This window comes from Oncorhynchus mykiss, chromosome 23 (assembly GCF_057628025.1).
Source record: "Oncorhynchus mykiss isolate SJ-2025 chromosome 23, ASM5762802v1, whole genome shotgun sequence".
NCBI classification, from domain to species: domain Eukaryota; kingdom Metazoa; phylum Chordata; class Actinopteri; order Salmoniformes; family Salmonidae; genus Oncorhynchus; species Oncorhynchus mykiss.
Genome location: NC_143044.1, coordinates 6352872 through 6497050, shown reverse-complemented (window position 1 = coordinate 6497050; position 144179 = coordinate 6352872). Strand labels below are relative to the sequence as shown.

Below are 144179 nucleotides of genomic sequence, written 5' to 3'. Positions count from 1 at the left end.
TGGTGACCGGTAATTCAGTTTTGAGCTCTACCTGTTTAGCGAAATGTTTTTTTTTTGTTGTTTGTTTTGCATGTTATTTTAGCATTAATGTGTCACATATTAGCTTGCAAACAATGTAAAAGAAAGTCAATAACAGTGCATACAAACATGGTCTCTTTTTTTGCTTTCTTAAGGCAGCTCCAAAATGCAGGTGTTTCAGCCTAGCTCAGTGCTTTCTGTAGTGGTGGTGGGGCAGCCAGTGGAAAATACAGAGGGTAGGGGTTGGTTATGTTCTCTAGTTGAACTGTGATTGGCTCAGTGTTCTCTCACTCATGGGGACACTACGTCACTGCAAAATCTACGAAGAGAGCTTGAAAATTCAACCCCTTGGATGCTGCCATAGAGTTACATTAGAGGTGCCATCCAAGCCTCCCGGGTGGTGCAGTGGTTAAGGGCGCTGTACTGCAGTGCCAGCTGTGCCATCAGAGACTCTGGTTTCGCGCCCAGGCTCTGTCGTAACCGGCCGCGACCGGAGGTCTGTGGGGCGACACACAATTGGCCTAGCGTCGTCCGGGTTAGAGGGCTTGGCCGGTAGGGATGTCCTTGTCTCATCCCGCACCAGCGACTCCTGTGGCGGGCTGGGCGCAGTGCGCGCTAACCAAGGTTGCCAGGTGCATGGTGTTTCCTCCGACACATTGGTGCAGCTGGCTTCCGGGTTGGATGCGCGCTGTGTTAAGAAGCAGTGCGGTTGGGTTGTGTATCGGAGGATGCGTGACTTTCAACCTTCGTCTCTCCCGAACCCGTACGGGAGTTGTAGTGATGAGACAAGATAGTAGCTACTAAAAAAAACTATTGGATACCACAAGGGGTAAAAATAAAAATGCCATCCAAGAAGACTCAAGGTCATTTGCCACAGATAAAATGTTGTCAAATCAGATTAAGTTCATGGTAGCTTTGATTGGACTGATCATGTCAACATCACACTTTTAAAATCTTAGCTAGCAAGCTAGCAGTCATCATGAGTTGACAATCTACTGGCAAATCCTTGTCATATAAAGAGAAATTATGAAGAGAAATTCTAGATAAAAACTTATCGGTGCTCATCGGCCATTGCACATAAACATTATACAAGTTGGAAATCACAAAATTCAACAATGAGGGGTTTGGAAGGAATCAGTGGCTAACTGCAAGCATTGCAAAGCAATCTTTTGCCTGCTATTCAGGGGAGTGGGCGTGTGGTCCAAGTCTGGGTTTAAGGGTCTTTTTTCCAAGCTTAAAAAGATAAACGTTCAACATTGGCCATGCTGTCAATCCAACATGACTTCTGCCACGTTCAAAACAACTCGAAACTCGGAACTGGGACATCTCAGACTTCAACTGGGAACTCTGGGGGGGGAATTCCAACTCGGAATTCCAAGTCAAAAACTCTGGCCTCTTTCTTGAGCTCTGACCTGGAGATCACTGACATAATTTGACCATGTTTTTTTCAGCGTTCCCAGTTGTCTTGAAAGCACCATAAAAAAAAAGTTTCATGACAAAATTGGCCCACAAAGGACCTTTTTGTTCAAGTGAGCACAACAAGGTGCAAAAATGTATTGTATGCTGCTGCAAAAATTATGTAATATGCCAAAAAGATATGTATACTGTAGCGATACTAAGTGTATGTTGTGTAGTAAGCTATTAGTAGCCCATGTGCCTCACCCTAATAATTTGGTCCCTTTTCCCCCCATAACTTAGCCTACTGTTCTGACTTGGTGGTGCACATGTGGCCTATAGCCTGTTTTTAGAGAAATATCATCATCAAATATTGTAAGAGCTTTCATTGTCTGCTTACAGTGGGGCAAAAAAGTATTTAGTCAGCCACCAATCGTGCAAGTTCTCCCACTTAAAAAGATCAGAGGCCTGTAATTTTCGTCATAGGTACACTTCAACTATGACAGACAAAATGAGAGAAAAAAAATCCAGAAAATCACATTGAAGGATTTTTAATGAATTTATTTGAAAATTATGGTGGAAAATAAGTATTTGGTCAATAAGAAACGTTTATCTCAATACTATGTTATATACCCTTTGTTGGCAATGACAGAGGTCAAACGTTTTCTGTAAGTCGGGGGGTGAAAGTGTATCATAATGTCATAATTATAATGGGGTGTGCCACTGTTTGACTAACTGTGCATTTCATTCACAGAGAATGATTTGTATCCGTTTGGTGACCAGGTGGAAGATTGAGGATTGTGATTGGACAAAGATGGGATCTCTCTTTACGTCACACCAATTATCGATTTCCGCTTCATGGGCAAGCTGTTTGATCGGATCTATGTAAGTATCCACATCTTTACCCGCAACTCTGACACTGGAAATCCCGAACTAAAGAGAGCAAGACAATAAGTGGTGAGTACTATTTACATTTTTAGTACAATTCAATTTTTCCTCTATTTTGCAGTTGGAAGAAAATGTACATCACTGTGATTCTTCTCTGAAATGGCCTTTGCTGTGAACATTTGGTGAAGCATTATTCTCTATCCTGCTTAGTTCTCAGATAATGGACTTATCCAGTTTGTCAGTCAGAACTAGTTCCTGCTTCCTGTCCCCTTCCCTAAGGGTTTCTGCCATGCTGGCAGTGTTCTGACCTACAATGCTGACCTCACCCAGGGGGAGGGGAAGCTGCTCTATCAGGTGAGAGGTCAAGAGTTGAGGGGTCGGAATTTGATTTGGGTCAAAGTGGAATCAAAGTGGGGATTTACTAATCTCACCTTCTCTTCATTATTTTCTCTCTCCTAGGAATACCACCAGCTGAATATGTCTGATACATATTCCCAAATTGTCTTCAATCGTACTACAGCGGAGGATGTTACACGGTACAGAAGGGCAAACCTGCGTTCACCCCAGCCTGCATTCTAAAGATGGGATCATGTGATGGCTGTCTACTACCAGGAAATAAACCACTCAGAGTATTGGTCTGTTTCAATGTCCATGTTCCAGTTATGTCATATTCCAATAGAGGTCTATACTGTGGGTGTCTATTGGTGGTAAACATGATTGCATATCTGGCAGGAAAGTGAGTTATTGGACAGTAGGGTGTGGTATGGTTTGCTCTGATGTTTGTCCTAGTTTGGCATCCATTGTTGTGTGCAATGTGAGAACCTCAGGTGTTAGGTTACATTCTCCCAGCTATGTCAGCTCTCACCTATTATTTTTATTCCTGTGGTGCCACCTTGTGCCCACTTCCAGACTAACACCTTCTAGTACATCCTGACTACCGACGGGGAGCACTCCTTCGCTCTGCTACGCTTCGGGGAGTTGGGGTCCTGGCCAATGGCTCCACCACTTTTTCAACGAGATCACAACTGAAATGAATCTATTTGGCCCAGGGTGGCGGTACAGGCCTAAGGAGGTGAGGGGAAATATAGGTCAGAGCCCAAACGGAACCCCCAGAAGAGGTGCCAGGTGTAGGCAGTAAAGGAGCCTGAGCCAAAGGAGTGGGCCAAGGGGGTGTCGTCGTGCCCCTGTACCCACACCCAAGCACTGGAGGATCTGGCATACGGGCCTGAGACCCTGCCCCTCAACCAGCAGGATCGGATACGGGTAACGGAGCTACGGGGACTGCGCTGGGGTGGCAGTTGGGGTGACATGTTCCAGTCCATCCCGCCCAATGTATGTATGACCCACAAGGTCCCCTGTTGGCTGGATACAGTGAGTGCTATTTCACTAGAGCCACTGCACAGAAACACGTACAGTGAGAACCAACCGTATTGGGACAGTGACAGTTTGTAGAGCCAGAAGCTTGATGAAAACATGGTGTGCTATAGGAATATGGGACCAAATAATAAACGTTTCACTACTTTAATACACAAGTGAATTTGTCTTAGTACTTGTGGTCCCCAAAAATGGGGGGACATGAACAAAAAGTGCTGTAATTTCCAAACGGGTCACCTGACTTGAATGAAAATACTCTCAAATTAAAGCTGACTGTATGCACTTTAACATCACAGCAATTGTATTCAGTTCAAATCCAAATTGCTGGAGTATAGAGCCAAAACATCAAAAATGGGTCACTGTCCCAATACTTCTGGAGCTCACTGTAGGTAACGTCTCATTTAAGTCATATAGTGAAAGATCAACCTGCCATTTGGAATGTTGTTTAAATCAATAATACCACTCAATGATGTAATCACTTTTGTCTTTTAAACGAGCAAACTCATTCTTGTTGCCTAACGATAGTTTCGTCTTTTATCATTTCTAGTTGAGGATCTCCTCCCGTTCCAGTGGTGTTGTATCCTGTCTCCTCTGTGCCACCTCTATCTGGCCATGACACCCCTGGACCGTTGCCAAGGTTATGGCTGGGTGAGCGACTGCTACATGAAAGCAGCCAAGGCAACACACCGCATTGGTGATCGCTTACCTCTACTCAGCGGAATGGGGTTCATTTACCTTCAGCTCCTGTCAACTCATTGAATGAATTATTATTTACTTGGGTCACAATATATTTAAGCAATAAGGCCCGAGGGGGTGTGGTATATGGCCAATACACCACGGCTAAGGGCTGTTCCTACGCACAACGCACTGCAGAGTGCCTGGACACAGGCTTACCCTTAGCCTATCACATGAGTTGACGCTGGAGAGACGAAGCAGGTACGGGGAGTCAAACATTGAATAAATAGCGGACATGGAACAGCGTCAGAAAACAAAGACAAAAAACAATTAATGCAGCAGCGGGGAACAGAGAAAGGGAACTGACAAATATAGGGGAGGAAATCAACAGGTGATAAGTGAGTCCAGGTGAGTCCAATAATGCTGATGCGAGGGAAGGCAGGTGTGCGTGATGGATGGCAGGAGTGCCTGATGCAGGGCAACCTGGCGCCCTCAAGCGCCAGGGGGAGGGAAGAGCGGGAGCAGACATGACATAGCCTTGGCATATGGGCCATATAACACAAACCCCCGAGGTGCCTTATTGCTATTATAAACTGGTTACAAATGTAATTAGAGTAGTAACAAGAAACGTTTAGTCATACTCGTGATATACGGTCTGATATAACGCAGCTGTCAGCCAATCAGAGTTCAGGGCTCGACCCACCCAGTTTATAATAATATATATCCCACATGTTTGGCCCCATTATGTGATAATAGACAGATCCATCGCACTGTGCCTGTCAGTGTAAATGTACTGTATACAGCCTTGGTTAGTGAATGGTTTCCTAGTCATGTGTATCTGTTATGTCTGCAGGCATGGTGTACAGTAGCCTTCATTTCATCACCTTCAATGGGACTGAGTACTCCTTCAAGGCCCTGCGGCAAGTTTGTCATTGTGCACCTCTCCTCCTACACCAGCTCCATTATCTTCCCGCTGCAGGGCGAGAAGGACGAGCTGGAGACAGATGGACAGGCCAGACGGGTCCCCGCGGTGGTGACGATGGCTGCTTTCCACAAGGTCAGTGTGTGTGCGTGCATGTGTGTGTGCCTTATGGGCTGTAAATCTCATGTGGTTAATTATCCTTACCTCGGTGTGAATGTGTGTGTGTTTAGGTTAAGTGGCGGTGTGCATAGCCAGGAGAGGGACTGGAGGTCCTGGTGTGGATGAAGTGGAGGTCTCTGTCGGTAAGGTTTGATCACCGGCTATATTTGTATTTATTATGGATCCCCATTAGCTGCTGCCAAGGCAGCAGCTACTCTTCCTAAGATCCAGCAAAATTAAGGCGGTTTATACAATTTAGAAAACATTAAAATACAGATTTTACAACACACTGTGAGCCCTCAGGCCCCTACTCCACCACTACCACCACATATCTACAGTACAAAATCCATGTGTACGTGTGTGTGTATAGTGCGTATGTTATCGTGTGTGTGTATGCACGTGTCTGTGCCTATGTTTGTGTTGCTTCACAGTCCCCACTGTTCCATAAGGTGTATTTGATTTGATTCCATAAGGTGTATTTTCATCTGTTTTTTTGTATCCAATTTTAGTGCTTGCCTCAGTTACTTGATGTGGAATAGAGTTCCATGTAGTCATGGCTCTATGTAACACTGTGCGCCTCCCATAGTCTGTTCTGGGACTGTGAAGAGACCTTTTGTGGCATGTTTTGTGGGGTATGCATATGTGTTAAGCTGTGCGCTAGTAATTCAAACAGACAGCTTGGTGCATTCAACATGTCAATACCTCTCATAAATACAAGTAGTGATGAAGTCAATCTCTCCTCCACTTTGAGCCAGGAGAGATTTACATGCATTTTAGCTCTCTGTGTACATCCAAGGGCCATCCGTGCTGCCCTGATCTGAGCCAATTGCAATTTTTGCCCTTTTTGTGGCACCTGACCACACAACTGAACAGTAGTCCAGGTGCGACCAAACTAGGGCCTGTAGAATAGTGTTGATAGTGCTTTTAAGAAGGTTGAGTATTGCTTTATTATGAACAGACTTCTTCCCATCTTAGCTACTGTTGTATCAATATGTTTTGACCGTGACAGTTTTACAGTCCAGGGTTACACCAAGCAGTTTAGTCACCTCAACTTTCTCAATTTCCACATTATTTATTACAAGATTTGGTTGAGGTTTATGGTTTAATCAATGATTTGTCCCAAATACAATGTTTTTAGTTTTAGAAATATTTATGCCTAACTTATTACTTGCCACCCACTCTGAAACTAACTGCAGCTCTTTGAAAAGTGTTGCAGTCATTTCAGTCGCTGTAGTAACTGACGTGCATAGGGTTGAGTCATCCGCATACATAGACACGCTGGCTTTACTCAGTGGCATGTCATTAGTAAAAAGTAAGGTGACTAGACAGCCGCCCTGGGGAATTCCTGATTCCACATGGATTATGTTGGAGAGGCTTCCATTAAAGAACGCCCTCTGTGTTCCGTTAGACAGTTAACTCTGTATCCACAATATAGCAGTGGTGTAAAGCCATAACACATATGTTTTTCAGGCAGCAGACTATGATTGATAATGTCAAAAGCTGCACTGAAGTCTAACAAAACAGCCCTCACAATATTTTTATCATAAATTTCTCTCAGCTAAATATCAGTCATTTGTGTAAGTGCTTGTAGCATGTCCCTATAAGAATGTCCTTCCCTATAAGCTGAATGTTTTTTTTTGTCAATTTGTTTACTGTAAAATAGCATTGTATCTGGTCAAACACAATTTTTTCCAAAAGTTTGCTAAGGGTTGGTTACAGGCTGATTGTTCAACTATTTGAGCCAATAAAGGGGCCTTTATTATTCTTTGGTAGTGGAATTACTTTTGCTTCCCTCCAAGCCTGGGGGCACACAATTTCTAGTAGGCTTACATTGAAAATATGCCAAATAGGAGTGGCAATATCATCCACTATTATCCTTAGTAATTTTCCATCCGAGTTGTCAGACCCCGGTGGCTTGTCATTGTTGATAAGACAATTTTATTCTCCTCTTCCACACTCACTTTACGGAATTCAAAATTACAATGCTTGTCTTTCATAATTTGGCCAGATATACTTGGATGTGTAGTGTCAGTGTTTGTTGCTGGCATGTCATGTTAGCTTATCCTGCTTATTATAGTAGTTGGCAATATCAGTTGGTTTTGTGACGAATTAGCCATTTGATTCATTGAATGATGGAGCTGAGTTTGCCTTTTTTCCCAAAATGTCATTTAAGGTGCTACAAAGCGTTGAACTATTATTCTTTATGTAATTTATCTTTATTTCATAGTGTATTTTCTTCTTTTTCTTCTTTTTATTCAGTTCAGTCCCATGATTTCTCAATTTGAAATACATTTGCCAATCGGTTGTGCAGCCAGACTTATTTGCCATTAGATTTGCCTTATCCCTCTCAAAAATATATTTTTTTCAATTCCTCATCAATCCACAGGGATTTAACCATTTTTTTGTGTCATTTTCTTAATGGGTGCATGCTTATTAGTAACTGGAATAAGCAATTTCATAAATGTGTCAAGTGCAGCATCTGTTTGCTCCTCATTACACACCACAGACCAACAAATATTCTTTACATCAACAGCATAGGAATCACTACAATACATGTTGTATGACCTCTAATACACAATATTAGGCCCAGCCTTTGGAACGTTGGTTTTCATAGATATGGCTACTATACTGTGATCACTACATCCGATGGATCTGGATACTGCTTTCAAGCAAATTTCTGCAGCATTAGTAAAGATGTGATCAATACATGTTGATGATTTCATTCATGTTCTGTTTGTAACTACCCTGTAGGTTGACTGATAACCTGAACCAGGTTGCAGGCACTGTTTAGAGTTTGAAGCTTTTTCTTGAGTGGGCAGCAAGCCAGTCAATATTTAAAACACCCAGAAAATATACCTCTCTGTTGATCACATACATTCAAGCATTTCACACATGTTATCCAGATACTGACTGTTATCACTTGGTGGTCAATAGCAACTTCTCACCAGAAGCCATATTACTTCAACATTATTTAACATAAGATCCTCTCTAATCTTTACAGGAATGTGGTTCTGAATATAAACATCAACACCTCCACCATTGGCATTTTTCTGTAAATGTTATAACCTTATATTGCTACCACTGTATCATCAAAGGTATTATCTAAGTGAGTTTCAGAGATAGTCAAAATATGAATGCAATCTGTTACTAGCAAATTATTGATTTCATGAACCTGGTTTCTTAAGCTACATATGTTAACGTGGGCTATTTTGAGCACTTTTCTTCTCGAATGCTTACTTGTTTTCATTGCTTAACTGGGAAGCTTAGCAGAAGTAGATATGCTCATGTTATTTATGTTAGTGCAGGGTGAGCTGCACACAGTGGACTTCCTCCTAGGGTACACCGCCTCAGTGCCAACAGTATAAATCTGGTTCAAAGGCACATGATTACTGCATACAATCACTGTAGAATAAGCAGAAGCATTCAGGGAAGTTAGAGGGACATACATTAGGTTACTTAAATTGTGTTTACAAACACCCCTGGTATAATGTGCATTTGCTTAAACATTGTGACAACTCTGCGTCACAATGGTAGGAATTAACTGAACTGGGCTTGGGTCATTGATAAGTCATTGTCTCAATGCAACCTTATAATGCTGTGAAAGGATCCAGGAACCCAACTGATTTGGGTGGCTCCTATCCTCCTTATTTTCCAAAGGTATCAAAATTGACAACAAAAAGTTACACCCATTGAGCTTCAATTATCACGTCGCCAGTTGTGAAGGGAAAGAATCATGCTAAAGCACTCAGTGCCACGATTCAGAGATAATGTTTAGCAGAGAGTCAATCAGCTCTTTAAAATCCGGTTTCAACTGTTCAGAGCTGCCCTTCATAATGTCATTAAAACCCACATGAACTGTGATAGAATCGATTTCCATGTCCTGACGTAGTACATTCGGGAGCAGCTTAGCCTCTCGGGGAAGGGACAGTATTTTCACCTCTGGATGAAAAGCATGCCCAAATTAAACTGCCTGCTACTCAGGCCCATAAGCTAGGATATGCATATGGATAGAAAACACTCTAAAGTTTCCAAAACTGTTAAAATAATGTCTTTGAGTATAACAGAACTGATATGGCAGGTGAAAACCTAAGGAAAATCCAACCCGGAAGTGCTTTTATTTTGAAATGGCTGTTTTTCCATTGAAAGCCTATCCACCATATAAAGACTTAGGACCCTGTTCACAAGTTATATGGCTTCCTCAACATGTGACCAGTCTTTAGGCATTGCTTCAGGCTTTTACTCTGAAAACTGAGGGAGATACACCACTTTCAATCAGTGGACAGTGGAAATTTCCAGACATCAGCCATGCGCCTGATGGGGAATGCGCCTTTCTTATTTTTCCTTTTCTATTGACAAAGCTTTTGTCCGGTTGAAATATTTATTATTTATGACAAAAACAACCGGAGGATTGATTTTAAACATCGTTTGACATGTTTCTACCAACTTTTATTGTTCATCTTGAATTAGTGCCGCACCCTGTGCATTTGGATTACTGGACTAAACGCGTAAACAAAAAGGAGGTTTTTGGTCATAAAGAGGGACATTATCGAACAAAACAAACATTTATTGTCGAACATGGAGACCTGGGAGTGCCACCAGATGAAGATCATCAAAGGTAAGTGATTAATTTGAATGCTATTTCTGACTTTTGTGACACCTTTCCTTGGTTGGAAAATGGCTGTATGTTTTTCTGTGGCTTAGCGCTGACCTAACATAATCGCAAAGTGTGCTTTCGCTGTAAAGCCTATTTGAAATTGGACACTGTGGTTGGATTTACAAGTTTATCTTTAAAATGGTGTATAACACTTGTATGTTTGAGGAATTTAAATTATGGGATTTCTGTTGTTTTGAATTTGGCGCCCTGCAATTTCACTGGCTGTTGTCGAGGTGGGACGCTAGCGTCATCACATTTCTTACAATGGAGTAGAAGTTGACAGATTAATCGCCAGGGCTGATTAATTAGGGCCAATTTCAAGTTTTCATAACAATCGGTAATCGACCTTTATGGATGCCGATTATGGCCGATTACATTGCAATCCACGAGGAAACTGCGTGGCAGGCTGACCACCTTTTACTGGAGTGCAGCATCAAAAGGACCTTGTGGCTGCAAGGGGGTAAGTTGCTAGCTCGCATTAAACTTATCTTATAAAAAACAATCAATCTTCACATAATCACTAGTTAACTACACATGGTCGATGATATTACTAGGTTAACTAGCTTGTGCTGCGTTGCATATAATCAATGCGGTGCCTGTTAATTTATCATCACAGCCTACTTCAACTTTGCCAAACGGGTGATGACTTTAACAAAAGCGCATTTGCAAAAAAAGCACAATCGTTGCACAAATGTACCAAACCAAAAAACATCAATGCCTTTCTTAAAATATATGTATATAAAAAATAAGTTTATATTTATTAAACCTGCATATTTAGTTAATATTGCCTGCAAAAATGAATTTATTTTAAGGGGGAACTGGCACTGCGGCCCCAGACACCCGAAGGTGCAGGAAGATCAGGCTCCAGGACAACGAAACTATTTGTTGTTTGTATCCACACCGGGCCTCTAGTTGGGAGTATAGATTGTGGCCGCTGACTTCGGCTTCCACGGCTCGTGAGATGCGACCATTGTTGATTGCCTTGCTCCTCTTGCTGTGCTCCTTCCACTCCGCTATTGCACGGCCAGCCTGATAATGACAAACGACAAGGCGGAGATGCATCCAACAAGTGCGAACGCCGTCCAACCACCAGCGTAGAAAAGGTAATCATTCCACTTTGCGTTTTCCCCAGTTTCTTACGTAGGCTGGTCGACCTGCATGATCAAGGAGCACACCTCCAGCCTCTAATCATTGACAAGCAAATAATTGCCGGATTGGAACTCTGAGTGATCTGGTTTGTCCCGAAACAAAGCTCCTACAGCACTGGAACAGTTAATTTATTTCTCCAGACAAAGAGGGCTCCGTTGCAAAGCCACGACTAAATACCAGGTTTGGGCTACACGTGGTAGTGTGGAGGGTGGATGGAGGTGATGGTGGACAGTAGCTGGCTGCTGTGGTGGAGGTCCCCCAGACCTTCTACAACCGCACCGTGGGCCTGCTGGGCCTCTGGAGCTCCAACCACACCGATGACTCCCTGCAGTCTGACAGGAAGCTGATGACCTTTCCCAAAAACAACCCTCCCCCGGAGGAGAGCCTGCACCCCTTTGGCCTGACCTGTGAGTGAGGCTTAAAGTCAATAAATCCCATTGAAGGAGTTGGAGGCATATTGAATGTACAGTGCCTTGCGAAAGTATTCGGCCCCCTTGAACTTTGCGACCTTTTGACACATTTCAGGCTTCAAACATAAAGATATAAAATTAATTTTTTTTGTGAAGAATCAACAACAAGTGGGACAATCATGAAGTGGAACGACATTTATTGGATATTTCAAACTTTTTTAACAAATCAAAAACTGAAAAATTGGGCGTGCAAAATTATTCAGCCCCTTTCAGTGCAGCAAACTCTCTCCAGAAGTTCAGTGAGGATCTCGGAATGATCCAATGTTGACCTAAATGACTAATGATGATAAATACAATCCACCTGTGTGTAATCAAGTCTCCGTATAAATGCACCTGCACTGTGATAGTCTCAGAGGTCCATTAAAAGCGCAGAGAGCATCATGAAGAACAAGGAACACACCAGGCAGGTCCGAGATACTGTTGTGAAGAAGTTTAAAGCCGGATTTGGATACAAAAAGATTTCCCAAGCTTTAAACATCCCAAGGAGCACTGTGCAAGCGATAATATTGAAATGGAAGGAGTATCAGACCACTGCAAATCTACCAAGACCTGGCCGTCCCTCTAAACTTTCAGCTCATACAAGGAGAAGACTGATCAGAGATGCAGCCAAGAGGCCCATGATCACTCTAAATGAACTGCAGAGATATACAGATGAGGTGGGAGACTCTGTCCATAGGACAACAATCAGTCGTATATTGCACAAATCTGGCCTTTTATGGAAGAATGGCAAGAAGAAAGCCATTTCTTAAAGATATCTATAAAAAGTGTCGTTTAAAGTTTGCCACAAGCCACCTGGGAGACACACCAAACATGTGGAAGAAGGTGCTCTGGTCAGATAAAACCAAAATGGAACTTTTTGGCAACAATGCAAAACGTTATGTTTGGCGTAAAAAGCAACACAGCTCATCACCTTGAACACACCATCCCCACTGTCAAACATGGTGGTGGCAGCATCATGGTTTGGGCCTGCTTTTCTTTAACAGGGACAGGGAAGATGGTTAAAATTGATGGGAAGATGGATGGAGCCAAATATAGGACCATTCTGGAAGAAAACCTGATGGAGTCTGCAAAAGACCTGAGACTGGGACGGAGATTTGTCTTCCAAGAAGACAATGATCCAAAACATAAAGCAAAATCTACAATGGAATGGTTCAAAAATAAACATATCCAGGTGTTAGAATGGCCAAGTCAAAGTCCAGACCGGAATCCAATCGAGAATCTGTGGAAAGAACTGAAAACTGCTGTTCACAAATGCTCTCGTTCCAACCTCACTGAGCTCGAGCTGTTTTGCAAGGAGGAATGGGAAAAAAATTCAGTCTCTCGATGTGCAAAACTGATAGAGACATACCCCAAGCGACTTACAGCTGTAATCGCAGCAAAAGGTGGCGCTACAAAGTATTAACTTAAGGGGGCTGAATAATTTTGCACGCCCAATTTGTCAGTTTTTGATTTGTTAAAAAAGTTTGAAATATCCAATAAATGTCGTTCCACTTCATGATTGTGTCCCACTTGTTGTTGATTCTTCACAAAAAAAATACAGTTTTATATCTTTATGTTTGAAGCCTGAAATGTGGCAAAAGGTCGCAAAGTTCAAGGGGGCCGAATACTTTCGCAAGGCACTGTACATACTAACATACCACTTAGAATGCATGTCCAATACATTGCTTTATTCTAAGTAGCATTCTAGTGTGGTCTCTCTCCCCTAATATAGTGGATCACACAGATTAATTACCCCTATAACTCCACACATTCACACATGGAGTGCCAAGTATTGGTAGCCATTCACAGACATTGCTAGGTGTTTAAAGGAGCGGTCTTTCACTCTTTCAGCTTCGGCCTGACAAGTTGGTAAAAATACACTCAGAGCCCCTCGGTCACGGTCCTGTCTGTTCAGTCAGTGTATGATGCTGTCAGTTTGCAGTGCGTTCATGACATACTGTCTTCTAACGCCACTGGCCTAGGTCTGGAGTCCCAGGGGCTGTGCCTCAACCTGGCTATGGTGTTTGGTAACTCAACTGTTACATTAGGCCAAAGGTCCAAGAATCTGTGTCTTTATTCTACGTGTTGGTCCTTCCTCTTTGAGTCCCATAATGTTGTATGCTCTGTGAAAAAGTTGCCCCCTGGACAAATATCTAGGAGCAGCTTACTCTCTCCCCAATTACAGACTCTAATCTTAATTACTACCCTAATTGGGCTGGTTTAGAAGGATAAACACAAAACGGACCTCAGATTAGCCTCTGTGCAACTTCATCCTGCTCCAACGCATTCTACCAACCGTTGTGTAAGAATTCATCAAATGCGGTGTAGTGGTGATTGAGGTCAGTTGGCAATCCTCTCTATAGGCCATTGATATGCTCCAATTTCTCTCCCATGTAGGTAACATGCCTCCCATCGTGACTGAGCCCACAGTAAGTTCAAATCCACTGTTCACGTGCAGATCGGCACTCAAGATGCCAACAATATAAGCTTCTCAATGCTCTTCACCAGGCCACCACAAGCCTCTGTTGGGAAAAGTGAGCTACAAACACACACACACACGCAACTCCCCTCTTAGTGAAGTTACCTATAATCCCACCTGTATCTCTCCCTATAGGTGATGGCATATTGACCTGGACACCACTTGACATCCAGCTCGTCTACCTGGCCATCAGAGTTAATGACCAGCTGTTCAGCTCTCAGTTCACCCTCATCCTGCAGGTGTGCAACTGCCTCAACGGTGGCACCTGCCAATACGACAGCATAGTGAACAACCATCTGCAGGGGAGATTTCAGGTAAACAAATGCAGACATACATAGACAGACAGGCAAAACAATGTGGGGAGCACTTCTATATGGACTTGGGTGTTTTCTCCCAGAGCGCAGTATAGTCCTGGGTTTTGAGTGTGAGATGATATTCCCATGCCGATCAACCCACACACCCTTCCTTTGTGTCTTGTCCTCCCAGGTGGTAGGGTGTCTGTGGCCTAATTCTGTCGGAATACCACCGAAGTGTGTAAAGGGAAGCCTAACTTCCCAGGAGTGCAGTGCCAGTCCCAGTCTCAATCCCAGGGAGAGACAGACCAGTTCACCTGTGGATAGTGCTCCTGTTTCAGCATTAGCCCTGCATGAAATAGTATATATGTAGGGCATTATGACCCTGTCATGCATATAAAGACTTTATTAAGGGCCCAGTGCAGTCAAAATTATGTTATTCGGTCAATCAATCAATCAAACGTATTTATAAAGCCCTTTTTACATCAGCCGATGCCCCAGCCTAAAACCCCAAACAGCAAGCAATGCAGATGTAGAAGCACAGTGGCTAGGAAAATCTCCCTAGAAAGGCCGGAACCTAGGAAGAAACCCAGAGAGGAACCAAGCTCTGAGGGGGGGGGGGGGGGCAGTCCTATTCTGGCTGTGCCGGGTGGAGATTATAACAGTACATGGCCAAGATGTTCAAACGTTCATAGATGACCAGCAGGGTCAGATTATAATAATCACAGTGGTTGTAGAGGGTGCAACAGGTCAGCACTTCAGGAGTAATTGTCAGTTGGCTTTTCATAGCCAATTATTCCTGTGCTTTGTATCATTATTATAAACGAACACTGTAAAAGTGTGAAAACATTTGATCAGTGTTATATCCTGATAGTTGCTGTCTGAATATACAATCTACACAGGTCCATCTATCAGCAGGTTTCGCATGGGTGGGATTTTGGCTTGCCAGGTAACCTCACCAAGCGGTAAATAAATGAATAGACCAATAACAAAGAGCGTTCCAAACCTCTCTGCCAATAAAAGCTAGTTTTCAGTTTCCCCTCCCCACTCAGACCACACCCATACAGTCCTAGTAAAATTATTTATTGAGAAATTGTTTTTTGCTAAAAAGCTATTTTTGTTTATTTTTGACCATTTTAATGAAAACTATTACAGTAAGGCATTTAATTGTTACCCAATATTTATATACACTCTCCTTATATATATATATATATTGTGCCTTTAAGTAAAGTGTTAACCAAATTGTTTTTGTATAATGATGATAACATTTATTTTGTTCCTTTGCAGGGGACGCTATATTCTCAAACGAATCCCCCAATACTGCCCACATGACATTGCTGTGTCAGTGTTACCATGGTGATCATGACCACATCATAGAATATGAGGTCATCTGATGGCCTTGTTGTTGTTGGCAGGGTTCAATGTCTTCAACGTCTCCATGGGCTGGAAGAACCAGGGTGCTGGAGGAGAGACTGAGACAGGTGAGAGGGAGCGTGTGGGCAGCCTGTCTCATCAAATAATATTTTACATAGGCCTATATTTGTGTGTGGGACATAAAACAAGCTGAAAGATCATTTGTTTTTTTCCTGGCAAGGAAGTACTCACGTCCAGAAATGCCCCAGTTCTTTCTCTCTGCATTGTTGGGAAGGCCCCGTAAGCATTTCACTGTTATTCGACACCTGCCGTTTACATAGCATGTGACAAATAACATTTGATTTGATTTAGTTTGCAGTAATAGGCTATAACTATAGGGTCTACAGATTTTTCTGGGAATGGGTGTGTAAATTTAGATAATGGCAGAGGGAGTTTTGCTGCTGGTCCATGTTCATTAGGCAGCAAATGGAGGAAAACAGATTGAAAAGGGGAGGGACTACTTGGACTTGTCAAATAAGAAACACTCTTTTCCGTATTATTTTTCAAAATGTTTTAAACTGTTTAGGCCTATATTTGTGTATAGGACATACACTACCTGTCAAAGGTTTTAGAAAACCTACTCAAAGATTTCTGTATTTTTACTTTTTTTCTACATTGTAGAATAATAGGGAAGACGTCACAACTATGAAATAACACACATGGAATCATGTAGAAATGTAAAAAGTGTTAAACAAATATATTTTATATTTGAGATTCTTCAAATAGCCACCATTTGCCTTGATGACAGCTTTGCACACTGTTGGCATTCTCTCAACCAGCTTCACCTGGAATGCTTTTCCAACAGTCTTGAAGGAGTTCCCACATATGCTGAGCACTTGTTGGCTGTTTTTTTTCTTCACTCTGTGGTCCGCATCACTCTCCTTCTTGGTAAAATAGCCCTTACACAGCCTGGAGGTGTGTTGGGTCATTGTCCTGTTGAAAAACAAATGATAGTCCCACTAAGCCCAAACCAGATGGGATAGTGTATTGCTACAGAATGCTGTGGTAGCCATGCTGGTTAAGTGTGCCTTGAATTCTAAATAAATCAGACTGTGTCACCAGCAAAGCACCCCCACACCATAACACCACCTCCTTCATGCGTCATGGTGGGAACCACACATGCAGAGATCATCCGTTCACCTACTATGCATCTCACAAAGACACAACGGTTGGAACCAAAAATCTAATTTGGACACATCAGACCAAAGGACAGATTTCCACCGGTCTAATGTCCATCGACAAGCAGTCGAGCAGACGTGACAGCTGGGCGAACCAGCCAAGACATGGGCTCTGGGCAGGCCGGTTGGGACGTGAAAACCGGTAGGAGCGTGAGAGCCTGGTGAGCCGGCCGAGGCAATGAGAGCCTGTCGATCCCGCTGCAGAAGGGGAGCCCGATGATCCAGTGGAGTGTGACGTGGGGTGGGAAGCCACCGAGCCAGGAAAACGTCTCGAGCCAGCCAGGGCGTGAGAAAGCCTGACGGGCTGGCTTAGGCACCCCCGGTTCCATCGGCGGCGGGATCCACCCCGACGTCACCAACAAAACGAAAAACAAAAACTCCTGGACCAGCTGGACGAACAAGAACTGACGATCCGGCTGAGGCCCGACAGTGGGAGCCAGCCAGGGCGTGGAAGCCCGACGAGCTGGCTAGGCATCCCCGGTTCCATCGGTGGCGACCCAGAGCCGCTGCCACCATTCCAGTACTCCCCGATGCAGCAGCCAATATACAAAGCATTCAGTCACAGGGAATGACGCTGGAGAGACGAAGCAGGTACGGGGAGTCAAACATTTAATAAATTATGACATTATAACATATAACAAGACAGGAACAGCGTCAGCAAACAAAGACAAAAGACAATCAATGCAGCAGCAGGGAACAGAGCTGTGGAACTGACAGATATAGGGGAGGAAATAACAGGTGATGAGTCCAGGTGAGTCCAATAACGCTGATGCGCGTGACGAGGGAAGGCAGGTGTGAGTGATGCAGGGTAATCTGGTGCCCTCAAGCACTAGGGGAAGGGAAGAGCGGGAGCAGACGTGACACTCTTCTTATGATTGGCGTCCTTTAGTAGTGTTTTTTTTTTTTTTTTTGCCGCAATTTGACCCAGAAGGCCTGATTCACGCAGTCTCCTCTAAACAGTTGATGTTGAGATATGTCTGTTACTTGAACACTCCGACACATTTATTTGGGCTACAATTTCTGGCTGGTAACTCTAATGAATGTATCATCTGCAGCAGAGGTAACTCTGGGTCTTCCTGTGACGGTCCTCATGAGAGCCAGTTCCATCAAAACGCTGGATGTCTTTTGCGACTGCACTTGAAACTTTCAAAGTTCTTGACATTTTCCGAATTGACTGACCTTCATGTCTTAAAGTAATGATGGACTGTTGATTCTCTTTTCCTATTTGAGCTGTTCTTGCCATAATATGGACTTGGTCTTTCACCAAATAGGGCTATCTTCTGTATAGAACCCCTACCTTGTCATAACACAACTGATTGGCTCAAACGCATTAAGAAGGAAAGAAATTCCCAAAATTAACTTTTAACAAGGCACATCTGTTAATTAAAATGCATTACAGGTGACTACCTCATGAAGCTGGTTGAGAGAATGCCAAGAGTGTGCAAAGCTGTCATTAAGGCAAAGAATGGCTACTTTTGAAGAATCTCAAATATAAAACTCACCTCCAGACTGTGTAAGGACAATTTGACCAAGAAGGAGAGTGATGGAGTGCTGTATCAGATGACCTGGCCTCCACAATCACCCAACCTCAACCCAATTGAGATGGGTTGGGATGAGTTGGACCGCAGAGTAAAGGAAAAGCAGCCAACAAGTGCTCAGCATATGTGTGAACTCTGTTGGAAGACTGTTGGAAAAGCATTCCAGGCGAAGCTGGTTGAGAGAAAGCATTGCAGACTATTGGCAGTCAAAGCAAAGGGTGGCTAATTTCAACAATCTAAAATCTCAACAACAACAAAAATATTTGTTTAACACTTTTTTTGGTTAACACATGATTCCATATGTGTTATTTCATAGTTGTAATGTCTTCACTATTATTCTACAAAGTAAAAATAAAGTAAAACCCTGTGAGTAGGTGTGTCCAAACTTTTGAGCCTTAACTCTTTCCCCTGTGAAACCTCATGCTTTCTGTTCCTTGTTTTTATTATAGTTATTATATTCATGTGTAAAGCACATTGTATTATTATTATTATTATTATTATTATTATTATTATTATTATTATTATTATTATTATTATTACAGAGTGAGCATTGTCACATATTTGTACATACAATGTAAAGCAATGGGTTCATCATTTGATTTATCAGACAACAGGTTGTGGGATCCTCTATTTAACCTTCAGTCCATCTACTGTTGTACTTCAGAGTGTAATGTCCACAGCTTTGTGTTGGACTTAGCATTGTGGTGGAGGGTATTGTCGGGTTCTGAGTCTTGATGGTTGTGAAGACACAGCGAACAAATGACAAACGCTTGAATCCAATTCGAGATTTTATTAACTACCGGTCGGTGAGAGTAGTACACACGTCGCATGCCATTTTAGTCATACAGGGGAGTCTCCTTTGCCTTAAACCTATGGAATGCATACAATAGTAATCATAATACATCTCAATGTTACAAAATAAACTAAATGCATAATAATATCCCTTGGCCGAGACGTTCTAATCACTGAAGTCATGAACCAGACAATGACCTGCCCTCTAGTCAATAAGAAAACAAAGACGGTAGCATGTTTAAAGGGGGAAGCATGTTTCACCAGCCATCCATGTTACAGAGAGGCACAGATGGTGAAACGTATATCTGCCCGGCTATAGTTGTTAATACCCATCAGTATTTACAGTACTGCCATACTTTGACCATTCCCATCATGTGGAGGTGTTATACTCTTTTCCATCAATAGGTGTCAGCAGTGAGTTACCCACACAGGGGCAGCGGAGAGGCTGATCAATCACATTTGTTTTGTGGGTGGCTGAACTGAATAGCACAGTAGCACAGCAGCCACCTGCTCAGACTGCAGCCCTGGCTTCTTATGAAGTGGCTGCAGCGTGCAGTGTGTTGCCCCCCTGCAAGATGAGATCACCTGAGTCCCACAGGTCCCAGCACTGCAGAGAGGCCTGTCCCACACAGAGCCAGCTACGCTAGGGTCAAGGGCAGGGCCCTGCCACTGCACTCCCCAACCTACTTCCTGAATGTGGAGCCCCCTTCCACCACCCCCCACACTACCCCTGCATAACCTCTGCGCAGCCACAGTTCCTCTTGCTATCGTCCTCTGGATGACGCGAAACACAGATAATGTCGAAGTCCTGTTCAGAATATTTATAGGAAAAAGCTACAAAGAGTCATTGAGGCATTACATGGCAAACAACACTACTGACACCTGAATGAAGAAACATCAAGTTCTAGTAAAGAAATCCCAGTAAAAAACGTGTATTTGTAATAAAGGAATTAAGCATTGAAGATGAAAATATGACAAGTACCTTGATCGCCTACTTTTATCCGGCACAGTATAATCTGGTACTGAACTGAAGGCTGCAGTGTTTGAACAGGGAATACTACTCAGACTGCAGCAGACACCTGGAGCCACGCCAGAAAGAGGGCGAGGGGGGAGAGAGAAAGTGAGAACGAGAGATCAAGAGAACGAGAGAGCTGAGCGCCAAGATCAACAGCAGGTATTCAGTTGGACAGTTTCTAAGTGGTGTTGTCCTTCTGATCACCTCAAATAAAAATGCCAGCAGATGACTTGAGCTACAAAGACACTCACAGATCGAGAAAGGTCCAGAGCAGACCAAATTAGAAGGATTCAACACTGAGCATGTACTGTGTGATCATATCCATTTCATCAGAGCATGATTGAAATAGCTTGGGAAAACCAGCAATGCTAAATCCTCTTATCAGATTTGAAGGCATTAATCATATTTGGCTCATGATTATGTAATTGTGCATGCAACAAGTCATTGCTCTGTAACATGTAGCTATTTAGGCCTGTGTTGGTCGGTTGGTTTCTGCCATAAGCCCGTTGTGTTGAACCTTAGTTACATGGATAATGCTGTTATCACACATTCATAAAACCATAAAGAGCTGCATCTCTGAAGTAACCATTCATACTCACTGGGAGTATACTTCTCCTCCACATCACCTTTGACCAGTGGAGGCCTTCTGGCAGAATCACCAATTGCAATTAGGAACTCTCCAAGGAGACGTCTCTCTTAAATACAGCCAAATTGCCTTCAGTCATAAAAAATGCATGCATTTTACATTCATACAACACACAAACACACACAAAAAAAACACACATGCACGCACACACCACAAATTATAATACCTATTCACATCCATATTACGCACACTACAACTATTCCCCATCATGAAAGGTGACCCTCCCTCCTGGCATGGAGCCAACAGGTGCATTACAAAGCCCTCATACATGAGTGATGACAACGTCTTCTAGTTACACAGGTAAACATGCTCTCATATGTGTCACCTGCTTTTACCTCTGGAACTCCTCACATGCCACTTGTGCCAGTGAAACTGTACAGCTTGTGTAGAAGAACAATACCAACTCGTATCTAGGCACGACGTGAAGATGGAGTGGAGGACACAGTACCAGAGTCCCTGGCGACGGCCCTGCCTCCCCTACACATGACCCTTGGCCTGATGGTGTGAGACCAAGAGCAGCTATCTGAAGGAGTGTGTCCTGGGATGAGTTGCCTGTTGCAGATAAGGTCTGACTCTCGCACCAAACATTCATACCATGCAGAGGAGAGGTAACATGACATAAATGTGGAGATTACTGGTCTAGCGCATAGGAATACATGTGCACGTGTGCACACAAAAGGCATAAACTAGTCCATGTAAATGTAATGAAACCAAAAACATAAACCCATACATATTCTGTATTCTGTGCACACACACACACAGATCCCAGTTTATCTGGTCCCTGTGACAGATTTAGGCATTTGTGCCATCTCCTTCAGACTAACATAATCTGCACTGGGAGTAAAATCCTGTTGCAGAAAAACAGATTTCACTGAATAGACTCCATTGTGTTCCATATTAGGTCGAGAAAAACCTGGGAGGTGACATTGGAACTGCTTACAAGATCATGGTTCATCTCTGAACAGAACAGAATGTAGTGAATATAGTGAAACCATATTTTCTGATGATTCTGCTTTCATTTACAGTATGTCACCAACACAAAGTGTCTGACAGAACAATATTAGAAACAACAGGCAGCATTCGCATGATCTCATGCTCTCTCCAGGAAGAGGACATTTCACTAGACCTTTGACCGTCAGTCAAAGAGACCGAGCGAGGTGACTTGGGGTAGAGAGATAGAGATGCTGTTACATCTTCACTGGTTCTTCAAATCCTCCTCAGCCTAAGTTTCCATCCTCCCCTTGCCCTGTGGCTCAAGTGGGATAGGGACAGGGACAGAGACAGGTGGCAAGTGGGAGAAAGGAGAGCAGCCAAACATAAGAAATCAGGATATCAGATACGACCATCCTCACTACCAACTCAATTAGACCTGAGAATCTAGTAAGCTGCATAAGTGAAATAAGAGGTCGCTTAGGGACCCAGATCGCCAGGGGGCCTCAATTTACTAGTCAGGGTCTCAACTTACTGTTGAGAGTTAGAATAGTAGAATACACAATGTGCAAGTTCAAAATTTGGTTGTGCATCAGTCATTTTTCTCTTGTTATGTCAATCACTGACAGTCACTTAATAAGCCATGTCAGCTAACAATAATCATGGCCGAATACCGACTAGGCACGCAGGGCACATGCCCAGGTGTCCTGACCACTACGGGTCTCCCATTGATTTTGTTAGTCACTCTCACTCAGATACTGTATCATGGCATAAGTCATAGCAAAATGTGCAGAGGGCCAACCAAATCTCACTTAGGGCCCCCAAAATGCTAAAGCTGGCCCTGCTCATGATATGAATCCCCAATGAGCAAGTGAGGTGAGATAAGGGAGGTAAAGGCAAAAAAAAGGCCATGGTGGTGAAGTAAATATAGCAAGTAAAACACTGGAATGGTTGATTTGCAGTGGAAGAATGTGCACAATAGAGAGAGAAATAATGGAGTGCAAAGGAGCAAAATAAATAAATACAGTTGTCATAAAATAACATCCCAATTTTTTTTTTTAATATATTTTATATATACGTTTTTTTAAGTAATAGAGCTTGGTGTGGCATATGTGCCACAACATGGAGATTGAAGAGAGCATAGAAATATAAGACAATGTGTTGAAGGCTGGCACTCCCTTTTTATAAAACCGTCCCCACCAGGAAAAGTGGACCATGGAGTCTGTGCTATGTATACTTTGAGCTCTCTGAAACGGAATGCATGTAATTTCCATCTGCTATGTATGATATTCCATCTACGAAATTATTCCTACACAGGTACAATTATGTGCTTATTGCAAATGCGATGTATGTGTGGACTACAATGCAGCGGCAATGCAAGACCAAGGGAGTGACGCATTGCAGGTACAAACACACCAATCAGAGATCGCTATTTCATCCATCTACGTCTTGTGCCGCGCAAGACATATCACTGACTAGCAGAAAGTATACATGCGCAGCTGGCCAGTCCATCTTCTAAAGCCACTTTTTATGTTTAAATATGGCATATAAATTCATGTCGGTGAAATATTAACAGAGTTTAGGTCATTTTACAAATAATTTTACAATTAATCTCAATAAATGTGTGTTTGTGCTAATTTAGTAAATTAGGAGAAAGGAGGTTGGCGGAGGGATCGCAAATGGGGGAGGAGTTAAAGTACAACGGTTAAAGGCGCGTCAAACTCTCTGCTAGTGCATTCCGTGAGGTTGTAACTTTAAGCTGCGTCTATATCTCCTTGCTAAGCGTCGTAAAAAACCTGCTGCTACTATATCGCAATGGTAAGTGAACCGAATTCATTTTTTCCCTCCTCGCTATATGGTTCAGTAGTTGTCGTCCTTCAGTTTTTTTTTCTCGACAAAAGTACTTAGTTACTTGGGCTTGACAGCCATGCTGTCTGAATAGGCGAACCTGCGTGCTGGCGCATACATTTTGCTGGCCGTCGTCGTGAGTTCGATACTTCAGCATTATTTAATATCTTGCAGGAAGTTAATATAATAACTTAGCTAGCTAGTGACTGTAAAATGTTGGCAGCTTGTTACATTAGTTAACGTCATATTAGAAAGCAGCTGACGCTGACTAACGTTAAAGCCTGACGTTACTGTATGTAGCCGAAGTTAGTTAGCTAAGATTACCGCCAATTTGCGGTTGGCTAGGAACATTCAATAGCTAGCTTGCTAACTACTTGAAGTTAGAATAGGTCACGTTAGCCGGATAGCTACATGGCTTAACGTTACTGTTCTGTCTTGGCTAGTATCTAGCCATCAAATTTGTAATCTCTAGTTTAAAGAGCATTCTCGAATTTGCTTCCGGTACTTGCTGTCGTGTAACGTTAGTTGACGTTATGTATTTGTGTTGGCTAATTTGACTCGCTAACATTAAAGCTAAAACTGCTAGGGTAGGTTCACTAGCTACTGTAGTTAGCTAACTCTACTGTAGATGGTCAGTTGATGATGGATTCAGAATTAACGTTTTAAGTTAATGCAAGCCAGTTGCCATCACCACTAGTCGGTTAGTTAACATATGTTAAGTGGTGGCTCATCTGTTATAATTATAACATCTATTCCCCCCAGGCTGATCAGCTGACAGAGGAGCAGATTGCCGGTAAGACAGCATTGCACTCGTCTGTCCCCTACCCTGGAACGTGGCCCACTGGATCCCCCCACCTACTCGGCATTGGATTTATATTTTTGCCTTTTAAGGCTTGCATCGGGACAAGCTGGTCATAAAACGATAATGAATGGGCAGGCTTTCTAGCCTTGGGTCTAAAGGACTCCCTCATGGCAAGCAACTCAACATGCTTTTTATGATTTCCATGTCATAAATGATCAAATCTTAAAGGGATCATCTGGTCCCACCTCTTGCTCAACTGCTGGTTGCAGCCTTTGACCTGGGTGTGTCCTCTCCTTGTTGGATGACATTCTGCTAGCTAGTTCATGGCAGGAAGGCTGGCAAGCACAGTGAGACTAAGTTCAATTGGAATCTTGAGTCTGTAACATGACCAGTGTATGCAAAACCTTTTTCTACAGAAAAAAAAACTAACTCATGGAGAAGTTGGCAAGTTCAAGTGCCCCCCCCCCCCCCAGGACAGTGGTCAAGTCAACTTGCGTTAACTGACATCTTTCCATATTTTCTTAGTCTGCTGTTAGTCCGAACATGTTCTGCATGTCAGCAGTCAAGTTTTCAAGATGTAAGATTTTCAAAAAGCAGTGTCACTTGCCACCATGTGTTTTGCATCATGATGTAGAAAGTGACTTTGCTTCTGGAGAACTTGACTAATGACACTCCCAACATGTTTTGTATATCAACTGGGAAACATATCTTTTAGATTTATATTTACCTTTTCATAATGTAGACTTGCGTTCTTTCAGTGGTGTAAGCTTTTAATGTGTAAAGTCTAGTTCAGATGGGGGTTGCTGACAACATGCATCTCATTTGGGGTGTGGTTTGAATATTGTAATTGTAGGGAAGTATCCCCTGTTTTGTACAGAGGATTTCAAACTTTATGCTAGAAAAGAACTAGACTGTGGCCTAGATGGCTGACCCGTGTTTTCAACGTAATCTACTGCATGACATTTCGTGGTTTGCAATCTTTCTAGATTAGGTTTTACTGGATCGCCTGCGCACTGGACAGACCGCAATATCTTGTGAACATGCTCTGGAAAATCTTGGGTTGGGGACTCTGCCTCAGGGATGTTTTATTTAATGCAATGGGAGTTTTGTCCATGACGGTGACGAGTGTCTTATTAGGAATTTAAATGTGATTTCTCTATGGGAATTGTCTTTCTGGGCTGGACTTTTGTTAAACTGCAATACTGACGCTGTCCATTTTAAAGGGGGGGGGGGGGGGCGGCGGCATCTGTTAGTGCTTTGGTAAAGTGGAGGCAATTGTGTTGTCATGGTTATTTTTGTTTGACCCCTGTGAGGGTATCCTGACACTGGCAGGTCTATTTATTACACAGTACTCCTGCAACAAAGGAAGTTCCTACTTATAGCAAAGGATCCTCAACTGCAGGCCTAATTGTGGTTCACTATGCTGACAAGCTGTTGCAAGCCATGACTAATTGCAGACTTTGCACAGCAAGACCACTGGCTATCACGATAGACTGCTTGTCATTCATTCTGTGCCAAGTTTGAAACTCTTTCTAGAGCTCTGACTTGTTCCCACATGTCTTAATCACAATTTTATAGCAGGATAGAGTTTAGGGTGGGGTATATTGCTAGAGAATTTCACAGGCAATAGTTATTTAATTGTGCAACTTTTTTTTACTACTAGCCTTTTTGGGTTTCCTGTATCTGAGGAGTCACTTCCCCTGTTGTCAGTTCAAGAGGAAGGCCTCAGTTTCTGTTTATCTCTCTGCAGAGTTCAAAGAGGCTTTCTCGCTCTTTGACAAGGATGGCGATGGCACCATCACCACCAAAGAGCTGGGCACTGTCATGCGCTCTCTGGGCCAAAACCCCACAGAGGCTGAGCTGCAGGACATGATCAACGAGGTGGATGCTGATGGTGAGAAGCCAGCTCTTTCACAACTTCCTGTTGAGACTAGATGCGTGCAGTCACTGAAGAGATGTCCTAAACGTGTTTCTTCTCCCTCCCAGGTAATGGAACGATAGACTTCCCAGAGTTCCTGACCATGATGGCGAGGAAGATGAAGGACACAGACAGTGAGGAGGAGATCAGAGAAGCATTCCGCGTCTTCGACAAGGTAACACATATCTGCATTCATCCTGACAAGGTGTTTGGGTGTGGGACAGTGCTCTGACGTACGTGTGCTCTGCTCTAGGATGGGAACGGTTACATCAGTGCTGCTGAGCTGCGCCACGTGATGACAAACCTTGGGGAGAAGCTGACTGATGAAGAAGTTGATGAGATGATTAGAGAAGCAGACATTGATGGTGATGGCCAGGTCAACTATGAAGGTTGGTACAACATATTATTTAACATTTTCTCAATTTAGATTTTCTTTGTTCTTGGATGGTGTCAAACTAACGTTGACCTTTTTATCATTTGCAGAGTTCGTACAAATGATGACAGCGAAGTGAAGGCCTTGTACAGATATTTCTTATATAAATAACTTGCCTTTTTTTCTTTGTAATTTATCTGTAAAATCTTAATAGCCCTCCCTGCTGTCCAAAGGAACTGCATGTAAACTGCATAGGCTCTGAGTCCCCATGTCCCTTTCTTTTGCTGTCATCGTGTTTTGGAGTGACGGCACGGTTGTAATAAGGAATGCCCGTCGCAGCCCCAGGGATTGGCCAGAGCTTAGAACCGTCACATCTGCTCAGCTCCAGATGCGTGGTGACGGTGGAGACCTGTCAGCTGGTTGTCACTTGGCAACACTGTTGGAATGGAAACAGTGTAGAGGAGTCAACACTGCATGGACTACGGACAAAGTATATGAAATCTCTCAGCATTGCACTACTGCAAAAAATGACTGGTGTATCTTCTAGATACTCGTACAAACTCTTTTTGTATCTGCTGTTCTATACCAGAAAACAACTTTGTTTTAATCTTACTATGCTTTTTAATGTTTTACTCACTATTCTTTTATGGCCTTTGGCCGTGCTTCAACTAATTCATTCCAAGTTGTATATTTTTGTTTTCCAATAAAATTTACAATTTACCCAGATTTGAACATTGTTTTCTCAGTTGTAATAGTTTAAGTTAATTTTGTCTATGAAAGATTCTCCTTTTGCAAAGAAACCAACATGAAAGTGGTTTACTAATGTACCCATGTAAGGTCCCTGAGCAGTGAAAATGAGCATCAGCCAATGCCTTGTAACATTCAGCTCTAATTCCTATTGTCCTTAAAATAAAAGGACAATGGGATCAAAAGCTTTTATTTCTAATAGTATTCCATTAGATTAACACATGTCCAGACCCTTTTGTAAATAGATGCATCGTGTGATGTTGGCTCAGTACCAGGCAGACGCTGACTGCCTCATCTTATTTGGCACGAATGCCTGAATAACACTTCAGGTCAAAACGCCAAGGCAATAAAATGAACTGCAAGTTATTTTTAGGTTAAACAGAGTTTGTTTACAGATATGCTAAGTGTTTATTTCAATGATAAAGCTCATTGTGGAGCTCACCCATGCTTCCTGAGCCTATACCCTTGCCACACTGCATAGTGACATGCTAGCTACTAGTCAATTTGAAGTACTGTTCATGGCATGGAGAAGCAGCTCTTGGATCTAGAAAGGCAGCATGGGAATAGGATTGCAATAACATTTAGTGTTATGGCCAACGTGAGTTACTCATCAGTTCTGTTTCACCTTGAGGCTAGCTAGTATGCAGCGCAGCACAAGCTTTGGCATTATCACAGCTATTTCCTCAGTGTCAAGTAACTACCACTATGCACAGTTACAATTTGGGGGGGTTAGGGGCTGAGGTACGAATATGATTAAACATTTGTCTCGTGACATTTGATTTTGGGATTCGAGATTAATCATTAGATTGTGTGGGTCCCTTTTTTAGCATGTCTCTTCGGCTGCGTGTACACAGCCAAACTCAGATTTTGTTATTGAAAAAAAAAAACACTGATCTGATTAGTCAAAATACCAATTAGTGGAAAAATATCAGAATTGTGCTGCCTGTGTAAACATAGCCTCAGTGTCACATGACATGAGACTCCCTTGACTCGTTTAAACATGAATTCCTGGCTCCTTTGAATCATATGTCCCATGTAGCCTAACAATGAGGCAGAAATACAATAGTCTGCTCCTGCTCCCACAATCTTAGCAGGCTGTCTAGATCTTTAGCTTTGGTTTATACTTACACTGCATCACTCAGCTGTATGTGATCTGAGAAGGGAGTTTGGACTAGGCCACTAGAAACAGGTGCTTATAATAAAGGGGTCTTACACGAATTACTCAACAGGGCCATAACCCTCTGAGAAGATGTGTCTAATAACTATTAACTTGATTTATTAAGGGTTGTCATACATGTGTCTATGTGACCGCCCAAATTTGTTGGGTAGAAGTGTGTTACGCATCTAGTAATAGCTATATAATAGCGATTCTCATTCTCAAGGATACTCATTCACACTTATTTAAAGATCCCGATGAGCCTCCGACTAACCTACCAAAAAGTAGCCTATAAAGATGACTGTCACACTAAAATGCCACTGGAAAACCAGTTATGACACATTTGGGACACATTGTTAACTGGCCGTGCAGTAGGCCTGTGTGACGTTACAAAGGATTCAATGTCATAATGACTATGGCAATTTTGATTTGTGTCATAATCAACATCCTAAACTTCAACCTGGGTCACACAGCGTCAGCTTGTCTGAGAGGGAGAAGCTGTAACGGGATCTCTGTTGGACAAACAGCAGACGGTGAAGTGCGTACACACAGCAGGGGGAAAACACAAAGTTGGTGACATATCCCGCAATGATGCATCACGCAGGGCAGATGAGAGGGTAAGCTTAAGACTATTCAGTGTTATTTCCATCTTTGTATAGATACTGCATTGGGTAATAAAAAAAAAGGTTTGTTGAGAGCTGAAAAATGCTGTGAATTGAGATCATCTTTGCCCTCAGGAGGAGTTGGCAGTCATAGGATATTCTGGCTGTTGATACACTGAAGTTAGATTCAGTCTCTTGGCAAATAAATACATGAGCTAAAATGCAGTCATTAAAATGCTAAAATGCAGAATAAATGAATAAAGTTTGTATTATTTAGTCACATTGACTTCAAAATACAGTCCACAAACAAGCCGTTCTTCTGTTTGGCCTTTCTTCCATCTACAGGGCAATGAGAAAGGAGAGGTGTGACAGAGGCGGCTGGCTGGTGGATGGTTACCTTGAAAGTAGGTGTTTTTAGTGAGGGGAAAACAACTAGCAGTTTGTTTCAGTAACACATCTTCACACCGTCATTTCAGAAAATGTCCTTAATACTGTATATGTACAGTAATAGTGGAATGATAGTGTTTCATAATATTCTTTCCCCCTAAACATTATTGGGGCTCACACCAAATTGCATTCTAATGGTGCAGCCTTCTAATTGGTCAACAAGACGGACCAGCTCTTGTTGTCAAATTGACTGGGGCCAGCAAATCTCTTGTTGTCAATTCAACAACGGGCAAAACAAGATATTTGCTGGCCCCAGTCAATTTGACAACAAGAGACGGTTTGTTGTTGAATTGTTACAAGTAGTACCTTTAAGATATGACATACAACTCCCTATCCAGTGCAGTTAAAGGTGATTCTGTCCAAAAATGCCTTTTCAATCTCTGTTTCCTGTATATGCGGGAAATTGTGTGCGGGAGTTATAACATTTCTTTCTACAATTTTATAACATTTGTATATCTCCTTTCATCGCCATTCCCCCAGGAAACGCCCACTGGGAGTGACCACATCCGGGACTTCATTGAGGAGGCTGGCATGAACCCGGTCCGTAGGACATATGGCTTTAAGGGTACGAGGAGAGTCGCCCAGATGTAGATGCATAAGGGGGGCCTGCTGCTACTGGGAGCCTAAAGCTTCACTGAATCCACCCAGGAGGCCCTCCAACGTCAGGCCTCCTACTCCTTTAAGAACTTCCCCCGGCCAAACAAAAAGGGAGGGGCGTGGGGGCAGAGGAGAAAGGGAGGTGAGGAGAAGGGGGTGTTATGAGCAGCAATTTATCTTCTAATTACACAGTTTTATTTGAAATTATAACCTGAGAGTTTGTCCAGGAAATTGACCTTTCACCATGCCACAGCAATGTGACCGAGAAACCAGTGCCCAAGATACCCTACAAGTAAACACTTGCATAATCTATCATTCAAATGTTGACACTCAAATCTGAGTCACTGCAAGCAGACTGCCTCTGATTCATCTCCATGATATTTGAATCATCCCCAGATATCTTTTTCCTGTGATCTTTCATCTCTTCAAAACATGTACAAACAACGACCTGACCTCTCCATTTCAGTGCCACCACAACAGGCCAATCTGGCCCACTGAGGTATAATAAGAACTAGAGACGGCCTCCAAGATGGCCAACCTTTGTTTTCAACGTAATCTACTCACGTTTGCATGCGCCATTTTGTGGTTGCTGCCGTTTTTCTTACTGGGATTACTACATCTGCGCACTAGTGCCCAGTGCGCACTGGACAGACAAAAGTATTGCGTGAACATGACCCGGGAACTCTGCAGAGCACCTGGACAGCTAAACAAGCCAACCATCGCTTCCCCTGGCTAGCTGGGGTCATGACCTCAGAGCATGAATATAAAATGTTAATATCTTCGGCTGTCAGTGGATGGAAGATTTTTTTCATTTGAATAATTCAATGGGTGATCTTGTGCACAAAGGTGATGGAATAAAGTATTTTATTAGGAATGTTCAAATTTGAGTTATCTATGGGGCCGTCAATGTGAATTGTCTTTCTCAGCCTGGGTGGAGTTAAACAGCAGTACTGAAGCAATACTATATGTGCAGTCAAAAGCGTGCTTCCAGAACGTAACCCTAGCCCCTTGGTCTCTATCTATGCCAGTGGAGGCTGGTGGGAGGAGCTATAGGAGGACGGGCTCATTGTAATGGTTTGAATGGAATTACGAGGAACAGTCAAACATGTGGTTTCCATGTGTGTTGTGTTTGATAGCATTCCATTTATTCCAATCAAGCCATGACAATGAACCCTTCCTCCTATAGCTCCTCCCACCAGCCTCCACTAATCTATACCCTCTTCTCTACAACACCTCATCTCCTCTCTCACCACTCCTCTCCTTGCAGACACGTGATGTTTCGTTCGGCAGTGCAGAGTGCCAACGATCTGCCTGTGAATATCTAGTCTCCACTGGCTATGACTAAGGCCCTTACATCGCCAACAAAGACTGCAGGCTCACGTGTTTCAGACGGTTTGGTTATGACACCCATCACAGAGTCTGTTCTCCGACCGCATTTGATTCATACTACGGCACTGTGTTGATTGATGATTCAAGTTCGGTTGCACTGTGTGTGCTGCAGCAAGTGCATCCATACTTGATAGATATTTGAGCAGTGTTGGCAGCTGTCTCGTGTTGACAGAGAAGGAAATGTGTAAAGAAATCTCAAGGGTGTCATGACTATGTAGTAGGGAGCTTTTTTGCACTGTTAGTGGCGTGTCAGGGCTAGTCCAAGTTTACTGTCAAAGGTTAAAGAGCTCAACAAATCCCGTGGCGATTGTATTTGTGGCCACAGCCATTCAGACAGCTGCCTAGTTGATGAATTGAAGCAGGTTCGCCATATATCAGTGGGTCAAGGGTCACAGAGTCGTAATGTTTTACACTGAGAATAGTCAGCCAGAGAGTCCCTATCAAACTCGTTCAAATAGGCAACAGAGGACTTCTCTTGGATTCCTCTTTGCAGGCTAAGAATGTGAAATAGATTTTCAGAACAAACCATTTTGGAGCCTTTATTTCCATGACATTTCCACAACATTAGGCGGCAGAGTAGCCTAGTGGTTAGAGCTGATGAGGTACAAATCGGTCGTTCTGCCCCTGAACAGGCAGTTAACCCACTGTTCCTAGGCTGTCTTTGAAAATAAGTTTTTTTTCTTAACTGACTGGCCTAGGTAAATAAAGGTCAAATTTAAATAGCCCAGCTGGGATTATCCAAATCATTATTGTTTGGCCATGGCCTCTGAAGTTTTGTGGTATCCATGGAAATAGAGGTGGTCGAGGACCTTCGCTGCAGCACACCCGTGATTAACGAAAGGTCAAAGGTTCAGCAGACATTTGCGGCATGGGCCAGTTATCTGTGCCAATGCCGGGAGAATGTGGCACTCGCTCTAGCAGCAGCGAAAAGTAGGCCAGGCGCCTTACACAGAGGCAGATCATCAGGACAGATCATCAGGACAGCTCGTCACGGGAAGGCGAGAGTGCTTCGGTCCCCCGTGTCCTTTCTAAAATCTCCTGTGAAATACACCTGTATTAACACCTCCACCGCGGATCAGCTCCCCTGCGAGCTGATGGGCAGGTGGTGGATATCAAGTGAATTTGCCCAGCGTGAATCAAATGGCACGCAATGATAGCTATAGCTAGCTAGTCTAAGCCTCCCAGCTCAGGGACAGAGGAAGGCTCCTCCTAGAAGCTCCTTTTCTTTTCTTCTCTCGTTCCTTGTGCTGTGAATCCCCCTATCAGGAGGGCTAGGGATGGATGGATTACCGACTCAGTTTGGTCAGAGACATACAAATGTCCAGTAATGGGAAGGGTAGGAGAGGCTGTGTGCTATTTTCTGCTAATGGTCAACAGTATGTGTGGGCAGCGGGGGAAAAGGATAGCTTGAAGCCATTGAAATAAATGTTTTGAACCTCATGTAATTAATATACGGTATATGCAGTGGTTCAAGTATAAATACTCATACATTTGGAACTGCCTCAATGATCCAACTTCACCGTGTTTTGGCACTGAATGCTTATATAAACCTGATTCGTGCCAGTAAATAATCTTCAAGACAACCATTCAACTTTGGTCCCTCTGAGCAGGTTTATTTGCCTTTGTGTGTGAGTTAGCCTACTATAAGTAATGAATCAAATGATTCCTGTTTGTGTTCAGAGAGAGGGCCGCGCGCACGCACGCACGCACGCACGCACGCACGCACGCACGCACGCACGCACGCACGCACACACACACACACACACACACACACACACACACACACACACACACACACACACACACACACACACACACACACACACACACACACACACACACACACACACACACACACACACACACACACACACACACACACACACACACACACCATTGGTTAATTGAGCCCCTTGTAAAAATCTAAACAGAAACCGTCATTTTTGCAGCTGGTATGTTGTGAAATATATTCTCTCCCACAGTCATGATCAGTGAAGATCTAGCTAGCTATGTTCTAGTGAGTGTGTGTCTTGTTCGACAGAGGACCGCAGGACCAGGGACCTTTGAGCCTTCCTGGCAGATGGGTCACCATATACCATTATCAAATACTTTTGTTTTGCCTAAATACATTTTAGACATACTAACCAGGGAAACCAAAGGATATTCATCTGCATTGCAATGCTGGTTAACTAAGGGCTGGATTCACGGCCAACCCAAGAACGAATCAGCTGGATGGGCGTTTGATTTCCATATTACTTTCACGGGACCTGCTACATTTTTTAAATGGGTTTTATAGTAAAGACATTCATTTAATTGTAAAATGTAATTGTAAAATGTATTACCTTTTAATGTGACATGAATACAACCAGTCATGGTGTTTTCATGACCGTCAAACAAATCACTTAAAAAAGTAGGCTACCTTCATACATTTGTCCAAAATAATTCCAGCATCCGAACAGTGCACCCACCAACTTTCATTCACTAAAGCTTAACGTGTGCGAAGTTCGGAAGCCGATGTCTACACCCCTTCTTTGGTGATTGGTCTACAGTAGTACTCTTAGGGGGAGTGGGAACATTAAGCGTTTGTTGTCATTCGACGAGAGACGACTAGTTTCATGCACATTTTTTTCACTTGAGAAATACTGCACCAAAGATGTTAATTAGATTAGCACGACTAAGACCTCGGCAAAAACGTGAAAATTAATGACAGATTTTGAGGAAGTGTTTCTGGCTTTTGATGTTGCTACGGTGGCTCAAGAGGGAAAAAACAGTAGTATTGCCACTTTTTTTCACGTTTCAAGTAAAGGTCTTTAGAGAGTATGCAAGCACAGACGCTCGCTTTTGAGTTCTGCTAGGAGCAAACCAAACCTATGAATGTGGTCACCTTTAGCAAGTGGCCGAGACGATCTAACCCGAGAAAACTTCTGAGCATTTGAAACAGCGCCCCTCTGTCATAGTATATGTAGCCCATCTATCTGATGCTATCTTGCCAAAAAAAAAGAGTATGATATGCGATATGCTTTTTGGCCAGACAGCATTAGATACATGAGCTACACATACGGAGGGTTTCGCTCGCTCAGATGCTTTATCTGAGATTTATGTGTCTTTCTGTCTGTACTCGTCTCGGTCAAATAAATTATCAATATTTCAATATTTTATTTGAACGGGCAAGGAGGTGCGGTAGAGCGGGCCAGGCCCCTTAAGGCCCGCCCATAATTCCGGCCCCTGCTGGATTCAATCCGTAGCACCGAAGATCAGCGTTACAGCCTGATTGCGTCCGCAGAGACTGCAGTCACGGCAAACGCTGAGTACGTCAGCTCAATCGAAAATCACCTTCAAATTTCAACTGCGCTACAACGCTGATCTTCAGCGCTACGGATTGAATCCAGCCCTAAGTCCTTCTGCATACCCCACTCGCTCTCTCACTCTCTCTCTGCTGGCAGCCTGTCCTGCAGGCTGTTTTGCTTCCACAGTATCTGCTCTGCTATGCACTCGTGAGTGAGGGGGGGGGGGGGGGACGCAGTTCAGTCATTCAACATTAGAAGAGCAGCCAGTGTCACACACTAAAAAGGCTATTCTTACTGTCCATGAGCAAAACAAACACACGGGATAATGTGGACACAGGTTACACTGGCATAGACCTTGATAGGAATCAGACCTGTGGAGAGTAGGCCAAGTGGTTGTGGGGGTTTATACAACAGATCGTTTTTTCGGTCCTGGACGCTGATTGGCTGAAACCACATTTTCATTATAGTCTTGATTGTGGGAATAAGCAGAGAGAAAATGCTCTCTTCTCTGTGGAGCTATGAGAGAAAAAAAACAGGGAGGGCATCTTTTGAGACGTCACTCTGTGCGTCTCACTAGTTCCATTTCCTTGTATTGATATCAGTTCACAATGTCTGTATTCTCACAAAAATCGCAAACATATCCCTAACGTCATTATCTCAGCACATCAGTTTAAACCTCCCAACACCTCACTTACTTGTCTTCAACTAGTGACACATACAAGTGGCTCAAGTGGTTCAAGAGCAGGGCTCTTATTTCCGTTTTCGTTATTTAGGGGACCAAGGAGCACACTTCGAGGCTGACAGAAAGACATGCCTATTAACATGGGCCACAAGCCTGGTACCGTAAGTACTATGTGGTATCTGAGAATTTGCGGTGGGTGCATCATTGCGCTAGGCTGTGGTCAGGGGACACTATAGCCACTTGTAACCTAGTGGTTAGAAAAGCGGGCAAGCAACCCGGAGGGTTGCCGGTTTAGATGGAGAAAATCTGGTGCAGAGTGAGCCGGCAACCGGAGGGTTCCTGGCGTTATCCCTGATACCTTCGCCTGCTGCTGTGCCCTTGAGCAAGACACCTGACCCCATACAATTCCCCCAGGGGCGCTGCATTGTTACTGTCCAATTGCTTCCAGTCACTTGGGGTGTGGGGTGTGAGCATAAAGACACATTCTTCTCTGTCGCTTCTCTGTCAATAAAGTAGGCTAGATCTTATCTTATAATCCTTCATGGTCAGTGGTCACCATAACAACACTCTGGTCTGTAACATATGGCCCCATAGTGACAATTTAGCACAGCCCTTCTCTCACGTCTTGCATCAATGAAAGACGTGGGCTAGGCTGACCCTCTCTCCCTCTCGCTCCTTGTCTCTTTCTATCTAGCCCCCAGTTACACCTGGTTCTAACATGTGCCCCTGATCTTGTCCACATTCTGATTGTGCCCGCAGTTTCAAGCATCTGAGTTGTCTGGATTCCAAAACTGAGTTGTTGATCAATAGTATTCTTGTAAAGTTAACCTCCAATCAGATATCAGACATACATGATGTAACCTCTGCTTCTCAGAAGTGAGACAATGAGGGTTGGAGAGATAAGAATGCTGACTTCCAGGGCCTCCCGAGTGGCACAGCGATCTAGGGTTCGATCCCAGGCTGTGTCTCAACCTGCCGAGACCGGGAGTCCCATAGGGCAGCACACAATCGGTCCAGTGTCGTCTGGGTTAGGGGGAGGGTTTGGTCGGGGGGGGGGGCTTTACTTGGCTCATCACGTTCTAGCGACTCCTTATGGCGGTCCGGGCGCCTGCAGGCTGACTTAGGTCATCAGTTGAACTGTGTTTTCCTCCGACACACTGGTGCGGGTGTTAGGAAGCGCGGTTTGGCGGGTCATGTTTCGAAGCCCGCCGGGGAGTTGCAGCGAAGAGACAAGATCGTAATATCACGAAATGAAACAACTTCCTAAGACAACACGGAGAAACTTCTTGCATACAGTTGATAAGAAGAGTCCGTTTGGGGGCTGGGCTGCCCTACGATGGCGTTAAAATTTGTCTCCTATCTGTCCACTGTGTCTGCATTGTGACCAGAATTCCTAGTCCCTCCCTGTATGCACATTATTGGACAGATATTCTTTTAAAATAGTATTTAATTATTTGATTTTTTTAAACATTGATGCCACATGTCAATGGTTTCACACGTTAATGATTTTTGAAGGCTACGATGATTTAAATTATTTCACTGTCCAGATAAAATCTAAATCAAATCAAACTTTATTTGCCACGTGCGCCAAATACAACAAGTGTAGACCTTACCGTGAAATACTTACTTACGAGCCCGTAACCATCAGTTCAAGAAGAGTTTAAAAAATATTTACCACATAAACTAAAGTAAAAAATAATAAAAAGTAACACAATAACAAGGCTATATACTTCGGGTACTGGTCCGAGTCAGTGTGCGGGGGTACAGGTTTGAGGTCATTTATACATGTAGGTAGGGGTGAAGTGACTATGCATAGATAATAAACAGTAGCAGCAGTGCACAAAACAAATGTCTACACTTGTAAGACATCCAGACACAATGGGTTCCTGACCACCTCTTGAAGTGATCAGGAAGATCTGATCACAGTCAGATCACAATGTGTTTTTTGATTGTCTACACCTGTCTAAAAATGTGGGCACAATCAGAATGGGGACAAGATCAGGACAAAGGATGTATGCTCGAACCAGGTATAAATGGGGCTAGTGAAAAAAGGATAACATCTGATTGACCCAGGTTATACCTTCTCTCCAAAATAGCAAAATAAATAAAATCTTAGAAAAGGTACATTTTATTGCAAGAAAATGTGGTTCTATTGTCTACTAATTACTTGACATTTTGTGATCTCGAAAAGCTAAGGGAAAGAGATAAGCTTGTTAAATTGATCACATTCTAAACTCCATGTTATATCCTCTTCGGGGTGGTGACAGATGGGTCAGCTGCAGCCCAGGTGTATTGTGGGATGAAATCACTCACTTTCATTAGAAATGATCTGGTGTAAACAAGGCCATCTAGGCAGAACAGGCAACTCAAACATTACCTATTGCATTTGTGGGACCTTTTGATTTCCCGAATAGCTCAAATAATTCAGGAGAATATTGGGAGGGACCAAGCCATGATAGTGGATGTTTTGAAAGTCCTCTTATCCTTATAATTGGCAGCTTTGAACAGGAAGTGGTCCGGCATCAAACCGAGTGGGTCAACATTTTTTGACTATTTGTGTTTTCCAATATTTGCTGTAAGGACATTTGTCCTGAATTGGCTTATACCAGATCTGGAGAGACAACAACAAGTATCGTTAGTCACTCCAATCCACCTCACTCTCAAGGTTGATGAACCCATAGCGCCAAACGAGCAACAACAAACTTTGTTTATTGACAATGCATTGAACCAAGATGGCTGCCCGACCTAAACTTGCTTTTTTTAGAGTGGAAGAGGTTGAGGAGTCAAGGGTCAGGGCTGTACAGCAGATCTCCTATGTGGAGTAAATGTTGCTGCAAATGTTTTTACGTCAATCAAGTGATCTGGATACACTCATTGTGAAGAAGGTGGATTTTGTAGCATTTATAGCCACAGTTATTAATTGTGCTGCACAAGTGTCCAAGAAGCTGGACATCACTGTGTCTGCAGACAAAACGTTTTGGGGGCTCTAAGACGGTAGAAGCACTGCAAGGACTACTGTCACCAGAAAATGTCCTGCCCTCATAGGATCCTTCTGAGCCTGTGTAGGGACCTGATTAGAATTTTTGATTTTAACAGAAAAGCAAGTTGATTTTGCTTAGTTTAACTATACTTTAACTTTGGAGTGCTGTTCACTTATGTCCTTTCCGGCAGGGTCATATACACTCCCATCGACCCGACACCACTGTGTTGACAGCTGGCTAAACAATTCAGAAGGCAGCATGACACCAAGGCGGGCGACCAGGTATCTTTTTACCATGTCATTAACAGCTGTGATAGGCTGACATTACAGCTCTATTAAATGACCTATAAAAGTTTAATAAGCTTGAATAGGCTGTTTTAGTGAAACAAGGGGTCATTGTTTATCCTGTAATGGGTCTGGCATGATGTTTGGCACATGGACGAGGACCGTGGCTGTTTAAGGGCGATCAGGTGAGTCGGACTGGTGAAATACAAACTGGGGGCAAGGTTGGTGATAGCTCTGCTGCTGTAACTCATTTACGCTAACTGGCTAACCTCAAACATTACCAAGAAGAATGAGTTACAATTGGAAATCTGCCTCTTCAATGGCTGCCGCCTTGTATGTGTCAACATGGTTATAGAATGCATTGTTAGCTCGCCGGTTCCTTTGCTGATCATTAAAGGGATATAACTATGTAGGTTTATATGAAAAACCACACCAATGACCTGCCATAATTGCCCTCCTGGCCTAAAGTTATCCCCGTGTACTGAAATGCAGGTTGCCACACAGAACCTATTGTTAGCGTTCACTCTATTAACTTCCCTCTGCCCTACAATAACCCCTTGGAGTTTGGCAGTCTCATAGGGTTGCTCCCTTTTTGTCCGGAACACCACCTCACATACAGCACTGTACAGGGCTAATCATAGAAATAGAATGACTAGAACTGGCAATTTGTTCCACGAACGGTGGACCTGCAGCCACATTGAGTGTGCCCTTGAGGGTACAGTCAAATTGCAGTTCAGGGGTTCTTTACCTGTTCTAGTAATTCCATTTCTATGGGGCCAAAACTCTTGGCAAGCTTTATATGAAACGATTGTACAGTTTTCTAAAATGTTGGTATCACAAGCGTTATAACGTGGTGTTACCGTGGTAGCGCTATACATATTTTTTTAAATGTTAGCAAATGTATTGAAAATTAAATACAGAAATATATGATTTACAAAGTGATTCACACTCCTGAGTCAATAGTTTGTAGAAGCACCTGATGGAAAGCAGACTGAACAGGTTTTCCTCTAGGATTTTGACTGGGCTTAGCTCCATTTGGTTTATTTTTTACCCTGAAAAACTCACCAGTCCTTAAAGATTACAAGCATACCCATAACATGATGCAGCCACCACTATGCTTGAAAATATGGAGAGTGGTACTCAGTAATGTGTTGTATTAGATTTACCCCAAACATAACACTTTGGATTCAAGACAAAAAGTTAATTGATTTGTATTACTTTAGTGCCTTGTTGCAAACAGGACGCATGTTTTGGAATATTTTTTATTCTGTACAGTATTGTGGAGTAACTATAATGTTGTTGATCCATCCTCAGTTTTCTCCTATCACAGCCATTTAACTCTGTAAATGTTTTAAAGTCACCATTGGCCTCATGGTGAAATCCCTGAGTGGTTTCCTCCCTCTCCGGCAACTGAGTTAGGAAGGTCGCCTGTATCTTTGTAGTGACTGGGTGTATTGATACACCATCCAAAGTAGAATAACTTCACCATGCTCAAAAGGATATTCAATGTCTACTTTTTAATTATTACCCATCTACCAATAGGTGCCCTTCTTTGAAAGGCTTTTGAAAACCTTTTTGTGGTTGAGTCTGTCTATGAAATGCACTGCTCGACTGAGGGACCTTACAAATAACTGTATGTGTGGCGTTCAGAGATGCGGTATTCATTCAAAAATCACGTTAAACACTATTTTTGCACATAGAGTGAGTCCATGCAACTTATTATGTGATTTGTTATGCACATTTTTACTCCTGAACATACAGTGCCTTCGGAAAGTATTCAGACCTTTTGACTTTTTCCACATGTTGATATGTTACAGCCCTAACCTAAAATCGATTAAATAAATACAAATCCTCAGCAATCTACACACAATGCCCCCTAACGACAAAGCAAAAACAGGTTTTTAGAATTTAAAAAAATATATTCAAAATATGAAACAGAAATACCTTATTTACATAAGTATTCAGACCCTTTGCTATGAGACTCTAAATTGAGCTCAGGTGCATCCTGCTTCCATTGGTCATCCTTGAGATGTTTCTACAACTTGATTGGAGTCCAACTATGGTAAATTAAATTGATTGGAAATTATTTGGAAAGGCACACACCTGTCTATATAAAGGTCCCACAGTTGACAGTGCATGTCAGAGCAAAAATCAAGCCATGAGGTGGAAGAAATTGTCCGTAAGAGCTCCGAGACAGGATTGTGACGAGGAACAGATCTGGGGAAGTGTACCAAAACATTTCTGCAGCATTGAAGGTCCCCAAGAACACAGTGGCCGCCATAATTCTTAAATGGAAGATGTTTGGAACCACACACCAAGACTCCTAGAACTGACCGCCCGGCCAAACTGAGCAATCAGGGGAGAAGGGCCTTGGTCAGGGAAGTGACTAAGAACACAATGGCTACTCAGACAGAGCTCTAGAGTTCCTCTGTGGAGATGGGAAAATCTTCCAGAAGGACAACCGTCTCTGCAGCACTCCACCAATCAGGCCTTCATGGTAGAGTGGCCAGACGGAAACCACTCCTCAGTAAAAGGCGCATGACACCACACTTGAAGTTTGCCAAAAGGCACCTAAAGAATCTCAGACCATGAGAAACAAGATTCTCTGGTCTGATGAAACCAAGATCAAACTCTTTGGCCTGAATGCCAAGCGTCACGTCTGGAGGAAACCTGATACCACAAACCTGGTACCAGCCTCAGGCAGGGGCGAAGGTTCACCTTCCAACAGGACAAAGACCTTAAGCACACAGCCAAGACAAGGCAGGAGTCTCTGAATGTCCTTAAGTGGCCTAGCCATAGCCCGGACTTGAACCTGATCGAACGTCTCTGGAGAGATCTGAAAATAGCTGTGCAGCAACGCTCCCCATCCAACCTGACAGCGCTTGAGAGGATCTGCAGAGAAGAATGGACAAAACTCCCCAAATACAGGTGTCCCAAGCTTGTAGCATCATACCCAAGAAGACTCAAGGCTGTAATCGCTGCCAAAGGTGCTTCAACAAAGTGCTGATTCAAGGTTCTGAATACCTAAGTAAATGTGATATATGTTTTAATACATTTGCAAAAATGTCTAAAAACCTGTTTTTCTTTGTCATTATGGGGTATTGTGTGTAGATTGGTGAGGGGATTTTTATTTTTTTTAATCAATTTTAGAATAAGGCTGTAACCTAACAAAATGTGGAAAAAGTAAAGGGGTCTGAATACCTTCTGAAGGCACTGTATTTAGGCTTGCCATAAACAAAGGGGTTGAATACTTATTGACTCTAGTCATTTCAGCTTTTCATTTTTAAAATTAATTTGTAAAATTTTGAAAAACAATTACACTTTCACATTATGGGCTATTGTGTCTAGGTCAGTGACCATTTATCCAGGCTGTAACACAACAACATGTGGAAAAAGGGAATACTTTCTGAAGGCACTGTAAAATGTTTTAGATGTCACGTAGGCTAATTATTCAGTCTGGACTGGCTGGGTGATGAGCAGAACTGCCCTGAGCCCTTCATTAGCTGATGTCATCCTGAGAGGCTTTGCGGCAGGCTGGCCCATTCATTAATCTGTCTTCTTTTACCAGCCTTGTCCTGACTGAGCTACATTATAGATCACTTCACATCCGCACAGATTAGGCCAGGGCTTTTTATACTTCTCCTTGGGGTCCGCCAGCCATTCCATCTATTTGATCTATTCAAGCTAACACATGACTCAACTTGTCAACTAATTATCAAGCCCTTGACTGGTGAATCGGGTGAACTAGTTCAAGGCTACAACAACATAGTGAGATATCTGCTGGTCCCCGAGGAGAGATTCGAAAACCCCTGGATTAGGCCATTCATCTTCCATACACCAGCCCGGCGCAGGTGTCACACACGGGCTAATGAGGGGATGGACAGGGGGAGTGAGTGGTGGAGGGTAATGGAAGTAGTAGAGACAGGGATTTGAAGAAAATAGTGACAGTGGGTGATCTATCATCAACATAAAATACAGACATGCATGTGGCTTTTGATCATGTGTAGTAGGCCTATGTGAAACAGAAAGACTTTGATACGTTTTAGTCATAACTCTATCGTGGGGTGTGAAAGGGTTAATAAATTGTGCATGCAGAGAGGGGACTGGGATGCTTCTTCTTGAAACAGAAATCAATGTAGAACACAGAGCCATTGATTACAGCAGCCTATGTTGCCAAACAGACTAGATATCTCTCCGCTTCCCCCGTTACTCAAAGACGGAATGGCTGCTAGGCAACCAGGCCACATCACATAAGGTGGAGAAAGAGGAGAGAGAGGGAGGGATAGGGAGTGAGAGATAGAGAGAGACACAACAATGGTGAGGGAGAGCAGAGAGAAAGGAGAGAGAGGATACAGAGAGAGAAAGAGGATAGAGGAGAGAGGAGGTAGTGAGAGAGCAGAGAAAGAGAGGGGGTTGTGAGTTTCATGGCAGTAACTGCGCTGGCAATATTACATAAGATAGCAGTTCGAGTCCCACTGCCCATATTAATGTGGTTAGGCACTGGGAAGTGATGAAGATTAGTCACAAGTGACAAGACAAATGAAGATGCACAATCCCACAGTGATTTAAGTCATTGTTTATGAGGACAAAGATGGACAAATGCATTTAAAACAACACACACACACAGACAATGAATCATAATGTTAATAATACAAAAATATACAATACAAACAACCAGTGATTTGAACATAATGGATTATGTCAGTTACATACACATGCTGAAGGCTCTCAGTCAATGAGAATAAAATGGAATGCTACTATAGGAATGATCCCTGAGAGTGGATGCATATGGTCTGTATAACAGTGTAGTGGATGTATACAGTCTGTATAACAGTGTAGTGGATGATTACGGTCTGTATAACAGTGTAGTGGGTGTATACGGTCTGTATAACAGTGTCACCATACACTTGACTTGTCCATGAGTGCATGTGAGCGATATTATGAGTGCATAGACATAGATAAAGATGAAGAGAGTAGATAAAAGGGAGAGGGGGAAGGGAGGAGATAGAGAGCAAAAATAGTGAAAAAGGGCAAGAGAAGATATATTGCACCAATTTGCACGTGTAAATGATCATACGCGTGTGTGTGTGTATATATATATATATATATATATATGTATGTGAGTGTGTAATACAGTAGTAACCTCTGTCTGCTCCTCACAGCTCGCGGGGTATGATAGTGAAGGGCCTGATGGGACAGGAGGACTCCAGCTCCAGGGCTGTGAGGAAGCAGTCTGGAGCCTGGCTGCTGCCCTGTGACTGCAGGGCCTCCCCCAGGCCGCTCCACGCCTCGTGGGACGTGCTCTGGGCCTGCACCGCATCCCGCAGCACCTTCTCCCCCAGACCCACACGCCCACACCGCACCAACAACTGGCCCTGAGGAAGGCAGGAAACAGGAGGAGGTGAAGTGATGAAAGGTGAGTTTGAATGGGGGATAAGTGTCACGGATGTGAAACGGCTAGCTAGTTAGCGGTGGTGCGCGCTAAATAGCTTTTCAATCGGTGACGTCACTTGCTCTGAGACCTTGAAGTAGTGGTTCCCCTTGCTCTGCAAGGGCCGCGGCTTTTGTGGAGCGATGGATAACGATGCTTCGTGGGTGACTGTTGTTGATGTGTGCAAAGGGTCCCTGGTTCGGGCGAGGGGACGGTCTAAAGTTATACTGTTACATAAGTAATTGAGAGATTACAGAGAGAGACAGAGATTTACAGATGTAAAATCTTATTTTGATCACTCTTTTGTTGCAGGAAATGCAAACTTATGGTGTAGTCAAGATTTAAAAAAGTTTCTAAAATGTTTAATTTCCACTTTAAAAATGTCAGACTTGATTTGATCTTATGAAAAATGTATCAACCCCTACTAAAAATGTCCATTAATTATAATCCACATAATAATAATAATTCACATTTCCTGTTGCTGCAGGATTATTTTCCTGCTGTAGCAAACTGGTTTAAATTAAGATCCTACATCTGTAACTTTGGATATAGCTTTGGCTATATCTAAACCATAGATGTGTTTGAATACCATACTAACATACGACTACATACTACATACTGTAACGACCCTGGGTTTATAAGCCGGAAATCGACCTTCCAGGACGAGCATGCTTTTGCGGCACAGTCGATAGCGCGCCGGACTTTCGGGCTAGAGCGTCGAGGGTTCGAGACCTGCTCCCTGCCTGTTTCATTACAATACTATTAGGTCATTTTAGTACTGTAAATGGAACAGTATCCTTTCAGTTGAGCGTACTAGCACTTCGCCGGTCAACCGGAAGTTGATGCTGTTGCTATGGAACCTCTTGCTAGCTAGTTAGCGTAACAAATTACTAGTTAGACATTTCAGGACTTCGGGTGTGTTCTTAAATTCAACCTGGAGTGCCAGAGTGCGCTGGTAAATTCAGAGTGTTGTCAGATTTTCAGTTTGTAAATTCAGAGCGTTTCGCTCTCAAAGCGCTCTGGCCGAGGAGTAGGGTTGATTTAAGCGTTCTGACCTTACAACGGCAGTCAAGCACTTAAGCTAACGTTGGCTAGCTTGCTAGCTACTTCCAGACACAAATGAGAGTGACCACTTTACTCGCCCAAGCAGAGCTGGTTAGGCAGTTTTCATCTTATCCACACAAACTGTTTTAATTACGCTTTTTTGCCGAAGTTAACTGACACCGGCCATATTCAACCTATATGGAGCGCTCGTAAATTAATTATTCTGCGCTCTGGTACACTCAGACGAGAGTGCTCTGAAATCGGAGTAGATAGCCAGAGCGAATTTACGAATACAAACGAATGTCATTGAGAATGCACATGGCTATACCATTTAGCTAAGAATGACGGGAATAACCAAGTCAATAAACATTGGGTAGTTAGTTAGCTAGCCTATAGTTAATATACTGGCACGTTTGCTGTATAAGTAGCCAACTAACGTTAGGTAGCTAGCTAACATACCGGTACATACGGCTGTAATGATATGCTATGTGGTTCGTAAGGACATCGTAGCTAACAAATTGTCAGCCAACATAACGTGTAAGGCAACATACTTCTCAATTAATTACTTTATTACATTGCTCAAAATTTTGTTAACATTTGTCATAATTAGTTAAAGCAATTAATCAAATTTGAAAACGATGTGAAGCCACGCCCATTTCCCGAAGAATTGCATTATGGGCCCTAAAGTACGGAAATAGTGTCCTCTGCGTGTATACTTCATATTTTGGCGAATTTAGTAAGACATCCGGGAACTTTTGGCATACTAACTATATCCATACTATGACCAATAAGCATACTATATACTCAATTCACATCACAAATAGTATGGTTAGTGTGGGTAGTATGAGTATTTGAACACAGCTCATGAGAACCCTCTGACACTAGACATAGCGTGTCAAGAGGGGCACTAAGGGCACATTTGGGTCTTAATGGGACACACAGAAAAACAGGGGAGGGGAAGCCATGTCCAGCTGCCTAAGAGGATGAGATGTTGCTAGTTAAAGCTCCTGTTTGTCCCAACTCTTCCTTTGCACAGGCGTGTCAGGTGATTGCAGCCAGAGGCATTTCCAGAAAGGATGGTATGTTTGTGTGATGAGGATGACTGCTCCCTATGTGTTACTTTGTGTCGGTGTGTGTGTTTGTGGCTGTGTGAGAGGGCAGTAGTGGTCAGCCCAGCGTGACATGTCTCTTTAAAACTTCTCTCTGTGTGTCTCCAGAGTCCAGCAGCGTAACAGGGTATCACGCAAACCGACCAAAGGCATGAACACACACACACAGCCTCCAGTGCAGGGCTTGCCTGAGGTCAAACTGGCGAGTCTTGTTATGCAGGCTCTGCTCACAAACCCCAGATTAATTGGGCTGAAACTCAGAGAGCTGTCTAGGGGCTCTGACGCAACCTCCCAATGAGGATGCTCTGCTCCCTCTGTCTCTGAGTTCCTCTCTGCTGCAACTCCAGACTCTCTCACTACTTTTCCTACAGTTGTTACTGTATACTCTCTATGCTACTGACCAGAACTGAAGAAAAGACGGAAGGAGATCTTAGGTGGGGTGCAGAGACAAAGTGGAAGATACAGTATCACACGGTGGGTGTATTGCCATTGTTAAGGCACTCGCGTCCTCATCATCTAACACTGCCAGCGGGTCTTTGATCTATTCGTTGCCATTCCACTGCCCTACTGTCTCCAGGATTTACACACTGGGACTTATGGGAAATAACCACCCAAGAGTCGGTTCTGAAGTTTAAATTCTTCCATTCTTTGAGGTTTCTGGCGCACACACACACAGTGAGGCTTCACCACTGTATTTCCTCTCCTCGGGGTTTACATGATGCTGCCAAGTCTAATCCTCTTAGGTCAATGGTTCAAGGAAATAAACACCCTATGCTGCGCCGTAAACAAGGCAGAGGAAAACAAACCCTGTGTTTAGAGAGAGGAGGGGAGAGAGCAGTAGAGAGAGAGCGAAACAGAGAAAGATCGAGAAAGACGAAGAGAGGAAGAGAGCGAGAGACAGCAGTAGAGAAATTGAAGGAAAACCAGACAGAGCGAGAGAGTAAAAGACAGGCAGAGAGGGCTCTGTGCCAGTAGTATGTATCTGAGGCTCATCCCCTTGATACCCTGGTGGCCCGGGCCGTGACCCAGCGTGGCGCCCCACACCTGAACCCACTAATCCTATCAGAGATGTGGTGGCGATGTAATCCCTGCCTGCCTGGTTGAGCTGGCGGAGCTGGGCTGAGAGTGAGCTACGATTACTTGGGCCCTGGCCTTGCAATGTCCTATCCCCAAAAAGCCCTATTGCTGGGAGCCTTAGTTATCCCTCGTAGCCCTCTGGTAGCCCTGTCTCTATCACCGCTCTTTATCTCCCCTCCCTATCTCTCCGCTTGCCCGCTTGACCTTAGTCTTGCCAGATTCAGGGCGCTCCGGAAAAGGACTAACCTGCTCGTGACCTGACCTGACTCATACACCCAGGGGAGCCAACCGATATGAGACACCTTATGTCAACACTACACAAGCTGAACCAGCTAATCCAATCACTAAAGTACACGCCCATTCAGCTAACGAGAGAAAGATGGGGGAGGGGTGGGAGAAAGCGAAAGAATGAAAGAAAGAAAAAAACAAAACAAAGAAAGAGAACGAGAGGGAGGGAGAATGCAGAGAGAGAGGGAAAAAGAGACGAAGAAAAAGAGGTGAACACATGCACAATGGCGAACAGGCACAAGCCAGCTCCCCTCCTCCTATCTTTCTCTCTAGCTGGTTATCAGAGGTATTGCTCAATAGAATATATTTCCCTCGTTGCTAGGCAATCCCATAAAGCGCCCGAGAAGGAGCGAAGTGTTATAAATAATGTATTTGCATTATCAAATGAGCTGCCAGCCACCCCCATCCAGAGAGAAGAGAGACCGAGAGAAAGAGAGAGTGGGTGGGGGGGGGGGGGGCATTGGATCACTGAAACGCAATTCATTCTATGAGATGAAGTGATTGCCCTTGACCGTATATCTGTATGCGTCTGTGTGTGTCTGCATCCGTCTGTGAATATATATGTGTGTCTGTGTGAGTAGAAGAAAGGAGAAAGAGACAGAGAGGAAGAGATCTGGTTCAGTGAGAAGAGGCCTATGTGTAGCTAACTGACAGAGCGAAGCAGCAAGCAAAACAGAGGAGAGAGGATGCAGAGGTGCTGGGATGTGGAGGACATTGAGAGCTGTGGTGAGAATCATTTAAACAGCAGAGTCAGGAAGAAGGCAGGGCAGGGAAGATCAGCTCCACTGGCTTCCCAACCCAAGCATCACTATCCATCCTAAAATACACCCAGCCAACTGGCCCTGGGGATGAGTCACACTACCTACACTGGCTTTCATAAAGTATCACACAGTTGAAGTCGGAAGTTTACATACACTTAGGTTGGAGTCATTAAAACTAGTTTTTCAACCACTCCACAAATGTCTTGTTATAGTTTTGGCTTGTCGGTTAGGACATCTACTTTGTGCATGACACAAGGGATTTTTCCAACAATTGTTTACAGACAGATTATTTCACTGTATCACAATTCACACTAAGTTGACTGTGCCTTTAAACAGATTGGAAAATTCCAGAAAATGATGTCATGGCTTTAGAAGCTTCTGATAGGCTAATTGACATCATTTGAGTCAATTGGAGATGTACCTGTGGATGTATTTCAAGGCCTACCTTCAAACCCAGTGCCTCTGTTTGACATCATGGGACAATCAAAAGAAATCAGCCAAGACCTCAGAAAAAAAAGTGTAGACCTCCACAAGTCTGGTTCATCATTGGGAGCAATTTCCAAATGCCTGAAGGTACCACGTTCATCTGTACAAACAATAGTACGCAAGTATAAACACCATGGGACCACGCAGCCGTCATACCGCTCAGAAAGGAGACGCGTCTCCTAGAGATGAACGTACTTTGGTGTGAAAAGTGCAAATCAATCCCAAAACAACAGCAAAGGACCTTGTGAAGATGATAGAGGAAACAGGTACAAACGTATCTATAGGCTTGCAAGTCGAAGAACAACATCCCAACCATGAAGCACGGGGTTGGAAGCATCATGTTGTGGGGGTGCTTTGCTGCAGGAGGGACTGGTGCACTTCACAAAATAGATGGCTTGATGAGGAAGGAAAATTATGTGGATGTATTGAAGCAACATCTCAAGACATCAGTCATGAAGTTAAAGCTTAGTCGCAAACGGGTCTTCCAAATGGACAATGACCCCAAGCATACTTCCGAAGTTGTGGCAAAATGGCTTAAGGACAACAAAGTCAAGGTATTGGAGTGGCCATCACAAAGCCCTGACCTCAATCCTGTAAAAACTTGTGGGCTGAACTGAAAAAGCATGGAGGCCTACAAACCTGACTCAGTTACACCAGCTCTGTCAGGAGGAATGGGCCAAAATTCACCCAACTTATTGTGGGAAGCTTGTGGAAGGCTACCCAAAACGTTTGACCCAAATTAAACAATTTAAAGGCAATGCTACCAAATACTAATTGAGTGTATGTAAACTTCTGACCCACTGGTAATGTGATGAAAGAAATAAAAGCTGAAATAAATCATTCTCTCCACTATTATTCTGACATTTCATATTCTTAAAATAAAGTGGTGATCCTAACTGACCTAAGACAGGGAATTTTTACTTGGATTAAATGTCAGGAATTGTGAAAAACTGTGTTTAAATGTATTTGGCTAAGGTGCATGTAAACTTCCGAGTTCAACTGTACATACTTTACACATCAGTCAGTCACATACACTTTACACGTCAGTCACACCCCCACACACAGACACATACTTTACACATCAGTCAGTCACATACACTTTACACCCCCACACACAGACAAATACTTTACACATCAGTCACACACCCACACCAACACACACACCTCATGTTCCTGTGGCTGGTGGTGTGAGAACAGAGTATAGGACTGACAAACAGTATAAAGACCTAGTGAATCTAATACTACTGTATAGGTCGAGTGAGTCTAATAATACTGTATAGGCCGAGTGAATCAAATACTACTGTATAGGCTGAGTAAATCTAATACTACTGTATAGGCCTAGTGAATCTAATAATACTGTATAGGCCGAGTGAATCAAATACTACTGTATAGGCCGAGTGAGTCTAATACTACTGTATAGGCTGAGTGAATCTAATACTACTGTATAGGCCTAGTGAATCTAATACTACTGTATAGGCCGAGTGAATCTAATAATACTGTATAGGCCGAGTGAATCAAATACTACTGTATAGGCCGAGTGAATCAAATACTACTGTATAGGCCGAGTGAATCTAATACTACTGTATAGGCCGAGTGAATCTAATACTACTGTATAGGCCGAGTGAATCTAATAATACTGTATAGGCCGAGTGAATCAAATACTACTGTATAGGCCGAGTGAATCTAATACTACTGTATAGGCCGAGTGAGTCTAATACTACTGTATAGGCCGAGTGAGTCTAATACTACTGTATAGGCCGAGTGAATCAAATACTACTGTATAGGCCGAGTGAATCTAATACTACTGTATAGGCCGAGTGAATCTAATACTACTGTATAGGCCTAGTGAATCAAATACTACTGTATAGGCCGAGTGAGTCTAATACTACTGTATAGGCCGAGTGAATCTAATACTACTGTATAGGCCGAGTGAGTCTAATACTACTGTATAGGCCGAGTGAATCTAATACTACTGTATAGGCCGAGTGAATCAAATACTACTGTATAGGCTGAGTGAATCTAATACTACTGTATAGGCTGAGTGAGTCTAATACTACTGTATAGGCCGAGTGAATCAAATACTACTGTATAGGCCGAGTGAATCAAATACTACTGTATAGGCCGAGTGAATCTAATACTACTGTATAGGCCGAGTGAATCAAATACTACTGTATAGGTCGAGTGAGTCTAATAATACTGTATAGGCCGAGTGAATCAAATACTACTGTATAGGCTGAGTGAATCTAATACTACTGTATAGGCTGAGTGAATCTAATACTACTGTATAGGCCTAGTGAATCTAATACTACTGTATAGGCCGAGTGAATCTAATAATACTGTATAGGCCTAGTGAATCTAATACTACTGTATAGGCCGAGTGAGTCTAATACTACTGTATAGGCCGAGTGAATCAAATACTACTGTATAGGCTGAGTGAATCTAATACTACTGTATAGGCCGAGTGAGTCTAATACTACTGTATAGGCCGAGTGAATCAAATACTACTGTATAGGCCGAGTGAATCTAATACTACTGTATAGGCCGAGTGAATCAAATACTACTGTATAGGCCGAGTGAATCAAATACTACTGTATAGGCCGAGTGAATCTAATACTACTGTATAGGCCGAGTGAATCAAATACTACTGTATAGGTCGAGTGAGTCTAATAATACTGTATAGGCCGAGTGAATCAAATACTACTGTATAGGCTGAGTGAATCTAATACTACTGTATAGGCTGAGTGAATCTAATACTACTGTATAGGCCTAGTGAATCTAATACTACTGTATAGGCCGAGTGAATCTAATAATACTGTATAGGCCTAGTGAATCTAATACTACTGTATAGGCCGAGTGAGTCTAATACTACTGTATAGGCCGAGTGAATCAAATACTACTGTATAGGCCGAGTGAATCTAATACTACTGTATAGGCCGAGTGAATCAAATACTACTGTATAGGCCGAGTGAATCTAATACTACTGTATAGGCCGAGTGAATCAAATACTACTGTATAGGTCGATTGAGTCTAATAATACTGTATAGGCCGAGTGAATCAAATACTACTGTATAGGCTGAGTGAATCTAATACTACTGTATAGGCTGAGTGAATCTAATACTACTGTATAGGCCTAGTGAATCTAATACTACTGTATAGGCCGAGTGAATCTAATAATACTGTATAGGCCTAGTGAATCTAATACTACTGTATAGGCCGAGTGAGTCTAATACTACTGTATAGGCCGAGTGAATCTAATAATACTGTATAGGCCTAGTGAATCTAATACTACTGTATAGGCCGAGTGAATCTAATAATACTGTATAGGCCTAGTGAATCTAATACTACTGTATAGGCCGAGTGAATCTAATAATACTGTATAGGCCTAGTGAATCTAATACTACTGTATAGGCCAAGTGAATGTAATAATAGCATTGTCTGGATAAGCCTCTCCCTTGGTGTAACCGCTGGTTATGTTGAATATAGACAACATCATCACGGTATAACACTGTTTTATTGGGGAGTTGGGGGAGGATATTTTGGGGTAACGCCCAGAAAGATGGAGGGAATGAGCTGTTGCTAGGCAGCGAGCGGAAGGGCGAGCAAGTCTGGAGAACATCCGCTAACGGTGTTGAGCTAGCTGCATTTCTAATTACCGTAGCTCGTTAAACCAAGTTATTATTAGCTTGCTTGTAAACAAAGCTCATAAAACGAGAACAGGACCATGTCAAAATGGCCGCCACGGTTAAGGGATAGGAGGTCAGGATGAACACCAAAACCCTTTAAACAGCAAACTAGTACAGGCAGAGAGTTGAATTGAATGGGCATTGTGGGGAACCTACCGCACCCACACACATTTAAAAAGGTCCCATCCTAACTGGAGATACTGTCTCTCAGAGGAGAAACTGCAGTATTGGTTCTGAATTGTAATACTTGGATTGGAGCAAGCAGGATTGGCCATACTCCACATAACATGCTGTTCTGCTTACACATATGCACAGAAAAACACATGCAGGCGCACACTCGGACACACACACAGTGACACGCACTCACAGTGATACAGACACAGATCTGTCATAGGAGACAGTGGGCCAGTGCCAGCTGGCTGTGTTTCAGCTCCTCACCCCAGGGATTGGTACTCCCACTGGCCAAATATGGAAGCCAAGAGCACCCTCTCTCACCCCACACATACACCCTCTCTCACCCCCCCCCCCACACACACACACGCGCACACGAGCGAGAGAAAGGTACTGGCCTTATGTGGTCACACTGCGGCCACTGTTTAAGCCAGAGAAGCATTTACGGCTACGACACAACCAATGTATGGTCACTATGGAGACAGCATGTAGGGTAATGGGAGAGTTGGATCCAGGAGATGAGGGGGGAGAGGGAGATCTGGGGGGAGAGGTAGATCTGGGGGGAGAAGTAGATCTGGGACTCTTTATAATTGGACCATTTCTTACAGAGTGCTGTGGCTCACAGGAAATATTTTCAAGATGGTTATCTGTTATTACTGAGGGTAATAGGCCTGTTGATGTGCCCCAGGTCTTTGTGTGTGGTGACTCTTACCAGGACTGTGTGTGTGCATGTGTGCATCTCACCAAAACTGTGTTACAGGTACTGTATGTGTGTGTCTCTCTCTCTCACCAGGTGCAGCAGTATGCGGTGTCCGTTGGGGTGGATGGCCAGGGCTTCATCGTACAAACCCTTGGCCTCGTCCTGGTTCCCTTTGAGCTCGGCCAGCCGGCCCCTTAGCAGCAGCACGGAGTGGGAGTTGGGGAAGAGCACAGCTGCCTCCTGCACACAGAACTGGGCCTCCTTCACACGCCCCTCTGCCATGAACAACTCTCCTATGGGAGAGAGATGGCGGGAGGCGAGAGAGAGACAGAGAGAGAGAGAGAGAGACAGAGAGAGAGAGAAAGAGAGGGGGGAGAGGGCTCAATCATCGGTTGAGACAGCTGACAACAGTATGTGCTGATAAAGCCAGGCTAACACGTCACATCACCAACTGTACGGCCACCGTCGTTCGACATGAATGATTCTTGTTTCATTTCTCTTTGTTTTACCAGGTATGTTGTTTCAGGACTCATTCTCATTCACAAGGTTGACTTGGGGAATATGTCGCAACAGAGGAAAGGACACATACTGTACCAACATGACATTGGACACATACCCACATAATGGACTGAAAGAAGATTCAGTCATAGGCACAGAGATACAGACGCATATTTACCCTGACAGACACACAAACAAGACCGAATGCAGTGCCTGGGAAGTAATGAGGCTCATGCCTAAATAAGGGCATTGCATGCTGCTGCTGTGGCTCAAGACAAACCCCAGGCTGCCCTCAGCACAGACACTCCCGCAAGCACAACACTGGCCAATTACAGGCTGGATAGTGGGCCGGATAGTGGGCCGTCCACATGCCCCTCCCTCAGGCCACCATTGACCAATGGAGGGCAGGACATTGGGATAGAGCTGTCTCTGGGGGAGAGTGGACACCAGAGTGATGACAGCTTAACCATTAGAAACTATTGAGGGGAGGCTTGCCTAAAACACATTCACTTAGCCTGTGTGTGTGCGCGCGTGGTACGTGCATGCGTGCGTGTGTGCGCCAACACCGTATATGCCTTTATGCGGTAGCCAAGTAAAGTGTGTGAATGTTTGTTTATCTGTTTTTCAAAGTGGGCACAGATGGGAGCTATTTGCGCACGCTATTATGCCCTCAAATAACGCTACTCAGAAAATAGAAAATCACTATTCCGGATCCCATTTTCTATAAACAATTGTTCATATTCCTCACCTGGGCTTGACACCATAATGAAGAAGATGAATAATATTAACGAATCCACCTACATTAGTCCCTCCTCTGTGCCTACATGTGAGTGTGTGTGAGATCATGCATAGTGGCTGTGTGTGTGTGTGTTTCGGTGCCTATGCGCGCGTGTGTGTGTGTGTGTGTGTGTGTGTGCGTGCGTGCGTGTGCGGAGCCAGGTCATGCTGGTTGGTTGTGTCCTGCCCTGAGGAGAAGTGCTGTGTGTGTTCGTGCTGCCTGCCTGTTGGGCCGATCAAGATGTGAGATTTGAGGCAGGAATTGATGATCCACATGACAGAGGAATGTGACTGGAGAGGGAGGGGAGAGACATGGGCATGACTGCCCAGCCACACATCCCTGCCTGGGCCTGCCTGTCTGGGAGAGGGGAACACACCCTGGGTCACACACAGGTACATTCACTACACTGGCTCGGTCTGTGCTGGGAGGGAGATATAACAGATGCCTCTAACGACTGACTGAGGTACAGTATATGTGTATCTACTGTACATGTGATGTAAAGTTCAGTGGGTTTTTCAGTGAAATTACTCTCAAGGGTCAAATAGAAGACAAATGCCAGATGACGAAAACTACCTTTGCTTAAAATCCAACACAGGGAACTTGACCCTAACTCATCCATCGGTACAGTGATGGCCTTTCTCTCTGCTCAGTTCACAATTATAGGGTAGGATGCACACCCCTGCCCTCTAGCTCCAGTGGAGTGCACTCTCGCTCGCTTCCTATAGCTGGCAGCAGTAGTGTACACTCCGGTGGTAGTCTACACTCCCTCCTGTAGCTAATTTCAGTGGGTAAGAAGCTTGTCCTAGCTGACTCCAGTGTACACTAGATAGTTATGTACACTCCCTCCCTCCTGTACCTGCTTGCAGCCAGATGCGCTCCAGGGTGGTCCATATGTAGGTGGGGCCCTGTTTGTGGGCGGAGCTGATGGCTGACACCTCTGACATGGCATGCTCCAGGCGGGATAGAGCAATGGACGGACCGCTCTGAGAACCTGACCCAGGGACAGTTCATAGTCAGCACACATACAGCACTATACACTATCACACACACAGAGCTTGATCTAGGAACAGTTGATACTTAGTCAGTACACATACACACAGAGCCTAGGCCCCTATCCACAAAGCATCTCAGTCTACACTTGACACTGACATGCGACTTCTGCTATCAGAATATGAAGATCGCATTTGAAAAGGTACTTTATGTTCTGATTGTGTTCAGATCTGTCTGACAACTTCAGGAGGTGGTCGGGGATGCATTGTGTGCGGATTTCTCCTCAGTCTGGACTCAATCAGGCTACTGAAAGCGCATACAGTGGTCAACGTCATCAGCACCCTCCCACAAGTCTCCAGAAAACGTGTGTCTTGGGACCGAGGAACCGTTTCATTATAACGTTGGAAGAACTATGTTCCTAGCGTGTTTGCCGGCCTCATAAACGCTAGCTAGCTAGCTGATATTTACAAAGGAAGAAAAAAAGCAGAGGAAGACACAAAATAAAAAGTTGAGTTAGAGTCTGAAGAGTGAGGACAAAGGAAAGATGGCTGAAGTGGATGCTGAGTTTGAATCAAGCAGCGCATCTAGCAAAGTTGGTGAAAACGAATGTTTTGAATGTTTTTGAACAGTAGTAGCGAAAACTGGAACAAAAAGGAAATTGTCTAAAATTGGAGTGGAGGACACGTGTATGAACGATAATTAATCGCTTGTAGTTGGGATGTGTTTGTTTTTTAGTAAGGATGCAAAAGTGGGAAACCCGTTTGAGGTGTCGAAAATGGTGAAGTATGCGCTGGGAAAAGTGGAGTCTGTCAGAGTGACCAGGAGCATCAAAAGAATCCGAACAACAGAAGTTTTGTGTTTTGAACTTCGAAGTAGAGCACCCGTCAAAGGAGTCATCTCAGGGGTGACGACACACGTTCAGGTTGAATACCTAAAGAGAATTCCTGGTGTGGATGGGGCCTGGTGTCTGACTCGCTGGGTGAATGGAGAAAAATAAGAAAGTCTGTCGGTCCTGTTGTTTTCTTATAAAGAGCAAATACCTACGCATGTGAAGCTTAGTTATGTAAGATACGCTGTAAGAGCTTTCGTCCGCAAGCCATTGCAGTGTAACAATTGTAAAGGATCTGGCTATGTTTCAAGTGTGTGTAGACAGACAGAGTATATTGAAGAACAGTGTGGAGAAGGACGACGGTGTTGCAATTGTGCTGGGATCATGGTCCCAACTTCCTGGAGTGACTTTTAAGGGCGAAGGAGATTGAAGTGGCAAAAGTTAGAGCGGTCAATCGAATCTCCTACACGGAGACGATTAAGGTTGTTGATGAGGATTATCAGAATATTTTTGTGCCTATTCCACCATTTGTAGAATGCATACCGGCATTTGAATATATTGCGGGAAAAGGGAATCCGGGCACACTGTGGACATGGTAGACACATTTAAATGTAGGACGGAAATCTATCAACAGAACTCTAATGATCAGAAATCTAAAGCTGCATGAACTGTCAAGTCTAGACACGACCTAAAAAAAAGATCTAAAGGAACCTGTTAAAACCTATTTTAAGGTAAAAACTACTCCCTGCTCAGAGTAGATTTGAGGATGATGTTAAGACACTGCCTCCACAATCTCTGAGCCAGGAGTAAAATCAACTCATAAAACTGTATCTCAGCTGGTTATCATGACTGTTTGAGGTACTGCAAAGGAAACAGTAATTACCGTCATTAACGTTGTTGCAAATGATGGGGAATAACCAATCGCAATGAGACATCGCCAGCTGTGAACTCAATTGCATGTTTCAAAAAACAACCGTGAATGTGACTGTACATCACATATTTCAATGGTAAAATGTTTGATATAATTTTGGCCTGAAACTATTACTTTGACACTCATAAATAATATGTTGGCGTCCGGATGGATGGATGGATGGATAGATTTGGCTAATTCTGATGGCTGTTAAATGGGTAATTTGACGATATTACTGTTAGTTCAACACACTCGTCACTCCCGTTTAAAAATGCTCTATCTTTGGCACAGTAGGCGTCAATGCCTATACGTTGGGCAATTGCAGGCATCTAGGGCTTATGTTAACTTTGACCGTGTTCGATGAGAATGATTGAAAGATCTAACGTTGTATGCAACGTTGTCAACATTATCGGCAAGTCACTTATTTTTATCTTATTATTGGTGCTTGGCTTTTGCGCTAAAGCGATTTAGAATTTTTAAAACGGGAGTGACGAGAGTGTTGATATAAAGGTAATATTGTCAAAATTACGCTTTTAAACAACCATCAGAATTGGTTAAAAAAAATACAAACAATTATGCATGCCAACATATTAGGCAATAATTAAGAGTAGGTCAAGTGATCGTGTCAGGCGAAAATTATATCAAATATTTTACCACTGCAACATTTTATGTACAGTCACTGTGGTTGTCTGAAGCGTGACAGAGTTAGTTCACAGTTGGAGATGCCTCGTCGCGATTGGTTATTCCCCATAATTTGCAACAATGTCAACACTAATGTGTGTCGTCGCTATCTTTCCTTAAAACCACGACAGTCTGAGGTACCGCAAAGGAAAGATGGCGATTACGTTCATTGCCTTTGTTGTAATGATGGGGAATACAACCTATCGCCAGCTGTCACTTCGATCGTACGCTTCATACAACCACAGTGACTGTAGCCTATATCAAATGTTGCAATGATAAAACGTTTTGATATCATTTTCGCGTGACGCAGTCACTTTGCCTACCCTTAATTATTGCCTAATATTATCAAAGACAGTACAAAACTCTGTGCTAATATGTTGGTATGCATAACGTTTTTTTAATTTTTTATTTTTTATTTACCAATTCTGAAAGTCGTTGAAAGCGGAATTTTGACAACATTGCCGTTATATCAAAACACTCGTCACACCCCCGTTCAACATATCGAAATCGCATTGGCACAGTAGTCATCAATCAAGTCACCTGACAATGATGTTGCATACAAAGTTGTATACAATGTTTGAAAGGCCTATAATTTTCATCGAACACAATCAAAGTTAACATAAACCCAAGATGCTTTCAATTGCCCAATTTATTGTCATGCCCAATGCAGGCATCTTTTTTTTTAAACAACGTGATGATGGGCTCCAGAGGGATACATTGAAATCACGTTTGGTAATTAAATAATCAATAGTTTATTTATTATCCTAGTGGTTAGAAGTATTTAGGCATGTCATGTGAAATAGCCCTCGTGAAATAACTGTCAATAGTGCAAGATATAAGGCCTATGGGTGTAGATTATTTATGGTTTGATCATATCAAAACGCACAGGAACCACTGACTCTATTATCAATAAATACCTGCTGGTAACTCTTAACTGGTTAGGACATTGCATGTGGTGTCCAGAAATTCTGTCAACTATAGTGGACTCTTATGACTAAAGAGGCTTCATGCATAGCTTTTATTTTTACCCATAAGAGTAGGAGTAAAATGTCTCTATTCTCAGCACTTACAATTTTCTACTCAAAGAGCTTTGTGGATATGGCCCCAGGTTTTAACAAAATTCTTAGGTTCTTTTTCTGAGATGCTTTGTGGATACGGACTCTGGTCCTTGAACAGTTCATTCTGAATCAATACACATACACGAAAACCCCTCGTTTACAAACAGCAGATCATATTTTGTAAAGATACACTATCCAAATACTGGTCGCTCTTGCTAAATAGATTTGTGTATTATCTCAATGAGACAAACCTGTCTAAACAAAGGTTACATGGACATCAATACACCCAAGAGGCTGTGGACAGTACAAACCAGTCTCACTGTCCTGGAAGTCTGGCAGGGTGAGGTGGAGGCCACTGGGTTTGCGGTTGAGTGGAAGTGGCTCTGGTGGGTGGATACTGCTGCTGTCATCCCCCTCACTGCAACACCACATGGCAGCTAATCAATACACAGCAGAATTCTTCCCAGCTCCCACTCAGCAGCAGCCATTATAGCCACGCACCCAGTGCAGTAGACAAACACACTCACGAGCACACACGTGCATGCACACACCCACACATGAAACACAAACACATTATAGACACAAGAGACAGACACCCACATGTAACACACTCATTAACCACATAAACCGAGAGACAGGCAGGCGGACATATAGACACAGACACACACACCCATACACACACCTGGTACGTGTGAAGTCATAGCGACTCTGCCATAGCTGCAGCATGTCTTGGCAGGTCTGGAGTGCTACGCCCGGCCCATACAGAGCCTCCTCCAGCTTCACCTTAGTGAACAGCAGACTGAGTGACAAGGAGCACAGACAGCAACACGTCAACACAGCATGATTAGTACACCATTAGCACTTTACACATCGATACACACATTGGTGTGCTGTACCATATACTCGACACATCAGGAAAAACACCCCCCCCCCCACAAACACACACAACATTGGCTCAATGTTGACACAACATGTGTTTGCCAGGTCAGCACATACCGTTGGCACGTCAACCAGGAACTGATGCTACCATCATATAGGATAAGCATGTTTATCACTGTTTGTTCATAGAGCTTTGGTCCTCTGTTTTTCAACAGATAGGAACTGTGTGAGTCTGGAGGGTTACAATATGCTACAGTGGGAGGCTGAGCTGGGAAAGGAAAAGAGAGGTAGAGTATGTGAAGGGAAAAGACAGAAAGAGGGAGAGAGAAAGAGTCAGGGCCCTTACTCATTCGTGAGAGAGAAAGAAACCCCAAAGCGGATGCCTGTCTGTCTGCCTGCTGTTTGTCTGTCTCTTCCTGTCTCCCTGTTCCCCCAACTGGAGCCTCTTCAAATTATTCCTCTCTCTGCTCACCTTTTACTGACAGAGAGCTTGGGTTGGGCACTATCCAGATTTTCTTACAGTCATACCATTTCTGTACCATACCAGGGTATACAGTATTACCGGAAGTGCACACGCTATTGTTTGACTTGCAAAACAAGTTAGGCAACAGGGGTCTTGATTCAGGAAGGAATTGAATGTCTCTGCTGTAACCAAGAAGCTTGATCTTGACATCTAGCCACTTAGCTAGCAAGTTAGCAAACCAAATGCATAGCTGGAGCCCTGAGCTGGATATAATTGATTTGACACAGCTAAGATTTCTTATAGTTATACTTAACTCATAGTTAGTTTTAAGCAATTGCGTAGCACACACCCCCGCAGCACCCTCAAGGCGGGTTGCCCCCAACCCCAAATTATACCGACAGTATTTGAAAATACCCCGGTATACGGTATATAATCGCCCAAGCCTAAAGATAGCACTGGTGATCAATAGCACAGCCAGACGGCCCGGCAGCAGGGGAAAAACACCCGGTGAAATGTGGCTCGTTACCGGTTAACGGGTGGGTGGAAGGGCTGGGGTGATGGAGGGAGGGATGGAGGGGCGAGAGATATGCACGAAGTGTCATCTGACATGAGGATGAAAACTGTTGCTGACAGACGTGGTGTTAAGGATACACCTGTCAGCGGGGCCAGTGGGTTTCCTATTAGCTACCGTGCAGAGCAGCGTTTAGTAGAGGAGTGGTGTGCCGTGTGTTAGTGGGCTTCCTACTGTGTGTGTGTGTGTGTGTGTGTGTGTGTATGTGTGCAAGCACACTCATCTTGTGACATGCCGCAAAATGAATGCAGAATCAAAGCCTGGGATTAATCATTTCCTTTAGAACAAACTGCGAGACTACACTCTCTCTCTGTCTCTCTCGCCTCCCTTCCCCCTCCCTTTCCACAGCCTCCTCAGCTCTTTCGCTTTGTGCTAAAAATGCCTGTTTACTAGCTGATAACAATTTCAAACAGAGACAGAGATAAAAAAAAAGAAAAAGACGGGAAATAGAGAGATAAAAAGACAGTAGCGTTTCCCAGCTGTTTACTTATAAAAGCCACGCCGGCCATTTAAGAATGCAACAGGCTAGTACTGCATTTTCAGGTAAAATCTCAATAAAAACATGTCAAATAATAAAGGAGTAAACAATGTCTACACATTTCAACTGTTTCATCCAATTACTGTCTGCTATTAAGATATTTACTGTGGCATGATATGGCTCGAAGAGATGTTTGTCTTTGGAGGGGGGGGGGTCTCCTGTGCTACCTATGGAGGTGGCGTGAGAAATGAATCGAGATTTGCGTCTTTACACTACAGGAACGTGTGTGTACACGGGTATTTTTATCGTAGAGTAAATGCCTTCTATTTGGGGACCAAGACAGACAGAAAGTGAGAGAGAAAGCACAAGGATTCAGTGTGTGCTACAACAAATTGACAGTCTGTGCTGCAGAAATCCGATGACTAGCGTCACATGCACATGCGTGCACATACTGTACATGCATGTCATTGTGTACGTATGCTATTCAAACCAAATCCTCTTCAGCACAAATTCTTCACACATTCCCTCTTTTTCTATTTAACAACAGATGTTGACTGCTCCCTCCTCCGATATGACCTCATGGTTACCGGGGCGATGGGCATTCCTGGCGCAGGGAGGGCTGTGACGGGCTGAGCCTGACAAAAATCTCTTAAATGGGTCAGTCAAATGTCTCTATGGAGAAGGAATGTGTCTGCATATTCATATGAGGGAGAGAAATCACTAGAATATAAGCTTTAAATGATACATATATATACATATACAATGCCAGTCAAAAGTTTGGACACACCTACTCATTCAAGGATTTTTCTTTATTTTTACTATTTTCTACATTGTAGAATAATTGTGAAGACATCTAAACTATGAAATAACACATAAGGAATTATGTTGTAACCAAAAAAGTGTTAAACAAATGAAAATATATTTATATTTTAGATTCTTCAAAGTAGCCACCCTGTGCCTTGATGATAGATTTGCACACTTGGTATTCTCTCAACCAGCTTCATGAGGACTGCTTTTCCAACAGTCTTGAAGGAGTTCCCACATATGCTGAGCACTTGTTGGCTGATTTTCCTTCAATCTGCGGTCCAACTCATCCCAAACCATCTCAATTGGGTTGAGGTTCGTGTGATTGTGGAGGCCAGGTCATCTGATGCAGCACTCCATCACTCTCCTTCTTGGTCAAATAGCCCTTACACAGCCTGGAGTTGTGTTTTGCGTAATTGTCCTGCTGAAAAACAAATGATACTCCCACTAAGCGCAAACCAGATGGGATGACGTATCGCTAGTGTCACCAGCAAAGCACCCTGACACCATCACACCTCCTCCTCCATGCTTCATGGTGGGAACCACACGTGCGGAGATCATCCGTTTACCTATTCTGCATCTCACAAAGACAAGGCGGTTGGAACCAAAAATCATGAATTTGAACTCATCAGACCAAAGGACAGATATCCACTGGCCTAATGTACATTGCTTGTGTTTCTTAGCAAGTATCTTCTTATTATTGGTGTCCTTTAGTAGGCATTTTGCCTTCTGGTAGGCCGTCATTGTAAATAAGAATTTGTTCTTAACTGACTTGCCTAGTTAAATAAAGGTTAAATTAAAACATAAAAAATAAATAGTTGTGATTTCTTTGCAGCAATTCGACCATGAAGGCCTGATTCACGCAGTCTCCTCTGAACAGTTGATTTTGAGATGTGTCTTTGGGCTGCAATTTCTGAGGCTGGTAACTCTAATGAACTTATCCTCTGCAGCAAAGGTAACTCAGGATCTTCCTTTTCTGTGGCGGTCCTCATGAGAGCCAGTTTCATCATAGTGCTTGATGGTTTTTGCGACTGCACTTGAAGAAACTTCAAAGTTCTTAACATTTTCCGGATTAACTGACCTTCATGTCTTAAAGTAATGATGTACTGTCGTTTCTCTTTGCTTATTTGAGTTGTTCTTGCCATAATATGGACTTGGACTTTTACCAATAGGGCCTTCTTCTGTATACCACCCTTACCGTGTCACAACACAACTGAATGGCTCAAACGCATTAAGGAAAGAAATTCCACAAATTACCTTTTTACAAGGCACACCTGTTAATTGAAATGCATTCCAGGTGACTACCTCATGAATCTGGTTGAGAGAATGCCAAGAGTGTGTTAAACTGTTATCAAGGCAAACGGTGTCTACTTTGAAGAATCTCAAATATAAAACATATTTTGATTTGTTTAACACTTTTCTGGTTACTACATGATTTCATAGGTTTTATTTCATAGTTTTGATGTCTTCACTATTATTCTACAATGTAGAAAATAGTTTTTTATTTTTTATTAAAAACCCTGGAATGAGTAGGTGTGCCCAAACTTTTGACTGGTACTGTAGATATATATATATATAGCTACAAATACGATATAAATGCAACAATGTTTGATTCGCTCTGTCCTTCTCTGACTCCATATCTCCTTATTTATCTGTCTCTATATATCATTAATTTACCGCTATCTATTTTCACTGTACCCCTATCTTCTTGACACCATAGAGACCAACACTGACCCCAAATGGTCGTGCTGTGAAGAACATGTGTCTTAGATCATTATTGCAGACTCTAGGGTGAGGTGGCACTGCGAAATACTCAAAATACCATGTGGCTTTCAAATATGCATATTCTTCTTATAGCAAGGCAACACTGTGGCATGGGCCAATTGCATGGTCGACTAATAATGTGTGTCTGTGGTTTTTCATTACTGCATAATGTTGGCTGCTTCTCAGAGAGAGGGAGTACTGCAACTCCAACCTACATGGAAGAGTTGGGGTCAGTGCGGCAGTGTGAAAAGGGTAAGGGTGTGTGAGGGTAGACTCCTCAGCGCAGTGCGGATGCCCGGTCTGGCACATCTAAATAAGGCCTTCAGTGAGTGTGTGTGGCTCTAGTGAGGAGCTCAGACACCCTATTCCCACACAGAGGTCTGGGCCTGGGCCTCCAGAGCACCCGGCTGGGTGACACACACCAGAGTTAGGCTCTCTCACCCCCCCCCCCCCCCCCCCCCCCCACACACACACACACACACACACAGTTCCATAATACAGGAGAGTGGCGACCTACTTGAAGTTCTCAGGGTGTTGGCTGAGCGCTAGTGTGAGGGTTTCGAGGGCATGTTGGTGGTGTTTCTGGGCACTAAGCAGAAGGGTCAGTAGGTGGAGGGAGTGCAGGTCGTCCCCACGCAGAGACAGAGCCACCTGCAGGGGATCCATGGCAGCTGCCACCTGCTCACACACATACCCACAGTGAATGGGGAGAGGAGAAACCGAAGGACAAGAGACGCAGAAGATCCAAGATGGAGAACCACTATGAGGAGCCGTAATGGTGTGTGTACTACAGTATATGTGTGTGTGGCAGTGCTGACTGACCTGGCGTACAAGAGCCAGCTGGAGAGACAGGTAGAGAGCAATCTTAGCATCATGGGGATCCAGTGCATGGGCTCTTCAGAGGAGAGAGATCACACTCAATGACAATGCAGAATAACACACAAACTGTAGTGTACGCTAATTATAAAAACAAACACACAGGTTAAGACCAACCTAGATTGACAGAGTGGCCTTGTGGTTAGATTGTCCGCCCTGAGATTGGAAGGTTGGGAGTTTGATCCCCGGCTGAGTCACACAAAAGACTGTAAAAATGGGACCCGATGTGTCTCTGCTTGGCATTCAGCATTAAGGAGATAGATTTGGGGTAAGGCCCTGTGATAGACTAGCGTCCTGTCCAGGGGGTGTACTTGTACATCAAGCTGCCTCGCGCTACAGAAACAGGAGACGGGCTCCTGCTCCTATGAGCCGTTCTGAATTGCACAAGCCAAGCCACGTGGCAAAGGATACTTACTTAGACTGACAGAGAGAGGTTGGTACGTACTTATGCAGATTTTGCAGTGCTCGTCTGTTGAACCCATCCCGATCAGCTTTCAGAGTGGCTGGAGAGAGATGAGGTACAGATGGACAAATCCATCAGTGGAGAACAAGGCATTTTGGGCGACATTTTCAGGGTGGACTATAATGAGGTTTACGGTATTTATCGCACAGTTCTGAATCCTGAAAATATGAGTCGCCCTTTGTGAGTACCAACTCATATTCATTCCGACACAATTCACCTCTGAATGAAATACTGCACAGGCGACGGGGAAGGCCAATTAATGAAAGTGTGGATTATCAGGACAAGTGAGTTCCGTGGGTTCTCTCAATGGCGGATTCCCGGTGAATCGGGACAAGGGCCACCGTTTGTTAGAGGAAACCAATCCTGCCTCGTAGAGCAGCTCATAGTGGTGTCTCTTACCGTCAGAAGCCTGCAGACTGCAGCACAGCCCCACAGTCAGGAACGCACGGGACAGGAACTCTGCAGCCTCCTCTCCCATGGACACCACACTCTGAGACAGGGCCTCAGCCTCCTCCAGCTATCACACACAGATACACGCAAAGATAACAGTCCGATGTGGTATGGGTCTAGTCTGCTGAAGTACTTACTAACCTTGTGAGCTCAACTGTGAGCTCAAGGATTTAAAGGCATGTTCAGTTGATTTCGTATTGTCTTGTTTAGTGAGCTTCTGTGTTTGCATAGTATAGAGCGTTTGTATAGTCTGAAGGGCTGTATCGTGGGCAGTGTGTGGTTAGTTTAAGGACACTGTAGATTCAGGTGAAGAACAGCACACTAGAGTCCCCCGTGTGGCTGAGCTGGGACAAGGTAAAACCATGTCACTCAGTGTGAGGTATGGGGAGGGGTCGGTGAATTGCCTTTGACACGGTGCCAGCAGAACAGCAGGACAGCTGCTTAGACTCTCCCTGACTGTCCCCCCTCCCCTTTCCTCTCTCTTTCTATCTCTCCCCTCCCTCATCCTCCTCCTCCTCCTCATTCTCTATCCCTCTCTTTCTCGGAATACGGACACTATCAACAAAGTTCCATACAATAGAAAGAAAGAGAGCCATTATGTTATTATGGGATATATCCATTTGAATTGAGTTCCTTTTTGACAGTGTCCATTTTGATTTAAACAAAAGATATTTGCCCATGGAAATGGCTAAACATTTAGGAGATAAAGGTGCTCCTTTATTCAAGAGCATGTTGTGTCTCTACCGATGGCGGGCACAACACAAATGACACAACTCAGATGATGTCAAATTAGGATCTAAGCTACAACATATGCGAATATGAAACAAAACGGAGTTGACGCGTTTTTAGATAACGTTTAATGACATAAATGTCACCAAAAAATGTCATTTTTTTCCCAAGACATTTAAAATAGAGTGACAACCCTGTTTGTAAGCTTTTAAATAATGTTAATCTCAACAGTTTGTTTATATTTTCCAGTGATTCATTTTTTTTATTTTTTTTATTGTTTAATACTAACATAAGATTATTCAAATATGCATTATTAAATGCTCCAGGGGTAATTCCGTTAGCATGTTTTTCTAGATTTAGAACATAAAACAACATTTAAAAAGCAAACATTATGCTTTAGGTCTAGCAAAGCAAATACTTCAAAAGTTTAAGCATAATGTTGTAGAACAGTGTTAAAAAAAAACATTGTTTTATAGAATTTTGTAGTACATCCAACTGGCCTCACAACAGCAGACCACGTGTAACCACGGCAGCACAGGACCTCCACATCTGGCTTCTTCACCTGCGGGACCATCTGAGACCAGCCACCTGCACAGCTGATGAAACTGTGGGTTTGCACAACCGAGGAATTTCTGCACAAACGGTCAGAAACCGTCTCAGGAAGCTCATCTGCGTGCTCGTCATCCTCACCAGGGTCTTGACCTGACTGCAGTTTGGCATCGTAACCGACTTCAGTGGACAAAATGCTCACCTTCGATGGCCACTAGCACACTGGAGAAGTGTGCTCTTCAAATCAAATCAAATCAAATTGTATTGGTCACATACACCTGGTTAGCAGATGTTAATGCGAGTGTAGCGTAGTGTAACTCAGTAAAATCTTAGAAATTGTTGCATGTTGCATTTATATTTTTGTTCAGCGTAATAATATTGAAAACATTTGGAAAATTCAGATTTTTCCCCCCCTTATTAAACTCCCTAAATGTAATTTTTACAATCAAATAATGCAACAAAAATCATATATATTTCTTTCAACAATAAAAATAACATTCCACAGTCGGACACAAATCCCTATTGGTCACTCCACTCCTACTAGGGGTCAAAACTAGGGGTCAAAGACCCTCGAATGACTCTAGTCCCAAAGTCCCAGACTCCCAGATAATACAGTGCAAATGTGTAGTTCCAAGGGTCAAGATGTGTGTAATGTGTTGCTCTTTGGTCCCATAGTATCCTATTGTGATTGTAAGGCTGTAAGCTCCTTAGTCTCCCTAGCCTCATCTGATCTCTAGCCCCTCTGTTGCCATGCCACCATGCGTCTCCTAATCCTACACTACCCCCCTCCTGGATCAACAGGCCCGGCATTGCTCGGCTGGTTATCACAGTGGTTGGGGCGGAGGTGGGCGTTCGTGTTGAGCGCGGTTATGTAATAATGGTTGCGGCGATTCTGAATGGTGACCGACGGCCCGTATGGATGGTATGCATAGCATGTCGTGTAAAGGTATCGTGAAATAGAGAGAGACTGTGTGTGTCATTCACCCAGTGCAGTTGGCCGATGCAGACTTTGGCGGCCAACATGGGCAGTGAGGGGTCCTCGGGTCTCATCCTGGCACACTCCTTGAGCACAGACACGGCGCCCACACCCTGTAAAACACAGGCACACACGCATGGTCACTGACACGTCGAGAAAAGTTGTCTCACACACACACACACACACACACACACACACACTCATGCTTACGCACACTCTCCTACAGTGTAGACAGAAACAATCTAGTCTACTGATATAACAGGAGCATAGATCACGCGCATATTTACTTTCCGTATAGAATAACACAGAAAGGGAGTCATTCAGGTCATTCATCAATGCCCTACACACACACACACTCTCTCGCTCCCTAACACACACAGCTGGCCCTAAATAGAAGCATATCCCCCCCCCCCCCCCATCCTTATAGGGAGCAGCCTATTTCCAGAGTTCTGCATTGATCTGCGGTGTCACCTCATCCTGCAGGCAGCCAGGCCGGGGAGGAGATCAATTTTCCTGTTTCACTCGGGACGGTTCCAGATCTTTCGATCTGTCACACTCCTCATCTCTCGTCATCACTCAGTCCTTCTGGTTCACGCATTCTACTGACTAACGCACACACAACCTCACAGCAACATTTAGAGGATGAGTGATTACATATGCTTGCGAGCAGGTAGTAGTGCCAGATTAGAGTAGGATAGTGTGTGTGTGTGTGCGTGCGATGAGCTCACCTTCCCACATGCCATGAGTGACAAGCCCAACTGGTGCCAGAGGTGGAACTCATTAAATGAGAACTTCATGGCCCGCTCCAGACACTGGAGGACACACACACACACACACACACACACACACACACACACACACACACGCGCATTTGAGATATGAGAGTGAGGTTGAGTGAGGTTGAAGGTTGAGGGTTAGATGTTCATTTGACTAGCGGCCCACGCCATGACACCTTTGAGAGGAACGACGTCAGGCAGACAGACATAACCAGCGACGTGTTGTTAGCAAGACTAGTGGTACCCTGCATGGGCCCCAACACGTGAGAGGGTTCACCTGTCTGGCCTAGTGAGGCTCACTCTCATTCGCCTGGAGAAAAAAACGCTGCCAACCTGAACGTAAAGAGAGAGAAGCCTGGGTAAGCTAGAGAGAAAGAGAGAGAGAGAGAGAGAGAGAATAAGGAGAGGAATAGAGAAAGAGGGTGAGAGAGACAGAGATTATCTTAGAGAAAGAGCGAGAGAGTCCCTAAACCTGCTCGAAAGTGTACGACACAACAAGGGCATGAAACAGTTGTCAGAGGCAAAGCTTTCCCTTCACACTGTGTAGCTAGTTAGGTTTCAGTACTTTGGCCTCCAGTGTTTTTTCGAGGCAGGCTTACCTCAGACAGCATGGCATACTGCCCCCTCCTGGCCATGCCGATGCTCAGCAGGTCGTAGACAGAGGTGGCGTCCTGCAGACTGGTCTCCCGCTCCTCCCTATGGTCGGGGGCACGGCTGATGACTGCGTCTCCGCTGGCCTATAGGGGGGCGGGGGGGGGGGGGGGAATCACATAGCTGTCTAGGATCCGATTCATACCAAGGCTGTTGCGGCAGAAGGCCTATGAAGTGGCTTAATCTGCTGGTGTCCTTTCCTTCACCTGTATAGACAGGACTAGCGAAAGCCAGCCTAACTCCTGTCAATACGTTTTGAGATCAACGTAGAATCTACGTACTGCACATTGTAGATGAAGGGGAGGGCACAAGAATATCCACAGGAATGTCTAATCAACACATGTCAAGGTAAACATAGAAGTTTCAGTAATAGATATAGACTCAGGGGGGAAAAAGAGAGGGAGGGAGAGAGAGAGAGATACTGTACATCGAAGTGATGGGTGGGAGGAATGGGAAAAGTGTCAGAGAAAAAGGAGAGGGACCAAGGAAGTTGGTACACATACACATGTACCAAACGTGTACAAACGTGCACGTACGTACGTGCACGCACACATTTGTGAGACAGACAGACAGACAGACAGACAGACAGACAGACAGACAGACAGACAGAGCGAGAGAGAGAGAGAGGGAGGGCTGTCTCACCGTAGACTCTGTGATGAGCAGCAGGAGCACGGCCTCCTCAACCACGTCCTGGGGACAGAAGACGCTGCAGGGAAACACAGGAAACGGGAGCAGGAAGTGACACGTCACGCAAATGCCCCGCGCCGTGGCTAGATCGCAGGGAGCGTCCTGTTTCTACTTCACCTGCTCTGGTGATATAACACAACCCTCCGACCAACCCGACAGTACCATAGTACACTACTCTCTCAGGTGTCTCTCACGCGCACGTGCACGCGTATAGTACACTCGTACACATTTGTGCATGTGCTCATCTTAACTGCCCTCTGGCTGAGCCCATGATGTACCAACTAAAGATACAATTGCAAGATACTGTCAGGGCACTTCCAAACAAGTAACCCATGACAACAAATCTGCAATTGATTTCCCTGAGTGCATTCTCACTCGTGCATGTTGTCTGGGGTGTAGGGTTTGATATCGTCTTGAGGATAGCGCAGACCCATAAGATCCTATCGTAGAGATGGCGGAACGGCCAAAGGTAGGTCCCCGACAAAGCCTTCGAAGTTCGACAATTTGCATGGGAGACGTAGCCAAATAGAAATGGTCTCAGTGCGACATCTTGGAGCCTTGGGGGGGAAAAAAGGCAATGGAAGTGTGAACGCAATGTACAGTACGTGTGCTTCTATAGGAGAGGTGGCTGAAGTATACCGTTGATCGCCGAGCACTATAGTAGCATGGATAAACGCCTTAGCCGCAGAGCTCCTAGCCAATACGAGGTCAGAACGTGGCGAGAACAAGTTATGTTCCATGTGTGGGTTTTGTATGAATGGAACAATGGATGCCTCGGCCTCTAGGGAGGCCTGTCTTTCACCTTATTGATGCTCTGGGGCTATTTAAGCTCAACGGTTCAGTATGAGTACACACAACCTCACTGTAGGGGAATGTGAGCTAATCTCTCAAGCCAGTGCTAATGTTGAATGGGGATTGAGTAATAGCAGTGGATTAATGGGACTACACATGTATAGAAAAGAAAAGAGAGGGGAGAGAGAGAGAGAGAGAGAGAGAGAGAGAGGGGAAGAAAGGAAAGAAGTAGGAGGTATCGACCTGTCAGTACTGTAGCGTTGGGGTGGTTTGGGAGAGGGGTACATGGCATCCTTTGGGCCGGCGTTCCCTTCTCTCTGCAGCCAGGCTGAGGGTGGGAGAGACATGGGCGCCCAGTAGCTGTCCTCACTCACCGAGCTCAGCAACACCTCAGCCAGCTTCCGCGCTGCAGCCTATGAGACACGTTTAAAGTACCGTAACGCCACAGAACACGACTAGGATTTAACTAGAGCCAGGACCGTTTCCCTGACTTAGTCAAGTCGCGTCGTCGTAAACATAAAATACATATTCTCACCTTCCTGAAGCTCTGGGAGCCTCGAGACTCCACCACCCTGAGGACCCTGCGCAGCTGGTGGGCTCCCTGGGCCAGGTGCCTGACAGACAGACAGACAGACAGACAGACAGACAGACAGACAGACAGACAGACAGACAGACAGACGGAACAATGAAACAAGTCAAACAGCTGAGCTGACAGCGACAAAGGCCTCGCAAAGTGAGAATGATGTCGAACGGGGATTGAGACACGTCAGCGGATTGGCGCCCTTTTCTTCTCTCTGAAGAAAATGGCGCCGACAGATAGGGCAGCCGTGCTCCTAGCTCCTAGGCAACTTTGCAGTACGCTAACAGAATATGCAGACAATTAGGACAACACAGATAACATAACATGAAAAGAAACAGGTGAGTATGACACAGTCCCAACAGTGAGCGAGGTGAGAGTGATGGACTAAACACGTGGGTATTATACAGGTAAGGATGAGAGGAGAGTGAGATATCATATGGGTAGATCTAAGACAGCATCAGTCCCATTCTGTCCCTACATTGTTAATCATCCCTTCAAATCTGTGATAGGGATAAATAGTGTTTTCGCACACATGTCCACCTGTTCTCAAGCCTGGGGGGGGTATTCAGAGCAGTTCCACCTAAGTATAAATGAGTGGAGCTCAATTGTGCCACTACAAACAATAACTCTGTCCTATCTGAGGTGCAATACTGACACCTACTGGTCAAAAACAAAAGTGCCACTCGCTGTTGCTGAAATCACAATGCACTGTTCCAGAGCGGAAGAGGGGAAGCCTCCACCATCTTTGACTGCTCTACTGGGCCATTGACTCACCCCCTATGCAGCAGGCACAGGTATGCACTCTGTAGTGCCGCCTGCTGGAAGAAGCCCAGGTCAATGTCCAGTGGTAGAGGGACCAAACCGGTCTTAGCTGCTTTAGAACTAGGGTTGACCACCATCTGCTAACACAACAGTAAAAACTTCCGTTAGTAAACACATACACCAAGTAGTTTTGTGCTGCTTTTCATCAGGAAATAACATGTATTATCTGCATTGGGGGTAGAAACACCCAAGAAAAACACACACACACCTTGTCGAGTTCTTGCAGGTAAACGAGAGAGGTGTCACAGGCCCTCAGGTAGCAGGAAAGACATTCCTCCTCTCTCTCAGACAGACGGACACGGGAGGCAGCTGACACTGCCTGGTGGTCCAGGGACAGACCTGAGAGATAGGGAGAGAGGGAGAGATAGAGAGAGAGCGAAAGCGAGTCAGACAGAAAGAGAGAGACAGCGAGAGAGAGAGAGAGAGAGAGAGAGAGACAGAGAGAGAGAGAGAGACAGAGAGAGAGAGAGAAAGAGAGAGAAAAATAAATAAATCAAGTTTTTTAGTTAGGTGATGCATTTGACACTGAAAACAAATAATACTGTTGCTGGTAGGAAGACGCCAGTTTGTTTAGTATGGATGATGTGACATTTCGAGACAGTCAGTAGATGGCTGGAGGGGGAATGTGGTTATTGGCATAAATAAATAGAGTGAGAGGAGACCTCCAGGACTGCAGGGCGGTAGGGACGACAAGACCAGACGCCAGCCTTAATCAAATAAGGAGCAGCTGCCAATAGACAATATCTCATCTAACAAATATTCCTATCGCATAACATTCCATAAACAATATCATGGAAACTTTGTAAAGCTGCTGAGAAACTATGCAATGTCAAACCCTTTACATAGTTGAGTGATTCCCATCAGGTCTTCTCTCTCTTAAGCATTCTTTATTTTGAACATATTTGCTTGACTCTAGTATTGTTCTAACATGACTTATAGTCCATGATGGTTTATTAAAATGGTAGACCTCAACAAGGCTATTTCATGAATTCTTCCCTTCAATTTAAGCAGCAGACACTGTGATGACGTCAATGTGTCAATGGCCAGGAAGCAATGACTCCTTGAATGTAATGAATCTCATGATGATGAGTGATGCTTATCAAACACAATTACCCAGACATGGACCAGCAGTGTGCTGTGACAATGGACAATGCCCTCTGTTTAACTGTGTGCGTGCGTGTCGCGTGTGCAAGTGGAAACCATCCTCACCACAAATTCTGATGACAGATACTCACTACCCTAGGAACAAAATCGGATTAGTTCCAGTCCAACTATATATAAAGGGTTCCCTAGAGCAGTGTTTCCCAACTCCGGTCCTCAAGTACCCACAACCATACACATTGTTGTTGTATACCCGTACAAACACCTCATTCAACTCATCTTACAGTATTTCGCAAATTCGGTCCTCAGGACCCCAAGGGGTGAAAGTTCTGGATTTTGCCCTAACACTGCACAGCTGATTCTAATAATTAAAGATGAATGATTACTTGATTATTTGAATCAGCTGTGTAGTGCTAGGGGAAAAAAACTAACAGTTCACCCCTTGGAGTCGCGAAGACTGAGTTGCTGAAACACTGCCTTGATGATTAGTTGACAAGTTGAATCCGGTGTGCTTGTCTGGGGCTACAAAAAAAAAATGTGTATACTGTTGGGGGTACCCGAGGACTGGAGATGGTAAACACTGCTCTAGAGACAGCTTTATTGAATTACTTAGACTAAATTCTGAATAGGCTCCCATTATATTTGTAACCACTGCTGAAACCAGGAACTGATTTGGGTTGTGGAACAAACACACACAAAGACACAAATAACATGAACTATCCTGTTGCCTAGACACTTTACCCCTAACTATATGTGTTGTAAATATTTATCTCAATTTCCTCGTATACCTCCACATTGACTCAGTACTGGTACCCGATGTACAGTGGGGCAAAAAAGTATTTAGTCAGCCACCAATTGTGCAAGTTCTCCCACTTAAAAAGATGAGAGAGGTAATTTTCATCATAGGTACACTTCAACTATGACAGACAAAATGAGAGAAAAAAAATCCAGAAAATCACATTGTAGGATATTTAATGAATTTATTTGCAAATTATGGTGGAAAATAAGTATTTGGTCAATAACAAAAGTTAATCTCAATACTTTGTTATATACCCTTTGTTGGCAATGACAGAGGTCAAACGTTTTCTCTAAGTCTTCACAAGGTTTTCACACACTGTTGCTGGTATTTTGGCCCATTCCTCCATGCAGATCTCCTCTAGAGCAGTGATGTTTTGGAGCTGTTTCTGGGCAACACAGTGTCACGACTTCTGCCGAAGTCGTTGCCTCTCCTTGTTCGGGCGGTGCTCGGCGTTCGACGTCACCGGTCTTCTAGCCATCATTGATCCTTTTTTCATTTTCCATTGGTTTTGTCTTGTCTTCCCACACACCTGTTTTCAATCCCATTCATTACCTGTTGTGTATTTAACCCTCTGTTTCCCCTCATGTCTTTGTCAGAGATTGTTTTATTGTCAGTGTAGTGTGATTGTTGTATAGGTGCGCGTCGGGTCCTCGTACCCATGTTTATGTACATTTAGTGTTATGGAGCATACTCCGTGGACTTTATTAAAAGACTCCATTTTACACTCTATTTGACTCTCCTGCGCCTGACTTCCCTGCCACCTATTACACCTACGCATGACAGAATCTCTGACCAATATATGAAGTCAGCAGGAGAGGACACTATGCCCATGGAGCTGGAGGAACGCGTTCAGGAACAAGCTAGGGAGCTTGACGTTATCAGCTCCGTCATGGATCACATTTTCATGAAAATGGATCGCTGGGAGAGACAGGGAGTTTCTCCAGCGCCACCACCACCACAACCGGAATCTCCCGTGAACGATTTTTCCTCTCCGGAATCGAGGATCCATTTATCCCTACCTACGGGATACAACGGAGATACTGCCGGCTGCCAGGGTTTCCTCCTTAAACTGAACTTGTATCTAGCCACGGCCTCCCCAGTACCATCTGACCGTGAGAAGAGTTACGCCCTCGTCTCATGCCTCACCGGGAGAGCCCTGGAATGGGCCAGCGCTGTGTGTAGTAGGGAGGATGCGGCGCTGGACCATTTTGAGGAGTTCACCCGCCAATTCCGGATAGTATTCGATCACCCACCTGAAGGCAAAGCAGCGGGTGAGCTTCTCTATCATCTGAGGCAGGAGACGAGGAGTGCACAGGATTTTGCTTTGGAGTTTAGGACCTTGGCTGCCGACGCTGGATGGAGCGACAGGGCCCTGATCGACCATTACCGTTGTAGTCTACGCGAGGACGTCCGTTGGGAGCTGGCCTGTAGAGACTCCACCCTCACCTTCGACCAGCTGGTGGACATGTCCATCAAGCTGGACAACATGCTGGCTACTCGTGGACGTCTAGATCGGGGTCTGGTTGTTCCATCCTCCCGCACCCTCTCTCCCGAACCTATGGAATTGGGAGGGATGGTGCGCAGGGAGACCGGAGGGGGTTCCCGCTCGAGCACCATTCAAGGTCGCAGAGAGCACACTGCTGGTCGGTGCCGGGTTGGTTCCTCTGGGAATAGAGAGGGCAGGCAGGGCATTCTGGCGTCACCCCAGGTGAGTAGGCACCATTCTCATCCAGAGCCCTCTGCTGCACTAATGTTTGTCTCTGTCTCTTTTCCTGATTTTTCACTGCATTCCCAGTATAAGGCGCTAGTAGATTCGGGTGCGGCTGGGAATTTCATTAATAAAAGTCTAGCTCATAGTTTAGGGATCCCTATTGTTCCTGTGGATATGCCTTTCCCTATTCATGCCTTAGATAGTCGACCATTAGGGTCAGGGTTTATCAGAGAGGTAACCGCACCTTTGTGTATGATAACGCAGGAGGGTCACAAGGAGAAGATTAGTCTTTTCCTTATTGATTCTCCTGCGTATTCTGTGGTGCTAGGCCTACCCTGGTTAGTTTGTCATAACCCCACTGTTTCTTGGCCACAGAGGGCTCTCACAGGGTGGTCGCGAGAATGCTCAGGTAGGTGTTTAGGGGTTTCCGTTGGTGCTACTACGGTGGAAAGTCCAGACCAGGTCTCCACCGTGCGCATTCCCCCCGAATATGCCGATTTGGCTCTCGCCTTCTGTAAAAAGAAGGCGACTCAATTACCACCCCATCGACGGGGGGATTGTGCGATAGATCTCCTGGTAGACGCTGCATATCCGAAGAGTCACGTGTATCCCCTGTCGCAAGCGGAGACGGAGGCTATGGAGACATATATCTCTGAATCCCTGCATCAGGGGTTCATTCAGCCATCCATTTCACCTGTCTCTTCGAGTTTCTTTTTTGTGAAAAAAAAGGATGGCGGTTTACGCCCGTGCGTTGATTATCGAGGTCTTAATAAAATCACAGTGAAATATAGTTACCCGCTACCTCTGATCAATACGATTATTGAGTTAATGCACGGGGCACGTTTTTTCACAAAATTGGATCTCAGGAGTGCGTACAATCTGGTGCGTATTAGGAAGGGTGATGAGTGGAAGACGGCATTTAGCACCACCTCAGGTCATTATGAGTACCTGGTCATGCCATATGGGTTGATGAATGCTCCATCAGTTTTCCAATCATTTGTAGATGAGATCTTCAGGGACCTGCACGGGCAGGGTGTAGTGGTGTATATCGATGATATTCTGATATACTCTGCTACACGCGCCGAGCATGTGTCCCTGGTGCGCAGGGTGCTTGGTCGCCTGTTGGAGCATGATCTATATGTCAAGTCTGAGAAATGCTTGTTTTTCCAACAATCCATCTCCTTCCTAGGGCATCGGATTTCCACTTCAGGAGTGGAGATGGAGAGTGACCGCATTACTGCCGTGCGTAATTGGCCGACTCCAACCACGGTAAAGGAGTTGCAGCGTTTTTTGGGGTTTTCCAATTACTACCGGAGGTTTATCCGGGGTCTTGGTCAGGTGACAGCTCCCATTACCTCACTGCTAAAGGGGGGCCCGGTGCGCTTGCAGTGGTCGGCTGAGGCGAACAGGGCTTTTGAGCACCTGAAGACTCTGTTTACTTCGGTGCCTGTGCTGGCTCATCCGGATCCCTCTTTGCCATTCATAGTGGAGGTGGACGCATCCGAAGCTGGGATAGGAGCAGTGCTCTCTCAGCGTTCGGGTACACCACCGAAGCTTCGCCCCTGTGCTTTCTTTTCAAAGAAGCTCAGCCCGGCGGAGCGAAACTATGATGTGGGGAACCGGGAGCTGTTAGCTGTCGTAGAAGCTTTGAAGGTGTGGAGGCATTGGCTTGAGGGGGCTAAACACCCTTTTCTCATCTGGACTGACCACCGCAATCTGGAGTATATCCGGCAGGCAAAGAGATTGAATCCTCGCCAGGCAAGGTGGGCCATGTTTTTCACTCGTTTTGTGTTTACTCTTTCTTACAGACCAGGCTCCCAGAACGTTAAGGCAGACGCATTGTCTCGGCTGTATGACACAGAGGAGCGGTCCATGGATCCCACTCCCATACTCCCAGCTTCGTGTTTGGTGGCGCCAGTAGTGTGGGAGCTGGACGCGGACATTGAGCGGGCGTCACGTACAGAGCCTTCTCCCCCTGAGTGTCCAGCTGGTCGTCTGTACGTTCCGTCTGCTGTCCGCGACCGATTGATATTTTGGGCTCACACGTCACCCTCCTCTGGTCATCCTGGGATAGGTCGGACGATGCGCTGTCTTGACGGGAGTGGTGGCCCACTTTAGCTAAGGACGTGAGGATTTATGTTTCTTCCTGCTCGGTGTGCGCCCAGTGCAAGGCTCCTAGACACCTGCCCAGAGGTAAGCTACAACCTCTACCCGTTCCTCAACGGCCGTGGTCGCACCTGTCGGTGGATTTTTTGACCGATCTTCCACCTTCACAGGGTTACACCACGATCCTGGTCGTTGTGGATCGGTTTTCTAAGTCCTGTCGTCTCCTCCCTTTGCCCGGTCTCCCTACGGCCTTACAAACTGCAGAGGCCCTGTTTACACACGTTTTCCGGCACTATGGGGTGCCTGAGGATATAGTGTCTGATCGGGGTCCCCAGTTCACATCAAGGGTCTGGAAGGCGTTCATGGAGCGTCTGGGGATCTCGGTTAGTCTTACCTCAGGTTTTCACCCCGAGAGTAATGGGCAGGTGGAGAGAGTTAACCAGGATGTGGGTAGGTTTCTGCGGTCTTATTGCCAGGATCGGCCTGGGGAGTGGGCGAAGTTCGTGCCCTGGGCAGAGATGGCTCAGAACTCGCTACGTCACTCCTCCACTAACCTTACTCCCTTTCAATGTGTATTAGGGTATCAGCCGGTTCTGGCTCCTTGGCATCAGAGCCAGACCGAGGCCCCTGCGGTGGACAATTGGTTTCGGCACACTGAGGAGACCTGGGAGGCAGCCCACGTCCACCTTCAGCGTGCCATAAGGCGCCAGAAAATTGGCGCAGACCGTCGCCGCAGTGAGGCCCCAGTGTTCGCACCAGGGGACAGGGTCTGGCTCTCGACCCGAAACCTGCCCCTTCGCCTTCTCTGCCGGAAGCTGGGTCCGCGGTTTGTGGGGCCGTTTAAAGTCCTGAGGAGAGTGAACGAGGTATGTTATAGGTTACAACTACCCACTCATTACCGTATTAACCCCTCGTTCCATGTGTCTCTCCTCAGGCCGATGGTGGCTGGCCCGCTCCAGGAGGCTGAAGTGCGTAATGTTCCTCCGCCTCCTCTAGACATCGAGGGGGTTCCGGCGTACTCTGTTCGATCCATTTTGGATTCGAGACGTCGGGCTAGGGGCCTTCAGTACCTCGTGGACTGGGAGGGGTACGGGCCGGAGGAGAGATGCTGGGTTCCGGTGGAGGACGTGTTAGATCCTTCCATGTTATCAGAATTCCACCGTCTCCATCCGGATCGCCCTGCACCTCGCCTTCCGGGTCGTCCCCGAGGCCGGTGTCGACGCGCAGCTGGAGCCGCGCGTCAGGGGGGGGGTACTATCACGACTTCTGCCGAAGTCGTTGCCTCTCCTTGTTCGGGCGGTGCTCGGCGTTCGACGTCACCGGTCTTCTAGCCATCATTGATCCTTTTTTCATTTTCCATTGGTTTTGTCTTGTCTTCCCACACACCTGTTTTCAATCCCATTCATTACCTGTTGTGTATTTAACCCTCTGTTTCCCCTCATGTCTTTGTCAGAGATTGTTTTATTGTCAGTGTGTGATTGTGTGATTGTTGTATAGGTGCGCGTCGGGTCCTCGTACCCATGTTTATGTACATTTAGTGTTATGGAGCATACTCCGTGGACTTTATTAAAAGACTCCATTTTACACTCTATTTGACTCTCCTGCGCCTGACTTCCCTGCCACCTATTACACCTACGCATGACACACAGACTTTCAACTCCCTCCAAAGATTTTCTATGGGGTTGAAATCTGGAGACTGGCTAGGCCACTCCAGGACCTTGAAATGCTTCTTACGAAGCCACTCCTTCGTTGCCCGGGCGGTGTGTTTGGGATCATTGTCATGCTGAAAGACCCAGCCACGTTTCATCTTCAATGCCCTTGCTGATGGAAGGAGGTTTTCACTCAAAATCTCACGATACATGGCCCCATTCTTTCCTTTACACGGATCAGACATCCTCGTCCCTTTGCAGAAAAACAGCCCCAAAGAATGATGTTTCCACCCTCATGCTTCACAGTAGGTATGGTGTTCGGATACAACTCGGCATTCTTTGTTCTCCAAACACGACGAGTTGAGTTTTTACCAAAAAGTTATATTTTGGTTTCATCTGACCATATGACATTCTCTCAATCTTCTTCTGGATCATCCAAATGGTCTCTAGCAAACTTCAGATGGGCCTGAACATGTACTGGCTTAAGCAGGGGGACACGTCTGTCCCTGCAGGATTTGAGTCCCTGGCGGCGTAGTGTGTTACTGATGGTAGGCTTTGTTACTTTGGTCCCAGCTCTCTGCAGGTCATTCACTAGGTCCCCCCGTGTGGTACTGGGATTTTTGCTCACCGTTCTTATCATTTTGACCCCACGGGGTGAGATCTTGCGTGGAGCCCCAGATCGAGGGAGATTATCAGTGGTCTTGTATGTGACCAAATGGTTATTTTCCACCATAATTTGCATATAAATTAATTAAAAATCCTACAATGTGATTTTCCGGATGTTTTTCTTCTAATTTTGTCTGTCATAGTTGAAGTGTACCTATGATGAAAATTACAGGCCTCTCTCATCTTTTTAAGTGGGAGAACTTGCACAATTGGTGGCTGACTAAATACTTTTTTGCCCCACTGTATATAGCCAAGTTATTGTTACTCATTATGTATTTATTCCAAGGCAGTTAACCCACTGTTCCCCGGGCGCCGAAAACGTGGATGTCGATTAAGGCAGCCCCCCACACCTCTCTGATTTAGAGGGGTTGGGTTAAATGGGGAAGACACATTTCACTTGAATGCATTCAGTTGTACAACTGACTAGGTGTTCCCCTTTCCCTTTCCTTTCTTTCACAGCCTAAACGAGAAAACTCACCAGACGGATTGTCGGGCTGTACAGTAGGGGGCTGTTCGTTTGCCGACGGTGCAGTCTGTAATAGGGACCACCGCTGCTGGGCGACTGATGTCCATCATTTTCATCCGTTTCAACATGTAGAATTGGTTTGCAAATTACAGCCGGCACTCTGCTCAAAAGTGATACGTTTCTCTCGGCAGGCAGAAACTCGACAATCCTACCGGTCTGGTCGTGCCTTTAGAGTAAAGACTGAACTGATCTACATTCAAATAAACATACCTGGGGTATGGAGACACTGATCGACATTCATATAAACATACCTGGGGTATGTAGACACTAATCGACATTCATATAAACATACCTGGGTTATGGAGACACTGATCGACATTCATATAAACATACCTGGGGTATGGAGACACTGATCGACATTCATATAAACATACCTGGGGTATGGAGACACTGATCGACATTCATATAAACATACCTGGGGTATGGAGACACTGATCGACATTCATATAAACATACCTGGGGTATGGAGACACTGATCGACATCCATATAAACATACCTGGGGTATGGAGACACTGATCTATATTAGTACCCCAGGTCATCTTAGGTTTCATTACATACAGTCGAGAAGAACTACTGAATATAAGATCAGCGTCAACTCACCATCAGTACGACCAAGAATATGTTTTTCGCGACGCGGATCCTGTGTTCTGCCTTACAAACAGGACAACGGAGCGGATCCCATGCAGCGACCCAAAAAAACGACTCCGAAAAAGAGGGAAATGAGGCGGTCTTCTGGTCAGACTCCGGAGACGGGCACACCGTGCACCACTCCCTAGCATTCTTCTTGCCAATGTCCAGTCTCTTGACAACAAGGTTGATGAAATCCGAGCAAGGGTAGCATTCCAGAGGGACATCAGAGACTGTAACGTTCTTTGCTTCACCGAAACGTGGCTCACTGGAGAGACGCTATCCGAGGCGGTGCAGCCAACGGGTTTCTCCACGCATCGCGCAGACAGAAACAAACATCTTTCTGGTAAGAAGAGGGGCGGGGGCGTATGCCTTATGGCTAACGTGACATGGTGTGATGAAAGAAACATACAGGAACTCAAATCCTTCTGTTCACCTGATTTAGAATTCCTCACAATCAAATGTAGACCGCATTATCTACCAAGATAATTCTCTTTGATTATAATCACAGCCGTATATATCCCCCCCCCAAGCAGACACATCGATGGCTCTGAATGAACTTTATTTGACTCTTTGCAAACTGGAAACCATTTATCCGGACGCTGCATTCATTGTAGCTGGGGATTTTAACAAGGCTAATCTGAAAACAAGACTCCCTAAATTTTATCAGCATATTGATTGCGCAACCAGGGGTGGAAAGACCTTGGATCATTGTTACTCTAACTTCCGCGATGCATATAAGGCCCTGCCCCGCCCCCCTTTCGGAAAAGCTGACCACGACTCCATTTTGTTGATCCCTGCCTACAGACAGAAACTAAAACAAGAGGCTCCCACGCTGAGGTCTGTCCAACGCTGGTCCGACCAAGCTGACTCCACACTCCAAGACTGCTTCCATCACGTGGACTGGGACATGTTTCGTATTGCGTCAGACAACAACATTGACGAATACGCTGATTCGGTGTGCGAGTTCATTAGAACGTGCGTTGAAGATGTCGTTCCCATAGCAACGATTAAAACATTCCCTAACCAGAAACCGTGGATTGATGGCAGCATTCGCGTGACACTGAAAGCGCGAACCACTGCTTTTAATCAGGGCAAGGTGTCTGGTAACATGACCGAATACAAACAGTGCAGCTATTCCCTCCGCAAGGCTATCAAACAAGCTAAGCGTCAGTACAGAGACAAAGTAGAATCTCAATTCAACGGCTCAGACACAAGAGGCATGTGGCAGGGTCTACAGTCAATCACGGACTACAGGAAGAAATCCAGCCCAGTCACGGACCAGGATGTCCTGCTCCCAGGCAGACTAAATAACTTTTTTGCCCGCTTTGAGGACAATACAGTGCCACTGACACGGCCTGCAACGAAAACATGCGGTCTCTCCTTCACTGCAGCCGAGGTGAGTAAGACATTTAAACGTGTTAACCCTCGCAAGGCTGCAGGCCCAGACGGCATCCCCAGCCGCGCCCTCAGAGCATGCGCAGACCAGCTGGCCGGTGTGTTTACGGACATATTCAATCAATCCCTATACCAGTCTGCTGTTCCCACATGCTTCAAGAGGGCCACCATTGTTCCTGTTCCCAAGAAAGCTAAGGTAACTGAGCTAAACGACTACCGCCCGTAGCACTCACTTCCGTCATCATGAAGTGCTTTGAGAGACTAGTCAAGGACCATATCACCTCCACCCTACCTGACACCCTAGACCCACTCCAATTTGCTTACCGCCCAAATAGGTCCACAGACGATGCAATCTCAACCACACTGCAAACTGCCCTAACCCATCTGGACAAGAGGAATACCTATGTGAGAATGTTGTTCATTGACTACAGCTCGGCATTCAACACCATAGTACCCTCCAAGCTCGTCATCAAGCTCGAGACCCTGGGTCTCGACCCCGCCCTGTGCAACTGGGTACTGGACTTCCTGACGGGCCGCCCCCAGGTGGTGAGGGTAGGCAACAACATCTCCTCCCCGCTGATCCTCAACACTGGGGCCCCACAAGGGTTCGTTCTGAGCCCTCTCCTGTACTCCCTGTTCACCCACGACTGCGTGGCCACGCACGCCTCCAACTCAATCATCAAGTTTGCGGACGACACAACAGTGGTAGGCTTGATTACCAACAACGACGAGACGGCCTACAGATAGGAGGTGAGGGCCCTCGGAGTGTGGTGTCAGGAAAATAACCTCACACTCAACGTCAACAAAACTAAGGAGATGATTGTGGACTTCAGGAAACAGCAGAGGGAACACCCCCCTATCCACATCGATGGAACAGTAGTGGAGAGGGTAGCAAGTTTTAAGTTCCTCGGCATACACATCACCGACAAACTGAATTGGTCCACTCACACAGACAGCATCGTGAAGAAGGCGCAGCAGCGCCTCTTCAACCTCAGGAGGCTGAAGAAATTCGGCTTGTCACCAAAAGCACTCACAAACTTCTACAGATGCACAATCGAGAGCATCCTGGCGGGCTGTATCACCACCTGGTACGGCAACTGCTCCGCCCTCAACCGTAAGGCTCTCCAGAGGGTAGTGAGGTCTGCACAACGCATCACCGGGGGCAAACTACCTGCCCTCCAGGACACCTACACCACCCAATGTCACAGGAAGGCCATAAAGATCATCAAGGACATCAACCACCCGAGCCACTGCCTGTTCACCCCGCTATCATCCAGAAGGCGAGGTCAGTACAGGTGCATCAAAGCTGGGACCGAGAGACTGAAAAACAGCTTCTATCTCAAGGCCATCAGACTGTTAAACAGCCACCACTAACACTGAGTGGCTGCTGCCAACACACTGACACTGACTCAACTCCAGCCACTTTAATAATGGGAATTGATGGGAAAGGATGTAAATATATCACTAGCCACTTTAAACAATGCTACCTTATATAATGTTACTTACCCTACATTATTCATCTGATATGCATACGTATATACTGTACTCTATATCATCGACTGTATCCTTATGTAATACATGTATCACTAGCCACTTTAACTATGCCACTTTGTTTACATACTCATCTCATATGTATATACTGTACTCGATACCATCTACTGTATCTTGCCTATGCTGCTCTGTACCATCACTCATTCATATATCCTTATGTACATATTCTTTATCCCCTTACACTGTGTACAAGACAGTAGTTTTGGAATTGTTAGTTAGATTACTTGTTATTACTGCATTGTCGGAACTAGAAGCACAAGCATTTCGCTACACTCGCATTAACATCTGCTAACCATGTGTATGTGACAAATAATATTTGATTTGATTTGATTTGATGTGGAGAGACTGATATATATTCATTTAAATATACCTGGGGTATGGAAACACTGATCTATATTCATATAAACATACCTGGGGTATGGAGATACTGATCTATATTCTTACAAACATACCTGGGGTATGGAGACACTGATCAATATTCATATAAACATACCTGGGGTATGGAGACACTGATCTAAATTCATATAAACATACCTGGGGTATGGAGACACTGATCTAAATTAATATAAACATACATGGGGTGTATGGAGAGACTGATCTATATTCTTATAAACATACCTGGGCTGTATGGAGATACTGATCTATATTCTTACAAACATACCTGGGGTATGGAGATACTGATCAATATTCATTTAAACATACCTGGGGTATGGAGACACTGATCAATATTTATATGAACATACCTGGGGTATGGAGATACTGATCTACATTCATATAAACATACCTGGGGTATGGAGACACTGATCAATATCCATATAAACATACCTGGGGTATGGAGACACTGATCAATATTTATATGAACATACCTGGGGTATGGAGATACTGATCAATATTCATATAAACATACCTGGGGTATGGAGATACTGATCAATATTCATAAAAACATACCTGGGGTGTATGGAGACACTGATCTATATTCAAATAAACATACCTGGGGTGTATGGGGAGACTGATATATATTCATATAAACATACCTGGGGTATGGAGACAGTGATCTAAATTCATATAAACATAAATGGGGTGTATGGAGAGACTGATTTATATTCATATAAACATACCTGGGGTATGGAGACACTGATCTTTAATCACATAAATATATACCTGTGGTATGGAGATACTGATCTATATTCATATAAACATACCTGGGGTATGGAGAAACTGATCTAAATTCATATAAACATACCTGGGGTATACTATGGAGACACGGACAAATATTTGTATGAACATACCTTGGGTATGGAGATACTGATCAATATTCATATAAACATACCTGGGGAATGGAGAAACTGATCTATATTCATATAAACATACCTGGGGTATGGAGATACTGATCTACATTCATATAAACATACATGGGGTAAGGAGACACTGATCTATATTCATATAAACATACCTGGGCTGTATGGAGAGACTGATATATATTCATATAAAAATAACTGGGGTGTATGGAGATACTGATCAATATTCATATGAACATAACTGGGGTATAGAGATACTGATCAATATTCATATAAACATCCCTGGGATATGGAGATACTGACCAATATTCATATAAACATACCTGGGGTATGGAGACACTGATCAATATTCATATGAACATAACTGGGGTATAGAGATACTGATCAATATTCATATAAACATCCCTGGGGTATAGAGATACTGATCAATATTCATATAAACATCCCTGGGGTATGGAGATACTGACCAATATTCATATAAACATACCTGGGGAATGGAGACACTGATCTATATTCATATAAACATACCTCCGGTATGGAGATACTGATCAATATTCATATAAACATACCTGGGGTATGGAGATACTGATCTACATTCATATAAACGTACCTGGGGTATGGAGATACTGATCAATATTCATAAAAACATACCTGGGGTATGGAGATACTGATCTACATTCATATAAACATACCTGGAGTGTATGGGGAGACTGATATATATTCATATAAACATACCTGGGGTATGGAGACAGTGATCTAAATTCATATAAACATGAATGGGGTGTATGGAGAGACTGATCTATATTCATATAAACATACCTGTGGTATGGAGATACTGATCTACATTCATATAAACATACCTGGGGTATGGAGACACTGATCAAAATCTATATAAACATACCTGGGGTATGGAGATACTGATCAATATTCATATAAACATAACTGGGGTATGGAGATACTGATCTACATTCATATAAACATACCTGGGGTGTATGGAGATACTGATCTACATTCATATAAACATACCTGGGGTATGGAGACACTGATCAAAATCTATATAAACATACCTGGGGTATGGAGATACTGATCTATATTCATATAAACATACCTGGGGTGTATGGAGATACTGATCAATATTCATATAAACATACCTGGGGTATGGAGACACTGATCAAAACCTATATAAACATACCTGGGGTATGGAGATACTGATCAATATTCATATAAACATAACTGGGGTATGGAGATACTGATCAATATTCATATAAACATAACTGGGGTATGGAGACACTGATCAATATTCATATGAACATAACTGGGGTATAGAGATACTGATCAATATTCATATAAACATCCCTGGGGTATGGAGATACTGACCAATATTCATATAAACATACCTGGGGAATGGCGACATTGATCTATATTCATATAAACATAACTGGGGTATGGAGATACTGATCAATATTCATATAAACATACCTGGGGTATGGAGATACTGATCTACATTCATATAAACATACCTGGGGTATGGAGATACTGATCAATATTCATAAAAACATACCTGGGGTATGGAGATACTGATCTACATTCATATAAACATACCTGGGGTGTATGGAGAGACTGATCTACATTCATATAAACATACCTGGGGTATGGAGATACTGATCTACATTCATATAAACATACCTGGAGTGTATGGAGAGAATTATATATATTCATATAAACATACCTGGGGTATGGAGACACTGATCTTTACTCTCATAAATATATACCTCCGGTATGGAGATACTGATCTACATTCATATAAACATACCTGGGGTATGGAGACACTGATCTACATTCATATAAACATACCTGGGGTATGGAGACACTGATCTAAATTCATATAAGCATACCTGGGGTATGGAGACACTGATCTATATTCATATAAACATACCTGGGGTATGGAGATACTGATCGATATTCATATAAACATACCTGGGGTATGGAGATACTGATCAATATTCATATAAACATACCTGGGGTGTGGAGATACTGATCTATATTCATATAAACATACCTGGGTTATGGAGACACTGATCTAAATTCATTTAAACATACCTGGGGTATGGAGATACTGATCGATATTCATATAAACATACCTGGGGTATGGAGATACTGATCTATATTCATATAAACATACCTGGGGTATGGAGACACTGATCAAAATCTATAAAAACATACCTGGGGTATGGAGATACTGATCAATATTCATATAAACATACCTGGGGTATGGAGACACTGATCTAAATTCATATAAACATACCTGGGGTATGGAGATACTGATCGATATTCATATAAACATACCTGGGGTATGGAGATACTGATCTACATTCATATAAACATACCTGGAGTGTATGGAGAGAATTATATATATTCATATAAACATACCTGGGGTATGGAGACACTGATCTTTACTCTCATAAATATATACCTCCGGTATGGAGATACTGATCTACATTCATATAAACATACCTGGGGTATGGAGACACTGATCTAAATTCATATAAGCATACCTGGGGTATGGAGACACTGATCTATATTCATATAAACATACCTGGGGTATGGAGATACTGATCGATATTCATATAAACATACCTGGGGTATGGAGATACTGATCAATATTCATATAAACATACCTGGGGTGTGGAGATACTGATCTATATTCATATAAACATACCTGGGTTATGGAGACACTGATCTAAATTCATTTAAACATACCTGGGGTATGGAGATACTGATCGATATTCATATAAACATACCTGGGGTATGGAGATACTGATCTATATTCATATAAACATACCTGGGGTATGGAGACACTGATCAAAATCTATAAAAACATACCTGGGGTATGGAGATACTGATCAATATTCATATAAACATACCTGGGGTATGGAGACACTGATCTAAATTCATATAAACATACCTGGGGTATGGAGATACTGATCGATATTCATATAAACATACCTGGGGTATGGAGATACTGATCTACATTCATATAAACATACCTGGAGTGTATGGAGAGAATTATATATATTCATATAAACATACCTGGGGTATGGAGACACTGATCTTTACTCTCATAAATATATACCTCCGGTATGGAGATACTGATCTACATTCATATAAACATACCTGGGGTATGGAGACACTGATCTAAATTCATATAAGCATACCTGGGGTATGGAGACACTGATCTATATTCATATAAACATACCTGGGGTATGGAGATACTGATCGATATTCATATAAACATACCTGGGGTATGGAGATACTGATCAATATTCATATAAACATACCTGGGGTGTGGAGATACTGATCTATATTCATATAAACATACCTGGGTTATGGAGACACTGATCTAAATTCATTTAAACATACCTGGGGTATGGAGATACTGATCGATATTCATATAAACATACCTGGGGTATGGAGATACTGATCTATATTCATATAAACATACCTGGGGTATGGAGACACTGATCAAAATCTATAAAAACATACCTGGGGTATGGAGATACTGATCAATATTCATATAAACATACCTGGGGTATGGAGACACTGATCTAAATTCATATAAACATACCTGGGGTATGGAGATACTGATCGATATTCATATAAACATACCTGGGGTATGGAGATACTGATCTACATTCATATAAACATACCTGGAGTGTATGGAGAGAATTATATATATTCATATAAACATACCTGGGGTATGGAGACACTGATCTTTACTCTCATAAATATATACCTCCGGTATGGAGATACTGATCTACATTCATATAAACATACCTGGGGTATGGAGACACTGATCTAAATTCATATAAGCATACCTGGGGTATGGAGACACTGATCTATATTCATATAAACATACCTGGGGTATGGAGATACTGATCGATATTCATATAAACATACCTGGGGTATGGAGATACTGATAAATATTCATATAAACATACCTGGGGTGTGGAGATACTGATCTTTAATCACATAAATATATACCTGTGGTATGGAGATACTGATCTATATTCATATAAACATACCTGGGGTATGGAGAAACTGATCTAAATTCATATAAACATACCTGGGGTATACTATGGAGACACGGACAAATATTTGTATGAACATACCTTGGGTATGGAGATACTGATCAATATTCATATAAACATACCTGGGGAATGGAGAAACTGATCTATATTCATATAAACATACCTGGGGTATGGAGATACTGATCTACATTCATATAAACATACATGGGGTAAGGAGACACTGATGTATATTCATATAAACATACCTGGGCTGTATGGAGAGACTGATATATATTCATATAAAAATACCTGGGGTGTATGGAGATACTGATCAATATTCATATGAACATAACTGGGGTATAGAGATACTGATCAATATTCATATAAACATCCCTGGGATATGGAGATACTGACCAATATTCATATAAACATACCTGGGGTATGGAGACACTGATCAATATTCATATGAACATAACTGGGGTATAGAGATACTGATCAATATTCATATAAACATCCCTGGGGTATAGAGATACTGATCAATATTCATATAAACATCCCTGGGGTATGGAGATACTGACCAATATTCATATAAACATACCTGGGGAATGGAGACACTGATCTATATTCATATAAACATACCTCCGGTATGGAGATACTGATCAATATTCATATAAACATACCTGGGGTATGGAGATACTGATCTACATTCATATAAACGTACCTGGGGTATGGAGATACTGATCAATATTCATAAAAACATACCTGGGGTATGGAGATACTGATCTACATTCATATAAACATACCTGGAGTGTATGGGGAGACTGATATATATTCATATAAACATACCTGGGGTATGGAGACAGTGATCTAAATTCATATAAACATGAATGGGGTGTATGGAGAGACTGATCTATATTCATATAAACATACCTGTGGTATGGAGATACTGATCTACATTCATATAAACATACCTGGGGTATGGAGACACTGATCAAAATCTATATAAACATACCTGGGGTATGGAGATACTGATCAATATTCATATAAACATAACTGGGGTATGGAGATACTGATCTACATTCATATAAACATACCTGGGGTGTATGGAGATACTGATCTACATTCATATAAACATACCTGGGGTATGGAGACACTGATCAAAATCTATATAAACATACCTGGGGTATGGAGATACTGATCTATATTCATATAAACATACCTGGGGTGTATGGAGATACTGATCAATATTCATATAAACATACCTGGGGTATGGAGACACTGATCAAAATCTATATAAACATACCTGGGGTATGGAGATACTGATCAATATTCATATAAACATAACTGGGGTATGGAGATACTGATCAATATTCATATAAACATAACTGGGGTATGGAGACACTGATCAATATTCATATGAACATAACTGGGGTATAGAGATACTGATCAATATTCATATAAACATCCCTGGGGTATGGAGATACTGACCAATATTCATATAAACATACCTGGGGAATGGCGACATTGATCTATATTCATATAAACATAACTGGGGTATGGAGATACTGATCAATATTCATATAAACATACCTGGGGTATGGAGATACTGATCTACATTCATATAAACATACCTGGGGTATGGAGATACTGATCAATATTCATAAAAACATACCTGGGGTATGGAGATACTGATCTACATTCATATAAACATACCTGGGGTGTATGGAGAGACTGATCTACATTCATATAAACATACCTGGGGTATGGAGATACTGATCTACATTCATATAAACATACCTGGAGTGTATGGAGAGAATTATATATATTCATATAAACATACCTGGGGTATGGAGACACTGATCTTTACTCTCATAAATATATACCTCCGGTATGGAGATACTGATCTACATTCATATAAACATACCTGGGGTATGGAGACACTGATCTACATTCATATAAACATACCTGGGGTATGGAGACACTGATCTAAATTCATATAAGCATACCTGGGGTATGGAGACACTGATCTATATTCATATAAACATACCTGGGGTATGGAGATACTGATCGATATTCATATAAACATACCTGGGGTATGGAGATACTGATCAATATTCATATAAACATACCTGGGGTGTGGAGATACTGATCTATATTCATATAAACATACCTGGGTTATGGAGACACTGATCTAAATTCATTTAAACATACCTGGGGTATGGAGATACTGATCGATATTCATATAAACATACCTGGGGTATGGAGATACTGATCTATATTCATATAAACATACCTGGGGTATGGAGACACTGATCAAAATCTATAAAAACATACCTGGGGTATGGAGATACTGATCAATATTCATATAAACATACCTGGGGTATGGAGACACTGATCTAAATTCATATAAACATACCTGGGGTATGGAGATACTGATCGATATTCATATAAACATACCTGGGGTATGGAGATACTGATCTACATTCATATAAACATACCTGGAGTGTATGGAGAGAATTATATATATTCATATAAACATACCTGGGGTATGGAGACACTGATCTTTACTCTCATAAATATATACCTCCGGTATGGAGATACTGATCTACATTCATATAAACATACCTGGGGTATGGAGACACTGATCTAAATTCATATAAGCATACCTGGGGTATGGAGACACTGATCTATATTCATATAAACATACCTGGGGTATGGAGATACTGATCGATATTCATATAAACATACCTGGGGTATGGAGATACTGATCAATATTCATATAAACATACCTGGGGTGTGGAGATACTGATCTATATTCATATAAACATACCTGGGTTATGGAGACACTGATCTAAATTCATTTAAACATACCTGGGGTATGGAGATACTGATCGATATTCATATAAACATACCTGGGGTATGGAGATACTGATCTACATTCATATAAACATACCTGGGGTATGGAGACACTGATCGACATCCATATAAACATACCTGGGGTATGGAGACACTGATCTTTACTCAAATAAATATATACCTGTGGTATGGAGATACTGATCTATATTCATATAAACATACCTGGGGTATGGAGAAACTGATCTAAATTCATATAAACATACCTGGGGTATACTATGGAGACACGGACAAATATTTGTATGAACATACCTTGGGTATGGAGATACTGATCAATATTCATATAAACATACCTGGGGAATGGAGAAACTGATCTATATTCATATAAACATACCTGGGGTATGGAGATACTGATCTACATTCATATAAACATACATGGGGTAAGGAGACACTGATCTATATTCATATAAACATACCTGGGCTGTATGGAGAGACTGATATATATTCATATAAAAATACCTGGGGTGTATGGAGATACTGACCAATATTCATATGAACATAACTGGGGTATAGAGATACTGATCAATATTCATATAAACATCCCTGGGATATGGAGATACTGACCAATATTCATATAAACATACCTGGGGTATGGAGACACTGATCAATATTCATATGAACATAACTGGGGTATAGAGATACTGATCAATATTCATATAAACATCCCTGGGGTATAGAGATACTGATCAATATTCATATAAACATCCCTGGGGTATGGAGATACTGACCAATATTCATATAAACATACCTGGGGAATGGAGACACTGATCTAAATTCATTTAAACATACCTGGGGTATGGAGATACTGATCGATATTCATATAAACATACCTGGGGTATGGAGATACTGATCTATATTCATATAAACATACCTGGGGTATGGAGACACTGATCAAAATCTATAAAAACATACCTGGGGTATGGAGATACTGATCAATATTCATATAAACATACCTGGGGTATGGAGACACTGATCTAAATTCATATAAACATACCTGGGGTATGGAGATACTGATCGATATTCATATAAACATACCTGGGGTATGGAGATACTGATCTACATTCATATAAACATACCTGGAGTGTATGGAGAGAATTATATATATTCATATAAACATACCTGGGGTATGGAGACACTGATCTTTACTCTCATAAATATATACCTCCGGTATGGAGATACTGATCTACATTCATATAAACATACCTGGGGTATGGAGACACTGATCTAAATTCATATAAGCATACCTGGGGTATGGAGACACTGATCTATATTCATATAAACATACCTGGGGTATGGAGATACTGATCGATATTCATATAAACATACCTGGGGTATGGAGATACTGATCAATATTCATATAAACATACCTGGGGTGTGGAGATACTGATCTATATTCATATAAACATACCTGGGTTATGGAGACACTGATCTAAATTCATTTAAACATACCTGGGGTATGGAGATACTGATCGATATTCATATAAACATACCTGGGGTATGGAGATACTGATCTACATTCATATAAACATACCTGGGGTATGGAGACACTGATCGACATCCATATAAACATACCTGGGGTATGGAGACACTGATCTTTACTCAAATAAATATATACCTGTGGTATGGAGATACTGATCTATATTCATATAAACATACCTGGGGTATGGAGAAACTGATCTAAATTCATATAAACATACCTGGGGTATACTATGGAGACACGGACAAATATTTGTATGAACATACCTTGGGTATGGAGATACTGATCAATATTCATATAAACATACCTGGGGAATGGAGAAACTGATCTATATTCATATAAACATACCTGGGGTATGGAGATACTGATCTACATTCATATAAACATACCTGGGGTATGGAGACACTGATCTAAATTCATATAAGCATACCTGGGGTATGGAGACACTGATCTATATTCATATAAACATACCTGGGGTATGGAGATACTGATCGATATTCATATAAACATACCTGGGGTATGGAGATACTGATAAATATTCATATAAACATACCTGGGGTGTGGAGATACTGATCTTTAATCACATAAATATATACCTGTGGTATGGAGATACTGATCTATATTCATATAAACATACCTGGGGTATGGAGAAACTGATCTAAATTCATATAAACATACCTGGGGTATACTATGGAGACACGGACAAATATTTGTATGAACATACCTTGGGTATGGAGATACTGATCAATATTCATATAAACATACCTGGGGAATGGAGAAACTGATCTATATTCATATAAACATACCTGGGGTATGGAGATACTGATCTACATTCATATAAACATACATGGGGTAAGGAGACACTGATGTATATTCATATAAACATACCTGGGCTGTATGGAGAGACTGATATATATTCATATAAAAATACCTGGGGTGTATGGAGATACTGATCAATATTCATATGAACATAACTGGGGTATAGAGATACTGATCAATATTCATATAAACATCCCTGGGATATGGAGATACTGACCAATATTCATATAAACATACCTGGGGTATGGAGACACTGATCAATATTCATATGAACATAACTGGGGTATAGAGATACTGATCAATATTCATATAAACATCCCTGGGGTATAGAGATACTGATCAATATTCATATAAACATCCCTGGGGTATGGAGATACTGACCAATATTCATATAAACATACCTGGGGAATGGAGACACTGATCTATATTCATATAAACATACCTCCGGTATGGAGATACTGATCAATATTCATATAAACATACCTGGGGTATGGAGATACTGATCTACATTCATATAAACGTACCTGGGGTATGGAGATACTGATCAATATTCATAAAAACATACCTGGGGTATGGAGATACTGATCTACATTCATATAAACATACCTGGAGTGTATGGGGAGACTGATATATATTCATATAAACATACCTGGGGTATGGAGACAGTGATCTAAATTCATATAAACATGAATGGGGTGTATGGAGAGACTGATCTATATTCATATAAACATACCTGTGGTATGGAGATACTGATCTACATTCATATAAACATACCTGGGGTATGGAGACACTGATCAAAATCTATATAAACATACCTGGGGTATGGAGATACTGATCAATATTCATATAAACATAACTGGGGTATGGAGATACTGATCTACATTCATATAAACATACCTGGGGTGTATGGAGATACTGATCTACATTCATATAAACATACCTGGGGTATGGAGACACTGATCAAAATCTATATAAACATACCTGGGGTATGGAGATACTGATCTATATTCATATAAACATACCTGGGGTGTATGGAGATACTGATCAATATTCATATAAACATACCTGGGGTATGGAGACACTGATCAAAATCTATATAAACATACCTGGGGTATGGAGATACTGATCAATATTCATATAAACATAACTGGGGTATGGAGATACTGATCAATATTCATATAAACATAACTGGGGTATGGAGACACTGATCAATATTCATATGAACATAACTGGGGTATAGAGATACTGATCAATATTCATATAAACATCCCTGGGGTATGGAGATACTGACCAATATTCATATAAACATACCTGGGGAATGGCGACATTGATCTATATTCATATAAACATAACTGGGGTATGGAGATACTGATCAATATTCATATAAACATACCTGGGGTATGGAGATACTGATCTACATTCATATAAACATACCTGGGGTATGGAGATACTGATCAATATTCATAAAAACATACCTGGGGTATGGAGATACTGATCTACATTCATATAAACATACCTGGGGTGTATGGAGAGACTGATCTACATTCATATAAACATACCTGGGGTATGGAGATACTGATCTACATTCATATAAACATACCTGGAGTGTATGGAGAGAATTATATATATTCATATAAACATACCTGGGGTATGGAGACACTGATCTTTACTCTCATAAATATATACCTCCGGTATGGAGATACTGATCTACATTCATATAAACATACCTGGGGTATGGAGACACTGATCTACATTCATATAAACATACCTGGGGTATGGAGACACTGATCTAAATTCATATAAGCATACCTGGGGTATGGAGACACTGATCTATATTCATATAAACATACCTGGGGTATGGAGATACTGATCGATATTCATATAAACATACCTGGGGTATGGAGATACTGATCAATATTCATATAAACATACCTGGGGTGTGGAGATACTGATCTATATTCATATAAACATACCTGGGTTATGGAGACACTGATCTAAATTCATTTAAACATACCTGGGGTATGGAGATACTGATCGATATTCATATAAACATACCTGGGGTATGGAGATACTGATCTATATTCATATAAACATACCTGGGGTATGGAGACACTGATCAAAATCTATAAAAACATACCTGGGGTATGGAGATACTGATCAATATTCATATAAACATACCTGGGGTATGGAGACACTGATCTAAATTCATATAAACATACCTGGGGTATGGAGATACTGATCGATATTCATATAAACATACCTGGGGTATGGAGATACTGATCTACATTCATATAAACATACCTGGAGTGTATGGAGAGAATTATATATATTCATATAAACATACCTGGGGTATGGAGACACTGATCTTTACTCTCATAAATATATACCTCCGGTATGGAGATACTGATCTACATTCATATAAACATACCTGGGGTATGGAGACACTGATCTAAATTCATATAAGCATACCTGGGGTATGGAGACACTGATCTATATTCATATAAACATACCTGGGGTATGGAGATACTGATCGATATTCATATAAACATACCTGGGGTATGGAGATACTGATCAATATTCATATAAACATACCTGGGGTGTGGAGATACTGATCTATATTCATATAAACATACCTGGGTTATGGAGACACTGATCTAAATTCATTTAAACATACCTGGGGTATGGAGATACTGATCGATATTCATATAAACATACCTGGGGTATGGAGATACTGATCTACATTCATATAAACATACCTGGGGTATGGAGACACTGATCGACATCCATATAAACATACCTGGGGTATGGAGACACTGATCTTTACTCAAATAAATATATACCTGTGGTATGGAGATACTGATCTATATTCATATAAACATACCTGGGGTATGGAGAAACTGATCTAAATTCATATAAACATACCTGGGGTATACTATGGAGACACGGACAAATATTTGTATGAACATACCTTGGGTATGGAGATACTGATCAATATTCATATAAACATACCTGGGGAATGGAGAAACTGATCTATATTCATATAAACATACCTGGGGTATGGAGATACTGATCTACATTCATATAAACATACATGGGGTAAGGAGACACTGATCTATATTCATATAAACATACCTGGGCTGTATGGAGAGACTGATATATATTCATATAAAAATACCTGGGGTGTATGGAGATACTGACCAATATTCATATGAACATAACTGGGGTATAGAGATACTGATCAATATTCATATAAACATCCCTGGGATATGGAGATACTGACCAATATTCATATAAACATACCTGGGGTATGGAGACACTGATCAATATTCATATGAACATAACTGGGGTATAGAGATACTGATCAATATTCATATAAACATCCCTGGGGTATAGAGATACTGATCAATATTCATATAAACATCCCTGGGGTATGGAGATACTGACCAATATTCATATAAACATACCTGGGGAATGGAGACACTGATCTAAATTCATTTAAACATACCTGGGGTATGGAGATACTGATCGATATTCATATAAACATACCTGGGGTATGGAGATACTGATCTATATTCATATAAACATACCTGGGGTATGGAGACACTGATCAAAATCTATAAAAACATACCTGGGGTATGGAGATACTGATCAATATTCATATAAACATACCTGGGGTATGGAGACACTGATCTAAATTCATATAAACATACCTGGGGTATGGAGATACTGATCGATATTCATATAAACATACCTGGGGTATGGAGATACTGATCTACATTCATATAAACATACCTGGAGTGTATGGAGAGAATTATATATATTCATATAAACATACCTGGGGTATGGAGACACTGATCTTTACTCTCATAAATATATACCTCCGGTATGGAGATACTGATCTACATTCATATAAACATACCTGGGGTATGGAGACACTGATCTAAATTCATATAAGCATACCTGGGGTATGGAGACACTGATCTATATTCATATAAACATACCTGGGGTATGGAGATACTGATCGATATTCATATAAACATACCTGGGGTATGGAGATACTGATCAATATTCATATAAACATACCTGGGGTGTGGAGATACTGATCTATATTCATATAAACATACCTGGGTTATGGAGACACTGATCTAAATTCATTTAAACATACCTGGGGTATGGAGATACTGATCGATATTCATATAAACATACCTGGGGTATGGAGATACTGATCTACATTCATATAAACATACCTGGGGTATGGAGACACTGATCGACATCCATATAAACATACCTGGGGTATGGAGATACTGATCAATATTCATATAAACATAACTGGGGTATGGAGATACTGATCTACATTCATATAAACATACCTGGGGTGTATGGAGATACTGATCTACATTCATATAAACATACCTGGGGTATGGAGACACTGATCAAAATCTATATAAACATACCTGGGGTATGGAGATACTGATCTATATTCATATAAACATACCTGGGGTGTATGGAGATACTGATCAATATTCATATAAACATACCTGGGGTATGGAGACACTGATCAAAATCTATATAAACATACCTGGGGTATGGAGATACTGATCAATATTCATATAAACATAACTGGGGTATGGAGATACTGATCAATATTCATATAAACATAACTGGGGTATGGAGACACTGATCAATATTCATATGAACATAACTGGGGTATAGAGATACTGATGAATATTCATATAAACATCCCTGGGGTATGGAGATACTGACCAATATTCATATAAACATACCTGGGGAATGGCGACATTGATCTATATTCATATAAACATAACTGGGGTATGGAGATACTGATCAATATTCATATAAACATACCTGGGGTATGGAGATACTGATCTACATTCATATAAACATACCTGGGGTATGGAGATACTGATCAATATTCATAAAAACATACCTGGGGTATGGAGATACTGATCTACATTCATATAAACATACCTGGGGTGTATGGAGAGACTGATCTACATTCATATAAACATACCTGGGGTATGGAGATACTGATCTACATTCATATAAACATACCTGGAGTGTATGGAGAGAATTATATATATTCATATAAACATACCTGGGGTATGGAGACACTGATCTTTACTCTCATAAATATATACCTCCGGTATGGAGATACTGATCTACATTCATATAAACATACCTGGGGTATGGAGACACTGATCTACATTCATATAAACATACCTGGGGTATGGAGACACTGATCTAAATTCATATAAGCATACCTGGGGTATGGAGACACTGATCTATATTCATATAAACATACCTGGGGTATGGAGATACTGATCGATATTCATATAAACATACCTGGGGTATGGAGATACTGATCAATATTCATATAAACATACCTGGGGTGTGGAGATACTGATCTATATTCATATAAACATACCTGGGTTATGGAGACACTGATCTAAATTCATTTAAACATACCTGGGGTATGGAGATACTGATCGATATTCATATAAACATACCTGGGGTATGGAGATACTGATCTATATTCATATAAACATACCTGGGGTATGGAGACACTGATCAAAATCTATAAAAACATACCTGGGGTATGGAGATACTGATCAATATTCATATAAACATACCTGGGGTATGGAGACACTGATCTAAATTCATATAAACATACCTGGGGTATGGAGATACTGATCGATATTCATATAAACATACCTGGGGTATGGAGATACTGATCTACATTCATATAAACATACCTGGAGTGTATGGAGAGAATTATATATATTCATATAAACATACCTGGGGTATGGAGACACTGATCTTTACTCTCATAAATATATACCTCCGGTATGGAGATACTGATCTACATTCATATAAACATACCTGGGGTATGGAGACACTGATCTAAATTCATATAAGCATACCTGGGGTATGGAGACACTGATCTATATTCATATAAACATACCTGGGGTATGGAGATACTGATCGATATTCATATAAACATACCTGGGGTATGGAGATACTGATCAATATTCATATAAACATACCTGGGGTGTGGAGATACTGATCTATATTCATATAAACATACCTGGGTTATGGAGACACTGATCTAAATTCATTTAAACATACCTGGGGTATGGAGATACTGATCGATATTCATATAAACATACCTGGGGTATGGAGATACTGATCTACATTCATATAAACATACCTGGGGTATGGAGACACTGATCGACATCCATATAAACATACCTGGGGTATGGAGACACTGATCTTTACTCAAATAAATATATACCTGTGGTATGGAGATACTGATCTATATTCATATAAACATACCTGGGGTATGGAGAAACTGATCTAAATTCATATAAACATACCTGGGGTATACTATGGAGACACGGACAAATATTTGTATGAACATACCTTGGGTATGGAGATACTGATCAATATTCATATAAACATACCTGGGGAATGGAGAAACTGATCTATATTCATATAAACATACCTGGGGTATGGAGATACTGATCTACATTCATATAAACATACATGGGGTAAGGAGACACTGATCTATATTCATATAAACATACCTGGGCTGTATGGAGAGACTGATATATATTCATATAAAAATACCTGGGGTGTATGGAGATACTGACCAATATTCATATGAACATAACTGGGGTATAGAGATACTGATCAATATTCATATAAACATCCCTGGGATATGGAGATACTGACCAATATTCATATAAACATACCTGGGGTATGGAGACACTGATCAATATTCATATGAACATAACTGGGGTATAGAGATACTGATCAATATTCATATAAACATCCCTGGGGTATAGAGATACTGATCAATATTCATATAAACATCCCTGGGGTATGGAGATACTGACCAATATTCATATAAACATACCTGGGGAATGGAGACACTGATCTAAATTCATTTAAACATACCTGGGGTATGGAGATACTGATCGATATTCATATAAACATACCTGGGGTATGGAGATACTGATCTATATTCATATAAACATACCTGGGGTATGGAGACACTGATCAAAATCTATAAAAACATACCTGGGGTATGGAGATACTGATCAATATTCATATAAACATACCTGGGGTATGGAGACACTGATCTAAATTCATATAAACATACCTGGGGTATGGAGATACTGATCGATATTCATATAAACATACCTGGGGTATGGAGATACTGATCTACATTCATATAAACATACCTGGAGTGTATGGAGAGAATTATATATATTCATATAAACATACCTGGGGTATGGAGACACTGATCTTTACTCTCATAAATATATACCTCCGGTATGGAGATACTGATCTACATTCATATAAACATACCTGGGGTATGGAGACACTGATCTAAATTCATATAAGCATACCTGGGGTATGGAGACACTGATCTATATTCATATAAACATACCTGGGGTATGGAGATACTGATCGATATTCATATAAACATACCTGGGGTATGGAGATACTGATCAATATTCATATAAACATACCTGGGGTGTGGAGATACTGATCTATATTCATATAAACATACCTGGGTTATGGAGACACTGATCTAAATTCATTTAAACATACCTGGGGTATGGAGATACTGATCGATATTCATATAAACATACCTGGGGTATGGAGATACTGATCTACATTCATATAAACATACCTGGGGTATGGAGACACTGATCGACATCCATATAAACATACCTGGGGTATGGAGACACTGATCTTTACTCAAATAAATATATACCTGTGGTATGGAGATACTGATCTATATTCATATAAACATACCTGGGGTATGGAGAAACTGATCTAAATTCATATAAACATACCTGGGGTATACTATGGAGACACGGACAAATATTTGTATGAACATACCTTGGGTATGGAGATACTGATCAATATTCATATAAACATACCTGGGGAATGGAGAAACTGATCTATATTCATATAAACATACCTGGGGTATGGAGATACTGATCTACATTCATATAAACATACATGGGGTAAGGAGACACTGATCTATATTCATATAAACATACCTGGGCTGTATGGAGAGACTGATATATATTCATATAAAAATACCTGGGGTGTATGGAGATACTGACCAATATTCATATGAACATAACTGGGGTATAGAGATACTGATCAATATTCATATAAACATCCCTGGGATATGGAGATACTGACCAATATTCATATAAACATACCTGGGGTATGGAGACACTGATCAATATTCATATGAACATAACTGGGGTATAGAGATACTGATCAATATTCATATAAACATCCCTGGGGTATAGAGATACTGATCAATATTCATATAAACATCCCTGGGGTATGGAGATACTGACCAATATTCATATAAACATACCTGGGGAATGGAGACACTGATCTATATTCATATAAACATACCTCCGGTATGGAGATACTGATCAATATTCATATAAACATACCTGGGGTATGGAGATACTGATCTACATTCATATAAACGTACCTGGGGTATGGAGATACTGATCAATATTCATAAAAACATACCTGGGGTATGGAGATACTGATCTACATTCATATAAACATACCTGGGGTGTATGGAGAGACTGATCTACATTCATATAAACATACCTGGGGTATGGAGATACTGATCTACATTCATATAAACATACCTGGGGTATGGAGATACTGATCAATATTCATATAAACATACCTGGGGTGTGGAGATACTGATCTATATTCATATAAACATACCTGGGTTATGGAGACACTGATCTAAATTCATTTAAACATACCTGGGGTATGGAGATACTGATCGATATTCATATAAACATACCTGGGGTATGAAGATACTGATCAATATTCATATAAACATACCTGGGGTGTGGAGATACTGATCTATATTCATATAAACATACCTGGGTTATGGAGACACTGATCTAAATTCATTTAAACATACCTGGGGTATGGAGATACTGATCGATATTCATATAAACATACCTGGGGTATGGAGATACTGATCTATATTCATATAAACATACCTGGGGTATGGAGACACTGATCAAAATCTATAAAAACATACCTGGGGTATGGAGATACTGATCAATATTCATATAAACATACCTGGGGTATGGAGACACTGATCTAAATTCATATAAACATACCTGGGGTATGGAGATACTGATCGATATTCATATAAACATACCTGGGGTATGGAGATACTGATCTACATTCATATAAACATACCTGGAGTGTATGGAGAGAATTATATATATTCATATAAACATACCTGGGGTATGGAGACACTGATCTTTACTCTCATAAATATATACCTCCGGTATGGAGATACTGATCTACATTCATATAAACATACCTGGGGTATGGAGACACTGATCTAAATTCATATAAGCATACCTGGGGTATGGAGACACTGATCTATATTCATATAAACATACCTGGGGTATGGAGATACTGATCGATATTCATATAAACATACCTGGGGTATGGAGATACTGATCAATATTCATATAAACATACCTGGGGTGTGGAGATACTGATCTATATTCATATAAACATACCTGGGTTATGGAGACACTGATCTAAATTCATTTAAACATACCTGGGGTATGGAGATACTGATCGATATTCATATAAACATACCTGGGGTATGGAGATACTGATCTACATTCATATAAACATACCTGGGGTATGGAGATACTGATCAATATTCATATAAACATACCTGGGGTATGGAGATACTGATACAAACTCATATAAACATACCTGGGGTATGGAGACACTGATCAATATTCATATAAACATACCTGGGGTGTATGGAGATACTGATCAATATTCATATGAACATAACTGGGGTATAGAGATACTGATCAATATTCATATAAACATACCTGGGGTATGGAGACACTGATCTACATTCATATAAACATACCTGGGGTGTATGGAGAGACTGATCGATATTCATATAAACATAACTGGGGTATGGAGATACTGATCTATATTCATATAAACATACCTGGGGTGTATGGAGAGACTGATCGATATTCATATAAACATAACTGGGGTATGGAGACACTGATCAATATTCATATAAACATACCTGGCGTATGGAGACACTGATCTATATTCATATAAACATACCTGGGGTATGGAGACACTGATCAATATTCATATGAACATAACTGGGGTATATAGACACTGATCTACATTCATATAAACATACCTGGGGTGTATGGAGATACTGATCTACATTCATATAAACATACCTGGGGTGTATGGAGATACTGATCTATATTCATATAAACATACCTGTGGAGATACTGATCAATATTCATATGAACATACCTGGGGTATGGAGACACTGATCAATATTCATATAAACATACCTGGGGTATGGAGAGACTGATCGATATTCATATAAACATAACTGGGGTATGGAGACACTGATCAATATTCATATAAACATACCTGGCGTATGGAGACACTGATCTATATTCATATAAACATACCTGGGGTATGGAGACACTGATCAATATTCATATGAACATAACTGGGGTATATAGACACTGATCTACATTCATATAAACATACCTGGGGTGTATGGAGATACTGATCTACATTCATATAAACATACCTGCGGTGTATGGAGATACTGATCTATATTCATATAAACATACCTGGGGTGTGGAGATACTGATCAATATTCATATGAACATACCTGGGGTATGGAGACACTGATCTTTACTCTCATAAATATATACCTCCGGTATGGAGATACTGATCTACATTCATATAAACATACCTGGGGTATAGAGACACTGATCTAAATTCATATAAGCATACCTGGGGTATGGAGACACTGATCAATATTCATATGAACATACCTTGGGTGTGGAGACACTGATCTATATTCATATAAACATACCTGGGGTATGGAGACACTGATCTACATTCATATAAACATACCTGGGGTGTATGGAGATACTGATCTATATTCATATAAACATACCTGGGGTATGGAGACACTGATCTACATTCATATAAACATACCTGGGGTGTATGGAGATACTGATCTATATTCATATAAACATACCTGGGGTATGGAGACACTGATCTACATTCATATAAACATACCTGGGGTGTATGGAGATACTGATCTATATTCATATAAACATACCTGGGGTATGGAGACACTGATCTACATTCATATAAACATACCTGGGGTGTATGGAGACACTGATCTACATTCATATAAACATACCTGGGGTGAATGGAGATACTGATCTCTCCAACCAAGCAGACGTTTCCCAGTCGCATTTCATTCTAATGATTGTATTCATACAGCCTAGAATGGGCCACTTCTAAACCCATACAAGGTTATAGTCATCACAGGCCTATAATAACTCCTTCCATGGGAGATTAGGAACTAGATCATTAGGTACATTTATGCACAGTGCAGTTCAACTTGAGTGTTTTTCAGGGAAACGTGCCAGTCTACAGGCTTTGGTTTTCTCTTTGTCTAGTTCATCGGAGAGGAAGTAATGCCAGTATGCAAATCATATCTGAGTTCCATGTAATCATAACACTGTACAGATGGAGACTAAAACCAGAGCATACCTGATAGAAATCATCATTTGTAGCTCTGGGCTCGTATTCAAATAGCGTCTCAGAGTTCGAGTGTTGATCTAGGATCAGTTTCGATGTTTGCATTATAATGAATAGATGCTTGATGAAAACGGGCCCTGGTCATTTGTTTACTTTGTGCATTGAATGTCCATTTAGCATAGGTCATAATCAAGTAAAATTCTCAGGTCTCAGAATGTTTAGTCTGTCTACTAAACAAATACCAGACAGATCAAACATCATGTGTTTTCCATATTCCATATCACCCAGTATCTGCCTATGAAAGGATTGGTACCTTTGATGACAAAGGCCTCTGCGAGCAGACGCAGGTGGTAGAGGGGCTGCTCATCCCCCGTCAGCTCGTCTATACCCACCCTTGCACACATGCCCTGTGCGTCATGGTAACAGCCCTGGACATAGTGTATTTTGGCCATCAGGAGAAGAGCCTCGTTCAGGTGCCTGGGCTGTGTGGGGACAGACAGACAGACACAGAGAGACACGACACAAGGGCTGTGAGTTTTTGACACAACAATGACAAACAGGTAAGTAAACCAAGGGAAGGCAGCCTGAACCATCATTTTATTGTTAAGACTGTTACTAGAGACTAAGTGAAGAGCGATAGAGAAAACAGGTACATGTGAAAATAATAGATTCATTGGAAACTTGGTGAGATAAGTTAACGAGATAGAAAGCTGAGTACAATCGGAGGAAGTGAGGTGTAGAAAGAGGTGACACAAAGGGGAGATGCTCAGACTGACCACCAGCCGTCCCCTGCTCAGGATGGAGTTGAGGTAGCCCTTGGACCGGGACAGTTTGGGCTGGTTGATGTCCGTCAAAGGAGTGGCGTTGCGTAAAAGACTCAGGTTGTCCTGTAGACACTCCTCCAGAAGGGCCTCGGCCAATAACAGCGTCCCGTAGTCATCTGGAGAAGAGCAGAGGGGATTGGGACAGAATTCAGAGTAGTGGAAGGTTAAGTGGACTGAGTGTAGAAGTTGGAAGTTCAAGGTCAGGGGTGAGCAACTTTGGAAGCCAAAATAAACCCAGTCCATCATAGCATCATTTCCCAAAAGCCCCAGAGAGAAGCGAGAAAAAACACCAGTGGTGTTTAAAACTATAGTCACTGGATGGCAATAAAAGTCACTTGTAAACACATTCTGGATTAAGGCTTCCTGTTTGGTCCAGGTCTCACTTCTCTCACTCCTCTCCCGTCTCTGGTGGTGTGTTCTGACGCCAAGTCTGTGACTGGTGTTTATGTTCTGGCATCTCTGACATACTGTAGCCAGTCGTGTTTATGAGACTGTCCCAGTCAAGGTTAATCACTGAAAGGGAGGATCGGGGCTGCAGAAATGTATAATGTGACATGCAGTATGGTGTCTAAACACATAAAACAAATCATTCGGCTCTATAAAACATTAACGACAGTATAACAGCAATGTGTTACAAATCAGTTTCACTGGGAGCGTTAATGTGGTGCATAACTTCTATGAATTATTCAGGAGAGGAACAAATCCTCTACATAGCATCTGGATAAAGTGACATTATATTCAACACACTGTTGTAATCTCCAAACTTCCTGGTCAGAGACTGATTATGATGTCACCATTGTCTTGAATTGCAACAACTAGCGACAGTTTCAAGACAGAGGGAAAACTGTCACTGTCAAGGCAGACAGCAGGCCAGCTTGGGATGACTTGAATTCTACACACTTTAGTCTAGAATAACACATTAAGAGTTCTGTACACTTGCAAGCATGTTGAAAACAGTTTCAGGTGGGCAGTGGGCACTCCATTCAGCCAATAATATATTTGGTTATTGACACAATAACAGTGGCAAGCAGCAAGGTCATGAGCCATGTCACCTTACCCCATGTTTATTTTAACCAGGTGAGGTAATTAGCTACATTAGCCTACCTACTGAGTGTTTGAGTGGTGTGTTTGAATATATAGGCTCACATACATTGAAAATAATAAAAAGGTCAAAGAGTTACAGTGATAGTGACAACCAGTTAATACATGTTCATTACAACATGTTCTGTGTTTTGAACATTGTCCATTGAGAAGTGTATGGTATTGATGTAGACAACGAACAGCTTCAGATACGCCCAAACTGCAGTAAAGTTGTTCATGGTTTGCAGAGTAGGGGAATGACATTGAGCTTACTTGCAGAGTACCAAGTCCAACACATGCGGAACTATTGCCATCCCTGCCCGGACATGTGACAAAAACTTACTGAGAATTTTTTTTAAAAAACTATACAAAAATCCAACAGGTAGTCAGTCAGTCAGTCACCAGCACTCACCGTCTTCGTGAAATCGTGCGGCCACTAGTTGCTCTACGATAGGGGGTATCTTGTCCCACTGGCACTCTGCTCTGTAGCGGTCGATCTCCGCTTCCAGACGGTATTGCGAGAAGGAGACCCTGCTGGTTGCCATGCCCGCTCTAGATCCCGATCTGTCTCGGTGACCGTACTCCCCTGATACCCGGGGAGTAACTGCGGACTGATAAACAGAACACGAAAAAAGTGTCATGTAATCTATGAGCATGTGCTGCTGCCCTACCTTCCCTTATACACATTATTGGTGGACATGTCAAAATAATATTTGACCACAATGTATTCTTAAATAGCACACACAAAGAAAATTAGTTTTAAACAAACTCAAGATACTATTATACAGGTGATTCAGTTTTAGGATGGGATAGGAAGATGTGTGTATACCCATTGTGTGATTTTTTTACATTTTTACTTTCGTAGACTCAGATTTGTTTATATTTCATAATAACTATCTATTCAATGAATTAGCTTATTATATAGCAAGTCGATATATATAACTTATTGGAGTCGACTCTACCCTTATATGCTTGTATTTATTTTGCATACAATAGGCCAACACAGCGCAAAGATTTTAGGAAACAATAATGTTTGTCGAAGTATTATTATTTTTTTCTTATTTTCTTTAGCCTATTTACGCTACAAACCATTTGCTATCATATATGCCACTGTAAAGCGTTTGTATTGAAGTGCATTTTGTCCTTGATAACCCGTCCTAGATTTTCCTTCAAAAGCTTTCCCTAACTAGATCAATTAGCCTACTGGGATTAACGCTAATAGCCTACCAGAGTTCAGAGTGTTTAGATAAAACAGTAACATTCAAACTTTGGATCTGAGACACACTTGTGGCAAATTATTATTCATGATTTTTACCGCAGTATATGTTAAATCCCTCAATAAATCCCAAGTAGGCTACTGTATTTAAAATGTCAGTTATCAACTATTTTAATTGACCGACTTCAGGATTTGGGAGTGTAGGTAGCTAAATTTACATCGGCCATATGGTCTGCTCAGACAATTCAGCACTGCACGGTAACGCGTGACTGACGGAATACGCCTCGATCACACCAACTATTTTTTTTTGCGTTTTGGTACCAGAGGTACATTCATTTTCAATGGAACGCTACGTTTGCTTTGAAGCATTGCGTTGCAGAGCCAGTTGCAGTGCGTTCTGAGTGGTACATACATTGGATTTATCGAATATATGCATCAAATTGTATCCGTAGACGGCTTGACAGAAATCATAGCAGAAGGTAAATTTTTGTTGCACACATATCCAGATGATGCTGCGTGCCATTTTTGTGCCAATGACACTGTAGGTGTGATCGAGGCGTACACCTGTTGCAAATCCATTGGCAAGAATGTAACACTTTACATGTTATACAAACTGATTACAAAAATGTATACATTTAATTGGCACATGTCTTATTTGTGAGTAAGGGGCGGGACGAACACATTCAGCAGTCCAATGGTGGTCGTACAGTAAAGTTCATTGAATGTTACAACATACAATATTTGTGAATTTATAAAAATATTACAAAAAAATATGTATACACTATATGGGAATGATTATTTTATCGACCATTTGTCAAGAATAGAATACATTATTTCATATACCTTGACCTGGTGGCAGAACACATTTTAGCAACCATAGTTTCACAGGACGGCTGCTAAATCGTCTTTCACAAAAGCATTACAAAACGACAGTTCGAGGCACTTGACTAGCTAACACAGCAAACTAGTGCTTAGGTCAAGTGCATTACCTACGAATACAAGCTATCACAGGACAGTTTTCTACATCTAATCCAACCTCAAATCTTCGGAAAATAAATTTGGCGGCTTCATTTTCCCTATGAAAGGTTGACATTTGCTTGTCAGATGTGTTTACTTCTCAAATTCAACGAAACAACCACATTCATGTTCGTGTTTTGGACACTGACAGGTGTCTGGTTGGACTATTGCACGCCTTCAAATCTCTGACGCAAAATGCCGATATCCAATCAGAATTTAGCTGTCGTGTCCGTGGGTTGAAAGGTGACTACGGCTCACAGCAATGCCCAAAAAGGGTGAAGATAGTTAAAATACAAATAGCTAAAGTGAACGGTTCCACGTCTGTTTTTCAGCTGGTGAGTATGCATTTTGATCATTTATATCGCGGAAGATCCAGTTCATTATGGAGGGCTTGTTATCACCGTATTGATTATCTTGCTAAACTAACGGAAGGTCTTGAAAACCTAATAGATTTGTCTAAAGGTGCACTATGCTAGTATAATTAACGGTAGCCAGCAATGTGTCTGTGTCTACAACATCACTAGTTAGTTTGCATCCCGAACTGTACATATAATAGCATATCACTGAAAACAATTAGGCCTATCGCCTGCAAATAATGCAATTCCATTTAATTAATCTTCTCATTCTTCTGCTATCTATGTGTTTCCAAAAATGTTCATATGGGTTCATAGATGGAGCTCTCTTTCTCTCTCAGCTAGCTGCTCTTTCTGGCTGTCTGTGTAGTTACTGTACAGCCCAGAATGGTGTTAAGAGTAAGTGGCAGGAGGAGCGTTGTGTGGGGCTGGCTACTCCTGGTCTCCTGCTTTCTGCTGTCTGTCTGTTCACATGAGCAGGCAGCCCAAGAACACCCACCGGAGATTCACCATCCAAACATGCACCTGGACAAGAACATGGTCCATGACAGAGAGTGAGTACTGGATCGTGTTCATTAGGGTACACTGATCCAAAATGCTTTGCAACAGAACAAAAGCAAACATTTCTTATTGGACAGATAGTACCTTCCTTTTTCTCTCTGTTTCGGAGCATTTTCTTCCATTCTGTGTCTAAAGAACAGGCCACATAATTGTGAATGGGTAGAAAAATGTGCAATACTATTGCCTGCCAAAAGAACATTAGGAGCCAAATTCTGTTTACAAAACAGTAGGAACACCTGCTCTTTCCATTCTATGATTGCTCACGTATCAATGTCACTTGTTAAATCCACTTCAATCAGTGTAGATGAAGGGGAGGAGACCGGTTAACACTAAACAGTTTACATTGTGTGTCAAGAATGGTCCACCACCCAAAGGACATCCAGCGGCAAGTAGCCTGGTGGGTAGGAGCGTTGGGCCAGTAACCAGAAGGTTGCTGGATCGAATCCCCGAGCTGACGAGGTAAAAAACTTTCTTTCTGCCCTTAAGCAAGGCAGTTAACTGGGCACAAACAATGTCGAATAAGGCAGCCCCCTGCACCTCTTTGACTCAGAGGGGTTGGGTTAAGTGTGGAAGATGCATTCAGTTGTACAACCCTTTCCCAACTTGACACAACTAAGCATCCAGTGTCCCTGTGGAACACTTTTGACACTTTATACTCATGCCCTGACCAATTGTGGCTATTCTGAGAGCAAAAGGGTGTGCAACTCTATATTAGGAAGGTGTTCATAATGTTTTGTGTGTATATATATATATATATATAGTGCCTTGCGAAAGTATTCGGCCCCCTTGAACTTTGCGACCTTTTGCCACATTTCAGGCTTCAAACATAAAGATATAAAACTGTATTTTTTGTGAAGAATCAACAACAAGTGGGACACAATCATGAAGTGGAACGACATTTATTGGATATTTCAAACTTTTTTTAACAAATCAAAAACTGAAAAATTGGGCGTGCAAAATTATTCAGCCCCTTTACTTTCAGTGCAGCAAACTCTCTCCAGAAGTTCAGTGAGGATCTCTGAATGATCCAATGTTGACCTAAAGGACTAATGATGATAAATACAATCCACCTGTGTGTAATCAAGTCTCCGTATAAATGCACCTGCACTGTGATAGTCTCAGAGGTCCGTTAAAAGCGCAGAGAGCATCATGAAGAACAAGGACCACACCAGGCAGGTCCGAGATACTGTTGTGAAGAAGTTTAAAGCCGGATTTGGATACAAAAAGATTTCCCAAGCTTTAAACATCCCAAGGAGCACTGTGCAAGCGATAATATTGAAATGGAAGGAGTATCAGACCACTGCAAATCTACCAAGACCTGGCCGTCCCTCTAAACTTTCAGCTCATACAAGGAGAAGACTGATCAGAGATGCAGCCAAGAGGCCCATGATCACTCTGGATGAACTGCAGAGATCTACAGCTGAGGTGGGAGACTCTGTCCATAGGACAACAATCAGTCGTATATTGCACAAATCTGGCCTTTATGGAAGAGTGGCAAGAAGAAAGCCATTTCTTAAAGATATCCATAAAAGTGTCATTTAAAGTTTGCCACAAGCCACCTGGGAGACACACCAAACATGTGGAAGAAGGTGCTCTGGTCAGATGAAACCAAAATTGAACTTTTTGGCAACAATGCAAAACGTTATGTTTGGCGTAACACAGCTGAACACACCATCCCCACTGTCAAACATGGTGGTGGCAGCATCATGGTTTGGGCCTGCTTTTCTTCAGCAGGGACAGGGAAGATGGTTCAAATTGATGGGAAGATGGATGTAGCCAAATACAGGACCATTCTGGAAGAAAACCTGATGGAGTCTGCAAAAGACCTGAGACTGGGACGGAGATTTGTCTTCCAACAAGACAATGATCCAAAACATAAAGCAAAATCTACAATGGAATGGTTCAAAAATAAACATATCCAGGTGTTAGAATGGCCAAGTCAAAGTCCAGATGTGAATCCAATCGAGAATCTGTGGAAAGAACTGAAAACTGCTGTTCACAAATGCTCTCCATCCAACCTCACTGAGATCGAGCTGTTTTGCAAGGAGGAATGGGAAAAAATGTCAGTCTCTCGATGTGCAAAACTGATAGAGACATACCCCAAGCGACTTACAGCTGTAATCGCAGCAAAAGGTGGCGCTACAAAGTATTAACTTAAGGGGGCTGAATAATTTTGCACGCCCAATTTTTCAGTTTTTGATTTGTTAAAGTTTGAAATATCCAATAAATGTCGTTCCACTTCATGATTGTGTCCCACTTGTTGTTGATTCTTCACAAAAAATACAGTTTTATATCTTTATGTTTGAAGCCTGAAATGTGGCAAAAGGTCGCAAAGTTCAAGGGGGCCGAATACTTTCGCAAGGCACTGTGTATATATATATATATATATGTGTGTGTATATACATATATATATATATATACACACTGAACAAAAATATAACCCCACCGCCACAATGGTGCACTCTGTTCACAATGTTGACATTATCAAACCGTTCGCCCACACAACGCCATTACACGTCGTCTGCGGTTGTGAGGCCGGTTGGAATTACTGCCAAAATCTCAAACAGCTTATGCTAGAGAAATTAACATTCTGGCAAAAGCTCGAGTGGACATTCCTGCAGTCACGAAGCCAATTACATGCCCCTTCAAAACATGAGACATTTGTGGCATTGTGTTGTGTGACAAAACTGCACATTTTTAGAGTGGCTTTTTATTGTCCCCAGCACAAGTTGCATCTGTGTAATGATCATGCCATTTAATCAGCTTCCACTGGTCAGGTGGATGGATTATCTTGGCAAAGAAGAAATACTCACTAACAGGGATGTAAACAAATTTGTGCACAACATTTTTGAGAAATATGTTTTTTGTGTGCGTATGGAACATTTCTGGGATCTTTTATTTCAGCTCATGAAACATGGGACCAACACTTTACAAGTTGCGTTTATTATATATATATATATATAATACGTTCCTGACAGGCGTATAACATCGAGCACACAGCCATGAAATCTCAGTTGACAAACATTGGCAGTAGAATGGCCTGTACTGAAGAGCTCCGTGACTTTCAACATGACACCTTCATAGGATGCCACCTTTCCAACAAGTTTGTCAAATTTCTGCCCTGCTAGAGCTGCCCCTGTAGGTATGTAAGTGCTGTTCTGAAGTAAAAATGTCTAGGAGCAACAGCGGCGAAGTGGTAGGCCACACAAGCTCACAGAACGGGATCACCGAGTGCTGAAGCGCGTAGCACATAAAATTCATCTGTCCTCGGTTGCAAAACTCGACCAAGTTCCAAACTGCCTCTGGAAGCAACGTCCGCACAATAACTGTTCATTGGAAGCTTCATGAAATGGGTTTCCATGGCCGAGCAGCTGCACACAAGCTTAAGATCACAATGCCAAGCATACAATGACATTCTAGACGATTCTGTGCTTCCAACTTTGTGGCAACAGTTTGGTGTTTCCTGTTTCAGCATGACAATGTCCCTGTGCACCAAGCGAGGTCCATACAGAAACGGTTTGTCGAGATCAGTGTGGAAGAACTTGACTGGCCCTGACCTCAACCTCATCGAACACTTTTGGGATGAAGTGGAACGCCGGCTGCGAGCCAGGCCTAATCGCCCAACATCCAGTGCCCGACTTCACTGATGCTCTTGTGGCTGAATGGAAGCAAATCTCCGCAGCAAGGTTCCAACATCTAGTGGAAAGCCTTTCTAGAAAAGTGGAGGCTGTTACAGCAGCAAAGGGTGGACCAACTTCATATTAATGCCCATGATTTTGGAATGCGATGTTTGACGAGCAGGTGTCCACATACTTGGTGTATATTGTCCAAACATCTCACTACGGCACCAAAACCCTGAGCTCAAACAGCCTCTCAGCCTAAGTCTCCCAGATGCTTGAATTAAAGCTTTACCTTGCCTGACAGTATATGCTTGGTTAATGCACTGACCAGTGTCTCTTCTATGCCCTGTCTGTGTATAGACACATCATGGAGCATCTGGAAGGTGTGATTGACAAGCCTGAGTCAGATATGTTGCCACAGGAGCTGCAGTTGCACTACTTTAAGATGCATGACTATGATGGCAACAACTTACTGGATGGGCTGGAGTTGGCCACAGCCATCACTCATGTACACAAAGAGGTATGTGTAATTGCAAATGATATCAACAGCCAATGATGCCACATACTGTAATGCATTTTATTCACCTATGTACACACACTCATGTACAGTATATGCGTTTTCCACCTTTCTGCAGGAAAGAGGAGAGGAAAGCCAGCCTATGAAAGAGGAAGACCTCATAAGCCTTATAGATGACGTTCTAAGGGACGATGACAAAAACAACGATGGGTACATAGACTACGCCGAGTTTGCCAAGTCCCTGGAGTAGAGGAGAGACGCTGCCTAACTGCTGAGACCTCTCTCAGTGCACTGCACATAACCACGCCACTTTCCATCTCAAAGCAAAATCTCTTGTTTATTTACCTGAGCCAGTGTACATGTCTCACGCTCTCTGTGGTGCTAATCACTATCCTTTATCCATCCAGACAGCATACCAGGGGTGGACAAACTTTTTGGCTCGAGGTCCACATCGGGAGTTTGAAATTCAATGGAGGGCTGCACAGATTTTTTTGGGGACTGATTTTCGGGCTAGCAAAAGGGCAGTAATTTAGAAATTATAATGGCCCTATATATTTTCATCTCATTTTAACCCAAAATACCCCCCCTTGAAATCACCCCTGAGATAGATACAACTGAACTCGGAAGTTTACATACACCTTAGCCAAATACATTTAAACTCAGTTTTTCACAATTCCTGACATTTAATCCTAGTAGAAATTATCTGTTTTAGGTCAGTTATGATCACCACTTTATTTTAAGAATATGAAATGTCAGAATAATATTAGAGTGATTTATTTCAGCTTTTATTTCTTTCATCACATACCCAGTGGGTCAGAAGTTTACATACACTCAATTAGTATTTGGTAGCATTGCCTTTTAATTGTTTAACTTGGGTCAAACGTGTCAGGTAGCCTTCCACAAGCTTCTCACAATAAGTTGGGTGAATTTTGGCCCATTCCTCCTGACAGAGCTGGTGTAACTGAGTCAGGTTTGTAGGACCCCTTGCTCGCACACGCCTTTTCAGTTATGCCCAACAAATTTTGTATGGGATTGAGGTCGGGGCTTTGTGATGGCCACTCCAATACCTTGACTTTGTTGTCCTTAAGCCATTTTGCCACAACTTTGGAAGTATGCTTTGGGTCATTGTCCATTTGGAAGACCCGTTTGCGACCAAGCTTTAACTTCCTGACTGATGTCTTGAGATGTTGCTTCGATATATCCACATTATTTTCCGTCCTCATGATGCCATCTATTTTGTGAAGAGCACCAGTCCTTCCTGCAGCAAAGCACCCCCACAACATGATGCTGCCACCCCCGTGCTTCACGGTTGGTATGGTGTTCTTTGGCTTGCAAGCCTCCCCCTTTTTCCTCCAAACAAAAGGATGGTTATTATGGCCAAACAGTTCTATTTTTGTTTCATCAGACCAGAGGACATTTCTCCAAAAAGTACAATCTTTGTTTCCATGTGCTGTTGCAAACTGTAGTCTGGCTTTTCTATGGCGGTTTTGGAGCAGTGGCTTCTTCCTTGCTGAGCGGCCTTTCAGGTTTTGTCGATATAGGACTCGTTTTACTGTGGATATAAATACTTTTGTACTTGTTTCCTCCAGCATCTTCACAAGGTCCTTTGCTGCTGTTCTGGGATTGATTTGCACTTTTCGCACCAAAGTACTTTCATCTCTATGAGACAGAACGCTTCTCCTTCCTGAGATGTATGACGGCTGCGTGGTCCCATGGTGTTTATACTTGCATACTATTGTTTGTACAGTTGAACGTGGTACCTTCAGGCATTTGGAAATTACTCCCAAGGATGAACCAGACTTGTGGAGGTCTACAATTTTGTTTTTGAGGTCTTACCACAGAATAAATATGAGAGTGTGGGAATGGCAAAGCAGGTTTGGAGGATTTGTCTGATCACAGAAACACGCTATGAACAGTGTTGCGTACAGTTGGAACAAAACGGAAGACAGTGTTTTGAAACAGAGGAAGTAATACCCCGGCTAGTCCTATAAGTATGCTCATTCTTGTTTTCAAAACACTTTCTCCCATTTGTTTGTACATCATCGCGACCCAAGTAACATAAAAGCCTGGTCAAACACAGGCAATAACAAATTAGTACTTTTTCTGCTGATCACTACATGCATCCATAACGTGGTCTGTTACCCACCTACCTGAATGCTCGACTCCGCTTGCAGAATCTGAATGTAATACCGGAGCTGTGTCGTGCTGCGCATTGTGATTTCTTTGTCACTGGATTCAGTTGACTTGCAGCACTGTGAGATCTCTGGGTGATGCCATTACTCAAGGGACAACTTAATTTGACAGATGTGCTATGAGTAGAATGCATGGTTGTGTTGCTGTAAATGTTAGCTGCCTATTGAAGTGACAATGTTATGCGTAGGTACACCTCACTTGATTTTTTTGTTTGTTTTCCCCCTCATGAGATGCATTGCTTTCAAACAGCTACAGATAAGGTTACCATGTCTTGTGTTATAAGGCCCAGATCTATATTGAACCCATGTATAACATTTCTAATACTAAAAAAGTATTTGTTACAAAAGAGTTATATTTTCGTCATTCGGTGTTGGTTGTTCAGTGAACTCAGTTTTATTTGACTAGAAATGTGTAATTGAACGCTATAAAATGTTAAAAGATTAGACAGATGCAACGGTGTTGTCTGTGTAATATACTTTTAATAAACAAATATGAAAGTATTCTCTGATTTAGTTATGTTGAGTATGTTTCAGTGGCATTCACACTGGCCTTTTGGAGCATGTTAGTGCAGTTCACTCTGAGGTAAAGGTTATGTTTGAATGGGATCTTAAGCACTTGTAAATTTGTAACATATTGTACTAATTTGAATTTGACAACATATCAAACAAATTGCAGAAAAACAAATAATTTAACATCATACGAAATGGATGACATTGTGCACAATTTCCGGGGACCAGTTTTGAATCATGAGCGCTACTTTCAAAACCACTGGCTGAAATTATACAAAAACTTTTCTAGCATCCCTTTTAACATAAACAAACAAATCACTCCCAATACACACTTTATTTACTGTGAGAATACCAAATAGAGTGTTAGGAGAAAGAGCATATATTTCAGGCAATCTATGCTGCTATTTAGATGACCTACAAATGTCTCTGTTAGGCAACCTTGAACTTTCAACCTGCTAGTTACAGAACATGTGACGTGCCATGGAAGGTATTCAAGGGGTGAAAGAGTGAAGTCATTCTCACTATTCTCTACATTCAACAAATATGTATTGTGCAATGAATAACTGTTAATTCTTCTAAAACCACAGCCTATCTACCTCCGGATGTAGAAGTTGCCCTTTTGTTAGTTCCAGTGAGAGGCAGGATCTAGAGCAGTCATGGAGAACACAGGCGTGGCCAGGTTGCTGGGTGGGGCTCCAATGTTCCGTAGCGGGCTGTACCACTCCTCAAGCTGGCCTGTGTGGTGGGAGTGGGAGTAACCACCTGGGGGCAGCATAGACGGGGACCGGGGGATATGGTGAGCCAGGGAGTGAGGGTAGTACTGGCAGGTTTATCCCTGTGGACTGAACACACATGCAGCCCAACAGTGCACCGTGCCCTGGCATCATGCCCATTGGCAAGACCTTTTGAGACCCACGCTCCTGCCTGCGGTATTTGACACGCCGATTTTGGAACCATACCTGTCAGATACAATAAGAAATAAGACTTAAGTAGGTTGAATTTGAGATTTGACAATTTTATAGGAGAATTGATAATAAGTTAAGTATGTCAGTCTTTTGTAAATTAAAACCTTTTGTAAATTAAAACTGTTTGAGTTAGTAATTGCAAGCATTATCACCCCCCCCCCCCCCCCCCCACAGGATAAATATTGCTTTCAAATGTCTTTTTACTGTTGTTTTATTTCTTTACTTACCTACACACACACAAACCTTTTTTTCGCACCATTGGTTAGAGCCTGTAAGTAAGCATTTCACTGTAAACCTGTTGTATTCGGCTCACGTGACAAATAAACTTTGATTTGATTTAATACAATCCGTGTGGACTGATAAATAGGCTTAGGCCCAATGACCTGTATGAGTGCTTCACTGAGTTTGGTGAGCCGCGCTAGTTCCTCACGGCAGTAGATGTCGGGGTAGTGGTTCTGTCCAAACACCATCCAGCTGGTCCAGCTGCTTGTGACTGAAGGTGGTGCAATAGCGCCTGCGCGGTGGGGATGGGTAGGCTCTCCCACGCCTGCTGAGGCCTAGGGCCATACTGTCAAATGGGCCTTTTCTGACTGGGCTGCCCACATCTGTGGTCGGGATGAGGATAGGTTGAATGCGTGAGGACTTTGAATGGATGCTGCAATGGCAATCCGTCTGACTTGAATTAAACTGTAAGTTCTGGCTGAGCTTCTTTATTATACTCTCTAGTTCAGGTTTCATGACGTAGGCTGGCCAGGCCTATAGGCCTACTTGTGTTTCACGTTCACCATATAGGAAGTCGGTAACATTTGTAAGGACACATATCACTGAGGACTGTGCTTCAAAAAAAGAGGGATTACATGACCTTATCTTTCCCATCAACCTCGGGCAACCTAATAGCCACAAGGCTTTGCTGACCAAATCCAATCTCGTGAGAAAGAGATACCAGAGATGTGGGGATTTGACCAAGATTAAGTTAACAAAAGATAACAGGGACTAATTTGGTTGTCGAATTGGTTGACATAGTTGACTGGCTGTTCACGTTACACTGGATGGTGAACAGACAGAATTAACAGGGAACTGGCCAAAGTAGTATTTTGTAGTATTTTATTTGTAACATTTTTGTTGGTATTCTTTCTCAATCTTTTTCATGAAAGTCCAGAAATATAATGGAATTTAATATAAAGTACCTACATTTTGTATTAACTAATACTACAGCATCAATTCATACTATTAAAATGTAATTCAGGCAGAGATTAATGAAAGGCCTACGACAATATATAGTTGGTTACATTTGTTACAATGGTTGGGACCAAAATTTATGGAAACATCTGCCTTCTTGAAGGCCAACAGGTCACTGCGCAATAGCGAGCACTAGTTTTCCCACGGTCTAGCTAGCTTTTGTTGTCACCTAGTTTGCAACAGCTGCAGCAGATGTTATCCAAGAGGATGTTGTTGCTAATTTGTTATTACGTTATTACGTTTCAAATGATCGTCATCTGGTGAGTGGAACTGTGTTTTTTATTGCAGCGTGCTTGCTGTTAGCTACCTCTTTGAAAATAACTTGTGTGTGAAACATTGTGGCATTTAAAGTGCAACTGACAGCATTTAAGCAACATGAAATCTTATTCAAATCTGTTCATTTACACCCCCAGGAAGAATTTGACACTTGAAAATAAAAAAATTCTGGACAAGTGATCACTTAGATATGGTCATTTTCATAAATTCTTAGTATACGTAATTCTCAAACATTTGTGAAGATTCTATAGCAATATTGAGTGGGAAAGTGGCCGTGCGTTTGGGAAATTAATAGACCCTGCAGTAAATAAAGCATCTGTCTTGTCCAGGACTGAAGTCTACACAGACCAGTGTGCTATACAAACAAGCCATTTGCCACACAGGCCTGCCATCATTCACTTTGAACTGGACTGTGTGTTTACAGGCAGTTGCAACAGCGCAACTTTAGATCATTAGAACGCATTCACCAGAAGCTACAAAATACACCTGAATGGATCTCTGCAAATATGAAAACACGACGGGAGTGTTGAGAACTTTACAGTCCTATTGATCAAATAACCATGAAAATGTAGGCTCGCTCTACCACAGTTATGTGCCTCAACAACAACAAGATCAACAACTAATGCTAGCCAGAGCAAGATGAGCTAAGATCTAACAAAGGAACATTAGATAAATCCCCTCAAGCCTTTTCAGCTAGTTGGCCGTCAAAATTGCAATGATAAACGATGGAGAATTGTAGCTCCTCGTCCTTCTACAGCTTGCCTGCCAATGCATGCCTGTCCCAACCAAGCACCCAAGCTAACTTGCTAGCTAGCTAGCTACTTCCAGACACAAATGAGAGAACACCTCACTCTGACCATTTTACTCGCCACAGCAGAGCTGGTTGGGCTGTTTACATGTTATCTACCACTTTCTAACTATTACTTTTTTGAGAGTGCTCTGAAATCAGAGTAGATAGCCAGAGTGAATTTGGGAACGCAATAGATATGCTAACTGGCAAACAGTCGTTCAAGTTCTTGCTAGCGAACCAAATGACACCTGCATCTCTAGCTGAGTATAGCCACCGAAAAACAAAATGAGGGGAAAAAGTCAGTCACTCAACCACTCCTCCAATGGCATGACATTCTCCTAGCAGCTAGCTAGCTATCTAGCTAACATTAGGCTTTGTGTTTTTAGCTTTCTACATTAATAGATATGCTAGCCTATTAGCCATGTTATGACTGACTTGTGATTATTGCCTTTGCTAGTTTGATTGCATTGAAATTTCCAGCCTTAGTTACATTTATCTGTTTTTGTCCAGAATATTGAGTCATTGAAATAGAAATAGCGCACCCTGAATGGAGGCTGCAAACAATGTACCAGGCTAGCCATGATTAATACCTGATAGCAATATTTTTGGGTCTACTGTGATGAAATGTTTATCATGTGAAGAGACAGCCTTGAAAATGTCTTAGTGTCATAAATAATCCTTGGTTCCTGCCTGTGCTTGGTAAAGATATGAGGGGGGTAACATGACCTCCAATTTAAGACCATCTGGCAGAATGCCCAGAATATGTTCTATAAGTTAAGATAGGAGACGGTGCCAGACGCATGCCGGAACCAACCCTATGAACTATACCTATGAAACGTGTCTGTAACTGGTATATAAGGATCTAACGGGACTGCCCCAGAGGGAGCTCCTGATCGACGTGTACTTGGTGCATTGAGTTGGTTGGAACCTCTCCAGCGCGCTGATAATGAAGAATGATTCATTTAAGATTGACTGTGAGTGTCCCAGTGTAGGGACAATTTGCCGTCAATGAACAGGATGATTGATTCTGCCTGTGGAGCTTTCCAGTGGGGGTCTGCAAGGAAAACCCGGTGGCACATTTTATGAAGCGTGAGGAAAATGCACATCTGACCAAAAGAGGCCCACCCAGACTAGACCCATACTGTGAGATACTCATCTGCGAACAATTGAGGGAAATGGCAACTGATTTCAGTGAGTCAATTTAAATTCATTCATATAAAAATAATAGTAATAATATAACCAATAAAAACTAAAAATGGAGGAGGGTACCGGTAGTCCTAAGTCAAGTAATAGCATGAAGTGAATGTGGATGTGAGAGTGTGAAAGAGGTGCGTGTCTGAATGGATACCCCAACAAGTTCTGTTAGCTGAGTTTTTCAAACTATAACGTTATCTACGGTTATTATATACACTGCTCAAAAAAATAAAGGGAACACTTAAACAACACAATGTAACTCCAAGTCAATCACACTTCTGGAGTCTGGAGACGCCGTGGAGAATGTTCTGCTGCCTGCAACATCCTCCAGCATGACCGGTTTGGCTGTGGGTCAGTCATGGTGTGGGGTGGCATTTCTTTAGGGGGCCGCACAGCCCTCCATGTGCTCGCCAGAGGTAGCCTGACTGCCATTAGGTACCGAGATGAGATCCTCAGACCCCTTGTGAGACCATATGCTGGTGCGGTTGGCCCTGGGTTCCTCCTAATGCAAGACAATGCTAGACCTCATGTGGCTGGAGTGTGTCAGCAGTTCCTGCAAGAGGAAGGCATTGATGCTATGGACTGGCCTGCCCGTTCCCCAGACCTGAATCCAATTGAGCACATCTGGGACATCATGTCTCGCTCCATCGCTCCGTCTGCACCACAGACTGTCCAGGAGTTGGCGGATGCTTTAGTCCAGGTCTGGGAGGAGATCTCTCAGGAGACCATCCGCCACCTCATCAGGAGCATGCCCAGGCATTGTAGGGAGGTCCTACAGGCACGTGGAGGCCACACACACTACTGAGCCTCATTTTGACTTGTCTTAAGGACATTACATCAAAGTTGGATCAGCCTGTAGTGTGGTTTTCCACTTTAATTTTGAGTGTGACTCCAAATCCAGACCTCCATGGGTTGATAAATTTGATTTCCATTGATAATTTTTGTGTGATTTTGTTGTCAGCACATTCAACTATGTAAAGAAAAAAGTATTTAATAAGAATATATCATTCATTCAGATCTAGGATGTGTTATTTTAGTGTTCCCTTTATTTTTTTGAGCAGTGTATGTATAGGAAGTAGCGGCAAGCTAGTCTTAGGGCAGGAGGCGTCACTACAGACCCTGGTTTGATTCCAGGCTGTATAACAACCAGCCGTGATTGGGAGTCTCATAGGGAGGTGCACAATTGGCCCAGCGTCGTCCGGGTTAGGCAGGGGTAGGCCGTCATTGTAAATAACAATTTGTTCTTAACTGAATTTTGACTAGTTTATGTTCCACGGACAGTTTGTACAGAACTGTATGCCAATGCAACAGGTCAACATGACAATGGTTACAAGAGAGGAGCTCTCATCAAGGCCCATCAAGGGTTGTAATAATAATTGTATTTGTTATATTGATTTAACAGGCAGTGTTGTTTTTCTGGACACATGAATCATGATGTGAGGAGGAATTACCAGTCCCCTTGGGCCCTTTGGTAAATATCCAAATAGATTTTCTTCACATGCCTGCCAGTAAAATGAAAAAATATATGTTGGTGGTTTCAACTGTGTCTTATTAAGAATATTGGTAGAAGTAACAATTTGTCATTCAGTGAATCATTTGTCATACAGTAAATAATTTGTCTGGATTCCCTGAATCAGAATGGCCTAAACTAAACTGTTGTTCTGATCTGTCCTCTCTTGAGGTTATGGCGAAGTTGGCCACAGATGGTATCTAGATGCATGGAAGGGATAATTCGGCCAAGAACAGTGTGAACCTCACCCCGTCTAACCGGCTGAAGTAATGGCGACAATGGCATTCACTATGGTCCTTCACCACTTCTTCCGTGAGACCTGAGTCCGAGCCAGCAACCTGTACACAGCATCCAGTCGAAGCTATCAAATGCCTTTTCTCTCAGGAGTGCGACATGAGTCCAAGTGGAGTGAGCATGGAGAGAGTTCCCGTCCATACTTCTCTCATGCTGCTGGTGTACTGGTAGGAAAAGGCACAAGACATAATGAATTGTAAAGGACAGTGGCGGCACAGGCGAGAGACATTATCAAGGCCCATCCACTTTGAACACGTACCATTGGTAGGACGAACTGAAACGCCAGAAGAATGAGTGCTGGGAGGGAGAGGGTCAACCATGCCTGAAATTGATTTGTGCTTTTCCAAAATGGTTTATTTGGGGTATCAGGTTGATTGTGGAGATCTGCACACTGTGAAATTTATAATATTTTAGACTAGAAATGTATTGATATAGCGATCTGTCATTAACAAAAGCCATTGCCAGAATCCATGAATTAAATTGTGTAATGAAGCATATGTGTAACTATGAAGCGAAGGTCTTAAGCCATGGTTTTACAAGAAGGGTTGAGGATTGTACAACCCATAATGAAGGGTTTGAAATTATGAAGTGTCTGGTTTTTTGTGTTGATTTCCCTTATGTTAATAGAAGTATAAACCTTCATTTAAGATTAACTCTGAGTGTCCCTGTGTAGAATTTCCACGACACTACCAAGAAATGTATTGGTGAATTATATGAATTATGCATTGAACTGCATCCATATATTCTGCCAACAATGCCTTATTGTACGTGATTATTGTACGTTGAGTCAAATGGAACCTATTTTTAAAACCTCTTATAAAGTTGGGTTTGGGGATGTTATATATATATATATATATATATATATATATATATATATATATATATGTATATATATATATATATATATATATATATATATATATATATATATATGTATATATATATATATATAGATATATATATATATATATCTTATTTTTTTAAGTTTTACCCCTTTTTCTCCCCAATTTTGTAGTATCCAATTGTTTCAGTAGCTACTATCTTGTCTCATCGCTACAACTCCCGTAGGGGCTCGGGAGAGACGAAGGTTGAAAGTCATGCGTCCTCCGATACACAACCCAACCAAGCCGCACTGCTTCTTAACACAGCACGCATCCAACCCGGAAGCCAGCCTGGCTACCTTGGTTAGCGTGCACTGAGCCCGGCCCGCCACAGGAGTCGCTGGTGCGCGATGAGACAAGGATATCCCTACCGGCCAAGCCCTCCCTAACCCGGACGACGCTAGGCCAATTGTGCGTCGCCCCACGGACCTCCCGGTCGCGGCCGGTTGCGACAGAGCCTGGGCGCGAACCCAGGGTCTCTGGTGGCACAGCTGGCGCTGCAGTACAGAGCCCTTAACCACTGCGCTACCTGAAATTGTGTGCACTTTTTTTTTACATCCCTGTTAGTGAGTATTTATCCTTTGCCAAGATAATCCATCCATCATGATAAAACAGCATGCTCATTACACAGGTGCACCTTGTGCGGGGGACAATAAAATGCCACTCTAAAATGTGCAGTTTCGTCACACAACAGTACCACAGATGTCTCAAATTGAGGGACTGTGCAATTGGCATGCTGACTGCAGGAATGCCTGTCAGAGCTGTTGGCAGAATTTGGCAGTTCGTTCAACCAACCTCACAACCGCAGACCACGTGTAACCACGCCAGCCCAGGACCTTCACATCTGGCTTTTTCACCTGCAGGAACATCTGAGACCAGCCACCTGGACAGCTGATGAAACTGTGGGTTTGCACAACCAAATAATTTCTGCAAATCAAATCAAATTTATTTATATAGCCCTTCGTTCATCAGCTGATATCTCAAAGTGCTGTACAGAAACCCAGCCTAAAACCCCAAACAGCAAGCAATGCAGGTGTAGAAGCACGGTGGCTAGGAAAAACTCCCTAGAAAGGCCAAAACCTAGGAAGAAACCTAGAGAGGAACCAGGCTATGTGGGGTGGCCAGTCCTCTTCTGGCTGTGCCGGGTGGAGATTATAACAGAACATGGCCAAGATGTTCAAATGTTCATAAATGACCAGCATGGTCCAATAATAATAAGGCAGAACAGTTGAAACTGGAGCAGCAGCACAGTCAGGTGGACTGGGGACAGCAAGGAGTCATCATGTCAGGTATTCCTGGGGCATGGTCCTAGGGCTCAGGTCCTCCAAGAGAGAGAAAGAAAGAGAGAATTAGAGAGAGCATATGTGGGATGGCCAGTCCTCTTCTGGCTGTGCCGGGTGGAGATTATAACAGAACATGGCCAAGATGTTCAAATGTTCATAAATGACCAGCATGGTCGAATAATAATAAGGCAGAACAGTTGAAACTGGAGCAGCAGCACGGCCAGGTGGACTGGGGACAGCAAGGAGTCATCATGTCAGGTAGTCCTGGGGCTCAGGTCCTCCGAGAGAGAGAAAGAAAGAGAGAAGGAGAGAATTAGAGAACGCACACTTAGATTCACACAGGACACCGAATAGGACAGGAGAAGTACTCCAGATATAACAAACTGACCCTATCCCCCTGACACATAAACTACTGCAGCATAAATACTGGAGGCTGAGACAGGATGGGTCAGGAGACACTGTGGTCCCATCCGAGGACACCCCCGGACAGGGCCAAACAGGAAGGATATAACCCCACCCACTTTGCCAAAGCACAGCCCCCACACCACTAGAGGGATATCTTCAACCACCAACTTACCATCCTGAGACAAGGCTGAGTATAGCCCACAAAGACCTCCGCCACGGCACAACCCACTCAGGAGACGCACCCCCTCCAGGGACGGCATGAGAGAGCCCCAGTAAGCCAGTGAACCGCCCCTGTAATAGGGTTAGAGGCAGAGAATCCCAGTGGAAAGAGGGGAACCAGCCAGGCAGAGACAGCAAGGGCGGTTCGTTGCTCCAGAGCCTTTCCGTTCACCCTCCCACTCCTGGGCCAGACTACACTCAATCATATGACCCACTGAAGAGATGAGTCTTCAGTAGAGACTTAAAGGTTGAGACCGATCAGCTGTGCCATCAGAGTCCTGGGTTCGCGCCCAGACTCTGTCGTAACCGGCCGCGACCGGGAGGTCCGTGGGGCGACGCACAATTGGCCTAGCGTCGCCCGGGTTAGGAAGGGCTTGGTCGGTAGGGGTGTCCTTGTCTCATCGCGCACCAGCGACTCCTGTGGCGGGCTGGGCGCAGTGTACGCTAGCCAAGGTGGCCAGGTGCACGGTGTTTCCTCCGGCGCATTGGTGCGGCTGGCTTCCGGGTTGGATGTGCGCTGTGTTAAAGAAGCAGCGGCTTGGTTGGTTGTGTATCGGAGGACGCATGACTTTCAACCTTCGTCTCTCCCGAGCCCGTACGGGAGTTGTAGCGATGAGACAAGATAGTAGCTACTACACAATTGGATACTACGAAATTGGGGAGAAAAAAAGAAAAAAAAAAGAAAAAAAAAGGTTGAGACCGAGTTTGCGTCTCTGACATGGGTAGGCAAACCGTTCCATAAAAATTGAGCTCTATAGGAGAAAGCCCTGCCTCCAGCTGTTTGCTTAGAAATTCTAGGGACAATTAGGAGGCCTGCGTCTTGTGACCGTAGCGTACGTGTAGGTATGTACGGCAGGACCAAATCAGAGAGATAGGTAGGAGCAAGCCCATGTAATGCTTTGTAGGTTAGCAGTAAAACCTTGAAATCAGCCCTTGCTTTGACAGGAAGCCAGTGTAGAGATGCTAGCACTGGAGTAATATGATCAAATTTTTGGGTTCTAGTCAGGATTCTAGCAGCCGTATTTAGCACTAACTGAAGTTTATTTAGTGCTTTATCCGGGTAGCCGGAAAGTAGAGCATTGCAGTAGTCTAACCTAGAAGTGACAAAAGCATGGATAAATTTTTCTGCATCATTTTTGGACAGAAAGTTTCTGATTTTTGCAATGTTACGTAGATGGAAAAAAAGCTGTCCTTGAAATGGTCTTGATATGTTCTTCAAAAGAGAGATCAGGGTCCAGAGTAACGCCGAGGTCCTTCACAGTTTTATTTGAGACGACTGTACAACCATTAAGATTAATTGTCAGATTCAACAGAAGATCTCTTTGTTTCTTGGGACCTAGAACAAGCATCTCTGTTTTGTACGAGTTTAAAAGTAGAAAGTTTGCAGCCATCCACTTCCTTATGTCTGAAACACATTCTTCTAGCAAGGGCAATTTTGGGGCTTCACCATGTTTCATTGAAATGTACAGCTGTGTGTCATCCGCATAGCAGTGAAAGTTAACATTATGTTTTCGAATAACATCCCCAAGAGGTAAAATATATAGTGAAAACAATAGTGGTCCTAAAACGGAACCTTGAGGAACACCAACATTTACAGTTGATTTGTCAGAGGACAAACCATTCACAGAGACAAACTGACATCTTTCCGACAGATAAGATCTAAACCAGGCCAGAACTTGTCCGTGTAGACCAATTTGGGTTTCCAATCTCTCCAAAAGAATATGGTGATCGATGGTATCAAAAGCAGCACTAAGGTCTAGGAGCACGAGGACAGATGCAGAGCCTCGGTCCGATGCCATTAAAATGTCATTTACCACCTTCACAAGTGCCGTCTCAGTGCTATGATGGGGTCTAAAACCGACTGCACGCTGTCAGAAACCGTCTCAGGAAAGATCATCTGTGTTCTCGTCCTTACCAGGGTCTTGATCTGGCTGTAGTTCATAACCGACTTCAGTGAACAAATGTTCACCTTCGATGGCCACTGGCACGCTGGAGAAGTGTGCTCTTCCAGGATGAATCATGGTTTCAACCCTACTGGACAGATGGCCGACGGAGTGTATGGCGTGGTGTGGATGAGCGGTTTGCTGATGTCAATGTTGTGAACAGAGTGCCCCATGGTGGAGGTGGGGTTATGGTATGGAGAGGCATAAGCTATGGACTGCCAACACAGTTGCATTTTATCAATGGCAATTTGAATGCAGAGATGTCGTGCCATTCATCCGCCCTCATCATCTCATGTTTCAGCATGATAATGCATGGCCCCATGTCGCAAGGATCTGGACACAATTCCTGGAAGCTGAAAATGTCCCAGTTCTTCCATGACATGCATACTCAGCAGACGTCACCCACTGAGCATGTTTGGGATGCTCTGGATCGGCGTGTACGACGCTGTGTTCCAGTTCCCGCCAATATCCATCAACTTCGCACAGCCATTGTAGAGTGGGACAACATTCCACACAGTGTTGCCAAATTAGCGACTTTGTCGCTATATTTAGCGAGTATTCAGACCCCTCTAGCGACACATTTTTTAAAAAGCGACTAGTGACAAATCTAGCGACTATTTCCAGTGTTATTGGAGACTTTTGCAGACTCTGACGTGAAAGCACGTATCGTTCTTACTCTTCTCAACGAGCAACGGGTGCTGCCGTTGGCCCCACCCCTGTCCCAAAGCACTCACAGGCGGCCCAGTACTCGCGCAGCAATCCCTCCCAGCTGCAGCCAGAGCAGGAGATGCTCACCCCTCCACCGTCCAGACTGCAAATGAATCACGCATGCGGGAAGCCGCCGCTGGCTGATCCCGCCCTGACTTACATGATTTTTTTTTCCTTACCTGAATTAGGGCCAGACTAGTTACCATAATTTTCTCACATTGCCATTGACAGTTTTTTTCTATTGTCTCTTTTTGGTCCATTTAGATTGTTAATGTAGATTGTATACAACAAAACAAAAATAATGTTTTACTGTGACTTGTTGAAGGCTCCTAAGTGGACCATAAGGTTAAAAACCAAACCAAATTAAGAAAACTAAACAAAAAAACAAAAAAATTAAATCTAAAATCAATTCTAAAACTAGGTAACTCCGCCAGAGTGTATCTTTTGGGTCACTTTTGCCGGTCCCAAGCCCGGATAAAGGAGGAGGGTTGGAATTGTGACATAAAAAAAACAAGAATCGACAGAAAAAGTTCATTTGTAGTTCTAAAACATATTTAGGGTGTTTTTTCTCTCACTTTTTGTCTCTCCCACGACGTTATTTCTCTCTCCTACAGCGTCCATCACAATTACATGCACATGGCAAATTAGGCGATGACGTCATTTAGCGACTTTTAGGACAGCTATTAGCTACTTTCCTTACTGAGGAGTTGGCAACACTGATTCCACAGGCCACAATCCACAGCCTGATCTACACTATGCGAAGGTGATGTGTCGTGCTGCACAAGACAAATGGTGGTCACACCAGATACTGACTGGTTTTCTGATCCTTTTTCTAAAAGGTATCTGTGACCAACAGATGCAAATCTGTATTCCCAGTCATGTGAAATCCATAGATTAGGGCCTAATTAATTGATTTCAATTGAACTAAAATCTTTAAATTGTTTGCATGTTGCGTTTATATTTTTGTTCAGTGTATGTTTCCAAATGCATACTGCCTCCAGCTCATTGCAAAGTGTTGTGTGACGGGCTGATGATTTGAATAGCGAATGGGAAGTGTGCTTAAATTACCAGATAATAAATTAAACTAGTAGCTCTTTTTCATCTTTAATCAAAAACAGACAATTGTATTCAGAATTGTTACACAATGATTGGGCTTATAAAAACGCTGTCTGACAGATTTTCCGCTCAAAGGCTGTATATGTTGTGAGGGTCTGTGTTATACACTATAGCCCTTACCATATCATATGTGATGGAATATTATTTGCTGTTGGCTTGTGTGGGTAAATGTGTTAAGCAACATAGCTGACTTGAGACATTGTTAACAGTTTCAGGGCCATGGGCCTTTCTCGTGAGGGAAAAATACAGAATAACATGAAGACAGGAACTGTGCAATGAGTTGTGGGGGCACATTCAGAACGTAGTGTTGCGAGAACAAACTGTATTTTGTTAGATAACAGGAGCCAGGTGTGAGATAACTGTATTGAGTGTGTGAGTGCTTAGATATTCTACACAACTACAACGACTGACCGCTGAAGCGCTTAGGGGGCTGGGACCAGCTCGTGCGCCAACAATCAGACAGGCACTACTTCGGAACTACTTCTATCAAGAGTATATTATAATATCTTTGTCAGGAACAAGTCAGTTCTCTGTTTTGCCCTGTGAGGTGTGACAGAGAGCCCGTATATACGAAAATTGCATTTACCACTTATTGGTACATAGCATAGAATCGGTGACTCAGTGTCATACTTATCCTGATACCAGATTCGATTGACGCAACCCTAACAATGTATGATGTTCAGTTGTGATTAATAAGATACATAACGAAATGCAAATGAACCCATAGACCGATTAGCATGACCGGTCAAATGTATTTACATCAACTGGTATTTCCATCAATGAATAGGGTAAAAAGCATTTTTACGCAATGGGATTTTTCTTCTTCGGGACATTTGGCCAATGCCAATTTTATTTAAGGGCTTTCTATTTTTGTAATGGCTAAAAGGCTATCCGAACGCTTTCCCGCCTGCTGTCAGTCCATCCATCCATCTGTCTGTCTATATAGCATTAAGAATAGTATAGTGGCAGTGGATGGAAAGTTTCTCTGTATTGGCATGATGACTGGGAGTCCTTCACCTAACCAGGCTGGGTGATGTAGAGTCCCCAGAGAGACAAACATGCCAAAGCGCTGCTGGATCTATCTGGACTCCTACAGCTAGTGAAGGACTCAGTGGATAAAGTAAACACGCTGTAGGTAACATAAAAGAGTGGGAATTCGAGAGGGGAGAGGGGAGAGACTGGTGGAGATTGTTATTTTACATACAGTATGTTTTCGCCATGTTGGGCATGGATTTTAATCACGTTCCGGCACTTCCACTGTTGGGCAAAGGAGCAAAACCATTAGTGAATAGAAAAGTAGGTGTGTGGTGTCTTTCTGTCTGAAACAGATATGTCAAAACAACTTTTATGGGCAAGTACTAGCATTATTGTAACTCTGTTTTCTGTCTTTGCGATGCCTATTTAACGTTTGTGAGGTGGTTGTGCTAAATAGTCACAACATTGACTATGGACCCAGATACCACTGGGACGATAGCTCTGGGCCAAACCCACAAGACCTCTACCTGCTGGAGTGAAACACACGTACAAAAAAATGGCATACAAAATGGAGCTCGACATTAAATGACTTCACCAGTGGATAGAGCAGTGGGCCAGCAATGTACATGCATTGGACAGACAAGTGTAGTGTAGGGTGTGACATGCTACTGAAATTTTGCGGGTGAGGAGAACGCTGGGCATGAGGCGCAAGGCATCGTATGACATGCGTTATCTGAATTAGTCCCACAGAATTCTACCTACGGAAGAACAGCTTCTATGCAGGAACTTTTGAATGTCTTTGAACTTCAGAGTTGGACCGGAGCAATCCCTTTATCATGACTCCATTATCATGGTTCCATTACATTACACAAATTTGCCACCTACAGTTTGAGAGCTAGACCAGAGCTAGCTAACAAGCTTGTGTGTGCAGAGCAGCACCAGATTTAAAAATAAATCACCTTTTTGTAGTTGATATATCCAGTGTGAAACGTGATAACTATAGTATCCTTAACATTGAAAAAGTTAATCCACTGTTTTCTAATGAAAAATCTCTCCCTAATTCTGAATTACGCCTCTAACATCAGTAGCTGCAGTAAACTGCACGCTTTAGACGGAGGGAGAGGGGCAGGTAGCATACACACATGCTGACAGTGTCACACCCTGACCTTAGTATTCTTTGTTTTCCTTATTATTTTGGTTAGGTCAGGGTGTGACATGGGTGATGTATATGTTTTTGTCTTGTCTAGGGGTTTTCTATGTTTATGGGGCTGTCTCCTTTTTAGGTATATTGTATGTCTATGGTTGCCTAGATTGGTTCTCAATTAGAGGCAGCTGTCTATCGTTGTCTCTGATTCAAACGAAGAGGAGGAAATCAGCCGTGACAGACAGGCAGGCACTGGAATACGTTTCTGAGTGACAGTGAGGGCTTTGCATAGGCGCTTTGTTGCATTTTTTGTGGGACTGGAAGAAAATGCCCAGCACGTAAAATAACATTATCCCATACTTTTAATTAAAATAATGGTTCTGTTCAGTACAGATCACTTTTATTCTCAGTTCTGGTTCTGATCCTCAAAAAAAAAAGAATCTTTCCAGTTTTTGGTAATGTTCCCTGAACCTGTTCCAACCCTTGTTCAATCTAGAAGAAAAAGAAACGCACACCTAATAAGGCGAGGTGCTGGCTAGCAGAGTAGAAAACTTGAAAATAAAGGAGAGCCGCACACTCTAGGAGCTCAGATGCAAAAATTGAATTACCAACGTTTCGACAGCCAAGCTGTCTTCATCAGGGTATAATCACAAACACTGCGGGATGACTCGTTTTTATAGTGTCAAAATACACACAGGTGTCTGTAATCATGGCCAAGTATGGCCTAATATCATTGGTTAATTCTCAAATATTAAAATGGCATACAACAGCATACAAAAAACAAATGGATAGCATACGATCATAGATTCCTTTTAGACTACACAAGCTTACAAACAATTACAATAGCAAAGTCACAATAATCACAAGAATGGTTTCAGATCAAAGTCTACGTTAAGACCAAAGGGAGCAAGGGTCTTTAAATTAAAGATCCAGGCAGCCTCTCTTCTCCTACGGAGAAGGGGTGGTAAATCAGAGTGTACCAATTGGTCTCCCAGATTTCTACCCCGCGAGAAAACGACCAAGGGAAGTTCCAAAAACATATCACTGAGATTTTAGAATGTGCCAATGTTTGTGAACGATTCCCTTAATTTGTTCAGAGCACTTTGAATATCGGGTAGTTAGAACGCAAGAATGCGTCTTTTTGCGAGACCGACCTTGGAAAAGGTCATATCTCGTTTTGTTTTGAATTTTCTCAATGGCAATATTACTCTGATCATTTTTGTACCCCCCCCCCCCCCCTCTCCTTGAATTTTCTTTGCGTCTCAGCCATATTTCTGTCGAAATCTGATTGTTTTTTGCAAATTCTTTTGATTCGACAGAATTGGCTGTAGGGCAAACTATTTTTCAAGGGAAGTGGGTCCAACCCCTGTTCAACCAGTTTGTGCCCAGTGAGTTGGTTCTGCTATTATATGAAGCACAGTGATACCACGATCTGTTGTATAAATAAACAAAATATCTGACATTGTATTCCCATTTGAACTTTGCTATGCTTTTAAATAGTTGAAAGTGCAGTGATAGACATTTGGATGACAACTAAACCAAAAATCAGATATGGTTTTTCCATTGGAATTTGGTTGTGTTTTTAGATGGTTGAAAGCATAGTCATCATAACACATTGGAAATTCAACGTTAACTCTTTATAACACTGTAATGGGAATTTTAATGTTTGGGCTCCCGAGTGGCGCAGCGGTCTAAGGCACTGTATCTCAGTGCAAGAGGCAGTCCCTGGTTTGAATCCAGGCTGAATCACATCTGGCCTTGATTGGGAGTCCCATAAGGGCAGTGCACAATTGGCCCAGCATTGTCCGGGTTTAAGAATTTGTTCTTAACCGACTTGCCTAGTTAAATTAAATAAATATGTTTGTGCTTTTCTTATAACTCATTTCTGTGTTCTATTCATGAGCTGTTCTAATAACCAATTTCTGTGTTCATGCAAGTGACTGATTTAACGAATCCTCTCTTTATCAGTTGCTGCAATTTGGCAGTACGCCCAGACCTTTTTTTGAGAATGAAAGATATCTGTTTCAAGGTCTCAGCTTAGAGAGAAGAAGCCTCTTGAGGTATTGGTATGTCACATATTATGAACTAGTATTGGTAGGTCACATGAATGAAACTAAACGGTAATGATTCATTAATTATGCTAAATCATGCAAATATAACTTGTCTGTGTATAGTCGTATATAAGACAACTGCTGGGTCTGCCCAAGGAGAGCTCCTGATTGACATGTTTACTATGGTGCATTGAGTTGGTTGCAACCTCTCCAGAGCGCTGACAAACAAAGATTCATATTAAGATTGACTTCTAGTGTCTCATGTGTAAGAATTTCCACAGCAACACGTTATGACATGGTCATAACCATATCATAATATGTCATAACAGCTGACATAACTTGCCTGGCGGGTAGGAGTGCTGGGCCAGTAGCTGGAAGGTTGCTGGATCGAATCCCTGAACCTACAAGGTACAAATCTGTCGTTCTGCCTTTGAGCAAGGCAGTTAACACCCAATAATAACTGTTCCGAGGGTGTCGATGACGTGGATTGTGACATATATTGCATTATTTCATGGCTAGTTATGACACCTGCATAAGAGTGTCAAAACCCACAAAACCTACCAGACTAGGATGACTGCAGGAGCAGATTTCAGGAGCAAGACAAGACACCCTCTTTGTGACTGATGAGTGATTACTGACATAAGGGCATAATAAACAGAATACGCCTATCTGGCTTATATGATTATGATGATCATAATGCTTCTTATGATGGTCATAATATATTTTCTTAGTCCAAGTAAAGCAACAGAACGGTCATGGTGCTTCATGAATGTCAAAGTGTATTTTTTCAACTGTATTCAAAATACGATGTTAAGAATGAATCACAACAACAACAAAGGATTTCACTTGAAATCGTATTATTTATTCAAATGTGTTTTTTTCCCTGGCAATAACTTTCCTCTCGTTTGAAAGTTTGTTTCTGCAGTTCTCCCTCAATATCATCACCGTCAGCAGCTGCTTTACTTTCTCGGTGTCACGACTTCCACCCAAGTCGGCTCCTCTCGTCGTTCGGGCGGCGTTCGGCGTCACCGGCTTTCTAGCCATCGCCGCTCCATTTTTTATATATCCATTTGTTTTGTCCCATACACACCTGGTTTTCATTCCATAATCATTCTACATGTATTTAGCCCTCTGTTTCCCATCATGTCTTTGTGTGTAATTGTTTGTTTTGGTATTGTGGATTATTGTCGGGCGCTTTACTTTTGTCATGTTCCGTGTTTTTGGCACGTTATTGTTTACTGCAGAGATAGATAGCCTGCAAAGTAATGTCATACTTTCCAGGTCCATACCCAAACAGTTCAAACTACTAATTTTGAAAATTACTCTCTCCAGAAATAAGTCTCTCACTGTTGCCGCCTGCTACCGACCTCCCTCAGCTCCCAGCTGTGCCCTGGACACCATTTGTGAATTGATCGCCCCCCATCTAGCTTCAGAGTTTGTTCTGTTAGGTGACCTAAACTGGGATATGCTTAACACCCCGGCAGTCCTACAATCTAAGCTAGATGCCCTCAATCTCACACAAATCATCAAGGAACCCACCAGGTACAACCCTAACTCTGTAAACAAGGGCACCCTCATAGACGTCATCCTGACCAACTGGCCCTCCAAATACACCTCCGCTGTCTTCAACCAGGATCTCAGCGTTCACTGCCTCATTGCCTGTATCCGCTACGGAGCCGCAGTCAAACGACCACCCCTCATCACTGTCAAACGCTCCCTAAAACACTTCTGTGAGCAGGCCTTTCTAATCGACCTGGCCCGGGTATCCTGGAAGGACATTGACCTCATCCCGTCAGTTGAGGATGCCTGGTCATTCTTTAAAAGTAACTTCCTCACCATTTTAGATAAGCATGCTCCGTTCAAAAAATGCAGAACTAAGAACAGATACAGCCCTTGGTTCACCCCAGACCTGACTGCCCTCGACCAGCACAAAAACATCCTGTGGCGGACTGCAATAGCATCGAATAGTCCCCGTGATATGCAACTGTTCAGGGAAGTCCGGAACCAATACACGCAGTCAGTCAGGAAAGCTAAGGCCAGCTTCTTCAGGCAGAAGTTTGCATCCTGTAGCTCCAACTCCAAAAAGTTCTGGGACACTGTGAAGTCAATGGAGAACAAGAGCACCTCCTCCCAGCTGCCCACTGCACTGAGGCTAGGTAACACGGTCACCACCGATAAATCCATGATTATCGAAAACTTCAATAAGCATTTCTCAACGGCGGCCATGCCTTCCGCCTGGCTACTTCAACCTCAGCCAACAGCCCCGCCCCCCCCGCTGCTCCTCGCCCAAGCCTCTCCAGGTTCTCCTTTACCCAAATCCAGATAGCAGATGTTCTGAAAGAGCTGCAAAACCTGGACCCGTACAAATCAGCTGGGCTTGACAATCTGGACCCTCTATTTCTGAAACTATCCGCCACCATTGTCGCAACCCCTATTACCAGCCTGTTCAACCTCTCTTTCATATCGTCTGAGATCCCCAAGGATTGGAAAGCTGCCGAAGTCATCCCCCTCTTCAAAGGGGATTCACCCTGGACCCAAACTGTTACAGACCTATATCCATCCTGCCCTGCCTATCTAAGGTCTTCGAAAGCCAAGTCAACAAACAGGTCACTGACCATCTCGAATCCCACTGTACCGTCTCCGCTGTGCAATCTGGTTTCCGAGCCGGTCACGGGTGCACCTCAGCCACACTCAAGGTACTAAACGATATCATAACCGCCATCGATAAAAGACAGTACTGTGCAGCCGTCTTCATCGACCTTGCCAAGGCTTTCGACTCTGTCAATCACCATATTCTTATCGGCAGACTCAGTAGCCTCGGTTTTTCGGATGACTGCCTTGCCTGGTTCACCAATTACTTTGCAGACAGAGTTCAGTGTGTCAAATCGGAGGGCATGCTGTCCGGTCCTCTGGCAGTCTCTATGGGGGTGCCACAGGGTTCAATTCTCGGGCCGACTCTTTTCTCTGTATACATCAATGATGTTGCTCTTGCTGCGGGTGATTCCCTGATCCACCTCTACGCAGACGACACCATTCTATATACTTTCGGCCCGTCATTGGACACTGTGCTATCTAACCTCCAAACAAGCTTCAATGCCATACAACACTCCTTCCGTGGCCTCCGACTGCTCTTAAACGCTAGTAAAACCAAATGCATGCTTTTCAACCGATCGCTGCCTGCACCCGCATGCCCGCCTTGCATCACCACCCTGGATGGTTCCAACCTAGAATATGTGGACATCTATAAGTACCTAGGTGTCTGGCTAGACTGCAAACTCTCCTTCCAGACTCATATCAAACATCTCCAATCGAAAATCAAATCAAGAGTCTGCTTTCTATTCCGCAACAAAGCCTCCTTCACTCACGCCGCCAAGCTTACCCTAGTAAAACTGACTATCCTACCGATCCTCGACTTCGGCGATGTCATCTACAAAATGGCTTCCAACACTCTACTCAGCAAACTGGATGCAGTCTATCACAGTGCCATCCGTTTTGTCACTAAAGCACCTTATACCACCCACCACTGCGACTTGTATGCTCTAGTCGGCTGGCCCTCGCTACATATTCGTCGCCAGACCCACTGGCTCCAGGTCATCTACAAGTCCATGCTAGGTAAAGCTCCGCCTTATCTCAGCTCACTGGTCACGATGGCAACACCCATCCGTAGCACGCGCTCCAGCAGGTGTATCTCACTGATCATCCCTAAAGCCAACACCTCATTTGGCCGCCTTTCGTTCCAGTACTCTGCTGCCTGTGACTGGAACGAATTGCAAAAATCGCTGAAGTTGGAGACTTTTATCTCCCTCACCAACTTCAAACATCAGCTATCTGAGCAGCTAACCGATCGCTGCAGCTGTACATAGTCTATTGGTAAATAGCCCACCCATTTTCACCTACCTCATCCCCATACTGTTTTTATTTATTTATTTTTCTGCTCTTTTGCACACCAATATCTCTACCTGTACATGACCATCTGATCATTTATCACTCCAGTGTTAATCTGCAAAATTGTAATTATTCGCCTACCTCATGCCTTTTGCACACATTGTATATAGACTCCCCCTTTGTTTTCTACTGTGTTATTGACTTGTTAATTGTATACTCCATGTGTAACTCTGTTGTCTGCTCATACTGCTATGCTTTATCTTGGCCAGGTCGCAGTTGCAAATGAGAACGTGTTCTCAACTAGCCTACCTGGTTAAATAAAGGTGAAATAAAAAAAATAAAAAAAAAAACTATCACTGAATATGGTGATATGCAAAACAAGTAAATACCAGGATGGCCAACTTTTGAAAAAAGAATGGAGTGAGATTTTGCCTAGATGTGAGTCTGGGGAAATTGTACTGTTTTAAAGATAATTTCCTGTATTTTTGCGTGGCTTAGGCCTATTACCAGGGTGGGTGGGGGGACAGGTCAGCTGTATTCAGAATGCTTTGAACATTAAATGAACACTCAAAATTGGATGACTTTGTTACTTTGAGATTCTGGTGGGATGAAAATTAAAGTATGCAATGATAAAAAATGTAACATATACTTGAGGTGTTTTGACACTTTATTCAGACAGTACTGAAATTAAAAGGTGAGACAGGCAAATATGAGAAAGTGGGAAGGTCAGTGTGAATGCTCTGCACATGAAACACTAATATTAATGGTTGATGGCAGTGAGTAACCAAACCATGGATTGCAGTCTCCTAGACTGATTTCAAGGTAAGGACACAAACATTTTGTCATTTTGGTGAACACTCTCTTTAAAAAAAGGTCTGGAAGAAAATCCTGCTGGCTCTCCAGGGAGGTTGGTCACCCCTTGATCTATGTTTCCCAAGTGCTGGTTGTTTGAAAAGGGTGTTTGAAAAGCCCTTTGTTAAGAATGAGAATTGTTCAACTGATCAGACTAAATAAAGGAAATTGATAATAACATCTCCTGAAGACAAAAATATTTGAATATAATATTTATTCTTTAAAACGTGCATCCGAATCCATTGATCCCTTACATACTGTAACTACACCAATCATATGATTCAATGTGCCGCGGTTCACAGTCCTGTGGCCAGACAGGCCAACGATAAAAGTTCCACGTGTGATGTTAAATTGCAGTCGCAGACGCTCCGATTTCAAAAGATTTGGAACACAGTTGAAAAGTTAACGCAATATACAATGGACTTTAAAAAATAAAAGTTGTATTTTTCAATACATGAGATATAAGAGATAAGGCGTGTGCGCGTGAGAAGAGGGTCAAATACGTGTCTCACGACCAATGCGTGAGAGTTGGCAGCTCTGAAACACACCCATGCATTGTAGAAGCAAAAACAGTGCATTTTATTCACTATATTGTATACAGTGGTAATTGTACAAACAAATTATAGAAGAGGCCTGTGTGTTAAATGTAACAAAAACCCGGGGACAGCTAATAACAACTAGCTAGCAATGGTAGGCTAGCTAGCGCTTAGCGCTGAGTGGTTAGCATGCTACCGTTGGATACACATATATAAAAAGTTACCTTCTAAAATACATATCATTCGCATGGTCCATATGTACTCATCGATTGTAAAAAAAATATATATAATAAAAAAAAAAATAAAGAGCCAAAACTTTTAGTGAAAATACATTTAATCCTAGATGCCATCTTGTCTCATTGATTTAGCTAGCATTCGTTAGTTTGGCTACACTCATATGAAGGGGAAAACTTGTCTCACTTGTTTTTTCAAAACACTTAAATTATACATCAAAATGACAAGAACTCATCACAGTAGGTTATCTCTAGATTCAAACAACGAAACCATTATTATAAATTATGAAAACAGGATGAAGGAGACAAAGACAATTTACATTTTTCCTCTGGGCTTCCTTCCTGCTTCTCTTCTTCTAACATGCGCCTGCAGCTAACGGTTTGAATGTCTCCCTGTAGTGGTAGCGTTGGACTAGTAACCAAAAGCTTGCAAGATCGAATCCCCGAGCTGACACGATGAAAATCTGTCGTTCTGCCCCTGAACAAGGCAGTTAACCCACTGTTCCAAGGCCGTCATTGAAAACAAGAATTTGTTCTGACTTGCCTAGTTAAATAAAGGTTAAATAAATAAATAAATATGATTTATTATATATTATCCATGAAGGACTACAATAATAATGTTGTGACAACCATCTTTGATTCCAAAATGTGGACATTTAAAGACATTTATCACAGGACATTTTTGTTGTTGTTGTTGTAATAATATAAGCCAGATAGGCCTACCACGTACATGACCATATGTCAGTCATAAAAGAGGGTGTGTTGTCCTGCTCCTGCATTCGTCCCAGTCATCAGCGACAGAGCATTGGGCTAGGCATGTTTGATTTCAATGTGTGCACAATTACAATCGTAATTGAGTTAGCGACAGCAGGTACAGCCTCCAGTATTTATGCTGAAATAATTTGTGTCGTGCGACTAGGGGGCTGTTATATCTGGAGTATTTCTGATGTCTTATCTGGTGTCCGCGTGAATTTAAGTATACTCCCTCTAATTCTCTCTCTGCTGTCCCCAGTCCACCTGGTCATGCTGCTGCACCAGTTTGAACTGTTCTGCCTGCGGCTATGGAACTCTGACCTGGTCACTGGACGTGCTACCTTGTCCCGGACCTGCTGTTTTGGACTCTCTCTCTACCGCACCTGCTGTCTCTAACTCTGAATGATCGGCTATGAAAATCCAACTGACATTTACTCCTGAGGTGCTGAGCTGTTGACCCTCTACAACCACTGTGATTATTATTATCTGACCCTGCTGGTGATCTATGAACATTTGAACATCTTGGCTATGTTCTGTTATAATCTCCAACCGGCACAGCCACAAGAGGACTGGCCACCCTTCAGAGCCTGGTTCCTCTCTAGGTTTCTTCGTAGGTTCCTGCCTTTCTAGGGAGTTTTTCCTAGCCACTGTGCTTCTACATCTGCATTGCTCTGTTTGGGGTTTTAGGCTGGGTTTCTGTACAGCACTTTGTGACATCGGCTGATGTGAAAAAGGCTTTATAAATACATTTGATTGATTGATAATAAAATTGCCAATTTTAGGAAATGTTATATAACATACTATTTACAAGTATAATGGAATGGTTTGCCTTGGTCGGATTTATGAGCTTTGACCCTCTTATGTAGGTGTCATAACCAGCCATAAAATACTGCAATATGTCACAACACGTATAAATTCCTCATGACAATGTTATGACAGGTTATGCCAGCTGTAAAGACATTTATGACATGCTAATGACCGTGCCATATCATGTTATGACGCTAGGTGTCAGTGTTACCAATTCAACTAACTGTATGAGGGGGTGAATATAGGTTGTAATCTCATTGATCAACATCTCAACCAAATGTTACTCAATTATCCATTTTGCAAATACGTAATGTGCCCAGTGGGATAGGCCTACACATGCTGGTGCACATGCTGAAACAAATATACACTGGTACAGTTGTTCAAACAACAGACACAAACACATGCATATGTATACACAACCAGGCTGTTCTGTGGTTGCAGTTCTGTTCAGTATGGACTCACAGAGGAAATTCTTCCCTCCCAGTTTCCCTGGACTGAACTGGGAGTGACCTGGCAGGCAGAATTGCAGCCCCGATGGAAGGAATGTGACCCAACTCCCCCCTATCCTGCCTGTATGTGTGTGTGTATGTGTCTCTGTGTGTGTGTTTATGAGGAAGAAGAGCTAGGAAGTAAGGAAGAGAGAGAACACTCCACTACAGTGTTATGCAAATGCATGTTTTAACAATCACTCATGTGCTGTTTTGAACATTCATTCAATAGTTTATAAAGCCCTCTTTATCTTTTCTCTCCCATGGTGTCAATGGGGACTCAAAGTCTGCTGGGGCTCTCTGGTGGGTCACAGGTCACATAGTCACTTTGTTGAGAGGGCATTCTTAACCCAGATCCCCAGGGGTGGTTTACTTTACACAAACTAGGCCTAACCAGCAGACACCATGGTTATGAACTCCAACAAATAGTGCTCTTTCTGCCAAGTTTGCATGAACATTTGATATACTGTGTGGCAGTGTGA

At 42.8% G+C, this 144179-nt stretch overlaps 3 protein-coding genes and 2 pseudogenes across 7 annotated transcripts; 3 read left to right on the top strand and 2 right to left on the bottom strand.

Annotated features, from left to right (window-relative positions):
• The window catches only part of LOC149972478 (uncharacterized), an 18263-nt pseudogene extending 3481 nt beyond the window's left edge, over positions 1-14782 (top strand).
• An 8949-nt stretch (positions 14783-23731) lies between these two features.
• On the top strand, positions 23732-27634 carry LOC110502333 (calmodulin-1). The gene is made up of 6 exons (XM_021580278.3): positions 23732-23785; positions 24578-24608; positions 26368-26511; positions 26604-26710; positions 26789-26924; positions 27019-27634. Exons 1-6 carry the CDS (start codon positions 23783-23785, stop codon positions 27045-27047), a joined length of 450 nt encoding a protein of 149 aa, XP_021435953.1. The 5' UTR covers positions 23732-23782; the 3' UTR covers positions 27048-27634.
• A 16006-nt stretch (positions 27635-43640) lies between these two features.
• On the bottom strand, positions 43641-111584 carry ttc7a (tetratricopeptide repeat domain 7A). Of its 2 annotated transcripts, none has more exons than XM_090216664.1 (21): positions 111224-111584; positions 109577-109775; positions 108037-108200; positions 107574-107742; positions 73093-73223; positions 72837-72961; positions 72018-72096; positions 71726-71895; positions 70646-70709; positions 69952-70089; positions 69305-69388; positions 68585-68689; positions 66272-66389; positions 65855-65912; positions 65356-65428; positions 65051-65211; positions 60257-60373; positions 59886-59992; positions 55963-56097; positions 53921-54123; positions 43641-44455 (listed from the first exon to the last, which is right to left on the bottom strand). In XM_090216664.1, exons 2-21 carry the CDS (start codon positions 109707-109709, stop codon positions 44237-44239), a joined length of 2553 nt encoding a protein of 850 aa, XP_090072790.1. In that variant the 5' UTR covers positions 109710-109775; positions 111224-111584; the 3' UTR covers positions 43641-44236. The 2 variants fall into 2 exon arrangements, with proteins under 2 accessions (XP_090072790.1, XP_090072791.1); XM_090216665.1 differs by having other exon boundaries at positions 43642-44455; positions 111417-111558.
• Positions 111549-119141, top strand: LOC110502332 (multiple coagulation factor deficiency protein 2 homolog). Of its 4 annotated transcripts, none has more exons than XM_021580275.3 (4): positions 111625-111732; positions 112092-112304; positions 116292-116451; positions 116567-119141. In XM_021580275.3, the coding sequence occupies exons 2-4, from the start codon at positions 112138-112140 to the stop codon at positions 116696-116698; spliced, it is 459 nt and encodes a 152-aa protein (XP_021435950.1). In that variant the 5' UTR covers positions 111625-111732; positions 112092-112137; the 3' UTR covers positions 116699-119141. The 4 variants fall into 4 exon arrangements, with proteins under 4 accessions (XP_021435952.1, XP_021435950.1, XP_021435951.1 ...); XM_021580276.3 differs by having other exon boundaries at positions 111652-111732; positions 112096-112304; XM_090216672.1 differs by having other exon boundaries at positions 111672-111732; positions 112069-112304.
• Positions 119142-119744: 603 nt separating this feature from the next.
• LOC149972477 (paired mesoderm homeobox protein 2-like) lies at positions 119745-120922 on the bottom strand (annotated as a pseudogene).
• Positions 120923-144179: the final 23257 nt, after the last annotated feature.

Bases quoted from the DNA above. Each gene is read 5' to 3' on its own strand.
- LOC110502332 (XM_021580275.3), top strand. From the start codon at position 112,138: ATGGTGTTAAGAGTAAGTGGCAGGAGGAGCGTTGTGTGGGGCTGGCTA. The intron at 112,305-116,291 runs GTGAGTACTGGA...GTCTGTGTATAG, and splicing joins AACATGGTCCATGACAGAGA to ACACATCATGGAGCATCTGG. The intron at 116,452-116,566 runs GTATGTGTAATT...ACCTTTCTGCAG, and splicing joins TCACTCATGTACACAAAGAG to GAAAGAGGAGAGGAAAGCCA.
- ttc7a (XM_090216665.1), bottom strand. From the start codon at position 111,473: ATGTCAACCTTTCATAGGGAAAATGAAGCCGCCAAATTTATTTTCCGA. The intron at 107,743-108,036 runs GTCAGTCTGAGC...GTCCCCACACAG, and splicing joins TGAGCAGGGGACGGCTGGTG to CCCAGGCACCTGAACGAGGC. The intron at 72,097-72,836 runs GTGAGTCAATGG...TCTGTCTGTCAG, and splicing joins CTGTGCCTGCTGCATAGGGG to GCACCTGGCCCAGGGAGCCC.
- LOC110502333 (XM_021580278.3), top strand. The intron at 24,609-26,367 runs GTAAGACAGCAT...ATCTCTCTGCAG, and splicing joins GACAGAGGAGCAGATTGCCG to AGTTCAAAGAGGCTTTCTCG. The intron at 26,711-26,788 runs GTAACACATATC...GCTCTGCTCTAG, and splicing joins CATTCCGCGTCTTCGACAAG to GATGGGAACGGTTACATCAG.